General features: G+C 42.3%; 2 protein-coding genes, 1 non-coding gene and 2 pseudogenes across 3 annotated transcripts; 3 read left to right on the plus strand and 2 right to left on the minus strand.

Annotated features, from left to right (window-relative positions):
• The first annotated feature begins 2,073 nt into the window (after positions 1-2,073).
• LOC139374163 (hairy and enhancer of split-related protein helt-like) lies at positions 2,074-3,834 on the plus strand. Its single transcript, XM_071115173.1, has 4 exons — positions 2,074-2,100; positions 2,647-2,751; positions 3,008-3,104; positions 3,350-3,834. The coding sequence occupies exons 1-4, from the start codon at positions 2,074-2,076 to the stop codon at positions 3,832-3,834; spliced, it is 714 nt and encodes a 237-aa protein (XP_070971274.1).
• Positions 3,835-7,566: 3,732 nt separating this feature from the next.
• On the minus strand, positions 7,567-69,822 carry LOC139374436 (uncharacterized; annotated as a pseudogene).
• Positions 69,823-81,926: 12,104 nt separating this feature from the next.
• On the plus strand, positions 81,927-84,531 carry LOC139374927 (ADP/ATP translocase 2). Its single transcript, XM_071116172.1, has 4 exons — positions 81,927-82,158; positions 82,977-83,463; positions 83,596-83,736; positions 83,915-84,531. The coding sequence occupies exons 1-4, from the start codon at positions 82,048-82,050 to the stop codon at positions 84,070-84,072; spliced, it is 897 nt and encodes a 298-aa protein (XP_070972273.1). The 5' UTR covers positions 81,927-82,047; the 3' UTR covers positions 84,073-84,531.
• Positions 84,532-87,081: 2,550 nt separating this feature from the next.
• LOC139374437 (cilia- and flagella-associated protein 97-like) lies at positions 87,082-102,837 on the minus strand (annotated as a pseudogene).
• trnar-ucu (transfer RNA arginine (anticodon UCU)) lies at positions 99,759-99,850 on the plus strand. Its single transcript is given in 2 exon segments — positions 99,759-99,795; positions 99,815-99,850. It is a non-coding gene; the product is annotated as a tRNA-Arg (tRNA).
• Positions 102,838-127,868: the final 25,031 nt, after the last annotated feature.

The following is a 127,868-nucleotide window of genomic DNA, read 5'->3' on the forward strand; positions in this document are numbered from 1 at the left end:
ATGAAAACATATGTGTCATTATTTTAAACATCCCACGTGATCTGAGCATTTAAAATGTGTATAGTATGGAGCATTAGGGTATATTGGAGTATACAGCATGGAGACGCAGTCCTAGTGCCCAAACATCCACCACGACTGTTTTACATCTATGTAAATAGTACAAATGACAACAATAAAACATTTAGCAACCTCATAACTCGATTTTTACCACAGTGATTAGAAAACATGTAATTTAAAGTTTGAATAATAAAATGTAGTTATAAAACATGTCAAGGATCGGTAAGAAAACTATGACGCATCGTCTTTAACCACCGTTAATAGTTCCTAAAGTCTCGTTGTAGACTTTCGATAGGACATAGTCACACTATAAAACGTAATAAAAAGTCATAAAAACGTTGTTGTTCTTGTTTTCAAAGACCACATGTATAAAGACGTGTTAAAAAAATCCACAATAAAAGTAATGGGATTTAATGGCCCAGTCCTGTTCACCGGCGCCTTTCTCTAGTGGTGCTCTAGTCTCCAACGCTTTAGAAGTCCTGGGATCCTTTATATTTTATTTAAGCTCCATTTCTTTTATAATTTTTTTTCTCTCAAAAGTTGCACACAGGATCAATTATATGAAACACGGCGAAACTTTCAAGATTAAAACGTCCCGATGAAAAAAAGCAGACGAGAAAACGGTTTTGGCGCATGAGACCCAAGGCTGAATCTGTGAGACGGAGCGTACACAATAAACCTGTTGTTAAACTTGCTGTGAAAATATGTTTGAAGAAAATAGACAATTGTTGTACGAAATGTATTCAAGTATAAAATAATGCCCTTTGTTGGAGAAAACTTGAGCAATGTGAGGGTACAAAAGTCCCCTGTGGTATTTACTAGGTCCCTTTGTGAAGTTTGCGCTTTGGCGTCTCCACTTGGCGCATTACCCAGGCCCCTTTAAACGCGATTGTTTCTTTCTTTCTAATGACGTTTACCGGATCAAAAAATGCTGTTAATTCGATCAGAAAGCTTCACCCTTCACAACAATACCAGAATAATTTCTCCCAAAGTTTGTTAAGTTGACCGAAATTAGGCAAATGAATAGGGGTCTCTAGGCTACCCCTGACGCAGGTGACGGGGATAATGCACGTTCACACCAGCTGTATTCTTTATTTATCCCTTTTCTTTCACAGCATTATTAAAATGTAGGCCAATGAAACTATTCACTCAACTCAATAGACATTTTCTTATAGGATAATAGGATACAAATTGAGCCTCTCCAAAGAGTCCTCGGTGGTGGGTAACCCTCTAGTGCCAAAGACTGCTGGAGACGCCGGCCGGTACGCAGGCGACGCTCGTGTGCCAGACCCATCACACACCTGCCTAGGACTCCCACGAAATAAAGAATGTAAACAAAAAGCTTGCCATCTCTCATAAAAGATGGACGTGTCATCAAGTCGTGTGAGAAACGCGGAGAACAAACGGGGGGACTCCGTCTCCAAAAGTTCTCCCTTGAACTTGGCGGAACAGCCTATTAAAGGCTTACTTAATTACTCTAATGGCACTGGACAGGCCTTAAAACTCAGACAGGGCTTGGATGGAAGTTAAGTTCGCTTGCTGGGATTTGTAAACAGGCGATCGTGTGAGAAACGCGAGTTGGAAGAAAGAGGGGTCTTTTTTCGGCGGCTTTGTTTTCAGTGCGCGCACTGCGCCCGGTCGGATCACGCTCAGTTCACATTTCCCGCCTGAGTTGTTACTATGCAAATAATATTATAAAAATAATCACGTGCATGTCTTTTGAACAGCCACGTGGATGAACAAAGCAAGTCTTTCCCCCTGCTAGCCCACGGCTTCAGACGTTTTACTTGTTCTTTAACTGATCCTAAATGCTCACATTTACCAGAAGTTTGCTCTTTAATCCTATGGAATAATTTAGACCATGAATGCTGGAGTCCCTCGGATGATCGCTTTATAAGGGGCAGCTTCTCAGCTCACCTCTCAGTCTACCTAGTCTACAAGCTAAGGAACACACATCCAAACTGCCTCTTGGCATTAATATTTTGAATTAGAACTTTATCAGCACATTGCCAAAGGATGGCATCCAAGATGAAGGATCGTAAGGTAGGCGCTCCCTTTCTGCGCTTTGGGATGGAAACCTACTCGGAAATCGTGGCCTTTTCTAGTCGTTATTTTAATATTTATTACAATAATTTACTTAGCCATAATGATGGTACATTATGAGTACCAATGTGTAGTCAAATGCGAAATTTGGGTCCATGGAAATCGATCGGAAACAATACATTTGAGTTTGCAAAAACGACTAAAATGTAAATAATTGATTCAAATAAGAAAATTGGCTTAAGTTACCAGTAAAATAGTATAATGTACGGTTTGAAACCCATGTGTGCCATACCCATGGTTGCCTTGGCACCTGCCTTGGTCCATGTGGTACTCGCAAGCGCTATTACGCTCTAGTGCACAAAAGCGCATCAAGGTGGCTAGGCAAGGCTTATGCGTCTCTTTGCCGTTTGGTTTCCAAGTAGTTTCGTCTTCATTATAGTTTCAGTCAGATTTTTATTCTAGGTTTCCAGAGCTATACACGTTAGACCTGTCCCACTGTTGATTGTGTTTGTTTGTCTAATCATTTGCGTTGTTATTTTTCAACAGAGAACTCCCATCTCCCATAAAGTGATAGAAAAAAGAAGACGGGACCGCATCAACCGCTGTCTAAACGAACTGGGGAAAACTGTGCCAATGGCGCGCGCGAAACAGGTAGCCTACAGTACAGTTGTGAAATTAAATAATCTTATTCACAATTCATAAAGGATAGCCTAAATCATCTTATTCGAAGTTTTATATTGGCTAAATATATTTATTATTTAGCCTACTCATTGCATTAAATCCTTGCTATGCGTGACAAATAGGGTAGCCTACATAATGTCTGCCGTCTGTAGGCTCATCTGTTTGATTTAGTGTATTTAAACGACTTAATATTTTTTTTTCTAATAACTTTTTTTTCTGATGGTAGAACTCTGGAAAACTGGAGAAGGCCGAGATTCTGGAGATGACAGTTCAGTATCTACGAGCGCTCCACTCCGCAGACTTCCCCAGGGGCAGAGAAAAGGGTGCGTATTCCTGTTGGCTCCAATGCGCACGGACCCGGGGCTCTCACCCAGAGCGCATCCCTATCCTGTTCCACCTTCTTTTACTCCATTCCGGCTGTCTGGTTTACACATTTATCGCCGTAATATCAATCATCATCACTGTAGTCTATATCGTAAACATATCCTCACATTTGAATGTAATAGCCTAAATAATAGCGGCGTTTCGGTGTGTTTTCTGATCGTCCCCTTCTTCGGATTCCTTTTAGGTGAGCTACTGGGGGAGTTTGCCAACTACTTCCACTACGGCTACCACGAGTGCATGAAGAACCTGGTACACTACCTGACCACGGAGGAGAGGGTTGAGACCAAAGACATCAAGTATGCAAGGATCCTGGCCTTTCTTCAGTCCAAGTCCCGAGTCGTCAACGAGCCGGTGTTCGGCTCCCTGGGCGCGTTGCCAGACCAGGCAGATTATCTGTGCCAGTTTCACTCCTCCCCGGAGTCACACCAGAGCCACAGCCCCAGCGACTCCGTGTTTCAGCAGAGCCCACCCGGACACTTCTCTTGGCACAGCACTGCACGCAGCCCAACCATGTCGTACCCAACTGTGCCGCTTTCCGCGCCGATGCAACAGCACCACGGTGGCTACTTGCCACCAGTGCAAGGACTTGACCATCACTACTTCAACTTCTTCAACGGCCACCCGCACGCGAATGCGTTCAGTTTGCACAGTACGCAACACGCGTTGTAAATAGAATCCGGCAACCATTTTGTGTTGTCTTTATTTATATATGTGTTCATAATAATATACTTAAAGATTGTGGATATTGTATACTGTACAATACATATATTTTTTAAAATAAAAGTAAATGTTTATTTCCCACAGTTTTTGGTTTTCTTGTGGTATTATAACATAGGTTGGTCATCAATTGGTGAAAATCTCCCTAAAAATCTGATGGTATTATAGCGTTGGTCTATTGATTATGAATAGGCCTAATTGTTCATTCTTCTAAATCATTTATTTCAGAAGAGTTAGCCTGTTACAGTCAAACCACTCAGGCCATTTCTACAAAAATATATATTTGTATTTCTTAAAGGGATAGGCTGGTTAACTTTCTTTTACGCGTATTTTAAACTAACCAAGGGTGTTGTCCTTTCATACAAACTGTTTTTAAACAAATACAATCACATTTTAGTGGTCAAATACACATATTTAGCAGATGTTATTTCGGGTGTAACGAAATGCTTGTCTTTCTAGCAGCAACAGCGCAGTAGTATCTAACAATTCAGAACAATACACACATCTAAAAGTAAAATAATGGAATTAAGAAAGTATATAACGTCCTTTAACTGGTTATTTAGCAAGTTACAGAATATCCTAGCATTTTTGGAGCATATAGCAATGTTAGTGGAAACGGATTATAGCCAGTAAGATGCTAGTTGACAAGAAACCGTGGTCCACTTATCTTTATCCTCTAGGCTAGTAGTATTATGTGTCGATTGGACCTTAGGCCACTTACAATTAAATAAGCACTAAACTAACTCACTGAACTGGGACTTCCCTTCTTCTGTGAAGGATGGACTCTTAACTCAAATATGAATATATTTTGAGGTTGACAGTTAGGCTACTCTCCTCTTCATCAATTACTCATCTTCGTTATTAAAGCATATGTACCATCATAAACATGATATAGTTTGCTTTTCTATAATTTGAATATTTTTTATGGCTATTGAAAACTGAAAAAAATTTAAAAAGTCACACACTCCCAAATATATGTTATTCATTAACTCATTGCTGAACTAACGTTTTGGCACCCTCCTAAGACCTGACACCGATCACCCTGTTGCACGATTACAAAAACGTGTAGAGTATTTGAGGTTTAAAAACACTTCTGAAGTTTGTCATTTTCACTTTTTAATTTCAGACTTGATTTTCCCTTACAAAAATGTATCAACCCCTACCAACATTTCCATTAATTATAATCCACATAATAATTTACATTTCCTTTTGCTGCAGTACTTGTTTTCAGCTGTAGCATACTGGCTCAAATTAAGATCCTACATCGGCATCAATGCTTTTACCAAGTTATTTAAAGGCAGTGACTCAGCGCAACCAATGGCTATAGTGAGAGGTGTTGTCTTGTTAAGTGATGGGATAATATAGATTTTTAATCATTGAGTAAAAATATAGTCAATTATGAAATATGATTATGAAGATATTGATGCCAACCTATACAAGCTCCATCATATACCAGATTTGAGATACAATTTTTTTTAAGATGGGGTCAATAAGTTATTGTGCACACATTATCGATCAGAATAGGTGATTGGAATAAGTGTCATTTTACACAATAGTCTGTTGAACTCCAACACCATGATTGACAGTAAGCTTCTTTCCTGGGTGATCCATTAATAATGGTGCACATTCACAGTGCACCACCCATCCAGCCCTAGTTTTCTACACCTATATTCAAATAACATGCAAATAGTAAAATATAGCTGCAAGCAGCAATGTCGGGGTTCAGCTGTGGACCCAATGTGCCACCATCAGGACAAATTGGACACATTGCCCTAAATTAGCTAGATCTGTGCTCCTTATCACGCTTGCCAAATATCAGAACTCAAAATTAAACATATCATGCAATATACATATTTTGGATTATTTTTTATGATGTTGACACATTTTTTTTTACAAAGTGGGATTGAAATTGATTTAATTGTAATTTTTTGTCAATGATCTACACAAAATACTTTGTAATGTAAAGTGGAAGAAACATTCAGACTTTTTTTGGATGAATGGAAAACCATTTTCATTTGAGTATTCAACCCCCTGAATCAATACATGTTAGAAGCAACTTTGGCAGCGATTACAGCTGTGAGTCTTTCTGGGTAAGTCTCTAAAACCTTTGCACACCTGGATATTACTATATTTGCCCATTCATTCTTAAAACAAATTATTCAAGCTCTGTCAAGTTGGTTGTTGATCATTGCTAGACAGCCATTTCAAGTCTTGCCATATATTTTCAAGCTAATTAAAGTCAAAACTGTAACTCGGCCCTGCTGAAAAGTGGATTTGTCTCCCAGTTTCTGTTGGACAGCAGACTTAACCAGGGTTTCCTTTAGGTCTTTGCCTGTGCTCAGCTCTATTCCTTTTCTTTTTATCCTAAAAAACAACTCATTGGTATTTGCCAATGACAAGCATACCCATAACATGATGCAGCAACAACCATGCTTATAAATATGAAGACTGGTACTTAGTGATGTGTTGTGTTGGATTTGCCCCAAACATAATGCTTTTGTATTCAGGACAAAAAGTTGATTACTTTGCCACATTTTTTGCAGTATTTAGTGTCTTATTGCAAACAGGATGCATGTTTTGGAATATTTGTATTCTGTACAGGCTTCCTTCTTTTCACTCTGTAATTTAGGTTAGTATTGTGGAGCAACTACAATGTTGTTGATCCACCTCAGTTTTTTCCTTATCACAGCCATTTAACTCTGTAACTGGTTTAAAATCACCATTGGCCTCATTGTGAAATCCCCGATTGGTTTCCTTCCTCTCTGTCAACTGAATTAGAAACACTCTTGTATCTTTGTAGTGAATAATTGTTTACTCAAGACATTTCAGCTTTTCATTTGACTAAAAACATAATTCCACTTTGATATTATGGGGTATTGTGTGTAGATCAGTGACATAAAAAAAATATATTTAAAATTCAGGCTGTAACACAACAAATTAGCTAGACTCGCATATAATATTGCCTTGAGAGAGCTTGGTCCATAGATGCTATATATGAAGTTTAATCTAGATCGGCCTAGCAGTTTTGGAGGAATTAAAAATGGCAAAAAAATCCATCATGGCGGACCATTTAGGAAAATGTGTTGCTTGTGAGGAGAGGGACATGAGTATCAAATTTCAGGACTGTGTCACACAGGGTGGGGGCGAGGGGATTGTCCTTTTCAAAGTTTGCATTTGAAATAGATTGTTATAGTTCCACCATGTGGCCAATATACATGGCATTGCATGAGAGGGGTGAGCCCTAAAGGAAATGATTAATCTCCTTGTTTCAACACATAGAGAAGCAATGGTTTCTAGAGGCACTTCTACCTATATTTAAATATAATTCAAATAACAAAACACGATTTGTCGATGCTCTCTCTCAAAGAGGAGGTCCTTCTAGGGAAGGGTTCATCTCTGTGTGTTAACAACATGAGAAACAGAGGTTTCTGGGAAGGGGGGCAACTCCATGCTTTAAGCCCCTATCTTAAACAAGCTTGCATGTTAGGTCCCATTCATCCCTCGCTCCCTCAGCCAAGCTAAAGTTTATCAATGAGATTTCAATTATCAACAAAAGTCTTTTGTCACAAATATCAATCCATGTCTGTATCTACACTGTTATAACATTGTTATTCATGGTTATAATAGGTGAGGTATTGTTAGTAGGGAAAATATCAGTTCTCATGCCAGAAAGAAATAAAGTGGTCACTTGATGTATTCTGACAATGAATTGAAAATGTTTCACAACACCAGTAATGCAAAATGCTTTTTAACATCATGATAAGAATTTAAGAATTTGTCCTTAACTGACTTGCCTAGTTAAAATAAAGGTTAAATAAAATAAAACATGAAAGTGATTTGGGGATTCTTCATGAAGGGATTTTCAAGGACTACAGAGGAAATATGAACATTCTCACACACTTTTGGCATAGGCAAGTTGCATCAACTCCATATATTTTGGCAAATTAGGCTAGACTATTCATCATTGTGGGTCGGATTAAAGTTTGCAGTTCCGAGGACAAGGTTCAGGGCCACCTTGGTTTAAAAGTTGCCCTTCATTTGCATACAATTTTATCAATTGTCAGTGAGCCATGGTGTGCATTGTTGATCCAACATTGGAGGAGGACAGTGCTCCAGTCTAACCATTTTATCAGCAGAGGATAAAGTCAACCTTGGGATTTACAAGTTGACTAAAGAAGTGCTCTTGACCCGACCATGGTCATTGCCATCATTAAAAAATACATATATTTCAATCAATCCATAAAAATGTTGACAATTTTCAGCCCTGTTGCCATTCTTAAAAACATCTTTGGACCCACCATTTAAATGTAAACAATTTCAGCCTTCTTGCCCTCCTTTAAAAATATTTGGACTCATTTCAATTGGGCAAATTCTTTACCTGGACTCTGATAACTCAATTGTGGCAGGGCCTCTGACTTTCCCCCACATAGAAAATAAAATGTCTTCCGACTAGTAGGGAGTTGATTTTGTCCAGCTTGTGCCTTAAATGCTCTTCCCTTGTCTCTCAATAACTCAACTAATCTCCTCCCCAATCCCTGTCCCTTCACTCTTTCTTTAAGTAAGTTGTATGGCATTGCTTTCCAAGACAGCGGTGAGAAAAGAGAGGTAAAAAAGAAAGTGAGAAACTCATAGTGTTTTTTGCTAGGGTTGCCCCATTGTGGTGGGCCTGAATGGGAGGACAATCTCTGGTTTCTTGGGCTTCATCCTTGAGTGAATCGGAAGAAAAGTAATCACCCCCATGAAATCAAAGTGTTCTCTATGGAAGGGAAGGACTAAAGCTGCTTGCTGGGCACCCCAGACCCCTCTCCCCTCTTCAGCCCAGGTCAGGGAGCCCTGTTACTGTTTTCCTCTCCTTCTTCCACCAACAAGTACACTTTTACACACGCACACACATTAATTAGCCAGAGTGTCCCATGGGTGCGGGTTAAAGTAAAGAGAGTGAGGGGTCTGCAGGTGTCCTTGTGTGGACTAGAGGATGGATGGATAAATGGACAACGCCAGCTACTGACCAAAAGGGGAAGACAAAGTGCCCACGCAGATGGAAAAGTGATAACAAGATAAAAGAGGAGGGCTTTTGAAAAAATACTTTGGTCCCAACAGCCCCAATATTGGTTTAAGTCCGTGCTCTAAACACAAAGTTTAGCAGAGAAAAAAAGACTCCCTGTTCAGCCAGATGAAAAAGATTTAGCGACAGCACTCACCATGAATAATAATAAATTGAACACAGAAACAAAGGATCCCCGCCAAAAAAACATTTATTGTCATGTAAACTGATTCTCAATTAGTGAGCTTTCAATGTCTCACTGGTTAGATAATGTTTATCTTTTGCATTAATATCACACACTGAACTTTCACAAACAAGAGTTCCCTCCTTACAGGAATGTTGAAACTGAACAAAATACCACTTTGAACTGATTTTTAACATGAAGGAATGTACAAGTGTAAAGCACATGGAGAGTTTGTTACATATGAGCACCAAAAGTATTGGGACAGTGACATATTATTTGTTGTTTTGTCTCTGTACTCCCGCACTTTGGATTTGAAATTATACAAGCTTTAATTTGAGAGTATTTTTTTTATCCATATCAGGTGAACTATTTAGAAATTATAGCACTTTTGTACATAGTCCCCACATTTTATGGGACCAAAAGTATTGGGAAAAATTCATTTATATGTGTATTCTAGTAGTCAAAAGTTTAGTATTTGGTCCCATATTCCTAGCACGCAATGATTACATCAAATCAAATCAAATCAAATTTATTTATATAGCCCTTCGTACATCAGCTGATATCTCAAAGTGCTGTACAGAAACCCAGCCTAAAACTCCAAACAGCAAGCAATGCAGGTGTAGAAGCACGGTGGCTAGGAAAAACTCCCTAGAAAGGCCAAAACCTAGGAAGAAACCTAGAGAGGAACCAGGCTATGTGGGGTGGCCAGTCCTCTTCTGGCTGTGCCGGGTGGAGATTATAACAGAACATGGTCAAGATGTTCAAATGTTCATAAATGACCAGCATGGTCGAATAATAATAAGGCAGAACAGTTGAAACTGGAGCAGCAGCACAGTCAGGTGGACTGGGGACAGCAAGGAGTCATCATGTCAGGTATTCCTGGGGCATGGTCCTAGGGCTCAGGTCCTCCGAGAGAGAGAAAGAAAGAGAGAATTAGAGAGAGCATATGTGGGATGGCCAGTCCTCTTCTGGCTGTGCCGGGTGGAGATTATAACAGAACATGGCCAAGACGTTCAAATGTTCATAAATGACCAGCATGGTTGAATAATAATAAGGCAGAACAGTTGAAACTGGAGCAGCAGCACGGCCAGGTGGACTGGGGACAGCAAGGAGTCATCATGTCAGGTAGTCCTGGGGCATGGTCCTAGGGCTCAGGTCCTCCGAGAGAGAGAAAGAGAAAAGGAGAGAATTAGAGAACGCACACTTAGATTCACACAGGACACCGAATAGGACAGGAGAAGTACTCCAGATATAACAAACTGACCCTAGCCCCCCGACACATAAACTACTGCAGCATAAATACTGGAGGCTGAGGGGTCAGGAGACACTGTGGCCCCATCCGAGGACACCCCCGGAGAGGGCCAAACATCAAGCTTGAAACATCAAGCTTGTGACTCTGCAAACTTGTTGGAAGCATTTGCTGTATTTTTGGTTGTTTTCAGATTAATACTAATGAATGGTAAATAATGTATTATGTCATTTTGGAGTCACTTTTATTTAAAATAAAAATTTAATATGCTTCTAAACACATCTACACCATGATAACGGATAGTCCTGAATGAATCGTGAATAATGATGAGTGAGAAAGTTACAGATGCACAAATATCATACCCCCAGGACATGCTAACCTCTCACCATTACAATAACAGGGGAGGTTAACATTGTTGGGTGGGTATTTGTGTGTTTATAACTTTCTCACTCATATATACAGTACCAGTCAAAAGTTTGGAGACACCGACTCATTCCTTGGTTTTTCTTTATTTTTACTATTTTCTACATTGTAGAATAATAGTGAAGACATCAAAACTATGAAATAACACATTTGGAATCAAGTAGTAACCAAAAAAGTTGTACACAAATCAAAATATATTTTATAGCCACCCTTTTCCTTTGTGACAGCTGTGCACAGTCTTGGAATTATCTCAACCAGCTTCATGAAGTAGTCACCTGGAATGCATTTCAATTAACAAGCGTGCTTTAAAAGTTAATTTGTGGAATTTCAAAATCTACAAAGAAATGGTTAATTGACCAAAAAAATGCAACATTTTGCCATGGCCATCTCAGTCTCGGGACTTGAGCCCTATTGAAAACCTGTGGTTTGAATTTAAGAGGGCAGTCCATGAGCGCAGATGAAGGATATCAAGGATCTGGAAATATTCTGTATTGAGGGATGATCTAAGATCCCTCCCAATGTGTTCTCCAATCTCATAAAACATTTTAGAAACAGGCTCAGTGTCGTTATCCTCGCAAAAGGAATGTGCTGGAGTATTGAAAACAGGGATACAATATTTTTTGGGGAGATTTTGTTAAGTTTAGTATTTGGTCCCAAATAACTACATCAAGCTTGTGACTCTACAAACCTGTTGGATGCATTTTCAGCTCATTTTGTTTGTGTTTTGGATAATTTTTTCCCAATAGAATTGAATGGTAAGTAATGTATTGTATCATTTTGGAGTCACTTTTATTGTAAATATGAACGGAATATGTTTCTAAACACTTCTACATTAATGTGGATACTACCATAACTACGGATAATCCTGAATGAATTGTGAGTAATGATGAGTGAGAAAGTTACAGAGGGTCAAAGATCATACCCCCAAAACATGCTAATCTCCCCTGCTATTGGTAATGGTGAGATGTTAGATGAGGTGAGATGAGGGTATGATCTTTGACCCAAACATAATCTCTTTCTCTGAGTATTAGTATAAAATAATATAATTTCCCAATTTGTTAGACACTACAATATAGCTCAGTATTTGAATTATTTATTTTATAGTCATTATTGCTCATCTTTATCAAGTGATCCAATAATTCTGGACCCCACTACAGTGCCAAAATACTTTATTTTTATTTTTATCTCATACAATACCCCATAATGACAAAGTGAAAACATGTTTTTAGAAATTTTAGCAAATTTATTGAACATTTAATACAGAAATATCTCATTTACATACATGTTCACACCCCTAAGGCAATGCATGTTAGAATCACCTTTGGCAGTGATTACAGCTGTGAGTCTTTCTGGGAAAGTCTCTAAGAGCTTTGCACACTTGGATTGTAAAATATTTGCACATTATTATTTTAAAGATTCTTCAAGCTCTGTCAAGTTGGTTGTTGATCATTGCTAGACAGCCATTTTCAAGTCTTGTCATAGATTTTCAAACCGATTAAAGTCAAAACTGTAACTAGGCCACTCAGGAACATTCGAAAGTCGTCTTGGTAAGCAATTCCAGTGTATATTTGGCCTTGTGTTTTAGGTTGCTGTCCTGCTGAAAGGGGAATTTGTCTCCCAGTGTCTGTTGGAAAGCAGACTGAAGCAGGGTTTCCTCTAGAATTTTGCCTGTGCTTAGCTCTACTCCGTTTATTTTAATAAAAATAAAAAAACGTAATATGGTTCTAATTCAAGAAGTCTTGAATAACTAACTTTTTCCAAAGGAGTATTATAATTTTCTTTCAGCAGCAATTATTCGATAAATCTCATTATGAAAGTGAATCATGGTAAGGGTTTCAACATGCTGAATGGGGTTTAACTCGATCTTGTACTCTATGAGGATATGGAAGTGGATTAAAATATCCTAAATCTATGGTGGAACATATTGGTTAAAAGTTAGTAAGTGTACTTTCTTACTTAGTCTTGAGCTAAGTGGTACTTGGTCACACAAGGAAGAACATTTCTCTGCAGACAGTTCCTATGTTTCGTTATGGGACTGCAGTATGGCGGCCATGTTGGATCCATGCCTCCACGGCTGTTTCTGTCTCCCAAAGGAAACTCTGAGGATGGAGTTTCATTCACATTATAAGGATCAAAGCCATTGGCCATAGCCACTGGAATGTGTCTGAGGCACAATCAGATGGAACATCAGTCTGATTGTTTTAGGTTTGTGCAAAAATGTTAGGTTTGTGCAAAAAAATTAACAGGGATAGGTTATCCTGTATGTCAACTAATCAGAATTCCCGGCATTTCATCCACCTTCCATCCCTGTTGATGTCAAACGTTCGAGCCAGCATCTCCCACTCGTAGTCATCGAGGTGCACACACCGACCTTTCAGCACTTCCTGGAACTCCTCCTGGCTCACAAACCCCTTCCTATAAGGATCCATCTCCTCAAACTCCCCCCGCAACTCATCCAATGACAGCTTCACCTAGGCCAGTGTAGAAGGAGGGAAATAATGGCAGATTATAATATGTAAGGGTCGTTATCAAGGGTGTGGATACTGGTGTGATTAACCCATATAATGAAAAGTGCTTTGAGCACCTGGGGTAAATTAAGGTTACTTGCGTAACCCCGGATCTCTGATATTATTTATTTATTTATTTAACCTTGATTTTGACAGAGAAGATGTATTGAGACCTATGTCTCTTTTCCAAATGCGCCCTGACTTATACAATATAAAATACACGTTAAACACAATATATATACACTTCCATTATGAGTGAGATATCTCACATGGGGATTTGCTATGATCACCTACTCTTGGAAGAATCTATCAAAAGCATATGTTGGACAGTGGCGAATGAGGGGAGCCCCTCACTTTCATTATAAGGAGCCACTCTCGCCCTCAGGTTATTTTCAAACATGCTTTTCTTCCTCGCTCTCTTGCGATCAGGGGAATGAGGTGAGACATCTCACTCATAATATCAGAGAACCAGGGATACGGAAGTAAGCTTAAGTTCTCTTTCAATTATTTGTTTTTATATCTCACATGTGGGAATATGGCCAACTCTTGTATCACAAAGATATGCCCTCTGAAGCCAGGGTAGTCTCAAAGATCAGCAACCCTCAGAGGTCCAGATAACTGAGGGAGTACACACCAAAAAGGTGCAGAGGCAACCAATTGGGACAAAACCTCAAAACAAAGTGAGGGGAAACCCAATACAAGGCACACACAATCTCAGTTTAAAACAGTGCCCAAGAGGTAAACTCCTCTGTAATAAAGGGCCCTTCCATGCCCCTCTGAAGGCTATCACCCTCGCCACTATAAGTCAATATAATAGCCCCCATGATCCGGCAGGATATCGTTGGAGAGAGAAAGGCCCACCCTCTTCCAAGAGTGGTTGCCAATGAGCGAAGAGCATGACACCCTCGCCTGACACCCTCGCCTGACACCCTTGCCTGAGCTCTCCTACTAATCCAAATAGATGAATACTGGACAACTATGAGGACACCGTTCTAGGGAAGGTGACAGGCGAAAAGCCATAGGCTCCAATGTGCGATAATGAGAAAAAGTTGACCCAGGCCAAAGATGGGGTTAGGTACATTAACCTGAAAAAACCCTGGGAAGACTGCAGACATGAACAATGGCTAGCACAGCCCACGCATACGCTTAGGGACGCCAAGGGCAGTAGCAAAGCTAAAGGATGGAGGAATATTACATCTCCACGCTTTTCAGCGGGTAGTAGCTGCTGTGAAAGGGTCTTATGCACAATTGACACTTCTCAGGACGAACTGAAGGCTTAGAGTTTGGCCGTAAGCAAAGTGTCCCCCTCAGAGACAAAACAACAGCTCTGAATGAACTGTATCACTTTCTGGACCATGAAATGACCTCACACTAGAACCGCAATTGGCCAACGCCCCCTGCTGTTTGATTTTGACCTAATTGCTCAGTGGTCAGAATTTTGCACCCTCTGCAAGGGTTTTGCACCCTCTACAACCACTGTGATTATTATTATTTGACTCTGCTGGCCATCTATGAACATTTGAACATCTTGGCCATGTTCTTACATCAGCCGATGTAAGAAGGGCTATATAAATAAATTTGATTGATTGACTGATCCTGCTGCTCTGATTGGATGAAGCAAAGCTGTCTCCGTTCACTCGCTTCATATTTCACCCGATCACTTCTCACAGCATGCTTCAGTCTGATCATTTAGATGGCTGCTGCATCCTGTTAGCCTGCCACTATAATAAATCAATAAGCCAGGATGTTTGCTAGCAACCTATCAATGCGCAGAAGCGCATTCTGACTGAGTCACAGCAAACTGCCGGTCTATAAACAAGGAGATCATCTACTTAGGCATAATCCAGTGTTGTAGTACGAGTCCGGTCTTGAGATCACACAATGAGCGTCTCGGTCTTGTCTCGGCCTCTGATAAATATTTTACTAGGTCTTGACTCGGTCTCAGACAATGAGGATTTCTTCGGAGACCAGCAGAGACCAGCCGAGTAATCAGCCCCCGTTTATTCCAATAATTCTAGCAAAACTATGTCAGGGTGACATGACAGGCAGCAGGTGTATCAATCTTCCAATGCCTATCTGTGTTTCTTCTATAGCCTGCAGAAGTGCCCTGTGCCTGCCCTGCATTGCCGTGCCACAATTTAGATAAAATATACCCGCCAAAATGTAATATGTGAAATTAGTCATCATCCGTGTCACTTATGACAACCATAATAAGTTCTGTGCCCGAAAACACACAAAAAAGCACACTGCAGTGTGCAAATATTGCACAACTTCAATCACCGAGATGGTTGGGACCACTTCAAACCTTTCCCGTCATGTGGAGAGGAAACAAATGGAGAGCAAAGTTGAGAAGCTAGTTAACTAACTACTAATAGCTAGCATAAAATAGTCAAAAATAGTGTGCTGGTTAGCAGTGGCTATCTTTTTAAAATTTCTTTTTTACTAGATACTGCACAGCCAAGTATAGCAGCATTTGCACAGACAATTCTTCTGTACAGTCCAAGATTCTCCAAGACAACAAGAAATCCACCAGGCCATCATTAACGATGCAATAATTGGCTGCACTCTGCCATTGTCGATCGTGGAAAATGACCAATTCAAGCACTTAAAGTATTGGAAAACAAATACACCACAATTGGAAGATGGACCATAACAGAGAAACGCATCCCGGTGTTGGTTGCGAAGGTAAAGGACACTATCACAGAGAAGCTACAGAGCCAACCGTCAGTGTCCATTACAGCCGAAATATGGTCTGGCCGCATCTTACGCTCCTTCTTAGGAGTTACCGCTCACAGCTATAAGCCAAATAGAAATGAGCTGGAGTCCTTCCTCCTAGCCTGCAGGTGGTTCACAGGGCAGCATGGTGCAGAAAACATAGCTATAACTTTTTATGAAATCATCGATGAATATCGCATCAAAAATAAAGGAGCTTATGTTATCACAGATAATGCAGCAAATATGAAATGTGCATTCAAAGTGAAGTTGCCACAGCAGGAGGAGCACAGTGAAGAAAGTGGCGACAGTGAAGATGGTAACCTGCACGATGAACATCTGTAGGAGGACGTATCATGGGATGACGAGGTGAACATCGACCTCCTGAGATCCAGACAGCGACTCTCCTGTTTTGCTCACTCCCTACAGCTAGTGATACATGATGGAATGAAAGAAGTCAAGGCCATTTCACAAGCTATCGCCAAAACATCAAGGTTCAGTACACTGCTACATAGTAGCAGCCTATTTAAACACAGGTTTGAGGTTGTGTTTGGCATGGGAAAGTCTGTTCCGGCAGCAAATACCACTTCCTGGAATAGCATGTTCAAGCAGCTGCAGGCCCTCAAGGCTCTTGACCACAGGGCCCTCACAGATATGTGCAGCGTGGACTTCGAGAATGCGTTTTTTAACACTCGCGAATGGAACCAACTGAAAGAATTGAATGCAGTTCTTGCATCATTCTATGAGGCAACGGAGCTTACAGAAGGAGATAAGTCTGTCACCATCAGTATGATGGCTCCAACTGTCTTGGATCTGAACACTCACCTGCTCCAGATGGAGGAGTCAAGAAGACAATGCCGGCCATTAGCAAAGGCCATTCGACAGTCTCTACTAAAAAGATTCTCAGGGGCCTCCCGAGTGGCGCAGCGGTCTAAGGAACTGTGTCACAGTGCTAGAGGCGTCACTACAGATCCAGGTTTGATCCCGGGCTGTGTCGCAGCTGGCCGCGACCGGGAGACCCATGAAGCGGTGCACAATTGGACCAGCGTCGTCCGGGTTAGGGGAGGGTTTGACCGGCTGGGATGTCCTTGTCCCATTGCGCTCTAGCCACTCCTTGTGGTGGATGGGCGCATGCATGCTGACTTCGGTAGCCAGCTGTACAGTGTTTCCTCCGACACATTGGTGCGGCTGGCTTCCGGGTTAAGAATGCAGTGTGTCAAGAAGCAGTGCGGTTTGGTGGGGTCGTGTTTTGGAGGGCGCGCGGCTTTCGACCTTCGCCTCTCCCAAGTCCGTACGGGAGTTGCAGCGATGGGACAAGACTGTAACTACCAATTGGATATCACAAAATTGGGGAGAACAATGGGTAAAAAGTAACCCAAAAAATATTAATAGTAATTTAGAATTCTCAGGAATCTTTGTGAGAACGAAAAGGGTCAAGGAGTGAGGGAGAGGAAGCTTTTGGCCATGACGTGTACTTCCTTGCCGCCATGCTGGATCCACAGTTTGGCCTCAGCTGGGTTGATCTAGATGTTACCAACAATGGGAATGTTACATTGCAGAAGAAGTTCAGAGATTATCTGAAGAGAACACTAACGGGTAAGTACATTATTTTATCCCATGACTTTCTCTTGATTGTTGACTACTTTGTGCTCTGAAAAAACGTTAATCTTGAGTGGACTATCACTTTAAATGTATTCAGTATGAAGTCACGCAATTTCAATAGTTACAAGACGATGTTCGGTGATTATTTTTTGTTTGTTCCTTTATGTTTTCCAGACACCTTGCTCACTGATTACTGATCACTGCACTTGTATTTCTGAAATGCAATCATACCCTGTTGTAGTTTATCTCTGATAAGAGATACACCCATCCATTCACTTTCCTCAAGAAATTAAAATTAGGGGCACAAGATAATGTATGAAATGCATACAATTATACGTCTCAAACAGCTTGACCAGGTATGAAATCGCTTCATTGAAACTGGTAATGTGATTTGAAATGCCAGCAATGTACAGTTGAAGTCGGAAGCTTACATACACCTTAGCCAAAAACATTTAAACTCAGTTTTTCACAATTCCTGACATTTAATCAGAGTAAAAATTCCCTGTCTTAGGTCAGTTAGGATCACCACTTTATTTTAAGAATGTGAAATGTCAGAATAATAGTAGAGATGATGATTTATTTCAGCTTTTATTTCTTTCATCACATTCCCAGTGGGTCAGAAGACAGTGCAGGCCATTAGCCAAGGCCCGTCGACAGTCTCTACTGTCAATTAGTATTTGGTAGCATTGCCTTTAAATTGTTTAACTTGGGTCAAACGTTTCGGGTAGCCTTCCACAAGCTTCCTACAATAAGTTGGGTGAATTTTGTCCCATTCCACCTGACAGAGCTGGTGTAACTGAGTCAGGTTTGTAGGCCTCATTGCTAGCACACGCTTTTTCAGTTCTGCCAACACATTTTCTATAGGATTGAGGTCAGGTTTTGTGATGGCCACTCCAATACCTTAACTTTGTTGTCCCTAAGCCATTTTGACACAACTTTGGAAGAATGCTTGGGGTCATTGTCCATTTGGAAGACCCATTTGCGACCAAGCTTTAACTTCCTGACTGATGTTTTGAGATGTTGCTTCAATATATCCACGTAATTTTCCTACAACATGATGCCATCTATATTGTGAAGTGCACCAGTCCCTTCTGCAGCAAAGCAGCCTGACAGCATGATGCTGCCACCCCCGTGCTTCACGGTTGGGATGGTGTTCTTCGGCTTGCAAGTCCCCCCTTTTTCCTCCAAACATAACGATGGTCATTATGGCAAAACAGTTCCATTTTTGTTTCATCAGACCAGAGAACATTTCTCCAAAAAGTATGATCTTTGCCCCCCAGTTGCAAACCGTAGTCTGGCTTTTTTATGGCGGTTTTGGAACAGTGTCTTCTTCTTTGCTGAGCGGCCATTCAGTTTATGTCGATATAGGACTCGTATTACTGTGGATACTTTTGCACCGGTTTCCTCCAGCATCTTCACAAGGTCCTTTAATGTTGTTCTGGGATTGATTTGCACTTTTCGCACCAAAGTACGTTCATCTCTAGGAGACAGAATGCGACTCCTTCCTGAGTGGTGTGACGGCTGCGTGGTCCCATAGTGTTTATACTTGCGTACTATTGTTTGTACAGATGAACGTGGTACCGCGTTTGGAAATTGCTCCCAAGGATGAACCAGACTTGTGGAGGTCTACAATTGTTTTCTGAGGTCTCGGCTGATTTCTTTTGATTTTCCCATGATCTCAATCAAAGAGGCAATGAGTTTGAAGGTTGGCCTTGAAATATGTCCACAAGTACACCTCCAATCGACTCAAATGATGTCAATTAGCCAATCAAAAGCTTCCAAAGCCATTACATAATTTTCTGGAATTTTCCAAGCTGTTTAAAGGCACAGTCAACTTAGTGTATGTAAACTTCTGACCCACTGGAATTGTGATACAGTGAATAATGAGTGAAATAATCTGTCTGTAAACAATTGTTGGAAAAATTACTTGTGTCATGCACAAAGTATATGGCCTAAACGACTTCCCAAACTATAGTTTGTTAACCAGAAATTTGTGGGGTGGTTGAAAAAACTAGTTTTATTGAATCCAATCTAAGTGTATGTAAAATTCTGACTTCAACTGTACATGTTCACTAGCCTGTGAAATGAAAATATTGGCTTTATGATTTGAATATATAAGAATGACAAGATATAAAATACATTTTATATTTTGATTCAGTGTTGAAATTACTTGATTAAATCTTTTTCAACTTTTTGTTTATTCATCGTTAATGATACACTAAATTACCAAAAGTATGTTGATACTTGCTCGTCGAACATCTCATTCCAAAATCATGGGAATTAATATGGAGTTGGTCCCCCCCTTTGCTATTAAAACAGCCTTCACTCTTCTGAGAAGGCTTTCCACTAGTTTTTGGAACATTGCTGCGGGGACATGCTTCCATTCAGCCACAAGTGTATTGTTGAGGTCAGGCACTGATGTTGGACAAATAGACCTGGCTCACAGTCGGCGTGCCAATTCATCCCAAAGGTGTTCGATGGGTTTGAGGTCAGGTCTCTATGCAGGACAGTCAAGTTCTATCACACCAATCTTGACAAACCATTTCTTTATGGACCTCGCTTTGTGCACAGGGGCAATGTGCTGCTGAAACAGGAAAGGGCCTAGCCAAACCTGTCAAAAACAGCCCCAGACCATTATTCCTCCTCCACCAGACTTTATAATGTGCTCTATGTACTGGGGCAGGTAGTGTTCTCCTGGCATCCCCCAAACCCAAATTCATCTGTCGGACTGCCAGATAGTGAAGCGTGATTCATCACTCCAGAGAACGCGTTTCCACTGCTCCAGAGTCCAATGGTGGCGAGCTTTACAACACTCCAGCCGATGCTTGGTATTGTGAATGGTGATCTTAGGCATGTGTGTGGCTGCTCGGCCATGGAAACCCATTTCAGGAAGCTCTTGACGAGACGTTATTGTTTCCAGAGGCAGTTTGGAATTCGGTAGTGAGTGTTGCAACCGAGAACAGACACATTTTCTTCGCTACGCGCTTCAGCACTCGGTGGTCCAGTTCTGTGAGCTTGTGTGGCCTACCACTTCGCAGCTGAGCCGTTGCTCCTAGACATTTCCACTTCACAAGAACAGCACTTACAGTTGACTGGGGCAGCTCTAGCAGGGCAGAAATTTGACGACCTGCCTCGCTGGAAATGGCTCCTATAATCAATTCTTCATTCAGTAAGGCCATTCTTTGTTTGTCAGTAAGGACAATGCTTTTCTATGGAGATTTAATGGCTGTGTGCTCAATTGTATACACCTGTCAGCAAAAGGTCTGGCTGAAATAACCGAAACCATGAATTGAAAATAATTTATACTTTTGTATATACTATATTGTATAGTAATTCCTTAAAAATACGTTTGTCTTTTAATCAGGACGGTTTTTTGATATGACAAATCAAATTAAACTGTTGTTTTTCAAAATGATCACTATAAACTGTTAAGCTGTAATTTTTATACTAGTACTACACTGTACTGTATATACCACATGCACTGGTTTTCATATATGTTGTAACCTACGTTATAGGAGCCGTTTTGGCTTGCCTTGCTATGTCATTTAATGTGTTGGGTAAATGTTGTCTGTCTAGGGATGTTTGAACTTGTTTTGAACACTAGAAGGCACTATATGTTGGGTCAAGGGTCACTAGTTACGTATAATGCAGCCAATTTTGATATTTTTTCCACTAAATGGTTTTTTGACCAATCACATCAGATCTTTCTCCGATCTGATTGGTCTGATTGACCAATTAGTTTAAAAAAAACAGCAGAATTGGGCTGCATGTCTAAACTCAGCCAAGTTAGTATGGAAGTCTGGTGTGAATTTAAATCTGAGGAAAGGCTCTGTTAGTTTGTCCCCCAATTTAAACCACACTCTATGTATGTAGTGATTAATCCCTGAGCCACCACTTGCACATGTTAATGACACAAGTCAGTCATTTGAAATGCAATTTTTTTGATAAACGGTTTGACTTCTGTCACTTGGTAAATAATCCAGTTTAGTGGATTAGTTTCAAAATAATCAATATGTTCTTCTGAAATATGAACACAAAAATGCTGCATATTTTGAACTCTTATGGTGGCGATTTTTCAAAATTACAATCTTGGCCTTGAATTGGACTTGCATTTCTCTGGTCTCGGTCCTGACTAGGACTCGGACCCCTCGTCCCCCTCTCGGTCTTGGTCTTGACTCAGACTCAATTCGCTCCGGTCTTGGTCTTGAATCGGTCTTTCTTTAGGTGGTCTCGAACACAACACTAATATCGGAGGGGTGCGTCACTTGAGTGGGTTGAGTCGCTGACGTGGTCTTCCTGTCTGGGTTGGCGCCCCCTTGGGTTTTGCCGTGGCGGAGATTTTTGTGGGCTATACTCAGCCTTGTCTCAGGATGGTAAGTTGGTGGTTGAAGATATCCCTCTAGTGGTGTGGGGGCTGTGCTTTGGCAAAGTGGGTGGGGTTATATCCTGCCTGTTTGGCCCTGTCCGCGGGTATCATCGGATGGGGCCACAGTGTCTCCTGACCCCTCCTGTCTCAGCCTCCAGTATTTATGCTGCAGTAGTTTATGTGTCGGGGGGCTAGGGTCAGTCTGTTATATCTGGAGTACTTCTCCTGTCTTATCTGGTGTCCTGTGTGAATTTAAGTATGCTCTCTCTAATTCTCTCTTTCTTTCTTTCCTAAGGACCATGCCTTAGGACTACCTGGCATGATGGCTCCTTGCTGTCCCCAGTCCACCTGGCCGTGCTGCTGCTCCAGTTTCAACTGTTCTGCCTGCGGCTATGGAAACCTGACCTGTTCACCGGACGTGCTACCTGTCCCAGACCTGCTGTTTTCAACTCTCTAGAGACAGCAGGAGCGGTAGAGATACTCTCATTGATTGGCTATGAAAAGCCAACTGACATGAGTTTTTCCGAGCCACCATGCTTCGACACTTGTATTGCTTGCTGTTTTGGGTTTTAGGCTGGGTTTCTGTACAGCACTTTGAGATATCAGCTGATGTACAAAGGGCTATATAATTACATTTGATTTGATTTGAAATTTGATATAAGCCCTGCATGTTGATAGCTGCCAGGACTGGTGCATTGTCAGTAATGCATTCCAGGTGACTTCCTCATGAAGCTGGTTGAGAGAATGTCAAGAGTGTGCAAAGCAGTCATCAAGGCAAAGGGTGGCTACTTTGAAGAATCTCAATATAAAATATATTTTGATTTGTTTAACACTTCTTTGGTTACTAAATGATTTCACATGTTTTATTTAATAGTTTTGATGTCTTCACTATTATTCTACAATGTAGAAAATAGCAAAAAAAAAGAGAAGATCCCTGGGGGAGAGCCTGGAGGAGGGAGGCAATCGGGGGGATCAAAAAGTGTGTCTCCTCCATTTTCTCATGTGAGCACGGTCACTAAAGTGAGCTGCTGCACAGAGAATAGGGTTCTGTCTAAACACAGCCTGCTTTTCACTGCTGCGAACTCTGAGAGGGGAAGGAGTGGAAACTGTTAAACCCAAAGTGAGTGGGTAGGGCAGAGAGCCGTTGGCCTTGCACTTTATCCTTCTCAGCTGCTAGGGCTACGCCTTAAGTTGTCCGACCCTTCTTACTTCCATTAGCAGAGTTAGGATGGCGGATCCTTGCTGCAGCTGTAGCATATACTGTAGACTGCTTCCTTACAGGTTTGGCCTGGTTCAGGGGCCTAGCCTGAGTCTTGGCAGACTGCTGCGTCACAGGGGATCTCAGTCCCCCATGGCCAGCTTGTTGCCCCCTCCCAGCTGTGAGGCTGGGGCGAGATGCAGGAACCAACGGGCTGCCATGGGGCCTGTGTCTGTGTTGCAGGCAGAAGAGGGAGTGCCTTCCTCCCTTTCAGCGAGCTAGCCAAGTTAGCCTTGCAGCGTGGGCTAACTGAGTCTTAAAAGCTAGCCGTGAAGCTAACTACTAATAGAGACTGAGAAGTAGAAAATTATTTTTTTACACAAAACAAAAACCTTCAGGTTAGTACTCAAACTCTCGACAGGGTCTGAAGACCTACACTGCATTGAAATCCTTAACGGTTCACTTGTGAGCAGGTAAGCAGGAAAACAGGTATGGAGTCGATCTGAGGAGAACTAGAGAGTAGTGCTCTTCGTGAGGAAGAGAAGTGAGAATAACGTCTACAACAAATAATTGAAAGAGAACATATATTCAGCATGGGAGAGTAGGAAATCTGGGGAATCGGTGTCTAAGTAGGTTATATGTGTGTGAAAATTATTTAATCGCAGGTAAGAAATGTAACTTGTTTAGTATAGTCTGTTTGTAACTGTACTCAGTACTTGTAGCTGTATAGTCCGTTTGTTTGTGTTTTTGGTCTTGGGTAGCTTAATGTTCCGGTTGGTAGCTAGTTAGCACTCACTCACATGGCTGCTAGCACCTTCATGAAAAGAGGCATGACGGAAGCCCTAAAATATTATGATTTTCTAAGTTGTGAGAATTCCTGGGAGCAGGCAATGTTGAAAAGTAATCTTTAGACATGCTGTACTTTTCTTAAATCTAGTTTTGTAATTGAGTAAAACAAGCAGACAACAATTTTTTTGTTGTTGCTGTGAGCCAATGGGATAGCCTAGGTAACCACAGGTTGTTTTCCCCACATACAGGGGCGGTCTAGTACCAACTGGGACTATAAGGAATGATATTTGCTTCCGAAGATTTTGGAAGTATCTACATATACAGTGCCTTGCGAAAGTATTCGGCCCCCTTGAACTTTGCGACCTTTTGCCACATTTCAGGCTTCAAACATAAAGATATAAAACTGTATTTTTTTGTGAAGAATCAACAACAAGTGGGACACAATCATGAAGTGGAACGACATTTATTGGATATTTCAAACTTTTTTAACAAATCAAAAACTGAAAAATTGGGCGTGCAAAATTATTCAGCCCCTTTACTTTCAGTGCAGCAAACTCTCTCCAGAAGTTCAGTGAGGATCTCTGAATGATCCAATGTTGACCTAAATGACTAATGATGATAAATACAATCCACCTGTGTGTAATCAAGTCTCCGTATAAATGCACCTGCACTGTGATAGTCTCAGAGGTCCGTTAAAAGCGCAGAGAGCATCATGAAGAACAAGGAACACACCAGGCAGGTCCGAGATACTGTTGTGAAGAAGTTTAAAGCCGGATTTGGATACAAAAAGATTTCCCAAGCTTTAAACATCCCAAGGAGCACTGTGCAAGCGATAATATTGAAATGGAAGGAGTATCAGACCACTACAAATCTACCAAGACCTGGCCGTCCCTCTAAACTTTCAGCTCATACAAGGAGAAGACTGATCAGAGATGCAGCCAAGAGGCCCATGATCACTCTGGATGAACTGCAGAGATCTACAGCTGAGGTGGGAGACTCTGTCCATAGGACAACAATCAGTCGTATATTGCACAAATCTGGCCTTTATGGAAGAGTGGCAAGAAGAAAGCCATTTCTTAAAGATATCCATAAAAAGTGTTGTTTAAAGTTTGCCACAAGCCACCTAGGAGACACACCAAACATGTGGAAGAAGGTGCTCTGGTCAGATGAAACCAAAATTGAACTTTTTGGCAACAATGCAAAACATTATGTTTGGCGTAAAAGCAACACAGCTGAACACACCATCCCCACTGTCAAACATGGTGGTGGCAGCATCATGGTTTGGGCCTGCTTTTCTTCAGCAGGGACAGGGAAGATGGTTACAATTGATGGGAAGATGGATGGAGCCAAATACAGGACCATTCTGGAAGAAAACCTGATGGAGTCTGCAAAAGACCTGAGACTGGGACGGAGATTTGTCTTCCAACAAGACAATGATCCAAAACATAAAGCAAAATCTACAATGGAATGGTTCAAAAATAAACATATCCAGGTGTTAGAATGGCCTAGTCAAAGTCCAGACCTGAATCCAATCGAGAATCTGTGGAAAGAACTGAAAACTGCTGTTCACAAATGCTCTCCATTCAACCTCACTGAGCTCGAGCTGTTTTGCAAGGAGGAATGGGAAAAAATGTCAGTCTCTCGATGTGCAAAACTGATAGAGACATACCCCAAGCGACTTACAGCTGTAATCGCAGCAAAAGGTGGCACTACAAAGTATTAACTTAAGGGGGCTGAATAATTTTGCACGCCCAATTTTTCAGTTTTTGATTTGTTAAAAAAGTTTGAAATATCCAATAAATGTCGTTCCACTTCATGATTGTGTCCCACTTGTTGTTGATTCTTCACAAAAAAATACAGTTTTATATCTTTATGTTTGAAGCCTGAAATGTGGCAAAAGGTCGCAAAGTTCAAGGGGGCCGAATACTTTCGCAAGGCACTGTATACAGTAAGTCTTATAAATGGTTTATGGTGTGCAGAGTCGGTGGCCTAGTGGTAAATATCCTGGCTTACATATACAGTATGTAGCCTATACCACTCTCCCCACCAGAGATAGAGGTTCAACCCCAGCTCCAACCCTTCAGTCTGTATCCCCCTCTGTCATTTCAAATCTGGAAAATATGTGGAATTCAACTCTCCTTTTAAAATGGGGTTATAAAGGCTTTGTTAATCCTTAAAAGTTGTGCTTTGTTTAAAGTGTGGTGATTATTATTATCATGATCACAGGGAAGGTAGAAGGGAAGAATGTTGATCCGAAATGGGGAAGCTGGGAGGTTCCCTGAGAGTTGCACCAAAGCCGAGTGGCCTCCCCCTCCAATTTCACGAGTGGGGATATGGTGGTAGGGAGACAGGAGTGGAGGTCCTCTGGTTCTCCCACGTGAAGGACAAAGCTCTCTCTGCTGGGTGAGTGTGAGCAGCAAGTTCCTCTAGGAAACTCCCATGGCCCCCTGTTCTCATACCCACCCAACAGCCATCAGTCACACACACACACACACACACACACACACACACACACACACACACACACACACACACACACACACACACACACACACACACACACACACACACACACACACACACACACACACTGCTGTAACCTTAAACAAGCTCCCAACTGAGCTCACATTAGACAGATGTGGGTAGCACAGTGTTGTGTGTGTGTGTGTGTGTCCTCTACCCCCGCTCTTATCTTCCCACCCATGTCCCCTTACCCTACCTTGGCACGCACGCCGTCTGCAAGTATGTTAGACACACAGTGGAGCTTTCTGGAGCATTGCCGGAGATTCTCATCCCCTTTCTTCAGGGGGCTGCGCATGGCGTTGGGGAAGCACGAGGACTTGGGAGAGTAGCCAAAGTGGCGCGCAAGCTGCAAGAAATCAAAGGTAATCAAAGTGACCCAAAGATGTCGGATCTCCCCCCGGCTCAATTCGGGGTGGATGTCAAATCTGCAGGACGAAAATATGAAAATTTAGTAGGGAGAGAAATAACAACAGAGTGAGAAAGGGATGGAGAAAGAAGAGAGGGACAATTCCCACTACATATAGATGAATAACTACTATCTCACAGGGTTTAAGGGCCCCCTTTTTGCTTTACCCCCCCCACTCCCCACTTCACCAATAACAATACCAAAACTTGGCAGCCAACCCAGCACATGAGCAAAAGTTTCCCATCAGAGAGCAAACAGCTATCTTAGGCCTTGTTGGCGTCGACCGGAGGCCAAAGAATGGGAAGCACTGTGAAAGAGCAGACATGAATGGGTCTGTAAGAAATGTACAAACAATAACAACAACAAAAAACATGTCTACGCCGTTATACTGCCTGACTCTCAGCTCCATGAGAATATGTAAAGAGTAAAGAAGCCCTTTGAAGAAAAACAGATTTGACCCAGATCATTTAACTATTCATTATTATATTTTTATATAGCCCATGTAGATGGATATATGTGAGATATAACATGTTTTCAAATGACAAAGCCTAATATATATATATAAAAAAGCTGAGTTGAGTGGAAAATATTACAGAGAGCGGGAGTATCTCAGAAGAGAAAACTTTAACTGGCTAGATGTGGTATATTAGCTGCGGACCTGCTGGATTTGGACTAAGTTGTTGTACTAAGACTCTGGAAGGGTAGAGTGCCAAGGGATGAAGGCTTTACCTTTTTGCAGTTGGCACAACCCTCAATATGCTCACCCGCACTGAGAACCCCAATGCCACGAGATTATGCAAATCCATGGAGATGTTCTATTCAACATTACCTCTATTTAGTGCAGCCACTGGGATATTCCAGCCAAAAAAATGAATAGACAGAAGGAGGGAAACGATATAAAGGAGAAAACAAGTGGGAAAGGGTCAAAAGAAGACTCAGATAAATGAATAATACATTTTTTGGAAATGATCCCCGAACTTTGAAAAAGTGTCCCCAGTCTCGTAGTCTTTGTCACTCTTCTTTGGTAGTGGGATTCTGAGAGACATGGAGCCCAATGCAGAGCAGAGCATGACATGGGAACACCAAAACAAGCGTGCGATACGCCTTAGAAAATGGTCTGCCTGTGCTCTCAAGACAAACAAAATCACAGTAAATGCTTTGTTATTCATGGGCAAAAAAGAGCAGGCTTGTTAACTCCCACAATTAAGGCATCATTTGCCAGGAGATAGTGTTTTTTCTGATGGCCATTGTTTTTGTGGACAAGAGGTCTCCAAAGCAACCCTCAGATCAGTGCCTATGACTGTGTGAGTATCGCGAGGGTGGCTTTGGTTATCATGTGGTGCCACAACAAGGGGCACTTGTGTCACGAGGAGAGACAGGTTTATGTGACATCTGAGAAGTACTAAAAATGAATCAGTTGATTTGACACGGTGGTAAGACAAAGAGGCAGTATGCATTCCATAACTCTGTGACACTATCGACAAATACTCCCCGGGACTGGGAGGAATATAATGCATTTTGAGTCATTTCCCAAGACATTGCCTGAAGAATAATATAATTCAGAAGTGAAAACGTTCAGATTAAAAACATTTTTGTTATAGACTTTAATATCATTATGTCTAAACACCAACCATTTATTCATATTTTGACTTATTTCCTTCCATCAAAAGAGCTTAGGTAAAAAATTATGAATGAAAACTAATTTTGAATTACAACGACTACTCAGTTCTGTGGAAATATAGATGAAAATCATGTCTGTAAAATGGCAAATTACTACTTTAGATAACAAAGCACAATATTTTCAGTTGCATCAAAGTTGAGGGTCTAAATTAGTTGTGCAATTAAACACATTGTGTGGTTGACTCAGCTATTGTAGTTACAAAGTCAAACTTCAATACCTACAGTATTCACACACATAATTTTTTAAAATTCATCTTATAGCGAACAAACTGCCTTGGTTAGTATAGTATTCCATGTCAGCTCAACATGTTTTAGTCCAGCAAACTTAGACATTTAAACAGTTACATTTTTCTTTGTTTTACAGTGAAGCAAAACAATATAAGCAAATTAAAAGAAACATTTCACATTTTAGGAATGATCTTTGTGTTCAAGTGTGTGGCACAGCGGTCTAAGGCAGTGCAAGAGGCGTTCTTACAGTCCCTGGTAAGATTCCAGGCTGTATCACATCCGGCCATGATTTAGAGTCCCATGGGGGGGAAGTACAATTGGCCCAGCGACGTCTAGGTTTGGCTGGGGTAGGCCCTCATTGTAAATAAGAATTTGTTCTTAACTGACTTGCCTAGTTAAATAAAGGTTAAATAAATATAAATAAATAAACATAGTTGTGATTCATGGGTCTTTACCTTCATATTTAGGGCGTCATCCCTTTACCAGTTAATTGAAATTGTGTGAATATATGTTCATGTATATTCACATACAGTATATACTGTACGGTGGTGATATAATGATCATATTATCGACTGGTTAGTGACCACTGCTCTAAACTAAACTATACAGGTAACTGCAAAAATAATGTCAACACTTGTGTAAATGAGGAATACAAAGTACATAAATACAGTTGAAGTCGGAAGTTTGCATACACCTTAGCCAATTACATTTAAACTCAGTTTTTCACAATTCCTGACATTTAATCATAGTAAAAATTCCCTGTTTTAGGTCAGTTAGGATCACCACTTTATTTTAAGAATGTGAAATGTCAGAATAATAGTGGAGAGAATTATTTATTTCAGCTTTAATTTATTTCATCACATTCCCAGTGGGTATTTGGTAGCATTGCCTTTAAATAGTTTAACTTGGGTTAAACGTTTTGGCCAGCCTTCCACAAGCTTCCACAATAAGTTCTCCTGACAGAGTTGGTGTAACTGAGCGGCCTTTCAGGTTATGTCGATATAGGACTCGTTTTACTGTGGATATAGATACTTTTGTACCTGTTTCCTCCAGCCTCTTCACAAGGTCCTTTGCTGTTGGTCTGGGATTGATTTGCACTTTTTGCACCAAAGTACGTTCATCTCTAGGAGACAGAACGCGCCCCCTTCCTGAGTGGTATGACGGTGTTTATACTTGCGTACTATTGTTTGTACAGATGAACGTGGTACCTTAAGGCATTTGGAAAATTGCTCCCAAGGATGAACCAGACTTGTGGAGGTCTACAATTGTATTTCTGAGGTCTTGGCTGATTTCTTTTAAATTTTCCCATGATGTCAAGCAAAGAGGCACTGCGTTTGAAGGTTGGCCTTGAAATACATCCATAAGTACACCTCCAATTGACTCAAATTATGTCAATTAACCAATCAGAAGCTTCAAAAGCCATGACATCATTTTCTGGAATTTTCCAAGCTGTTTAAAGGCACAGTCAACTTAGTGTATGTAAACTTCTGACCCACTGGAATTGTGATGCAGTGAATTATAAGTGAAATAATCTGTCTGTAAACAATTGTTGGAAAAATAATTGTGTCATGCACAAAGTAGATGTCCTGACCGACTTTCCAAAACTATAGTTTGTTAACAAGAAATTTGTGGAGTGGTTGAAAAATTAGTTTTAACGATTCCAATCGACTTCAACTGTATATACAGTGGGGAGAACAAGTATTTGATACACTGCCGATTTTGTAGGTTTTCCTACCAACAAAGCATGTAGAGGTCTGTATATTTTTATCATAGGTACACTTCAACTGTGAGAGACGGAATCTAAAACAAAAATCCAGAAAATCACATTGTATGATTTTTAAGTAATTCATTTGCATTTTATTGCATGACATAAGTATTTGATACATCAGAAAAGCAGAATTTAATATTTGGTACAGAAACCTTTGTTTGCAGTGACAGAGATCACAGTGCAAAATCGTCAGTGTATCAAATACTTGTTCTCCCCACTGTATATATATATATATATATATATATATATATATATATATACAGTGGGGCAAAAAAATATTTAGTCAGCCACCAATTGTGCAAGTTCTCCCACTTAAAAAGATGAGAGAGGCCTGTAATTTTCATCATAGGTACACTTCAACTATGACAGACAAAATGAGAAAAAAAATCCAGAAAATCACATTGTAGGATTTTTAATGAATTTATTTGCAAATAATGGTGGAAAATAAGTATTTGGTCAATAACAAAAGTTTATCTCAATACTTTGTTATATACCCTTTGTTGGCAATGACAGAGGTTAAACGTTTTCTGTAAGTCTTCACAAGGTTTTCATACACTGTTGCTGGTATTTTGGCCCATTCCTCCATGCAGATCTCCTCTAGAGCAGTGATGTTTTGGGGCTGTTGCTGGGCAACACGGACTTTCAACTCCCTCCAAAGATTTTCTATGGGGTTGAGATCTGGAGACTGGCTAGGCCACTCCAGGACCTTGAAATGCTTCTTACGAAGCCACTCCTTTGTTGCCCGGGTGGTGTGTTTGGGATCATTGTCATGCTGAAAGACCCAGCCACGTTTCATCTTCAATACCCTTGCTGATGGAAGGAGGATTTCACTCAAAATCTCACGATACATGGCCCCATTCATTCTTTCCTTTACACGGATCAGTCGTCCTGGTCCCTTTGCAGAAAAACAGCCCCAAAGCATGATGTTTCCACCCCCATGCTTCACAGTAGGTATGGTGTTCTTTGGATGCAACTCCAAACACGACGAGTTGAGTTTTTACCAAAAAGTTATATTTTGGTTTCATCTGACCGTTTGACATTCTCCCAATCTTCTTCTGGATCATCCAAATGCTCTCTAGCAAACTTCAGATGGGCCTGGACATTTATTGGCTTAAGCAGGGGGACATGTCTGGCACTGCAGGATTTGAGTCCCTGGCGGCGTAGTGTGTTACTGATGGTAGGCTTTGTTACTTTGGTCCCAGCTCTCTGCAGGTCATTCACTAGGTCCCACCGTGTGGTTCTGGGATTTTTGCTCACTGTTCTTGTGATCATTTTGACCCCACGGGGTGAGATCTTGGTTGGAGCCCCAGATCGAGGGAGATTATCAGTGGTCTTGTATGTCTTCCATTTCCTAATAATTGCTCCCACAGTTGATTTCTTCAAACCAAGCTGCTTACCTATTGCAGATTCAGTCTTCCCAGCCTGGTGCAGGTCTACAATTTTGTTTCTGGTGTCCTTTGACAGCTCTTTGGTCTTGGCCATAGTGGAGTTTGGAGTGTGAATGTTTGAGGTTGTGGACAGGTGTCTTTTATACTGATAACAAGTTCAAACAGGTACCATTAATACAGGTAACGAGTGGAGGACAGAGGAAGAATAAGTTACAGGTCTGTGAGAGCCAGAAATATTGCTTGTTTGTAGGTGACCAAATACTTATTTTCCACCATAATTTGCAAATAAATTCATAAAAAATCCTACAATGTGATATTCTGGATTTTTTTCTCATTTTGTCTGTCATAGTTGAAGTGTACCTATGATGAAAATTACAGGCCTCTCTCATCTTTTTAAGTGGGAGAACTTGCACAATTGGTGGCTGACTAAATATTTTTTTGCCCCACTGTATATATATATATATATGTGTATTTTAATTTTAATTTTATTTAACCTTTACTTAACTAGGCAAGTCAGTTAACTTCTTAAGGTATAGGGGGCAGCATTTTCACTTTTGGATAAATAGCGTGCCCAATTTCAACTTCCTGCTACTCATGCCAAGAATATAAGATATGCATATCATTAGTAGATTTGGATAGAAACACTCTGAAGCTTCTAAAACTGTTTGAATCATGCCTGTGAGTATAACAGAACTTATGTACCCCGAGGACTAACCGTTCAGATAGTTTTTTTTAGGTCTCTGTCTGTTCAGTGAGTTCTCATTGGGAAACAATATTTCTTAGGCACTTGTTTTCAGTTCCTACCGCTTCCACTGGATGTCACAAGTCTTTGGAATTTGGTTGATGGTTATTCCTTTGTGCAATGAAGAAGTACGGCCATCTAGGAACCGAGTAACACTGTTGAGAGTTGTGCAAGACTTGAAAAGTAGAGTTGGTTTGTTGTCTTCTTGTATTGAACAGAGAGAGCATTTTTATTTCTCTATTTGGTTAGGTCAGGGGGTCATTTGGTTGGGAATTCTAGTTTTCCATTTCTTTGTTGGCCGAGTAGGGTTCCCAATCAGAGGCAGCTGTCTATCGTTGTCTCTGATTGGGAATCGTACTTAGGCAGCCTGTTTTCTTGTCTTTGTATAGTTGCTGTTTAGCGCTACAGAGCTTTACGTTTAATAATATTTTGTTGTTTTTTGTTGTTCATTTAATAATGTACGATGAACACTTTCCACGCTGCGCTTTGGTCTCACTCATTCAACAACAGACATAACAATGGTAGCAACACAACATGACAACAACATGATAGCAACACAATATGGCAGGAGCACCACATGGTAGCAGCACAAAACAGGGTACAAACATTATTGGCCACAGACAACAGCACAAAGGGCAAGAAGGTAGAGACAACAATACATCAACTGTCAGTTAGTGTCCATGATTGAGCCTTTGAATGAAGAGATTGGGATAAAACTGTCAAATCAGAGTGTTTGTTGCAGCTCGTTCCAGTCGCTAGGTGCAGCGAACTGAGAAGACAAGCAACCCAGGATGTGTGTGCTTTAGGAACCTTTAACAGAATGTGACTGGCAGAATGGGTGTTGTATGTGGAGGATGAGGACTGCAGTAGATATCTCAGATAGGGGGAGTGAGGCCTAAGACGGTTTTATAAATAAGCATCAACCAGTGGGTCTTGCGAAGGGTATACAGAGATGACCAGTTAACAGAAGTGTATAGAGTGCAGCGATGTTTCCTATAAAGAGCATTGATGGCAAATCTGATGGTCAAATGGTAAAGAACATCTAGCCACTCGAGATCAACCTTACCTGCCAATCTATAAATTACGTCTGTAATCTAGCATGGGTAGGATGTCCATCTGACTCAGTGTTACTTTGGCAGCTGGGGTGTAAGAGGAATGATTACGATAGAGGAAAACAAGTCTTGATGTAACTTTAGCCTGCAGCTTTGATATGTCCTGAGAGAAGGACAGTGTACCATCTAGCCATACTCCCAAGTACTTGTATGAGGTGACTACCTCAAGCTCTAAACCCTCAGAGGTAGTAATCACACCTGTGGGGAGAGGGGAATTCTTCTTACCAAATCACAACCTTTGTTTTGGAGGTGTTCAGAACAATGTTAAGGGCAGAGAAATCTTGTTGGACACTAAGAAAGCTTTGTTGTAGAGTGTTTAACAAAAAATCCTGGGAGGGGCCAGCTGAGTACAAGACTGTATCTTCTGCATATAAATAGTTGAGAGAGCTTCCTACTGCCTGAGCTATGTTGTTAACGTAAATTGATAAGTGCGGGGGGCCTAGGATCAATCCTTGGGGTACACCCTCGGTGACAGGCAGTGGCTGAGACAGCAGATGATTTTATACACTGCACTGAGAGGTAGTTAGCAAACCAGGCCAAAGACCCCTCAGAGACACCAATACTCCTTAGCTGGCCCAATAGAATGGAATGGTCTACCATATCAAAAGCTTTGGCCAAGTCAATAAAAATAGCAGCACAACATGGCTTAGAATCAAGGGCAATAGTGACATCATTGAGGGCCTTTAAGGTTGCAGTGACACATCCATATCCTGAGCGGAAACCAGACTGCATACCAGAGAGAATACTATAGACGTTTCTAATCAATCCTCAGGTACCCTAATATGTAAATAAACTATACAATTTAAGACGGAATGTAGTATGTTCAGTGCAAGTGCGTGCCTTCATTCACACGCGCCACAAGACCAGAGTCCTAACGAGGGTTGGAGTAATAACATGTTCAACTACCTAAGAGATTGGCTTGAATCTAGGTTGGACCTTCGAGAAAAATTTCGAGAAAAAGAACAACTACAGAATAATTTTTCACTTCTCTCATTGAGTTTAAGACAAGGGTTTAACAAATATAAAAACGTTATTTTCAAGAATCTAATATCTTCTTAACTTTTTCATAAAGGAGAAACATAAGAAATAGTGCAAGAACATTTCCAATAACCTTTTTTGAGGAATAGCAACTTTGCTTAACTTTCATCTTAAGTCTATAGTTAAGGAAAAAATGGCAGTTAAGAAGAAATTTCTTCCTAAGAAGGTTTTGTGAATCTGGGCCCAGATCTCAATGCAATTGAATCATTATGGGAAATTCTGGAGCGTTGCCTGAGACAGCATTTTGCACCACCATCAACAAAACCCCAAATTAGGGGTTTTCTTGTGGAAGAATGGTGTTGCGTCCCTCCAATAGAGTTCCAGAATCTATGCCAAGATGTGTTGAATCTGTTCCGGCAGCTCGTGGTGGCCCAACACCCTATTAAGATGCTTCATATTGGTGTTTCCTTTATTTTGGTAGTTACCTGTATATTGTTTTGTCACATAAACTGAAATTAGGCGAAAATGATAGAACTTTAGGAACCAGATAACTGTGGTGCTATTTCTACACATAGTATTGCACCTTTAACTGTTGAATATGCTAAACATAATAATATATGAGGAAAAGTCAATATACCTGTGCCACACTCTGAACCCGTCCAAGAATCCTGCTCTCCTCACTCACGAGTTGCACATTCAGCCCCTCCTGCTCTCCGTTGGTAAGCCCCAAATTTCCAGCAGGACTTGCCTCGAAAGACTGGGAACTCCTCTCCTGGAATTCAATTAACAGAGAGATTATTTCAGTCTCAATTGCTCTGTTTTGTGCTCTGGGAGATTTTGCTCACTTGAAAAGGTCGCTTGAAGAATGTCTTAAAGGACAGGAGAATGTAGCAGTGCAGTGAGTCTCTTAATAAAAGCAGGGGTTGCTTTAAGCCTGCATATTTTCCACACATGCTTCAGTTGCCCAACGACACACATACGCAAAGCGACAACACGAATCAGGGACGAAAACATGAAACGCTTTGAGGCAGCCTGAAAGGATGTGTGATGTGGTGAAACCGTTTGAGGGCACCTGACAAACTTGACATGCCAGTCAACCCTGTAAGGGAGCCAAAAGAAAGGGCAGACAAAAAACACTGGTCCTAATTTGCTCCTTGTCCGCTTGGCAGGACTCAAGAGGGGCCGGGCTGGTGTGTCCTCCCAGCCACCCCTGCCGCCCTGCCTTTTGTCTGGAGAAATGGCAGAGCCTCTGCCTTTGGCTCCTTTGGCTGAGGGCCGGGACCAGTTTCAGGGCCAGTGTCAGGGAAGACTGTAGGTTTTAAAGGTCACGCACCAGAGGTCACAATCAGGAGACCAATCGGGACAAAACGAATCAGGCGTAAAAAACAAAACTGAAATTTGACAGGCTAGTTGGGTTGAGGACTTCATCACCAGTAACTGAATGATTGGATCAATAACCTGTGTGTGTGTGTGTGTGTGTGTGTGTGTGTGTGTGTGTGTGTGTGTGTGTGTGTGTGTGTGTGTGTGTGTGTGTGTGTGTGTGTGTGTGTGTGTGCGTGTGAATGTGTTGTGCATGTGTGTGTGTATGTGTATGTGTGTGTGTGTGTGTGTGTATGTTTATTGTGTAAAGTGTGGTGATGGGAACATTCTTTACACCAAAGGGTTAGGGTTAGGGTTAGGGTAGGTTTAAAATATATATATATATTTCACCTTTAGTTAAAACCTCTTGAGTGTAGGGGCCAGTATTTTGATGTTTGGATGAAAAACGTACCCAAATTAAACTGCCTATTTCTCAGGCCCAGAATCTAGAATATGCATAAAATTCAGATTAGGATAGGAAACACTCTAAAGTTTCCAAAACTGTCAAAATATTGTCTGTGAGTATAACAGAACTGATATTGCAGGTGAAAATCTGAGGACCAGGAAGTGGCCTCTATTTTGAAAGCTCATTGTTCCATAGCCTGCCTTGACTCCATTTAAAAGTGATATCAACCAGATTCCTTTTCCTATGGCTACCCCATGGTGTGAACAGTCTTTAGACATAGTTTCAGGCTTTTAATTTGAAAAATGAGCGAGAAAGATCACATCGCGTCATTGTATGGCTGGGTAACAGCAGCATTTTGTATGCGCAACAGCTTGGAGCAGCCATTTACTTTCTCTCTCCTATTGAAGAAGCTACATTCCCGGATGATATATTATTGATTATATATTGTAAAAACAACCTGAGAATTGATTATAACGTTTTAAATGTTTCTATGAACATTACGGATACTATTTGGAATTTTCTTCTGTGATGTCGTGACCGCTCGAGCCTGTGGATTTCTGAACATAACGCGCCAACCAGATGGAGGTATTTTGGATATAAAAATAATCTTTATGGAACAAAAGGAACATTTATTGTGTAACTGGGAGTCTCGTGAGTGCAAACATCCGAAGATCATCAAAGATAAGAAATTAAATGTATTGCTTTTCTTACTTTCGTGACCAAGCTACTTGGCTGCTAGCTGTTTGTAATATTTTGTCTACTGAGAGAAATATCCTTACATAAATGCTTAGTATGCTTTTGCTGAAAGCTTTATTGAAATCTGACACACCAGGTGGATTAACAACAAACTAAGCTGTGTTTTGCTATATTGCTCTTGTGATTTCATGAAAATTAAATATTTTTTGCAATTTAATTTGAATTTGGCACTCTGCGATTCAGCGGTGGTTGAGAAAATGAGCCCACTAACGGGATGGGTGCATCAAGAAGTTAACCAGGTAGGCTAGTTGAGAACAAGTTCTCATTTACAACTGCGACCTGGCCAAGATAAAGCAAAGCAGTGTGACAGACAACAACACAGAGTTACATCTGGAGTAAACAATAAACAAGCCAATAACACAATAAACAAATCAATGACACAGTAAAAAAAAGAAAGTATATACAGTGTGTGCAAAAGGCATGAGGAGGTAGGCAATAAATGGGCCATAGGAGCGAATAATTACAATTTAGCGGATTAACACTGGAGTGATAAATGAGCAGATGAGGATGTGAAAGTAGAGATACTGGTGTGCAAAAGAGCAGAAAAGCAAATAAAATAAAAACAGTATGGGGATGAAGTAGGTAGATTGGGTGGGCTATTTACAGATGGACTGTGTACAGCTGCAATGATCGGTTAGCTGCTCAGATAGCTGATGTTTAAAGTTGGTGAGGGAAATAAAATTCTCCAGCTTCAGCGATTTTTGCAATTCGTTCCAGTCACTGGCAGCAGAGAACTGGAAGGAAAGGCGGCCAAATGAGGTGTTGGCTTTGGGGATGATCAGTTAGATATACCTGCTGGAGCGCGTGCTACGGGTGGGTGTTGTTATTGTGACCAGTGAACTGATATAAGGCGGAGCATTACCTAGCATAGACTTATAGATGACGAATATGTAGCGAGGGCCAGCCAACTAGAGCATACAGGTCGCAGTGGTGGGTGGTATAAGGTGATTTGGTAACAAAACGGATGGTACTGTGATAGACTGCATCCAGTTTGCTGAGTAGAGTATTGGAAGCTATTTTGTAGATGACATCGCCGAAGTCGAGGATCGGTAGGATAGTCAGTTTTACTAGGGTAAGTTTGGCGGCGTGAGTGAAAGAGGCTTTGTTGCGAAATAGAAAGCCGATTCTAGATTTGATTTTGGATTGGAGATGTTTAATATGAGTTTGGAAGGAGAGTTTACAGTCTAACCAGACACCTAGGTATTTATAGTTGTCCACATATTCTAGGTCGGAACCGTCCAAGGTGGTGATGCTAGTCGGGCGGGCGGGTGCAGGCATCGAACAGTTGAAAAGCATGCATTTGGTTTTACTGACATTTAAGAGCAGTTGAAGACCACGGAAGGAGTGTTGTATGGCATTGAAGCTTGTTTGGAGGTTAGTTAGCACAGTGCCCAAGGAAGGGCCAGAAGTATACCGAATCGTGTCGTCTGCGTAGAGGTGGATCAAGGAATCGCCCTCAGCAAGAGCGATCTCATTGATATATACAGAGAAAAGAGTCGTCCCGAGAATTTAACCCTGTGGTACCCCCATAGAGACTGCCAGAGGTCCGGACAACAGGCCCTCCGATTTGACACACGGAACTCTGTCTGAAAAGTAGTTGCTGAACCAGGCGAGGCAGTCACTAGAAAAACCAAGGATATTGAGTCTGCCGATAAGAATAACACCGTATTAACAGAGTCAAAAGCGTTGGCCAGGTCGATGAAGATGGCTGCACAGTACTGTCTTTTATCGATGGCGGTTATGATGACGTTTAGTACCTTGAGCGTGGCTGAGGTGCACCCGGAAACCGGATTGCACAGCGGAGAAGGTACGGTGGGATTCGAAATGGTCAGTGATCTGTTTATTAACTTGGCTTTCGAAGACTTTAGATAGGCAGGGCAGGATGAAAATAGGTCTGTTATAGTTTGGGTCTCGGGTGTCACCCCCTTTGAAGAGGGGGATGAGCGCGGCAGCTTTCCAATCTCTAGGGATCTCGGACGATACGAAAGAGAGGTTGAACAGGCTGGAAATAGGGGTTGCAACATTGGCGGCGGATAGTTTTAGAAAGAGAGGGTCCAGATTGTCTAGAACAGCTGATTTGTACGGGTCCAGGTTTTGCAGCTCTTTCAGAACATCTGCTATCTGGATTTGGGTGAAGGAGAAGCTGGGGAGGCTTGGGCAAATACTCCAGGAGGAGTATCTATTATCATGGATTTATCGGTGGTGACCGTGTTACCTAGCCTCAGTGCAGTGGGCAGCTGGGAGGAGGTGCTCTTGTGACACTCCAACTAAACTACAGGTCTGAAGCAGAGGCTGGAAATCTACAAAAGCCAATCCACTATTTCATTCTACCAGATCAGGGTTGAAATTAATTTGTTTTCTTTCAAATAATTTAGATACGCTTGATTTTGGGGTTATATCCTGTCTGTTTGGCCCTGTCCCGGGGTATCATCGGATGGGGCCATAGTGTCTCCTGACAGCCTCCAGTATTTATGCTGCAGTAGTTTATGTGTCGGGGGGGCTAGGGTCAGTCTGTTATATCTGGAGTACTTCTCCTGTCTTATCCAGTTTCCTGTGTGAATTTAAGTTTGCTCTCTCTAATTCTCTCTTTCTCTCTTTCTTTCTTTCTCTCTCAGAGGACCTGAGCCCTAGGACCATGCCTCAGGACTACCTGGCATGATGACTCCTTGCTGTCCCCAGTCCACCTGGCCGTGCTGCTGCTCCAGTTTCAAAAGTTCTGCCTGCGGCTATGGAACCCTGACCTTTTCACCGGACATGCTACCTGTCCCAGACCTGCTGTTTTTAACTCGCTAGAGACAGCAGGAGCGGTAGAGATACTCTTAATTATCGGTTATGAAAAGCATTTACTCCTGAGGTGCTGACTTGTTGCCCCCTCGACAACTACTGTGATTATTATTATTTGACCATGCTGGTCATTTATGAACATTTGAACATCTTGGCCATGTGCACGAAAACAGGAAAAACACAAAAACAGGATCTAAGCAGGAACAAACAGCTAAAAACTCAAACTGACTGAGCAGAGGTTACGATCTGGCAGCATGGAAGTGGCAGGGCTGAGTATTTGTAGAGGTCTTGATTATGGAACAGGTTGCAGCTGGTGGGAATTTGCTCTGCCTCCAGCACACCAGTCTCCACCCACACAATCACACACCCACAAGAGAGAGGAAGAAGGAGAGAGCACAGGGGAAGTAGTGGCAGGTTAGGGAGACACTGGATGAGAAGTAGAGGGCGTGGCAGGAGCAGATGTAACAATAACATGTTAAAAAAACAAGCAAACGTACAACAAATATGTATATACAATACTGTATGGCAATTCACTTCAATGTACACAGGAAATCTTATATAACCATATAAAGCTGAAAGAAGGTCAAAGAAACACTCACGCATTTAAGTAAATCCATTACATGGCCTTCTATTGGAGCAAAACCGGGTCCAACAATCTTCGAAGTAAAAAATATAATATTTTCACTTTTTGAAAAATGGAAGATAGAAGATGTAGGAAGCTGCTTTTTACTGCTAGTAAAAAGGCTGCATTACGAGTGCTACTAGGAATCTTGGCTCCATATACTGTATGTACAGTGTTTATACAGTGCATTCAAACCCACTGACTTTTTCCACAAATGGATAATTGTAAAAAATCCTCACCAATCCACACACAGTGCCCCACAATTACAAAGTGAAAAATAGTTTTAAAAATACATTTTAGGAAATGTATTCAAAATACAAAAAATATTAGAGACTCGAAATTGAGCTCAGGTGTATCCTGTTTCCATTGGTCATCCTTGAAATGTTTCTACAACTTGATTGGGGTCCACCTGTGGTACATTCAATTGATTGGACATGATTTGGAAAGGCACAAACCTGTCTATATAATGTCCCACAGTTGACAGTGCATGCCAGAGCAAAAACCAAGCCATGAGGGAGAAGGAATTGTCCGTAGAGCTCTGAAACAGGATTATGTTGAGGCACAGATCTGGGATAGGGTACCAACAATTTCTCATTCTTAAATGGAAGAAGTTTGGAACCACCAAGACTCTTCCTAGATCTGGCCACCCGACCAAACTGAGCAATCTGGGGAGAAGGGCCTTGGCCATGGAGGTGACCAAGAACACTGTGGTCACTCTGACAGAGCTTCAGAGTTTTTCTGTGGAGATGGGAGAACCTTCCAGAAGGACAACCATTTCTGCAGCACTCCACCAAACAGGCCTTTATGATGGAGTGGCCAGACAGAAGCCACTCCTCAGTAAAAAGCACATGACAACCCACTTGGAGTTTGCTAAAAGGCACCTAAAGGACTCTCAGACCATGAGAAACAAGATGCTCTGGTCTGATGAAACCAAGATTGAACTCTTTGGCTTGAATGCCAAGTGTCACGTCTGGAGGAAACTTGGTTCCATCCCTAAGGTAAAGCATGGGGGTGGTAGCATCATGCTGTGGGGATGTTTTTCAGTGGCAGGGACTGGGAGACTAGTCAGGATCGAGGGAAATATGAACAGAGCAAAGTACAGAGAGATCCTTGATGAAAACCTGCTCCAGAGTGATCAAGACCTCAGACTGGGGTGAAGGTTCACCTTCCAACAGGACAACGACCCTAAGCACACAGCCAAGACAATGCAGGGGTGGCTTAGGGACAAGTCTCTGAATGTCCTAAAGTAGCCCAGCAAGAGCCCGAACTTGAACCCAATCGAACATCTCTGGAGAGACCTGAAAGTAGCTTTGCAGCGACTCTCCCCATCCAACCTGACAGAGATTGAAAGAATCTGCAGAGAAGAATTGGAGAAACTCCCCAAATACATATGTGCCAAGCTTGTAGCGTCATACCCAAGAAGACTCGAGAATGTAATCGCTGTCAAAGGCACTTCAACAGAGTACTGAGTAAAGGGTCTGAAATGTTACGTAAATTTAATATTTATGTTTTTTTATTTTGAAAAAATGTGCATTATGGGGTATTGTGTGTCGATTGATAAGGGAAAAAATCAATTTAATAAATTTTAGAATAAGGCTGTAACATAAATGTTGAAAAGTGAATACTTTCCGAATGCACTGTATATATAGATACATATACAGTATGTATACAAACCTGAAAGAAATGACATGAAAACAGGTCAAAACTGAGATTCTGACATTTTTGCTGCTCCCTATGCACTGTGGTAAATAACATAGAATTGAAAAACAGAGTGAGAGAGAGATATAGAGAATTCTCCATCATTTGCCGAGACATGACACCCAGAGATGACTTGATGAATAGTCCTCTTATTCCCTTTCTCTATCTCATCCCAGGGTAAAAGAGGAGAGATGGAGGGATAAAAAGAGCTTAACTAGATGCACATTTTACATTGAAAACTGTATTGTTCGACTCCTAATCTGGCCCACCATCTGAGAGGAGGGCTGTGCATGTCGGAAAAGGGAGGCCTGAATGGGAGGACGAGAGCCAGGAGCGCTGGGATAGGGGACTGGGGGGTGAAGGGGAGTAACTGGGGGGAGGGTGACTAGGCTTTGGATTTACTGAGGGGATCAGGGTGGGTGGAAGTTCAGAATGGATGTTTCTTTTTCTCCAAAAAGGGAGGAACTTTGCATTTGACTGTTGTTTGTATCTGTCTTTCAGGGGGCCTGATCACCGCCAGGCTATCAGGGATGTACTGGGAGATGCCCCATAACCTGTGTATGTGTGTGTGTGTGTGTGTGTGTGTGTGTGTGTGTGTGTGTGTGTGTGTGTGTGAGTGAGTGAGTGAGTGAGTGAGTGAGTGAGTGAGTGAGTGAGTGAGTGAGAGAGAGAGAGAGAGAGAGTGATGGGATCTACCCTTCTCCTTCCCTACAGCTGCAGACTTAGAGGATTAGGCGTCATCCACAAGGCAACATTACAACAAGTAGCCTTTGAACAAAAGTCATGGATACTATTAATGAGATGGTAATCCTTAATGGAGCTACCTCCCAGTAGTGATTATACTGACATGGGAAGAATGTCCGAAGGTCCTGGACGCAACTCCCTCAACAACACTGTGGCCATTGTTATTGTTACCATAGGCCCTGGTCCGAGGCCTAAAACCAAGTTGTACTGCTATTGCCCCAACCATCAATACATGTGTGCATGCACAAACACAGACATGCGTATATGCACATGCACACGGTCGCTCGCTCCTACACACACAGTCACACACACACCTCTGCCCGCTTGCTCTCAACAACACCCTTCCCTCCACCCCTATCACCCTATGAATAAAAAATGAAAACCCCAAAAATGGACAGAGAGAAAATGGGATGGGGGAGGAAGGGGGGGGGGGGACAAAGTGTCCTGGCGTGGATTTCTCTCCCTGTGGTTCCCACGCACGGATCTGAGCTGGAGCCGAACATTTTCCCGTTCCCTCTCTCTCCCCTCCTATCCTCCTTACCAGGATGACCACACAAACACTGGATGATTTAATCAGAGTCTGTTAAAGCAACGTCTTTTTTTCCGACTGCATCTTTCTTCCGGGGGACACCAGGAGTGAGAGAGTGGCCTGTGTTTGCCTGAGTAAATGCCTCCCCCCGTTCAACGGGCCTATTTCACAGCAGGCGTGTTTAACCACCAAAACTTTTGGGTCCTTTAAATCCCAATTACTTCTTCACACACTCTTACGGCCTCACATTAACCCGATCACTGTTGAAACTGATCTAAGTGGAGGACAATTCTAAAGTTTGAACTTTTCAGTAATTACAACAGATAGCAACATTTTGACAAAAAGTGTTACGCAAAGTTTTACCTTGCAGGACAAATTCATGCTTAATCATGCTTTCAAAATGTCTTGATGGCGACATCCTAAACACTCTGGCAGGTGCACTAGTTCAGTGTCACTTTTACTATATGTGCACGTCATGGTTCACCAGCATCCCCACATCTAAAGAAAAAACTACAGACCAGCCAAAACAAGCTTGTGAGATTGTATTTAAAGGTAGACTTAGCGATATGACATATACAGTGCCTTTGCGAAAGTATTCGGCCCCCTTGAACTTTGCGACCTTTTGCCACATTTCAGGCTTCAAACATAAAGATATAAAACTGTATTTTTTTGTGAAGAATCAACAACAAGTGGGACACAATCATGAAGTGGAACGACATTTATTGGATATTTCAAACTTTTTTAACAAATCAAAAACTGAAAAATTGGGCGTGCAAAATTATTCAGCCCCTTTACTTTCAGTGCAGCAAACTCTCTCCAGAAGTTCAGTGAGGATCTCTGAATGATCCAATGTTGACCTAAATGACTAATGATGATAAATACAATCCACCTGTGTGTAATCAAGTCTCCGTATAAATGCACCTGCACTGTGATAGTCTCAGAGGTCCGTTAAAAGCGCAGAGAGCATCATGAAGAACAAGGAACACACCAGGCAGGTCCGAGATACTGTTGTGAAGAAGTTTAAAGCCGGATTTGGATACAAAAAGATTTCCCAAGCTTTAAACATCCCAAGGAGCACTGTGCAAGCGATAATATTGAAATGGAAGGAGTATCAGACGACTGCAAATCTACCAAGACCTGGCCGTCCCTCTAAACTTTCAGCTCATACAAGGAGAAGACTGATCAGAGATGCAGCCAAGAGGCCCATGATCACTCTGGATGAACTGCAGAGATCTACAGCTGAGGTGGGAGACTCTGTCCATAGGACAACAATCAGTCGTATATTGCACAAATCTGGCCTTTATGGAAGAGTGGCAAGAAGAAAGCCATTTCTTAAAGATATCCATAAAAAGTGTTGTTTAAAGTTTGCCACAAGCCACCTGGGAGACACACCAAACATGTGGAAGAAGGTGCTCTGGTCAGATGAAACCAAAATTGAACTTTTTGGCAACAATGCAAGACGTTATGTTTGGCGTAAAAGCAACACAGCTCATCACCCTGAACACACCATCCCCACTGTCAAACATGGTGGTGGCAGCATCATGGTTTGGGCCTGCTTTTCTTCAGCAGGGACAGGGAAGATGGTTAAAATTGATGGGAAGATGGATGGAGCCAAATACAGGACCATTCTGGAAGAAAACCTGATGGAGTCTGCAAAAGACCTGAGACTGGGACGGAGATTTGTCTTCCAACAAGACAATGATCCAAAACATAAAGCAAAATCTACAATGGAATGGTTCAAAAATAAACATATCCAGGTGTTAGAATGGCCAAGTCAAAGTCCAGACCTGAATCCAATCGAGAATCTGTGGAAAGAACTGAAAACTGCTGTTCACAAATGCTCTCCATCCAACCTCACTGAGCTCGAGCTGTTTTGCAAGGAGGAATGGGAAAAAATGTCAGTCTCTCGATGTGCAAAACTGATAGAGACATACCCCAAGCGACTTACAGCTGTAATTGCAGCAAAAGGTGGCGCTACAAAGTATTAACTTAAGGGGGCTGAATAATTTTGCACGCCCAATTTTTCAGTTTTTGATTTGTTAAAAAAGTTTGAAATATCCAATAAATGTCGTTCCACTTCATGATTGTGTCCCACTTGTTGACTCTTCACAAAAAAATACAGTTTTATATCTTTATGTTTGAAGCCTGAAATGTGGCAAAAGGTCGCAAAGTTCAAGGGGGCCGAATACTTTCGCAAGGCACTGTATATAAAGTTAGAAAGTAAACAGCATAGTCGGTACATTTCTGCAAAACTATGAGCGTTGAAGTGCGAGGCTCAACTCTTCTACTATTTTGGTCCTGTGGCTACCACGCTGTTCGCATTGTGAACTTAACCTGTGCACATGCCAGTTTTTTTTTTTTTTTAACCTTTATTTAACCAGGCAAGTCAGTTAAGAACAAATTCTTATTTTCAATGACGGCCTAGGAACAGTGGGTTAACTGCCTGTTCAAGGGCAGAACGACAGATTTGTACCTTGTCAGCTCGGGGATTTGAACTTGCAACCTTCCGGTTACTAGTCCAATGCTCTAACCACTAGGCTACCCTAGTTACTGTGTAAGAGTGAAGTGTTGCGTCTTGCTCAACTCAATATCACCGGTGCTGCTTGTGGCAACATCATGTTGCTCCCTTTAAACTCCCCCTATGTACTAATCTGGAGGTTGAGCAATTTAATCTGCTAGGCTGGATATCTGTAGAGAAAAGATTTGTATTAATTCAACTTGGTCTGGTCCACCTAATTATTACAGACTCAGCTCCCAGGTAGCCTACCTATCCATTGATTTTACTTTTATTAGAGATGTTCACCAGTACAATACCAGAACTAGAGACTCTGATATTGACTGTTTCAAATGTAAGACTATCTGGTAAGAACACCTTTCTATATAGCGTTGCTGTTGAGTGGAACAAACTACTACAACAACCTCTTAAGGATCGGACCCTTTAAAAAAATATATATTTTTAAATTTCGCCTAAAATGACATACCTAAATATAACTGCCTGTAGCTCAGGACCTGAAGCAAGGATATGCAAATTATTGATACCATTTGAAAGGAAACACTTAGAATTGTGTGGAAATTTGAAATTATTGTAGGAGAATATAACACATTAGATCTGGTAAAAGATAATACAAACAAACAAACAAACATGCGTTTTTATTTTTTTTGGTTCCATCATCTTTGAAATGCAAAAGAAAGACCATAATATAATATTGCAGTTTTAGGCACCATTTAGATTTTGGCCACCAGATGGCAGCAGTGTGTGCAAAGTTTCAGATTGATGCAGTGAAGCATTGAAATACTGGACAATGTTTTGTATCAAGTCTGCCCAAATATGCCGAAATGGTCAATTGATACATGATCAAGTACATAACCACAGAGAACATACAAAAATGATATGGTAATATAACATTTTACACACTCCCAGGAATGTCATACATGCTGAATCATTAGCAACCAGGAGGTTGCTGGATTGAATCTCTGAGTTGACAAGGTAAAAATCTGTTGTTCTGCCCTTGAGCAAGGCAGTTAATCCACTGTTCCCTGGGTGATGAAGATGTGGATGTCAAATAAGGCAGCCCCCCGCACCTCTCAGATTCAGAGACACATTTCAGTTGAATACATTTAGTTGGACAACTGACTAGGTCTTTGCCTTATACACTAACTTTCACACATCTAGATAGCCGGGTGTGGAGCCAGAGACAGCAGGGGTTCAAACTGTAGAACCCAGTTCTTACATTTGAAAATAAACATTTATTTTATCAAGCAAAACTATGCTACATTTTATCTCTGGGACACTCAAAATGACAAGTCAGAGCAAGATTACTGAAAATAAGTATATTATTTACCTTCAGATGTGAATGTATCAAACCAGTTGCCTTGATAAACATTTTTTGTTGTTGTAAACTCTCCTCAAACAATAGCATGGGAATTTATCCCTGTAATAGCTACTGTAAATTGGACAGTGCAGTTAGATTAACCATAATTTAAACTTTCTGCCCATACAATGGGGAGAACAAGTGGGGAGAACAAGTGATACACTGCCGATTTTGCAGGTTTCCCTACTTACAAAGCATGTAGCGGTCTGTAATTTTTATCATAGGTACACTTCAACTGTGAGAGACGGAATCTAAAACAAAAATGCAGAAAATCACATTGTATGATTTTTAAGTAATTAGTTTGCATTTTATTGCATGACATAAGTATTTGATCACCTACCAACCAATAAGAATTCCGTCTCTCACATACCTGTTAGTTTTTCTTTAAGAAGAAGAAGAATAATTTTTTAAAAGCTGGCTGATGCCTGAAGCCATTTTCATGTCTGTATCTATGTATCAATTCCTGTATCTATGTCATGTGTTCACCATGCACTTTAAGGGACCAGAATTGAAATAAGTATTTATTGTGTTATTCCATGTTTTAAAAACGGATGCATTTTTTTTTACTGTCAAATAAAATCAATCAATCAGTAAATCAACCTTTAAATAATAATGGATGATCAGATTTTATTTGTGAGTCAGAGTTGCCTCTTTTTCTGTCTGATGTTCTTGAACATTTTCGGGGAGTTGACGCTGATCTTGGGTGAGTTTTGAATTCACAACACTACTGGTTAAGGTTAGGATTGGGGGAGGGAGGGAGACTGATCCTTGATCTGCACCTAGGGGAATCCTTTCTCATGCTGGTTGATATGCTGTCCACTTTCCATCCAAAACATGTTAATCAGGACAGAAAAGGATGGTCTTTGCGAGTGTATATGCCCATAATACCAAATGAATACAACAGGCACACTCATAGGCTGGCATATATTGAACTACATTGTTGTTGTCTCAGTTGTTGTTTGAGATTGATTGGGTTTGTACTCGATACCATAGGGAAATGAGAACATACAGATTGTGCCTTTAATTCTATAATGTATATGCATATTCCAGTCATTTAGTGGTTTACAGTTGTTTGGAGTAGTTGTCTGAACATAAGTTAAGTTTGTAATTCTCACTGTGTTTTGTGTCGCAAACCAAGTTTTGGGTATGATCTCTTATTAACTGATGTTAATTACAAAACCACTTAAATCCAACGTTTCAAACATTCAGCCACGTCTGGAGCAGGCCTCTGTATGGACAGCCCAGGGCCCTGCCTGACTGATACGTCAAAGTTGAAGACAAACAGGAAAAAAAGGGAGTGAAAATACCACACAGGCACTGACACAGGGGATCAATCCGATTGTAATTATTTCATCTTTCTCCGGATTGAATAAAAATGAGCGCGCAGGCAGTGGAGCAGTTTGATTAGGGAGATCCTAAGTCCCCCGGAGTCTCGGGTGGCTTTTCCCTCCTCCTTTGCAGCATAAAAGTTTTCTTTCTCTCTTTTCAGGGCTCCATTGGTACCCAGGCCTTTCCACACTGTTGGTATTACAAAATCCCCATTCAAAATAACCCTTGTCACCTGTCAACTAAGCCAGGCTGGTTTTCTAGGTCTTTATCCCCCCCCCCCCCCCCCCGTTCATACACACACACAAAGAGACAGCCACATCCACAAATCCGAACCACACACACCCACCCACGCTCACACACTAAAACCACATGTCTGGGAGCAGTTACTATAGCAGTTTAAAATTCATTACCCTGTTCAATTTAAGAAACGTTTACACTGGGATGGTTTTTGTTGGCCATTCATTGGGTGGTGTGAGGCGGCTTTGGGGTTCACGTGCATAAGACGCTGTCCTCTCACTCGCCCATCACGTTTAACCTTGTTGACCTATATATCTTCAATCCAACTTTGTGAATAGGAACAACTTCAGATCAGTGAAAAATTATTCAATACTTAACTATTTATGTAATATCAGGATTTCATATATAGTAAAATTGGCATGAATTCAATTGATAACTATAGATGTGGGATCGTAATTTGATCACTCTTTTGCTGCTCAGAATTTTTCATGATTTACAGAAATTCACTGAAAACCCACACTAAGCTATATCAACAGTATTGCAATATTGCAGTTTTCATGTGGCCAGCTAATAACCTAGACACCAATCAAGGAATATTATGAACTAAATGTTCAAATCCTGTTGCTGCAGGATTATTTTTCTGTGACCATATATGTCAAATTAAGATCCTACATCTGTACAAAGGTCTGACAACTTCCCAACCCTGTGAAAGATGATCATATAGAATAGAAAAAGGATCTTAATGACTTCTTGTCATACAAACAGATTTCCCGGTAGGGAAATCCTTGTCTCATCGCGCACCAGTGACTCCTGTGGCGGGCTGGGCGCAGTGCGCGCCAACCAAGGTTGCCAGATGCAACACTGGTGCGGCTGGCTTCCGGGTTGGATGGCGCTGTGTTAAGAAGCAGTGCGGCTTGGTTGGGTTGTGTATCGGAGGACGCATGACTTTCAGCCTTCCTCTCTCCCGAGCCCATACGGGAGTTGTGGCGATGAGACAAGGTAGTAGCTACTAAACAATTGGATACCATGAAATTGGGGAGAAAAAGGGGTAAAAAAATAATTAAGAGAAAAGAGAAAAAAAAGAGTGGTTTAGGGCAGTTGTTCTCAACTGGTTTTGCCTCAGGACCCTATTTGAACCAGGTTGTCTCAGTCACAATCCAATATTCGCAGCATGATTTTTTGTTGTTGCAAAAATGCAATCTGGAAAACTTTGTTTAATACTATGTTGATAGTAAATGTACAAATTATTTGACAAGAGAACAACAGTCCCACCCTTTTCATTGTCAGTAATTACATTTTGCCCATATTCTTGATGAAGAATGTTAAGATCACTGCTTTGAGACCACAATATCAACCAAATCCGCTAAATAGTGCTGCTAATACCTCTATATTACTAAAATAGTTCAGAGGTTAAATTATTTTAAAATATAGGTTCAGTATCATTTCTACACATTTTCTACCCAGTCATTTAAGTTCAGACTGTAGTATTTGTACTATTTTTACTCAGACACTTGCAACCCATTCAAAACCTCCTGCAACCAAAATGTGGGTCCACCAGATGAGAATCGCTGGTTTAGGGGATGTTTACAACACATGGCGAAAATGGAGACTGTGCTAATTAACAACAAATAAAAATAAGTGGTTGAAGACGTAATACATTTTAGCTGCATTCAGGGAGCAGAGTGGAGAATTTTCACTGAAGAGAGAGAACGAGAAAGTAAAAGAGAGAGTGAAAGAGTGAGAGAGAGAGGGAGAGAGAGAGGGGGGGAAGTTAACGTCAGTGAAGAGATGGTGGAGTGGACAAGGAGAGAAGGGGTGGGGGTGAGTTGGGGGGATTACCTTGTGTCGAAAGCAGCCATGAAGACGGGGTACTGGACATTTCCGTCCTTGTCCAGGGGCAGCCTGTCCAACAGCTTTTCAAATTCAGGGTCTGCGACCTCCAGGCCGAATCTAGAGAGGGTGTGTGTGTATGTGTGTGTGTGTGTATCCAGAGGGGTTAAGGGTGCAAGAAAAGGGCAGGATGGGGGACAAAAGAGAGGCATTGGGTCAGAACAGAGGGTGGTCATCCGGCCCAGTCACTTAGCCATGGCCCATAATGCCCCTGAGCTGGTCATTAGCCCTCTGACAGGGCCCCCTCCTCGCCCCACACAGCCGGGTCAAGGGTCAATCAGCTCTCTCTGCGGCCATCACGTTGAGATGGACACATCCTCTCTCGATCAAAGGACTAATGGTGCACAACTACGTCACACACAAATATAGGCTCATACATGCAGATGCAGGCAGACACACACACATATACACATACACATGCAGTACATCTCAAACTAGTCAACCGGAGAAATACACATAGAGGCAAATTAACTTAGCACAGATTAATTTGCCATTTTCAAAACAACATATCTGGGTTTTTAACCTCATGGTTGAGAGCTATACAGATGAAGACACCTTCATCTAGTCTACATGAGGAAAACATATACAGTTTTTTCTAAATCGCTTGGTGCTACAAATTGATATTTCAATATAATGTGTTTTGTATACATAGTGTATATCTGAAACTGTAAAATGTATCGCTTCCACCATTGCGTTCTGTTGAATGAACTGGAAAGCACATTGAAAGAGAGAGAGACAGAGAGAAAAAGAAAGGAACCAACTGAGATGACCATACACTACAGTGCCTTGCGAAACTATTCTGTCCCCTTGAACTTTGCGAACTTTTGCCACATTTCAGGCTTCAAACATAAAGATATAAAACTGTATTCTTTTGTGAAGAATCAACAACAAGTGGGACACAATCATGAAGTGGAACGACATTTATTGGATATTTCAAACTTTTTTAACAAATCAAAAACTGAAAAATTGGGCGTGCAAAATTATTCAGCCCCCTTAAGTTAATACTTTGTAGCGCCACCTTTTGCTGCGATTACAGCTGTAAGTTGCTTGGGGTATGTCTCTATCAGTTTTGCACATCGAGAGACTGACATTTTTTCCCATTCCTCCTTGCAAAACAGCTCGAGCTCAGTGAGGTTGGATGGAGAGCATTTGTGAACAGCAGTTTTCAGTTCTTTCCACAGATTCTCGATTGGATTCAGGTCTGGACTTTGACTTGGCCATTCTAACACCTGGATATGTTTATTTTTGAACCATTCCATTGTAGATTTTGCTTTATGTTTTGGATCATTGTCTTGTTGGAAGATAAATCTCCGTCCCAGTCTCAGGTCTTTTGCAGACTCCATCAGGTTTTCTTCCAGAATGGTCCTGTATTTGGCTCCATCCATCTTCCCATCAATTTTAACCATCTTCCCTGTCCCTGCTGAAGAAAAGCAGGCCCAAACCATGATGCTGCCACCACCATGTTTGACAGTGGGGATGGTGTGTTCAGCTGTGTTGCTTTTACGCCAAACATAACGTTTTGCATTGTTGCCAAAAAGTTCAATTTTGGTTTCATCTGACCAGAGCACCTTCTTCCACATGTTTGGTGTGTCTCCCAGGTGGCTTGTGGCAAACTTTAAACGACACTTTTTATGGATATCTTTAAGAAATGGCTTTCTTCTTGCCACTCTTCCATAAAGGCCAGATTTGTGCAATATACGACTGATTGTTGTCCTATGGACAGAGTCTCCCACCTCAGCTGTAGATCTCTGCAGTTCATCCAGAGTGATCATGGGCCTCTAGGCTGCATCTCTGATCAGTCTTCGCCTTGTATGAGCTGAAAGTTTAGAGGGACGGCCAGGTCTTGGTAGATTTGCAGTGGTCTGATACTCCTTCCATTTCAATATTATCGCTTGCACAGTGCTCCTTGGGATGTTTAAAGCTTGGGAAATCTTTTTGTATCCAAATCCGGCTTTAAACTTCTTCACAACAGTATCTCGGACCTGCCTGGTGTGTTCCTTGTTCTTCATGATGCTCTCTGCGCTTTTAACAGACCTCTGAGACTATCACAGTGCAGGTGCATTTATACGGAGACTTGATTACACACAGGTGGATTGTATTTATCATCATTAGTCATTTAGGTCAACATTGGATCATTCAGAGATCCTCACTGAACTTCTGGAGAGAGTTTGCTGCACTGAAAGTAAAGGGGCTGAATAATTTTGCACGCCCAATTTTTCAGTTTTTGATTTGTTAAAAAAGTTTGAAATATCCAATAAATGTCGTTCCACTTCATGATTGTGTCCCACTTGTTGTTGATTCTTCACAAAAAAATAGTTTTATATCTTTATGTTTGAAGCCTGAAATGTGGCAAAAGGTTGCAAAGTTCAAGGGGGCCGAATACTTTCGCAAGGCACTGTATGTGGACACCCCTTCAAATTAGTGGATTCGGCTATTTTAGGCACACCCGTTGCTGACAGGTGTATAAAACATTGCACTGCAATGCCAGCAGCATGCCACCCTGCATACCACTGCTGGCTTGCTTATGAAGCTAAGCAGGGTTGGTCCTGGTCAGTCTCTGGATGGGAGAACAGATGCTGCTGGAAGTGGTGTAGGAGGCACTCTTTCCCAATTCCCCAGGGCAGTGATTGGGGACATCCGTCTTTCGGATGGGACGTTAAACGGGTGTCCTGACTCTCTGAGGTCATTAAAGATCCCATGGCACTTATCATAGGAGTGTTAACCCCGGTGTCCTGGCTAAATTTCCAATCTGGCCCTCAAACCATCACGGTCACCTAATAATCCCCAGTTTACAATTGGCTCATTCATCCCCCTCCTCTCCCCTGTAACTATTCCCATAGTTGTTGCTGCAAATGAGAACGTGTTCCAGTCAATTTACCTGGTAAAATAACAGATTAAGAAAATAAAATAGGATGCCACCTTTCCAACAAGTCAGTTCGTCAAATGTCTGCCCTGCTAGAGCTGCACCTGCCAATTGTAAGTGCTGTTATTGTGAAGTGGAAATGTCTAGGAGCAACAATGACTCAGCCGCTAAGCGGTGGGACACAACGGCCCTGTGCTCGGTTGCAACTCACTACCGAGTTCCAAACTGCCTCTGAAAGCAACGTCAGCACAATAACTGCTCGTCAAGAACTTACCATGAGCAGCCGCACACACAAGCCTAAGATCACCATGTGCAATGCCAAGTGTTGTCTGGAGTGGTGTAAAGCTCATCGCCATTGAACTTTGGAGCAGTGGAAACGCGTTCTCTGGAGTGATGAATCACTCTTCATTATCTGGTAGTCTGACGGACGAATCTGGGTTTGGCAGATGCCAGGAGAACACTACCTGCCCGAATTCATAGTGCCAACTGTAAAGTTTGGTGGAGGAGGAATAATGGTCTGGGTTGTTGCGGTGACCGTATTACCGCCACACCAGCGGTCACGAGTCATGAAGGCAGCCAAATTCCATGTGACTGTTTAGTCATGGTAATTACGCTTCTCCAAACTCTGGTGCTGCTGATGGTCGTTAGTAGCCTACCAAACTTGCTAACTGCCTTGTACTCAGTACTCTATTGTCCCTCTAATTGCTCTGACATCAATGCAAATGTGTTTGAAAATCTAATCAAACACTTCATGAGAGCCCATGAGCTCATGTTGTGCAACATTCCTATAGGCTATGCAAATGTGCGAGAAAACAGGGTGATGGCCTCTACTAAAAATTGGAGGTTCCCATCAGCTTTCTATAGGCTAGGTGTCCCGCTGTTTCACCTGTCCTCGTTTCCTGTCTCTCTGTGTCAGTTCGTCTTGTATGACCAAGCCTACCAGCGTTTTTCCCGTTTTCCTGCTTTGCCTTTTCTCCTTTTTCTAGTCTTCCCGGTTTTGACCCTTGCCTGTTCTGGACTCTGTACCGCCTGCCTGACCATTCTGCCTGCCCATTCTGCCTGCCCTGACCTCGAGCCTGCCTGCTACTCTGTACCTTCTGGATTCTGATCTGGTTATGACCTTTTGCCTGTCCATGACCATTCTCTTGCCTATTCCCTTTGGATTTATTAAAGATCTTAAACTCCAACCATCTGCCTCCTGTGTCTGCATTTGGTTCTCGTCTAGTGTCATGATACACGCCTGCACCCGCTCTCCCTCTCTTGCACTCGAGGGCACCAGACTGCCTTTCATTACACGCACCATCATTACGCTCATCAGCGCTCATTGAACTCACCTGGACTCCTTCACATTTTGATTGCCTTCCCTATATCTGTCTGTTTCATCCCTGTGTCAGCATTATTGTCATTTCTGTTTACAATGGCCAGACGCTGTCCGTATTCTGTTCCTGTCCGTGGCTTTTAAATGTTCACTCCCTATACCTGCTTCTCATCTCCAGCGTCGATCATTACAGATTGCTGATACCACTATACGAAGCTTCAGGGAGGTTTTAGTTTTTAGTTTTGTTGGTAACGTCGGGTCCGGATGCCACTGCCAATGGAACCAGGGGTGCCTCAACTGGCGCATCGGGCTTCCATGCCGTAGCTAGCTTGAGAGGTTTCCTTGCCCTGGTTGGGTTGGCAGGCTCCCAGCCTCTCTGGTGCGCGAGAGCGCCAGGCTGCCTTTCATTACGCACACCTGTCACCATCATTACACACATCAGCACTCATTGAACTCACCTGGACTCCTTCACATTTTGAATGCCTTCCTTATATCTGTCTGTTTCCTCTGTTTCACCCCTGTGTCAGCATTAATGTCGTTTCCGTTTACCCTGTCCAGATACTGCTCGTATTCTGTTCCTATCCATGGTTATTAAATGTTCACTCCCTGCTTCTCGTCTCCAGCGTCAATCCTTACACTAGGCCTACTATATTTAGTTCTCAACTTTCCTAATATTAAGCACATTGTTTATCTTTACAACAGGAGTATAGCCTACCTGGCTGCCATGAAAATGAACCACGGGAAAAGTGTCCTCCATTCGCTATTTAAGTGCATAGATTACCTGTATTTTTTCCGCTGCCTCTGTTTCGAGACAGGTGCATGATAATGGTCCATTCTAAATCAAAACAAATTTCACACATATATTATTTAGTATATGTAAAGTACCCTATCTGTATATGTATGTACCCTATCACTTGTGAATGATATATTATCACTTGTAAAGAAACTGCCTTTTTTTGTGCTACTTTTTCTAATCATAGTCGCACACCTCATGTCGCCTAGCCCATAGGCCTATATACTATACTAAAGTGGCCAAATAACATTAATCCTATTTACAAGAGGTTTAGAGCGTAACTGGCAGGAAAAAAACAACGCCTGAGTTACAAGTTTGGGAAAGATTATTTTTACAAAGATTTTTTATGCTAGTGGTTGTGTTAATTTGGATTCTATTGCATCCCATTACTGTCCCAGACATTGTTTCAATATTTATTTCTCGCACCGAATAGAATGGTTCGGCTTTTGTACAATGGACAGTTCTTCCAATATCTTCAATATGCACCTCGGAATTGGATAAGGACGCGCACAGTTGCGTCCCCGATGTGTCTGTCTTCACTTGTAGCCTGTGAGAAAGACCCGATCACATGGAGAGCCATGTGAGTGAGAGGTGCTTAGAAGCTCTCAGCCCTTAAGGAGAAATGCACAATGCAGCACTCCGGGCAGAGGGCACAACAGCCACTGACCGCAAAAGGCATGGATTTTTTAAAGGTGCATTAAGGCCACAAAGGGGATGCCGCTCTGAAATCCGAGGCACTATCAAGTGCTTGTCAAATTGTGACTGAGAGACTAATGAAGTGTGTATACAGCCTGTGCAGAAAACAAAGCACAGCTCATGCAGCCTTACAATGTATTGAAAATCAAAACATATAGCCCAGCGTTTGTAGAACAACTAAAGTTACATTAATAACTCTAAATTAAGAATATAGGAGAGCCTATTTCTTTGTTAACCTCTCAACACAGAATAGCCGCATGTGCGCACTCCCGCAAATCATTTGGAGAAAATGTTAACATTTTATTTGGATTTGTTTAATTGTATTCTTCATGCTATGAAATAATGTAAAATAATGCCACAGAATTCTAAGCAAATCTTGTCTGCTAAATTTACTGGTGTAGCCCACAGCCATTTGGCATAGCCAGATCAGGACTACATTTTCTTCAAATCAGGCTTCATTAGATCTGTCTAAAATTAATAATGGATTTAATGTGAAGGTGTAGGCTATACTACATGGATTTATTAGACTTTTAAAATGGTCTGCATCAGTGGCTTGTAGGCTATGTGTGGATGCCAGCAGATGCTAAATGTGTTTATGTTAATTAACGGTCAATTACCGTGAGACCGACAGTTATTTGCTTGACAATCACTGGCTGAGAAATATTGTGACCTGGGTCCGGCCCCTTTGTTCCAGTGAAGGGAAATCTTAACGCTACAATGACATTCTAGACAATTCTATACTTTGTAGCAACATTTTGGGGAAGGCCTTTTCCTGTTTCAGCATGATAATGCCCCAGTGCACAAAGCGAGGTCAATAGAGAAACGGCTTGTCGAGATCGGTGTGGAAGAACTTGACTGGCTTGACTGACATCAGTCCGGTATGCTTTGTATTTGACAACAGCTGGTAATCAGAGATGTTGATGCACTGTACCAAAATTAACGAAAGGCTGAAATCAATTACACATTAGATTACCTATTCCCAGTATGGATAAGCCTAGTAAATTGATATTTGTTGCTTACTGCATTTGTTTTTTACTAAACTAGACTTGCTTAGTTAAATAAAGGTTAAATAAAAATAAAAAAAACAGTACGTTTTAAGTAGTATGTAATACGATTAGTACGCAGTATGTAGTTTTAGTAAGTAGTAGGCAAGACAGATTTCGGACACGGTGTAACGGCTTTCTTCTATCTCCTCCTCAGACTAGGAGGTGTAGCAAGGATCGGACCAAAACGCAGCGTGGTAAATTTCATACATGTTTAATGAAGACGAAACGAACAATACAAAAACAAGAAACGTAACGCGAAAACCTATACAGCCTATCTTGTGACAACAAACACAGAGACAGGAACAATCACCCACGAAACACTCAAAGAATATGGCTGACTAAATATGGCTACCAATCAGAGACAACGATAATCACCTGCCTCTGATTGAGAACCAATTCAGACAGCCATAGACTTTGCTAGAGAACCCCACTAAACCACAAACCCAATACCTAACAAAACCCCAGGACAAAACACACCACATACAAAAATCCATGCCACACCCTGGCCTGACCAAATAAATGAAGATAAACACAAAATACCTCGACCAGGGCGTGACAGAACCACCCCCTAAGGTGCGGACTCCCGGACGCACATCAAAACAATAGGGAGGGTCCGGGTGGGCGTCTGTCCATGGTGGCGGCTCCGGCGCGGGACGTGGACCCCACTCTATCAATGTCTTAGTCCCTCCTTCTCGCGTCCCTGGATAGTCCATCCTCGCCGCCGACCATGGCCTAGTAGTCCCAGAACCCCACTGGACTGAGGGGCAGCTCGGGACTGAGGGACAGCTCGGGACTGAGGGACAGCTCGGGACTGAGGGGTAGCTCGGGACTGAGGGGTAGCTCGGGACTGAGGGGTAGCTTAGCACTGAGAAGAAGCTCAGCACTGAGAAGAAGCTCAGGCAGGTAGTTGGATCCGGCAGATCCTGGCTGACTGGCAGATCCTGGCTGACTGGCAGATCCTGGCTGACTGGCAGATCCTGGCTGACTGGCGGATCTGGCAGATCCTGGCCGACTGGCGGATCTGGCAGATCCTGGCCGACTGGCGAACTGGCAGTTCTGGCAGATCCCGGCTGACTGGCAGATCTGGAAGAGTCTGGCTGACTGGCAGATCTGGAAGAGTCTGGTTGACTGGCAGATCTGGAAGAGTCTGGTTGACTGGCAGATCTGGAAGAGTCTGGTTGACTGGCAGATCTGGAAGAGTCTGGTTGACTGGCAGATCTGGAAGAGTCTGGTTGACTGGCAGATCTGGAAGAGTCTGGTTGACTGGCAGATCTGGAAGAGTCTGGCTGACTGGCAGATCTGGAAGAGTCTGGCTGACTGGCAGATCTGGAAGAGTCTGGCTGATTGGCAGATCTGGAAGAGTCTGGCAGTTCTGGCTGCTCCATGCTGACTGGCTGCTCTGGCTGCTCCATGCTGACTGGCTGCTCCATGGTGACTGGCAGCTCTGGCTGCTCCATGCTGACTGGCTGCTCTGGCTGCTCCATGCTGACTGGCTGCTCTGGCTGCTCCATGCTGACTGGCTGCTCTGGCTGCTCCATGCAGACTGGCGGCCCTGGCTGCTCCATGCAGACTGGCGGCCCTGGCTGCTCCATGCTGACTGGTGGCTCTGGCTGCTCCATGCTGACTGGCAGCTCTGGCGGCTCCATGCAGATTGGCAGCTCTGGCGGCTCCTTGCAGACTGGCAGCTTTGGCGGCATCCTGCAGACTGGCAGCTCTGGCGGCTCCTTGCAGACTGGCAGCTTCTTGCGGACTGGCAGCTCTATGCAGACTGGCAGCTCTATGCAGACTGGCAGCTCCTTGCAGACTGGCGGCTCCTTGCAGACTGGCGGCTCCTTGCACACTGGCGGCTCTATGCACACTGGCGGCTCTATGCACACTGGCGGCTCTAAGCACACTGGCGGCTCTATGCACACTGGCGGCTCTATGCACACTGGCGGCTCTATGCACACTGGCGGCTCTATGCACACTGGCGGCTCTATGCACACTGGCGGCTCTATGCACACTGGCAGCTCCTTGCAGACTGGCAGTTCTGAACAGGCGGGAGACTCCGACAGCGCTGTAGAGGCGGAAAGCTCTGGCAGCGCTAAACAGGCGGGAGACTCCGACAGCGCTGGAGAGGAGGAAGGCTCCGTCAGCGCTGGACAGGCGAGGCGCACTGTAGGCCTGATGCGTGGTGCTGGCACTGGTGGTACTTGGCCGAGGACACGCACAGGAAGCCTGGTGCGGGGAGCTGCTACCGGAGGGCTGGGGTGTGGAGGTGGTACTGGATAGACCAGACCGTGCAGGCGCACTGGAGATCTTGAGCACCGAGCCTGCCCAACCTTACCTGGTTGAATGCTCTCGGTCGCCCTGCCAGTGCGGCGAGGTGGAATAGCCCGCACTGGGCTATGCAGGCGAACCGGAGACACCGAGCGCAAGGCTGGTGCCATGTAAGCCGGCCCAAGGAGACGCACTGGGGACCAGATGCGTAGAGCCGGCTTCATGGCACTTGGCTCGATGCTCACTCTAGCCCGGCCGATACGCGGAGCTGGAATGTACCGCACCGGGCTATGCACCCGCACTGGAGACACCGTGCGCACCACAGCATAACACGGTGCCTGCCCGGTCTCTCTAGCCCCCCGGTAAGCACAGGGAGTTTGCGCAGGTCTCCTACCTGGCGTAGCCATACTCCCTGTTAGCCACTCCCCAAGAAATTTTTGGGGCTGACTCTCAGGCTTCCATCCGCGTTGCCGTGCTGCCTCCTCACACCAGCGCCTCTCAGCTCTCGCCGCCTCCAGTTCTTCTTTGGGGCGGCGATATTCTCCAGGCTGATCCCAGGGTCCTTCTCCGAACAATTCATCCTCCCATGTCCATTCCTCTCTTTGTTGCGTCTGCTGTCGCTGCCTGTCACCACGCTGCTTGGTCCTGGTGTGGTGGGTGATTCTGTAACGGCTTTCTTCTATCTCCTCCTCGGACGAGGAGGTGTAGCAAGGATCGGACCAAAACGCACGTAGTAATTTTCATATACAGTGCCTTGCGAAAGTATTCGGCCCCCTTGAACTTTGCGACCTTTTGCCACATTTCAGGCTTCAAACATAAATATATAAAACGGTATTTTTTTGTGAAGAATCAACAACAAGTGGGACACAATCATGAAGTGGAACGACATTTATTGGATATTTCAAACTTTTTTAACAAATCAAAAACTGAAAAATTGGGTTGTGCAAAATTATTCAGCCCCTTTACTTTCAGTGCAGCAAACTCTCTCCAGAAGTTCAGTGAGGATCTCTGAATGATCCAATGTTGACCTAAATGACTAATGATGATAAATACAATCCACCTGTGTGTAATCAAGTCTCCGTATAAATGCACCTGCACTGTGATAGTCTCAGAGGTCCGTTAAAAGCGCAGAGAGCATCATGAAGAACAAGGAACACACCAGGCAGGTCTGAGATACTGTTGTGAAGAAGTTTAAAGCCGGATTTGGATACAAAAAGATTTCCCAAGCTTTAAACATCCCAAGGAGCACTGTGCAAGCGATAATATTGAAATGGAAGGAGTATCAGACTGCAAATCTACCAAGACCTGGCCGTCCCTCTAAACTTTCAGCTCATACAAGGCAAAGACTGATCAGAGATGCAGCCAAGAGGCCCATGATCACTCTGGATGAACTGCAGAGATCTACAGCTGAGGTGGGAGACTCTGTCCATAGGACAACAATCAGTCGTATATTGCACAAATCTGGCCTTTATGGAAGAGTGGCAAGAAGAAAGCCATTTCTTAACCTGTTGCGACGACCAAACCCGGATCCGGGATTCTATTTATAGACCTAAGCTCATTACCATAACGCAACGTTAACTATTCATGAAAATCGCAAATGAAATGAAATAAATATGCTATCTCTCAAGCTTAGCCTTTTGTTAACAACACTGTCATCTCAGATTTTCAAAATATGCTTTTCAACCATAGGAAAACAATCATTTGTGTAACAGTAGCTAGCTAGCGTAGCATTTAGCGTTAGCATTTAGCAGGCAACTATCACAAAAACAAGTAAAGCCTTCAAATAAAATAACTTACCTTTGAAGAACTTCTGATGTTTTCAATGAGGTGACTCTCAGTTAGATAGCAGATGCTCAGTTTTTCCCAAAAGATTCTTTGTGTATTAGAAATAGCTCCGTTTTGTTAATCACATTTGGCTACCAAAAAAAAAAAAAAAAAAAAAAACGAAAATTCAGCCCTCAAAACGCGAACTTTTTTCCAAATTAACTCCATAATATCGACTGAAACATGGCAAACGTGGTTTAGAATCAACCCTCAAGGTGTTTTTCCACATATCTCTTCGATGATATATCCTTCGTGGAAGCCTGGTTTCTCAAATGGAAAAATATTTGCACCTGGCTTTGCGCTCCAATTTCGATGCAGGGACAACAGGCAGACACTTAGAAAATGTAGTCCCTTATGGTCAATCTTCCAATGATATGCCTACAAATACGTCACAATGCTGCAAACACCTTGGGGAAACGACAGAAAGTGTAGGCTCATTCCTTGCGCAATCACAGCGATATAAGGAGACAATGGAAAACAGAGCTTCAGAGATTCTGCTCATTTCCTGGTTGACGTATCATCTTGGTTTCGCCTGTAGAATGAGTTCTGGGGCACTTACAGACAATATCTTTGCAGATTCTGAAACTTCAGAGTGTTTTCTTTCCAAAACGGTCAATAATATGCATAGTCAAGCATCTTTTCGTGACAAAATATTGCGCTTAAAACGGGAACGTTTTTTATCCAAAAATGAAATAGCGCCCCTAGAGATCCAAGAGGTTAAAGATATCCATAGAAAGTGTAGTTTAAAGTTTGCCACAAGCCACCTGGGAGACACACCAAACATGTGGAAGAAGGTGCTCTGGTCAGATGAAACCAAAATTGAACTTTTTGGCAACAATGCAAGACGTTATGTTTGGCGTAAAAGCAACACAGCTCATCACCCTGAACACACCATCCCCACTGTCAAACATGGTGGTGGCAGCATCATGGTTTGGGCCTGCTTTTCTTCAGCAGGGACAGGGAAGATGGTTAAAATTGATGGGAAGATGGATGGAGCCAAATACAGGACCATTCTGGAAGAAAACCTGATGGAGTCTGCAAAAGACCTGAGACTGGGACGGAGATTTGTCTTCCAACAAGACAATGATCCAAAACATAAAGCAAAATCTACAATGGAGTGGTTCAAAAATAAACATATCCCGGTGTTAGAATGGCCAAGTCAAAGTCCAGACCTGAATCCAATCGAGAATCTGTGGAAAGAACTGAAAACTGCTGTTCACAAATGCTCTCCATCCAACCTCACTGAGCTCGAGCTGTTTTGCAAGGAGGAATGGGAAAAAATGTCAGTCTCTCGATGTGCAAAACTGATAGAGACATACCCCAAGCGACTTACAGCTGTAATCGCAGCAAAAGGTGGCGCTACAAAGTATTAACTTAAGGGGGCTGAATAATTTTGCACGCCCAATTTTTCAGTTTGTGATTTGTTAAAAAAGTTTGAAATATCCAATAAATGTTGTTCCACTTCATGATTGTGTCCCACTTGTTGTTGATTCTTCACAAAAAAAATACAGTTTTATATCTTTATGTTTGAAGCCTGAAATGTGGCAAAAGGTCGCAAAGTTCAAGGGGGCCGAATACTTTCGCAAGGCACTGTATGTTTAATGAAGACGAAACGAACAATACAAAAACAAGAAACGTAACGCGAAAACCTATACAGCCTATCTTGTGACAACAAACACAGAGACAGGAACAATCACCCACAAAACACTCAAAGAATATGGCTGACTAAATATGGCTCCCAATCAGAGACAACGATAATCACCTGCCTCTGATTGAGAACCAATTCAGACAGCCATAGACTTTGCTAGAGAACCCCACTAAACCACAAACCCAATACCTAACAAAACCCCAGGACAAAACACACCACATACAAAAACCCATGCCACACCCTGGCCTGACCAAATAAATGAAGATAAACACAAAATACCTCGACCAGGGCGTGACACACGGCCATTCCCTCAATATTATTATCTGTATCAGGGTTATGACATGGTACAATATATGATACGATAAATTGCAATATACTTAAGTAATATGGTCCGAGAGGGTGTGGTATATTTAAGCAATAAGGCATGGTATATGGCCAATATATCACGGCTAAGAACTGTTCTTAGGCACAACGCAACATGTCGAGCCCTGAGTTCTGATTGGCAGCCGTGGTATATCAGAATGTATACCACGGGTATGACAAAACACTTATTTTTACTGCTCTAATTACGTTGGTAAACAATTTATAATAGCAATAAGGCACCTCGGGGGTTTGTGATATATGGCCAATATACCACGTCTAAGGGCTGTGTCCAGGCACTCTGCGTTGTTTTGTGCGTAAGAACAGCCCTTCTTGGTATGTTGGTATGTTGGCCATATATTGCTTAATTATAAACTGGATGGTTCGAGTCCTGAATGCTGATTGGCTGACAGCCGTGGTATATCAGACCATATACCACGGGTATGACAAAACATTTATTTTTACTGTTCTAATTACGTTTATAATTACGTTTAAAGTTTATAATAGCAATAAGGCATCTAGGTTTTTGGTGTTTGGCCAATATACCATAACACGGATAAGGGCTGTATCCAGGCACTCTGCATTGTGTCGCGCATAAGAACAGCCCTTAGCCGTGGAATATTGGCCATATACCACACATCCTCGGGCCTTATAAGGATCCGCCCCTTCTTTTAAATTTTAGCCTGAAATGACATACTCAAATCTAACTGCCTGTTTGTGGAAATGTGAAGGAATGTAGGAAAATATAACACAATAGATCTGGTTAAATAAAGGTTAAATAAAAATTTAAAAAACAGTACGTTTTAAGTAGTATGTAAAGAAAAAAACAATCGTTCTTTTTTTTGTTGTACCATCATCTTTGAAATGCAAGAGAAAGGCCATAATGTATTATTTCAGCCCAGGTGCAATATCCATTTTGGCCACTACATGGCATCAGTGTATGTGCAAAGTTTTAGATTGATCCAATGAACCATTGCATTTCTGTTAAAAATGCTGTATTAAGACCGCCCAAATGTGCCTAACTGGTCTATTAATACATTTTCAAGTTCATAACAGTGCACCCTCCTCAAACAATAACGTGGTATTCTTTCACTGTAATAGCTACTGTAAATTGGACAGTTCAGTTAGAAGAATTTAAGCTTTCTGACAATATCAGATATGTCTATGTCCTGGGAAATATTCTTGTTACTTAGAACCTCATGCTAATCGCATTAGCCTACATTAGCTCAACCGTCCCGAGGTCGGGACACCGATCCTGTAGAGGGTTTAAACAGCCATCACTAGCACATTAGAGGCTGATGCCTATAGGCATAGATAAGAAATCACTGGCCATTTTAAGGAATGGACAACTAGTCACTTTAATAATGTTTACATATCTGGCATTACTCATCTCATATGTACAGTTGAAGTCGGAAGTTTACATACACTTAGGTTGGAGTCATTAAAACTTGTTTTTCAACCACTCCACATATTTCTTGTTAACAAACTATAGTTTTGGCAAGTCGGTTAGGACATTTACTTTCTGCATGACTTAAGTCATTATTCCAACAATTGTTCACAGACAGATTATTTCACTTATAACTCACTGCATCACAATTCCAGTGGGTCAGAAGTTTACACACACTAAGTTGACTGTGCCTTTAAACAGCTTTGAAAATTCCAGAAAATTATGTAATGGCTTTAGAAGCTTCTGATAGGCTAATTGACATCATTTGAGTCCATTGGAGGTGTACCTGTGGATGTATTTCAAGGCCTACCTTCAAACTCAGTGCCTCTTTGCTTGACACCATGGGAAAATCAAAAGAAATCAGCCAAGACCTGTCTATGACCCCTTTCTCGCTTTGTTCCTGAAACATGCAGAGAAACTCTGGGTAATAGATCACACCCGTCTTTTTGAGTCCCAGGCCACAGCGGGCCAGAAACAAGCCCATATGCTCCCTCTTTAGATTCAGGCCAAAGGTCTTCAGCACCTGCAAAAACTCCTCCAGGCCCACCTAGACAAATGCCCTGGCAAACACAGATGTTTAAGTACCTTGAATACTTTGAATCATCTTTCTTTCTTCAGTTCAATACCAGGCCAATACATTGATTAAGATTGAAACTATATTGAAACTTCACCTGTCTCCAATCCCTAGCAGTCAACAGACTCACCTTGCAGGTGTCTGACTTTGACATGGCCCTGGGTCTGGCTGAAAGCACAAGGGCATGATGGGTGAAAGAAAAAGCATGGTTTAGTATCAATGAGCAAACTGGAAAATGTCCCAATGGCACACATCAATGATTATTTCAGCTACGGACACATACCCCTTGAAATGTGAAAAACTTACATGTGCCTAAATGTAACTAATAAATGACTTTATTAATGTATTAATAAACAATTATTTAAGACAATAAGGATTGTTTGCATGTGGAAAATCTACAGATCGCACCTTTCATTTCAGGGGAAATTGCCCCCTACTTCCCAAATGTGGTCTGCATATTAACCCAGTCATACCTTGGAGAGTAACAGCTTCAATATCATAAGGGTTAGGGGGTACCCAGACCAGAAAATATCCAACATTAATCATTTAAAATGATACATATTAATTTCGGGGACTTTGAATGGATTAAAGATGTAGAACTGTGCAGTCTTTTATAAGGGACTTTGACTGGTATGATACTACAGTGCCCTCTATAGGTAACTCTTGGTCACAGCAATCACTAACTATTCTAGTCTCTGGATGTAATGTTTGATAATAATATTGATAACATGGTAATTTAGCAGATGCTTCTATCCATGCAACATACAATTAAAAGGGACACCTACATTAAGTGTGTGTACACTACAGGATTCAAAGGCTGGTGATGCAAGCACCATGCTTCAACCCACTGGACCGTCGACACTATGTTTGTACATGTAATAGTTAATACTTACTAAAATACTTAATACTTGAAGTGACGCTCCAGAGCTTTTGTATAATTTCAGACAGTAAAAACAGGTTTACGTTTTTTGTGTACTACGTCATCCAATTGTGTGCAATGTCATCCATCTCGTATGATATGTTACGTCCTGCAAAAAAAAAAATGTTTTTTGTGTGTGCAATTCGTAAATTGTGTTTTGAATTGACTTAGTACAATATGTTACGCATTTTTTGTGCGTAAGATCTCAGAATGCATTTTTTTCAAGTATATGTAAATACTTAATACTTAAGTCAAAATAGTGAATATTTGTATTGCTTTTAAATCTTTTGAATGAATTTTAATCTTATTAACACTTTTTTCTAGCTACCTATTTGTGTAGGTATCTATCAAATAAACACAATGATTAGCAAGTAAGAGACATTGCCAAATGTGGTGTACAGCATCACATCTTTTGACTCATACAGTTTCTGATGGAATTTGAAGATGTACAGAATGTCTTTCCTTTGTTCTTACCTTTGGTGTCTTCCCCACTGATAGAAGATGAAACGTGTTGATCATTGTTATCATTGATGTCTGAGGTCTTTCTCTGGCTCAGTCCCAGTTTCCTTAGCAGACCTCTCACTTTCACGGCCAAGTCCTTCGCTGTCAAATCAACACATTTTTCGAAAATCATACAATGAGGTGTACCACTACAGTTTTCCACATACAATGCACACACAACACATACAGTACATTAATACATAAAGGAAGTACTGAACATGCATGTGTGCATATGGGGTACAATGGAATTGAAGTCACTCAATATATGAAGTGGTTTGAATATATATACAGCACCAGTCAAAAGTTTGGACACACCTACTCATTCAAGGGCTTTTCCTTAATTTTCTGTACTATTTTCTACATTGTAGAATAATACTGAAGACATCAAAACTATGAAAAAACATATGGAATCATGTAGTAACCAAAAAAGTGTTAAACAATTCAAAATATAGTTTAGATTTTAGATTCTTCAAAGTAGCCACCCTTTGCCTTGATGACAGCTTTAAACACTCTTTGCATTCTCTCAACCAGCTTCACCTGGAAAGCTTTTCCAACAGTCTTGAACGAGTTTGCACATATGCTGAGCACTTGTTGGCTGCTTTTCCTTCACTCTGCAGTCCAACTCATCAAAAAACATCTCAATTGGGTTGAGGTCAGGTGATTGTGGAGGCCAGGTCATCTGATTCAGCACTCCATCACTCTCCTTCTTGGTCAAATAGCTCTTACACAGCCTGGAGGTGTGTTGGGTCATTGTCCTCCTCCTCCATGCTTCACGGTGGGAACCACACATGCAGAGATCATCCATTCACCTACTATGTGTCTCACGAAGACACAGCGGTTAGAAACAAAAATTGCAAATTTGGACTCATCAGACCAAAGGACAGATTTCCACCGGTCTAATGTCCGTTGCTCGTGTTTCTTGGCCCAAGCAAGTCTCTTCTTAATATTGGTGTCATTTTAGTAAGTGGTTTGTTCTTAACTGACTTACCTAGTTAAATAAAGGTTAAATAAATAAAAATAGTTGTGGTTTCTTTGCAGAATTTCGACCATGAAGGCCTGATTCTTGCAGTCTCCTCTGGACAGCTGATATTGAGATGTGTGTATGACTTGAACACTGTGAAGCATTTATTTGGGCTGCAATTTCTGAGGCTGGTAACTCTAATGAACTTATCTTCTGCAGCAGAAGGTAACTCTGGGTCTTCCTTTCCTGTGGCTGTCCTCTTGAGAGCCAGTTTCATCACGGCGCTTGATGGTTTTTGCGACTGCACTTGAAGTAACTTTCAAAGTTCTTGAAATGTTCTGGATTGAATGATCATGTCTTAAAGTAATGATTGACTGTCGTTTCCCTTTTCTTATTTTAGCTGTCCTTGTCATAATATGGACGTAGTCTTTTACCAAATAGGGTTATCTTCTGTATACCACCCCTACCTTGTCACAACACAACTGATTGGCACAAACACATTAAGGAAAGAAATTCCACAAATGAACTTTTAACAAGGCACACCTGTTAATTGAAATGCATTCTGGGTGATGACCTCATGAAGCTGGTTGAGAGAATGCCAAGAGTGTGCAAATCTGTCAAGGCAAAGGGTGGCTACTTTGAAGAAATTGGAGCAAACTGTAATAATTTCACCACTATGGCCTATTTATTGCCTCACCCCCTTTATCCTACCTCATTTGCACACACTGCATATAGACTTTCTCTATTGTATTATTGACTGTTTGTTTGTTTATTCCACGTGTAACTGTTAAATAAAGGTGAAATAAAAAATCTAAAATCTCAAACAGATTTTAATTTGTTTAGTTTTTTTCAATTGTTTAAGCACAATTTTGAAAACAGGGCCCGGTTTGTCAAAACACTACACAATTAGCACAACACTTCAGATCATTTGCAAAATGGAACACTTGTCAAAACTATACACAACTTCATTAAAATAACGTTTTGTTACCATACGAAACACACACATTTCATATGACTTCAATCTTTTTGAACCAGTTACACACTGCTGTTGCCAACCTAAAACACTTTTAGCAAGTCTAATTGTCAGTGATTATGGTACTGTAAATAAAGTACACAGAGAAAGTGCAACTATACAAACACTACACAAGACCAATGCTGCAGACGGAGGAAAATATCATTTATTTCTCTCCATATACCCAAATCAGTCAACATGGAGAATCATAACAAAACATGTCCCAGTTTTCATGCTACTACAGTAGTGTGCATAACACTGCTAGCTCAGCAAACAGACAAATGTAAAATACTGTATCCAGTACAGGTTACAATTACAGTAAATAACAACCATAAAAAAAATCTGAAAAAAAACTTACAATATTGTACGGAAAATACTATAGTAAACATACTATACATTATCTATTTGCCTAGCTGGATCTGGCCAGAGAATTTCATCAGCATCACAAGCAATATCGTCATTAGCAAGACAACGCGGGAAGAACTGTCTTGAATGTCGAATCCATCCTTGCACAGCTGCGGCGTCGACTTGGTCACAGGGGTCCTCCATGGTACCTGAGCCTGGGGCTGGAGATTGTAAACCTTCCACCGTCATTGCAGAGAAAAACTCTTCGATAAGGTTTAGAAACGGAGAGTATGGTGGAAGGTATAGTACTGTCAACTGTGGATGGTGTTGAAACCAGTTCTGGACCAAAGCAGAGCGGTGGAATGACACATTGTCCCAGATGACCGTGTATTGCATCTGGTGCATTTCATTAACTGCTGTGACGATGTGGTGCAATCGGTCCAAAAATGCGAGAATGTGTGTTGTAAGGGCCCATTTTGGCATGACGGAGGACAACCCCATTCTGTGAAATGGCAACGCAAAGGGTGATGTTACCCCCATGTTGCCCTGGGACATTGATTATAGCCCTGTGGCCAATTATATTTCTGCCTCTCCTTCTTGCTTTTGTGAGGTTGAACCCTGCCTCATCAATATATATGAATTCATGCAGGATTTCCTCAGCATCCATCTGCAAAACTTCCTGAAATACAGTGAAAGACAAGATTGTGTAGTTCAGGATAGTTCTAGTATACAGTCAATGTAAAAAAGTCATGTGTGCAGTATGCAACATCACAGTGCTAAAGTGAACAATACAAACCTCCACATACTCATGCCACAGCCGTTTGACCCTCTGAATTCCGCTCAAAAGGCACTCGATAAAGTTGTTTCATTTGAACCTGATGTCTTTTCAGGATGCGTGCCAGTGTTGACTGAGAGACCTGATGGACATTATTGAAAATGGCATGGTCACCGATAATGTTGGCTTGTAGTTCTCAGAGCTTGATAGCATTATTGGCCAAAACCATGTTTACTATCTCTCTCTTGTTCTTGCGTGAATATAGGCCCCCTTCCTCCTTGTCGTTCCTGACCCTCAATCCTATGTAGAGAATAACACATGTAACTTATTGTACAATGTCACAGGAAGGGGTATCACAAGTGCTGATATGGTACATACAATAAGTGGCTGATTACTGTAACTGTAGACAGATCTTTTACCTGTTTTCCTGTCGAAAAGTCCTTGTGACAGATGCCACTGTATATCTGCTAAGATTGGCTGAACTCTCAGTCCAGCCTCCCTCAGCGTCAATCCGGGGTCAACATGGTCCACTAGTGTTGCACGAATGTCATTTGATAAGTTTGGTCGTCTTCTTCTTTGTGCACGTTCTCCTCCTGCTTCAGGTCTTCCTCGACTTCTGGCTCGGCCTCTGCCTCTTCCACTACCTCCTTCTCTTCCTCTGTGTACTCCTCCTCTCACCCTCACTCTTCTTCTGACGCCTTCCATTTTGGTTGAAGGAAGGTGAACCTACCTGCTGCATTTTTATAGGGCTTAAGCCTGATTGGTGTGTCTTCAATTTAGCAATCATGTGTTTGTTCACCTGATGGCTGTGTTCACCTGATGTGCTTACAGTTGTGCAAATCTAGCCTTGTGTTTTGCTCCTTGAGTGTAAGGTTTTGCTAATTGTGGGAAAAGTTACATTTTAGTGTGTAAGCAATCGTAAAAAACTGTAATACTTTTTTGGTTACTACATGATTCCATATGTGTTATTTCGTAGTTTTGATGTCTTCACTATTATCCTACAACGTAGAAAATAGTACAAATAAAGAAGAAACTCTTGAATGAGTAGGTGTGTCCACACTTTTGACTGGTACTGTATATAAACTCAGCAAAAAAAGAAACGTCCTCTCACTGTCAACTGCGTTTATTTTCAGCAAACTTAACAGGTGTAAATATTTGTATGAACATAACAAGATTCAACAACTGAGACATAAACTGAACAAGTTCCACAGACATGTGACTAACAGAAATGGAATAATGTGTCCCTGAACAAAGGAGGGGGGGGGGGGGTCAAAATCAAAAGTAACAGTATATGGTGTGGCCACCTTGCTGCATTAAGTACTGCAGTGCATCTCTTCCTAATGGACTGCACCAGATTTGACAGTTCTTGCTGTGAGATGTTAACCCACTCTTCCACCAAGGCACCTGCAAGTTCCCAGACATTTCTGAGGGGAAAGGCCCTAGCCCTCACACTTCAATCCAACAGGTCCCATACGTGCTCAATGGGATTGAGATCCGGGCTCTTCGCTGGCCATGGCAGAACACTGACATTCCTGTCTTGCAGGAAATCAAACACAGAACGAGCAGTAGGGCTGGTGGCATTGTCATGCTGGAGGGTCATGTCAGGATGAGCCTGCAGGAAGGGTACCACATGAGGGAGGAGGATGTCTTCCCTGTAACGCACAGCGTTGAGATTGCCTGCAATGACAACAAGCTCAGTCCAATGATGCTGTGACACTCTGCCCCAGACCATGACGGACCCTCCACCTCCATATCAATCGTAGTCCAGAGTACAGACCTCAGTATAACGCTCATTCCTTCGACGATAAACGCGAATCCGACCATCACCCCTGGTGAGACAAAACCGCGACTCACCAGTGAAGAGCACTTTTTGCCAGTCCTGTCTGGTCCAGCGACGGTGGGTTTGTGCCCATAGGCGACGTTGTTGCTGGTGATGTCTGGTGAGGACCTGCCTTACAACAGGCCTACAAGCCCTCAGTCCAGCCTCTCTCAGCCTATTGCGGACAGTCTGAGCACTGATGGAGGGATTGTGCGTTCCTGGTGTAACTAGAGCAGTTGTTGCCATCCTGTACCTGTCCCACAAGTGTGATGTTCGGATGTACCGATCCTGTGCAGGTGTTGTTACATGTGGTCTGCCACTGTGAGGACGACCAGCTGTCCGTCCTGTCTCCCTGTAGCGCTTTCTTAGGCATCTCACTGCCCGTACTGGGCAATGCAATTTATTGCCCTGGCCACATCTGCAGTCCTCATGCCTCCTTGCAGCATGCCTAAGGCACGTTCACACAGATGAGCAGGGACCCTGGGCATCTTTCTTTTGGTGTTTTTCAGAGTCAGTAGAAAGGCCTCTTTGAAAGGCCTCTAGGTTTTCATAACTGTGACCTTAATTGCCTACCGTCTGTAAGCTGTTAGTGTGTTAACGACCGTTCCACAGGTGCATGTTCATTAATTGTTTATTGTTCATTGAACAAGTATGGGAAACAGTGTTTAAACCCTTTACAATGAAGATCTGTGAAGTTATTTGGATGTTTACAAATTATCTTTGAAAGACAGGGTCCTGAAAAAGGGATGTTTCTTTTTCTGCTGAGTTCATAAATGTATATTTTTACATTTTAAATAAATTGCTTCTCTATTCATTTTATTGAAAAATCATTGAAAATATGACATTTTTTCAATCAGGGTAATTTGATTTGACGTCAATTTGATTTTACTCCAACGCTGATGCACATACTTAAATGCCGAAAATGCAGTATATAATGTTTATCGTTAAAATAATCATACTTTACTTATGTGCCACATTGTGTTATTCATTAATTACTTTTACATATATAGAAAGATTTTGAGGGGGATAACACACTTTTTCCAAAGCTTCTCAAACTCCCGGTCCTCTAAGTCTCTTCAGCTCTGGAGCTACAATCCAACTGGTCCTCTGGAGGCCTAGCTCAGTGTGACGTGACTCTATGACCTCCAGGAACCTGTGGTGGGGAGAACCACATCATCTACATTTTGGTCAGCTGTAAGTAGACACTTAGCATTCAGCTAAGGAAAGTGAAAATGTTTCTGTGACATTCAGATACGTATACTGTGTGTGTGTGTGTGTGTGTGTGTGTGTGTGTGTGTGTGTGTGTGTGTGTGTGTGTGAGTGTGAGTGTGAGTGTGTGTGTGTGTGTGTGTGTGTGTGTGTGTGTGTGTGGATTTATGATTACTATTTAGGCACTCAAACAGTACAGATTCTTGGTTGCATTCTTATTGCAGATATACAGTACCATCTCTATTAAAAAAACTGCTTCTTTGTTTTCCAGATGTCACTCTCAATACCAAGCCAATTAAGTAGTCATATCCAAAATAGTCAATCACTTTTAAACTTGCATGGACTTCATACGTGGTGACCAAAAGTTGATATTAAGGAAATTTGACACTGATACTTTGGAAATGTTAAATAGATAGATTGGGGGTAACGCCCTGCGATAAACCTGTCCAGAGGGTGTACTTGTACATCAAGCTGCCTCACACTATAGAAACAGGAGATAGTTTCCATCTCCGATGAGCCATTCTGGCAAGCCAAGGCATGTGCAAGGCTAGTTACTTTTACTTACTTTGTAAATGTAGCCTAGTGTCCACAGGGTGGTTGACAGTGTAACTGACTAACTGACATTTTCAAAAGATAACAATGCTTGGACGCATGCGGGTGAACGCCTTATGGAAAGCAAGAAAAGGTCAGACACATCAGTAAGGGGTTATGGTTAAAGAGTTCACAATCATCTCTCTCTCTCTCTCTCTCTCTCTCTCTCTCTCTCTCCCTCCCTCCCTCCCACTCCTCTCTCTTCCTGAGTTTTTCTTTCTCTCCCTCACCCCTTTCTCTTACTCTCACCGTTTTATCTGTCCCTCTCACTCCTCTCTATTCCTGAGTTGCTTTTCTCTCCACCCTCTTACTTTCTCTCTCTTCCTTTCAGTGGTGGAAAAAGTACTCAATTGTCATTCTTGAGTAAAAGTAAAGATACCTCAAGTAAAGATGACTTAAGTAACATTTTGTGAAAGTCATACAGTAAAATACTACTTGCGTAAAAGTCTAAAAGTATCTGGTTTTAAAAGTACAGTGGTGGAAAACGTACTCAATTGTCATACTTGAGTAAAAGTAAAAGGTACAAGTAAATCAAATTCCTTATATTAAGCAAACCAGACTGCACAATTTTCTGGTTTTTAAATGTAAGCACAGCCAGGGGCACACTCGGGCATAATTTACAAGCACATTATTTCTGCTTAGTGAGTCAGCCAGATAAGAGTCAGTAGGGATGAGAACGTGTTATATTGATAGGTGTGTAAATTGGACCATATTGCTGTCCTGCCTGAGCATTTGATATATAAGTAGTACTTTTGGGTGTCAGGGGGAGAAAAAAAAAAAAAAAATGTAAAAGTAAAAGTTGTCAAAAATATAAATAATAAAGTAGAGTACAGATATCCCCAAAAACTACTTAAGTAGTACTTCAAAGTATTTTTTACTTAGTTACTTTACAGCACTGGCTCCTTTTTCACACTGTTCTTTTTTGGTCACTCTTTCTCTTGTTTTCCTTCCCTTTCAATCCCCTCCTGCTCTCTTTCCGCTCTTCCCTCTTTCTCCCCCTCTCCCACCCCACCCCTTTTCTCTCACTCCCCCTCTTCCCTTTATTTCTCCCCGCCCCCCTTCTCTTTGCTCCAACTGACTGGGAGTCTCCAGGTCTTCCTGATTGGTCACAGGGATTTCTGAACTGGTGGCTCTCAGGCCTTCTCAGCCTTCACTGTAATGTGTTTATGCAGCCAGTTTGCCCTGACAGGGGAGACACACATACCTCCCGGTAGAGAGCTGCTGATGACAAACTCTCTCTTGCCATGCGCCCACACCCACTCACACATATACACACACACACCATTTGACACCCCGACAATGGCACCAAAGAGAAGAGGCAAATACTTAAATAATCTCCATTCCCCTAAATCCTGTGGTTTTGGGCTCCCCTGTCGATGAAGAGAAAGTGTTTAAAGCATCCTACCAAGTTTGAACTGAGATTGCTCTAAAGTGGGTGTATTGCGTCAGCATTGACTTAAAACAGAAAGGGCCATTTTGGCTCTGCATTGTTTGAATATATCCTATATCCTATATCCCTAACCCTGCCTTTTGTCTAGTCATCTTTCTATCTTTCTAGGGTTAGCCAATGCCCAGCCTTCTTTGACCCAGAGATTTCAGACCTGACGGTCTAGTAATTCCGTTTTTGGGGTTATGGTACAGTATCTGTCACAACCAATGTCACGATTTCAATATGTTGGAATTTAGACACTGCATTGTCAAGGCTGTTGCTGGGCAATACGGACTTTCTGCTCCCTCCAAAGATTTTCTATTGGGTTCAGGTCTGGAGACTGGCTAGGCCACTCTAGGACCTTGAGATGCTTCTTACGGAGCCACTCCTTAGTTGCCCTGGCTGTGTGTTTCGGGTTGTTGTCATGCTGGAAGACCCAGCCACGACCCATCTTCAATGCTCTTACTGGGGGAAGGAGGTTGTTGGCCAAGATCGTGATACATGGCCCCATCCATCCTCCCCTTAATACGGTGCAGTTATCCTGTCCCCTTTTCAGAAAAGCATCCCCAAAAAATGATGTTTTCACCTCCATGCTTCACGGTTGGGATGGTGTTCTTGGGGTTGTACTCATCCTTCTTCTTCCTCCAAACACGGCGAGTGGAGTTTAGACCAAAAAGCTCTATTTTTGTATCATCAGACCACATTGACATACTCCCATTCCTCCTCTGGATCATCCAGATGGTAATTGGCAAACTCCAGTCGGGCCTGGACATGCGCTGGCTTAAGCAGGGGGACCTTGTGTGCGCTGCAGGATTTTAATCCATGACGGCGTAGTGTGTTATTAATGGTTTTCTTTGAGACTGTGGTCCCAGCTCTCTTCAGGTCATTGACCAGGTCCTGCCATGTAGTTCTGGGCTGATCCCTCATCTTCCTCATGATCATTGATGCCCCATAAGGTGAGCCCCAGACCGAGGGTGATTGACCGTCATCTTGAACTTCTTCCATTTTCTAATAATTGCGCCAACAGTTGTTGCCTTCTCACCAAGCTGCTTGCCTATTGTCCTGTAGCCCATCCCAGCCTTGTGCAGGTCTACAATTTTATCCCTGATGGTTGGTAGGTGATCAAATACTTATGTCATGCAATAAAATGCAAATTAATTACATAAAAACCATACAATGTGATTTTCAGGATTTTTGTTTTAGATTCCGTCTCTCACAGTTGAAGTGTACATATGATAAAAATTACAGACCTCTAAATGCTTTGTAAGTAGGAAAACCTGCAAAATCGGCAGTGTATCAAATACTTGTTCTCCCCACTGTATACAGAAATAGAATTTTAAAAACAGTACACTCCGCTTCCTATGCATCATGTAAATACTCTAAAACCGGTTCATCTCAATATCTAATTTCCTTCATCTGAAAAACACAGGATAGGTGTAGTATTTCATCAAATGAGAGACTTAATTTCAACCAGTAGAGAATGTCAAACACTTTATTGAAAGAAGTTCATTATCCAAGTGTTATAAATACATAATACATGCATTATAAATATCATAATTGTAATATTATAAATACAAGTTCAATCTTTACTTCACTGCACATCTGGTGTGCATTATAAAAACAGGAAGAAAGAGGTGGCGATGAGAGAGATAAAAAGAAAGGGAAAGAGGTAAGAACAGAGGAGCAGGGAAGACAGCATATGATTAATGAATCACAGTGGTACCCTAATATTATCTCAGTTCATCACAATTACATAATAGTTTCTCTAGTTGTGTCTCCTAACCAGCCTTGGGCTCCCAGTCGGCCCAAAGGTTATCTTAAGAGCGGGTGAGGTGGCAATGACAGGACTGGCGGTTGGCATCCTCTCTCACATCAAAACATACCTGCAGACGAGAGACAGATGGAGAGAGATGGCATGTTTAAGCCATGCTTTAATTTTTTTTTATTCTAACACTAAGTCATCATAATCATCAGGAGGTGAAATGCAAAACTGACCTTGGATCATTAACTCTGGGACTACTGCATCTCTATTTATATTTCAATGTAAAGCATCTCTAATAACACTTCCTGTTAACCCGACCAAGTGACCTCACCTCTGATCACGCTGTGCCCTCTATGTTGCCAGTTCAGATGCGGGAGGGGTTCAGCGACACAGCTAATATTTTTATTTTTTATTGAACCTCTCTGGGATATGTGGGACGCTATCCTTATGGTATCCTTATGTAATACATGTATCACTAGCCACTTTATACTATACTATGCCACTTTGTTTACATACTCATCTCATTTGTACATACTGTACCCGATACCATCTACTGTATCTTGCCTATGCTGCTCTGTACCATCACTCATTCATATATCCTTATGTACATATTTTTTATCCCCTTACACTGTGTACAAGACAGTAGTTTTGGAATTGTTAGTTAGATTACTTGTTATTACTGCATTGTCGGAACTAGAAGCACAAGCATTTCGCTACACTCGCATTAACATCTGCTAACCATGTGTATGTGACAAATAAAATTTGATTTGATTTGATTTGGCCAAAAGCCAGTGAAAATGCAACATGTCACATTTCAAAAAGGCTTTTCGGCAAAAGCAAACGATGCTATTATCTGAGGGTAGCACCATAGTAAAAGAGAGAGAAGCATATTTCAACCCTGCAGGCGCAACACAAAACGCAGAAATAAAAATATAATTCATGCCTTACCTTTGACAAGCTTCTTTTGATGGCACTCCAATATGTCCCCTAAACATAACAAATGGTCCTTTTGTTCGTTTAATTCCGTCGATATATATCCAAAATGTCAATTTATTTGGCGCGTTTGATCCAGAAAAACACTGGTTCCAACTTGCGCAACTTTGCCAAAACATTTTTACAAACTACTTTTGTAATACAACTTTAGATATTTTTTTATGTAAATAATCGATAAAATTGAAGACGGGATGATCTGTGTTCAATACAGGAGGAAAACAAAATGTAGCTAGCTTTCTGGTCACGCGCCTCTATCTAACAGTACACTTCAAGTTACCCTCGTTCAAGATGGCAGTACTTCTTTATTACACAAAGGAAAAACCTCAACCAATTTCTAAAGACTGTTGACATCCATTGGAAGCGATAGGAACTGCAAGAAGATCCCTTAGAAATCTGGATTCCCAATGAAAACCCATTGAAAAGAGAGTGACCTAAAAAAAAGAAATCTGAATGTTTTGTCCTCGGGGTTTCGCCTGCTAAATAAGTTCTGTTATACTCACAGACATGATTCAAACAGTTTTAGAAACTTCAGAGTTTTTTCTATCCAAATCTACTAATAATTATGAATTATTCATTAATAAGTATTATTCATTATTATTAATTATCTTCTGGGGATGAGTAGCAGGCAGTTGAATTTCGGCATGCATTTCATCCGGAAGTGAAAATACTGCCCCGTCACCAAGAAGTTAACTAGGCAAGTTACACACAGCTGATATAACTTATAGGGCTTAGGGAGAAGGGGAGAGAGGGATGAAGTGAAGGAGAGAGACTGTTATTGAGAAAAGAAGGTAGGTAGAGACAGTGATCAACAGGAATCTGTGTGTGTGTCCACAGTAAGTGGCTGCATAGTACTTTATGCTGAAAAACATGCAGACACACGAGAACAAACAATATAGCGGAGTTATATAAATAATGAAGTGTCTTACTATTCTCCATGGTTGGCCCTCTTGCCTACTGTTTGAAGGTGGAAGGAGCCACAGTTATACACCTGAGCCTGCACAGCACAATCCATCAATCAGATTGATACATGAGTGTGTAGGTGTGAGTTATAGGGTGTCTAATTGTTCTACATTATTTCAATATGGGTGACTTAAAATAGTCTGTTTTGTTTTTGTACAGACATCACATCCTTACCTAAACAGCACCCTAACCTGAGAAGTAGAAATCAGTGTAATGTAGTCTATGGTGTTGCCAGGGAACAGCACCCTCTCGCTCTGCATTGTTGGACCCCATCCTTGAAACATCCTGCTGAGCAGCAGACTTCTCCACTGGCACATGGTTTCGAGCTGCAGATCCCCAACTGGTCCTCTTGTCCATCCTCATGAAGTTATATAGGACACAGGTAGCGTTCACACGTCTGAATTCCTCCAGGAGGCAGTTCCAGATGGCCCTGGTCACCCAACCTTGCAGTGCCCTACACGGTAACTGTAGGCAATCGTTTTGAAGGAATCTCCAGTTACAAGGTATCTGTAGGAATATGGAAGATAATGTTATTATTAGACTTTTACATCACCAGGTCATTGTGGATTACTAAAGTAGAACAAATAATGATAGCATTGGATTGATAGATGCATGTGCACACACATGTGCATGTGTAGCATGTGACAATATAGCAGGATCATATCAAGGATAGCATCACACATAAATACATAAATAACACTTGAAACTTGATGATGAGCTGATCATTTGAATCAGCTGTGCAGTGCTAAGGCAAAAACAAAAATGTGCCCCTCTGAGTCCCCAGGACCAGGACTGAGAACCACTGTTCTTCCTCTGCAGACAGGCTTTCACTGCTCTCTGTATCTGAGGACAGAAAACATCACAAGAAACAGACTTCAATATGCTCAAACTAGACAGAACTGAATATTTTGTTACTATTATCTCTGTCCTCACTTCTAGGCACTGGAACCTCACAAAAGTACCTGCCCTATCCAGAATAGCCTACTCTCTCACTTTGACAGTTGGGGCTGCTATCCTTTCACCCTCCTCCATGGTAGTTAGCTAGCTCCCTACAAATGCATTTTGAGTTTTTTTTTAGCAGTGATAAATACATCAAGATAGCCAGCTAATATGAAGTTAGGTAGCTGGAGATATTTAATCCACTTAGCCAGCCAACTATACAGTATGTAAAGTTGGCTAAATAGCTAAATAGCTACGTTAGCAGCTTATTTGAGTTAGCCTGCACTGTAGCTAGTTAGCTAATAATACATCGTTTTTTTGTACATTTTAAAAATGTATTTACTTATTTGAATATGTTCTCCCAGCCATGTGCACGATTGGAAACAGTGCAGCAAAGTTTGTTTGTCACCAGAGCGTTTTAGAGAATATTACTATTCAACTATTTACCCATTTAATAACCAGACCTTCATACAAACTTGCTCTGCTGAATTCTTAACGCACAATCGAACATGCTGCTATGTGCTGTCATATGCAGATAGAACGCCCACAAGCGAGCAGCATTTAACCGCTTGCTAGTGAACACTAGCTGTTACTCGCATCACTCTTACTCGTTGCATAACTGCAGTCATATAGTGAAAATAAATCCCACCTATTCATTTGCGTAATTAGCATATTGCAATGTACGTGAGCGTAGGATTTGGTCCCATTCCAAGGCACAGGTCAAGTTCCTACTCACGTCGAGGACGGAGCGACGCACTTGTAGGCTAATTATCGGTAGACGTCGAAGCCCCCTGCGCGCACACATGACTTATTCGTGCAAGATCTCTTCGATCTCCACGCTGCAGCTATGGGTCTCATGGAAAGGCTGACGCGAGGAGCATTTACAGACTAGTAACGTTGTGCCTGGAGTTTGAAACGAGGTGGGCTTCTATAATCACACAGACCCATTAGCCTATTAGTTATCAACGGCTGGCATTCAGCTACGTTATTATTTGTGAAAGGGCAAATCAATGGTCTTGGTGCAGATATTTTATAATTAACCTGGTAATCAGGGTTGTAAGTATAGGCAAAGCCTATAGGGAAATAGTAGGCTATATTCTTCCCAAACAGTGCAGACTATAGACAGCAAGTAGGCTGACTTAACATTTATTTGATTAAAAACATTATTTTAGGTACATTATCGGGGCGGCAGGGTAGCCTAGTGGTTAGAGCGTTGGACTAGTAACCGGAAGGTTCAAACCTGCCCCTGAACAGGCAGTTAACACAAACGCATCATATGCTACAGGTCAGGCTATGAAGCAAATCATTAATAACATCACATTTTTAAAGAGTTGGCAAGCGAAGCCAAAGTCTTCAAAGTCGCATGCGCATACCAGCAACAATGTCACCTTCTCGCCCTCGCTGTTAACGTGTGCATTTTAATGGCCTCATTGCGAGGCCTATCACATTTATCAGAACAATAAGACCTATTTTGAATTATGAAGATACATTTAAAAGCTAAGTTTAAAATTACATTTTAAAAACATAGCCTACCCATGCGTTAATTTCACATTGTATCATGGTTCCCACCCTAAACTGCGATAAAACTTTGGCCTAAAGAATAAATAGTAGCCTACATAAATAATGATAAATAGCTGCGATGTTGTGGTGTTATTAATTATCAGAATAATAAATATTATCTAACACCACGGTGTCATTGGAAAATGACTTGAATTTGCCCTTTAAAAGCCCCTTAGTGTTCCATTAAACTTTATTTAATGGACATGGCTAAGATTTGAACCTTAACCTAGGATATTTATTTAGCCTCGCCAATCTGTTCGGCCGTCTGCATATCCATCATCCCCAAATTCTCGCGATATATAGCCCAGATATATTAGGCGGGATGGGGGCGCTTCCTCCACTTGGAGGGGCGTTGGGTTTCTTTGAGGGTGTCTTGGTGAGGACTGTCTGGAACATTTAGGGTCTGACCTCTACTCCACGAGGAGGACCTTGAAAACATGTCGGACGCGGTGGTTAGCTTCATTAAGGACTTTTTGGCCGGTGGCATTGCTGCTGCCATCTCCAAGACAGCTGTTGCTCCAATTGAGAGAGTAAAGTTGTTGCTCCAGGTAAGCCTAAGTGAGAATAATTGTTTTTCAGTCTCAGCCATAAAGTTACTATATTATTGGTTATCCATTGAGTGCGCAGAAGTCACACTTTGAGAGTAAGATTGTAATAAAATTAGATACATTTCGCAAATGCAATTCCTGCAGACAGACATGCGAAAAGCGCTTTGGAGACGTTTCTTACGCACGTGACTTGTAGCTGTCCAAGGTGCTATAGAGCTTTCTAATTGGATTCGATAGGACTCAGGAGTTGGCCTTTCGTTCACCGAATCATATAAAACCGAATCATATGAATTTCAGGTTATTAAAGAAAAAGTACTATTTTGAATAACAAGTTAATTCATTTGATGTGTTCTTTATATTTTTAGTGTTGATTTCAAGTACACGTAATGTTATGTTTCGATTAATAGGATCATAATTAATTACGCCAAAATATCGATAATCGTTTGGATATAAGAGCAGCGATATTTTGTTTAGGCCTAGGCTACAGCTAAATTTATCCAGACGCATGCAACCCAATACGCACAGACCGTGCTCAAGTGACATGAAGCAATGGCCAGTGTACAACAGCGCTGAGATAACAGAAATTGCACACATGCATTCGTACAAACCCGTGATTATTATTGAATTAAAGTGAATTAGGAATTTGTCCCAACAACAAACTCAATATTTTTAGGCTCTTGCTATAAGATAAACCTCAGATGCTAAATACAAAGTAGGCCTAAAGCACAATGAGAAAATCCGATTGACATGCTTTTTTTTGCTTACTGAATTGAGGATAAATTTAACAATTATTTGTCTTCTGTTGTTCTGCTCTCCAGGTCCAACATGCCAGCCAACAAATCACAAAGGAAATGCAGTACAAAGGGATCATGGACTGCGTCAGGAGGATTCCCAAGGAGCAAGGCTTTATCTCCTTCTGGAGAGGCAACCTGGCCAATGTGATCCGTTACTTCCCCACCCAAGCCCTCAACTTTGCATTTAAGGACAAGTACAAGAAGATCTTCCTTGGAGGAGTGGACCAGAAGACACAGTTCTGGCGTTGGTTCGCCGGTAACCTGGCATCTGGTGGCGCAGCAGGTGCCACCTCTCTTTGCTTCGTTTACCCACTTGACTTCGCCAGAACCAGGCTTGCGGCCGACATCGGAAAAAGCGGAGCCGAGAGAGAGTTCAGCGGTCTTGGCAGCTGTCTCAGCAAAATCTACAAAGCCGACGGTATCAAGGGTCTGTACCAGGGATTCAACGTGTCTGTCCAAGGCATCATCATCTACAGAGCTGCTTACTTCGGAGTCTACGACACAGCCAAGGGTGAGGAGCATGAGCTAAAGTCAAATCATAAATCTAAGTAGCTGTTTGCAATTGGGACGTTGTTAAAAGTAATGTATTTTACAAAGAAATAGGCTCAGAATCCCAATTATGTTGCTCTACGTCATCTTCTAGGTATGCTGCCCGACCCCAAGAACACGCACATCTTCGTCAGCTGGATGATTGCCCAGAGCGTCACCGCAGCCGCCGGTATCATTTCATACCCCTTTGACACCGTCAGACGTCGTATGATGATGCAGTCAGGACGCAAATCAGGTGAGCCAGTTGTAAGCCTACTCGTTGATTCACATCCATGAATGGCCTACTGTAACTGATCCATGGAAATATTCCATTGGTTTTATGGACGCGCACATTACGCTTGGCAAAAGTAATTGAGTTTCCTACAGTAGGCCTATATATCTCATTTTAATGATCAATGTGTCAAATTCAATAGCGGACATCATGTACACTGGCACAATCGACTGCTGGAAGAAGATCGCCAAGAACGAGGGAGGAAAAGCCTTCTTCAAGGGGGCCTGGTCCAACGTGATCCGAGGCATGGGCGGTGCCTTCGTCTTGGTGCTCTACGACGAGATCAAAAAGTACACATAAGCATTCACAACTCCCTAAGGAAACCCTTCACCACGTCTTAATTGTATCATATAATGATAACAGCTTGGGTGAATTATCGGGGTAGATGTGTATTCTATTGAGCCAGCCCAGGAGTTGGTTGCTAGTTATCCTTCTCGCCAGTGTATTTGGTCAAGTGAGCAACGCACCGACTCTGAAACCTGTATATATCTTACCCAAGATGTACAAAAAAAACACCTCCAGGCCTACCAGTTGACTGTCAAACTGGTACAGAAAAGTTTTTTTTCAATTGAATTACATGCCTACTGCAAACAGATTGCATCCACTTTTCTCAGTTCTTTCTCTCATAGTAAGCAAAAGGAATGTACTCTTCACAGCAACTGCTGTCTACCAAGGACCTTATGTTCCTGTGTTGTGTATCTCATGTGTCCCACAATAAACATTATTTTAATAAGAATAAAGATGAAAAATACCTACTAAGCCCTCTGCTTTGGTGCATTCCTTTGTCATTCATATTTGTTTCATTGAAATATTGTAATGTATACAATATATAACATAATATAGAGTATAACATAACAATAGGTCAAAACATTTAGGTAAGGTTTACTAGTTCCAGGCTCTGACTTGGGCTATTATAGGATTAGAAATATCCATCCCATTTCCTTGGGCTTCTATAGAGATCCTTCTATTGGGAGCCAACCTAGATGGGAATCATATAGCACCGTGTCTCATTAGCTGCCATGCTTCATAGTCTGTTATGTATGTAACAGATGCAATACAAATCCAATATTACTCTCATTTTTTCAAATATCAGGTTTTACCAGTCTATACATACACATTACTATAAATGTTGGGTGAAGGGGTGACATAAAATATACAAATGTATTACTTTTCATGTGCTAACCATCATAAACCAATTTATTTGAGTAAGCTTATAGTACTAATTAATTACAACTACTGATTAAGTATTTTCCTTGTTTTGTTCTCTTATGACTTATATCAATCAAATGTATTTATAAAGCCCTTCTTACATCGTCTGATGTCACAAAGTGCTGTACACAAACCTAGCCTAAAACCCCAAACAGCAAGCAATGCAGGTGTAGAAGCACGGTGGCTAGGAAAAACTCCCTAGAAAGGCCAGAACCTAGTAAGAAACCTAGAGAGGAACCAGGCTATGAGGGGTGCCAGTCCTCTTCTGGCTGTGCCGAGTGGAGATAACAGAACATGGCCAAGATGTGCTGGGCCAGTCATCCCTGGCAGCTAGCATGTCACTCACTTGTTGGACTTCTGACCATGACACATCCAATCACTGGTTTATAATCCCCTGCCACTGTTGTAGCCATTGTGTGTGTGCGTGTGACATTATGTCATTGTGGGGGATAATTATTCATATCCACAACATGCCAGATATGCTGTCCGCTAAGTGTGTCTGCATTGGCAGTCTTTGTTGCCATGTGGGTGCTATGCGGCTAACTGGCCTACAAAAGACAGCTGCCACAAGTGTGAAAGTCCTGCAGACATTGTTTGAGCTCCTTTGACCACAGACAGACATGAGTGGTGCGGCAACAAGCAGCTTTATTGGAAAACGTCAAGAAATTTGCACAGGATCACATTAAAAAAATATATATGACTAATTCTCCCATGATATTCTAAAAAAGCTTTACTAGTACACAAATATCTCTCTCTCTCATTATTCATCATAATCTAACACAACAATAACAGAAACATTGATGAAAAGTTCCACTTGAAAAAATGTCACAAGAGTGGAAATACAGCATGGCATACTTAGTACTTACTCTATTCACTAAGCATATTGATAGGCACCACCTGTCACGTTCTGACCTTAGTTATTTTATTTAGGTCTTTGTTTTAGTATGGTCAGGGCGTGAGTTGGGTGGGTTGTCTATGTTAGTTTTTCTATGTTGGTTTTTGAGGTTGGCCTGGTATGGTTCTCAATCAGAGGCAGGTGTCGTGTCGCAACCTGTGTTGCGTGGGTGTTTATTTTCTGTTCTGTGTTTGTATTTCACCATTCAGGACTGTTTTCGTTTCGTTTTGTTGTTTTTGTGCAAGTATTCGTTTTCATTAAAAGAGAATATGAATACTTACCACGCTGCACCTTGGTCCTCCTCTCTCTCTCCCAACGACGAGCGTTACACCACCTGCTAAACTGACAAAATTATATATATATTTTTTAATTATACCTGAACCATATTAGCTACCCGTCAAACGTTTAAGAACACCTACTCATTCAAGGCTTTTTCTTTATTTTTACTATTTTCTACATTGTAGAATAATAGTGAAGAAATCAAAACTATGAAATAACACATATGGAATCATGTAGTAACCAAAAAATGGAATGCATTTCAATTAACAGGTGCGCCTTCTTAAAAGTGAATTTATGGAATTGCTTTCCTTCTTAATACGTTTGAGCCAGTCAGTTCTGTTGTGACAAGATATAGCCAGGCTATATCTTACATTACAACAGAAGTACAGTTCACAATACTTTATAGCAGCTAGAGTTGGTCCTGGGTAGCATAGTGACACAGTTTTATGAGAACGGTTGTATAACAGCAACACAATATCATTCTTACATCATATAGGACTGGTTTCCCGGACCCAACTTTAACCTACTCCTGGACTAAAAAGTATTCTCCAAGGGAAAAAAAATGACATTGAAAGTTCAATTGAAAGTTCTTCGAGGCTTATTCTACATCTGGGAAACAGCCAATCAGTGTCAGATCCCTTTATTTACGAGTATTGTGTGCTAAAACAGAATCACCGGACAAGTGCATGATCAGAGCACAATGGAGATTTAGTTTCGACAAAGTGTGACCACTTTCCGGCTTCGCACCTCTCTGACACAGATCCTTCATTGTGTGGGACACTCGTAACAAACTCAACTTAACCATCTGGGGGAAAAATGTCAAACTGACCTTGGATCAGTGTTTTAGGGGCAAGTATTGCCTTATTGGTAAGGTCTTGGAAGAGGTGGGGGAGTTGGGGAATGGTGCTCCTCCCTGAGCACAGCTCTCAGGACCAGGTTGCCCGGGACGCTGCCGCACTGGCATGCCTGGGTAGGGGTGTGGCGGTGATAGCGATGGCATATGATGCCCTGGCACTGTGGTGGTGGTTGGTACTGCCAGGCCTGGGGATCTTTCCTGAAGAAATAACAAGACAACAGGGGTCAATACTACTACTAATTTACATACTATCACTAATACATTAATACACCCACTAATATATTGGGGCGGCAGGGTAGCCTAGTGGTTAGAGCGTTGGACTAGTAACCGGAAGGTTGCAAGTTCAAACCCCCGAGCTCACAAGGTACAAATCTGTCGTTCTGCCCCTGAACAGGCCCACTGTTCCTAGGCCATCATTGAAAATAAGAATTTGTTCTTAACTGACTTGCCTATAAAGGTCAAATTTAAAAATACATACTAGTATTACTATACCACACAAATGATGTACTACCTTCTCCCAAATTGAACTCCCTCAATGTAAAAAGATATGTGCCATGTACATTTGAGTACTACAGTACATCACAATTTACATTTGTGAGCTGAATATAATCCATGGGGGAAAAAACAAACAAAAACAGCTGTGAGCAATTGTTATAATTTTGTGCACTTTAAACACGGATAGATCACTCAAAAACTATATTTTAATATTTGTTCATATAAAATGGTGCATATCAGCAGCCACTTTCAGTACTGAGCAAAAACAGTGATGATGATGCATGATACTGAAAATTCAGGCACAATAGAATCTCCAATCTGTTTGAGAGCATTTTTTTTACTCTCAAAATATTAAATGAGCAAGAAATACATGTCATTGTTGCAATAGTTTGTGAGTGGGAAACACACACAGGGTACACCAAACATTAGGAACACCTTACTAATATATTGTGTTGCGCCCCCCCCCCCCCCATCTCTCCTTTGCCCTCAGAAAAGCCTCAATTAGTCGGGGCATGGACTCTACAAGGTGTCAAAAGCGTTCCACAGGGATGCTGGCCCATGTTGACGCCAATGCTACCTTCAGTTGTGTCAAGTTGGCTGGATATCCTTTGGGTGGTGGACCATTGATACACACAGGAAACAGCTGAGCATGAAAAATCCAGCAGTGTGGCAGTTCTTGACACAAACCGATGCGCCTGGCACATACCCCGTTCAAAGGCACTTAAATATTTTGTCTTGCCCATTCACCCTCTGAATGGCACACATACACAATCCATGTCTCAATTGTCCCAAGGCTTAAAAGTCATTCTTTAACCTGTCTCTTACCCTTCATTTATACTGATTGAAGTGGATTTTTACAAGTGACATAAAAAAAGTAACCTTTATTTAACTAGGCAAGTCAGTTAAGAACAAATTATTATTTACAATGATGGTCTAACCCGGCCAAACCTGGAAGACGCTGGGCCAATTGTGCGCCACCCTATGAGACTCCCAATCACGGCCGGATGTGATACAGGCTGGATTTAAACCAGGTATCTGTAGTGACGCCTCTTGCACTGAGATGCAGTGCCACTTGAGAGCTCAAAATAAGGGATCATAGCTTTCACCTGGATTCACATGGTCAGAGCAGGTGTTCTGTTTTGTATACTCAGTGTATACTATCATCCAAAGTTGGCATGTTGAATCATTTTGCCATACTAAACTATTTTACAATGTGCAAATTTCCCTAATGTGGCCACTTTGTGTTACTACCTCACACAAGCTTGCATTTTCATCTTCCACCATCTGGGAAAATTACATTAAAAAAAAAACTCAGATTGGTGATGTTAGTATAAAACTATATAGTCATCAAGATCAAGACACCGATTGCTTTGAACAGATTCAAATCTTCGGTTTGGTACCGTTGTGAAATTCAAACTCAAATGGCAAGGGAAAATAGGGGTGCTCTCTTTATAAAAGCCCCTGTTCACAGCAAATTGTCCCAGTTCCATTGATTTCCATGCAATATTGACGCACTATTGATTACAGTAGAACAAGCTAATCAATTTCAGTCTGGAGTGACTGCTTCGTAAATGTTGACGCGTGCGTAGGGCTGTTACGGTGACCGTGTTACCGCCACACGCCATAAAGGTGACCGCGTGAACGTGACGCTGCTGATGGTCTTTAGTAGCCTACCAAACTTGCTAATTGCCTGGTACTCAGTACTCAATTGTCACTCTAATTACTCTGACATTAATGGAAATGTGATCAAAAATCGAATCAAACACTCCATGAGAGCCCATGATCTTATATTGCACAACATTTCTATAGGCTATGCAATTGCGTGAGAAAACAGAGTGATGGCATCTATTAAAAGAGGAGGATCCCATCAGCTTTCTACAGGCTACTATATTTATTTCTCAACTTTCCTAATATTAAGCACGTTGCTTCTCTTTACAACAGGAGTATAGCCTACCTGACTGCCATGAAAATGAACCACAGGAAAAGCCTCCATTCACTATTTAAGAGCATAGTATTTTTTCTCCTGCCCCTGTTTTGAGATAATGGTCCATTCTATATCAAATCAAAATATGATTTAGTATATGTAAAGACAAGATTAAATCTGTCTGTTGGGTGACAATATTAGCCTCACTTGTGAATGATATATTATCACTAGTGAATGATGCCCAGAAAGAAACAATGCATAACTTTTTGTTGTTACTTTTTCAAATCAAAATCGCAAACCTCATGTAGGGCTATATGTTTTGATACGTTTTGTATCACAACTAAAGTGGCCAAATAACTTTTTTCAATGTATGCACAATAATCTGCTTTACAACGGGTGTAGAGCCTGTAGAGCCATACATACTCAGCATGTAAGTTTGAAGTTTGGGGAAGATTTTCTCCATAAAAATGCACCTTTATAATAAAAGCATTACACGCATAATTTGCAGTCACTTTTGATAATGGTGTTATCCCGCTAATGGAACATTCCCGCTTATAGCCTACTGTTGTGCGCATTGCTGTACTTATAATGTGAAAAAAATAGCCTAATAGGTTATCAACATTTTAAGCTAAATGTTCTGATCAGTTGCATCAGCCTCATTGCGTAAAACAGTTTTTGAGATGCTAGTGGTTGTATTAATTTGGAATCGATCACATCCCACAACAGTCCCAGACTATGTTTGGAATATTTATATCTCACACAGAATAGGTCCATTTTTGTACTATTGGGGATAGTAGATTGATACAGGCTAGTGCTTTTGCTGTCCGTTAATCCTAATCATTTTGTTTGCTGGCAAAAAGTAAATGTGGACAGGTCTTCCAATATCTTCAATATGCGCCTCGGAATTGGATAAGGACGCACGCATTTGCGTCCCTGATGAGTCTGTTTTCACTTGTAGTCTGTAAGAAAGACCCGATCGCGTGACAGATAGCCTAAGTGAGATGTGCTTCGAAGCAAGCAGCATGCAGAGAGAAGGGAATTATAATTATAACGGCCACTGGCCGCAAATGGAATGGATTTTTTAGGGGGCATTACAGCCACACAAAGGGGATGCCGCTGCGAAATTCGAGGCATTATCAAGTGCTTGTCAAATTGTGAATGAGAGAGAGACTGATGAAGCCTGCATAAAAAAACTAAGCAGAGTTCATGCCTTTCATGCAACTTTTTTCAAATCATCATTAGAGGTCGCATCATGCAGCCTTAGAATGCATTAAAAATCCAAACATATCATAACTAAAGTTACATTAGTAACTCTAAATTAAGCATATAGGAGTACCTGTTTCTTTGTTAACCTATCAACACAGAATAGCCACATGTGCTCACTCCCTCAAATCGTTTGGAGAAAATAATGTATTTTATTCAATTGCATTCTTCATACTATACAATAATGCCATGGAATTCTAAGAACATCTCATCTGCTAAATTAACTAGTGTAGCCAACAGCCATATGGCATAGCCAGCTCAGTACCTAACATAAGGACAACTCACAGTATGCTATTCTGTTCTTCTGAAACAGACTACATTTTCTCCATATCATGTTTCTTTAGACCTGTCTAAAATAAATAATGAATTTATTGTGAATGTTTAGGCTATACCACATGGATTTATTAGACTTTTTAAAATGTAGATGTTCCAAAGGTCTGCATCAGTGGCTTGTAAGCCAGAAGATGCGGAAACCAGAAGATGCTAAATGTGTTTATGTTAATTGACGGTCAATTACTGTGAGACTGGCAGTTATTTGCTTGACAATCACCGGCTGACGAAATTTTGTGACGACCACAACCCTATGTATGTGTAGTTACTAATTTACCAAAATACAAGTAATCTGAACACAAGTGTGACACGTGTGTATACAGTAGGGAGTCGTTTTTATGTTTTGGTCTTCAAAATATCACAACTTATTTTAGCATATTATTTATGAATTTGGACATGTAAAACCGGTGTTTTGACACTCGGCTACAGTATATATAAATAATACATGACAACAGGAAGCAGCAACAGTATAATTTTCAACTTATGTTTTAGGAATATAAATATAAATGTTAACATAATTTTTCAACATGATTCTACTTCATCATGTAAAAAAAAATGTGAAAATAAGTTTGTCCTGGCTACAGTGGAAGTGCTCAGTGCCTATGATCTCGAAAACATGACATGCTAAAAAAAAATATTATTAACAGTGGACTAAATACCAAAAGACATTTTGAGTAAAGTGATCCTTTAAAATAAAATAAATAAAAGATGCAAATTCAGTCTCTCTCAAGGAATGACAGAAATAAGTATGGTCTTAGTGCTTCTACACCTGCATTGCTTGCTGTTTGGGGTTTTAGGCTGGGTTTCTGTACAGCACTTTGAGATATCAGCTGATGTACGAAGGGATATATAAATACATTTGATTTGATTTGATCTTAGGGCTATTGAGAGCTATTGAGCATCAGTTCTTCAGAGAGGTTACCTGCTGACGTTCTGCTGGAGGTCCGTTCCATATTGGAGGGTGATCTGTCTATGGCAGAGAGCGCGGTGGCGATGCCCAGGTATCCGGCCTGGCACTGGTAGTCTGCCAGCTGCTCTGCCCTCTTCATGCCCCGGGTGGGCCTCACTGACTCTAGCCTCAGCAGGAAAGCCTGGTGAGAAAGGGTGATAACAATTTATGTGAAGGGTACCTGTATAATGTCTTTCTAAGACAGAGAAGAATGGGAGAAACTCCCAAAATACAGGTGTCCCAAGCTTGTAGCTTCATACCCAAGAAGTCTCAAGGCTGTAATCGCTGCCAAAGGCGCTTTAACAAAGTACTGACTAAAGGGTCTGAATACTAATGTAAATATTATATATATTTCCTTTGTCATTTTGAAGTATTATGTGTAGATTGATGAGGACTTTGAATTTTTAAAATACATTTTAGAATAAGGCTGTTACGTAACAAAATGTGGAAAGAGTCATGGTGTCCAAAAATGGATATAGCAACTGTTGATTGCCCCTTTCCAAGGCAAACTCAGCGAAATGATGTTGCCACGAGCAGATGAGCCAGGGCACCAAAACAGCGGAGAAGTTGATATTCGCGCTTTAGCGCTCTTGGTTGATGCGGAAATTGATCCACTATGCTGTTTACTTTCTGCATCTACGTCATATCGCTGACTCTACCTTTAACACATGATTTACAAAAGATAACGGTATCTCGATTTGTGACAGCCGCACAGTATGTGCTGGTAGTTGGGTAAAAACACAACATATGTACATTAACTGTGAACACAGTTATGTCTACTGCACAGCTTTTGTATGTGTGTGAGTGAGAGAAAGAGAGAGTACTAATTCAACTTATGTTGCGCAGTAGTTCATTCAGAGATGGATTTGGTTAAATCCGGTAAATAAACATGAGCATGCAGATGAGGTTCTATGATGTCATAGATCCCACATCGACCCCCAAACCCCTTTTCCATTCCTTGTTATATTACACGAGAGCAACCCTTTGCTCCTCTCCCTAATTTAACTGGTTGGTTGGCCCTTAGCCATGACCTTGCCCTTATTGGAAGAGCATGGCATGAGTTTACAGAAACTCTTCCTTTCACACAGTCCACACTAATAAAAACTAATTGACCCCTCCGATCATGTTCAATAGCTAGGTCTCTTGCAAATAGATTTTTTTTTATTATAAAAATAGTTTTGTGTAAACCAATACAATCTCTCAGAGAGTGTGTATAACAATATCATAAAACAGGCATAGAGCCAGGTAAGGACAAGGTATTCATATTTCTCTCAGGTCACACTTTGGATAGTCTCAAATTATAATATACAGATGGTCAAACTATCTTTTTGATATGCAAGAGTGTGAAGGAGAGGAAACTCCTCAAGAGGGGGAGGCGAGTAAGAGAGCGAGAGCAAGAGAGAGAGAGAGAGTGAAAGAGAGCACTGCAAGACAGCTACAGTACTGTACAGCCTGTACCAGCCAGCATACTGACTGCTCATTGCACAATAACAATGGGAGGTTTGGAGATAAAAGGTGACTTTTTGACATATAGGATGACACATTACTAATCACTGCAAACAACGAGCATTTGGGGATCAATTCCCAATTTCTTTTTACAAATTAATACAAAGTTAAAGCTGAAATGTCTTGAGTCATTAAGTATTCAATCCCTTTGTTATGGCAAGCCTAAATAAGAGCAGGAGTCACATAATAAGTTACATTGTCTCACTGTGTGTGCAATAATAGTGGTTTACATATTTTTTTAATGACTACGTAATCTTTGTACCCCACACATGCAATTATCTGTAAAGTCCCTCCGTCGGGTAGTGAATTTCAAAAACATATTCAACCACAAAGACCAGGGAGGTTTTTCAATGCCTCGCAAAGGGCACTTATTGGTAGACGGGTGGAAAAGAAAAAGTTTGGGGTCACTTAGAAATGTCCTTGTTTTTGAAAGAAAATCACATTTTTTGTCCATTAAAATAACATCAAATTGATCAGAAATACAGTGTAGACATTGTTAATGTTGTAAATGACTATTGTAGCTGGAAACAGATATTAATGGAATATCTACTTAGATGTACAGAGGCCCATTATCAGCAACCATCCCTCCTGTCTTCCAATGGCAAGTTGTGTTAGCTAATCCAAGTTTATCATTTTAAAAAGCTAATTGATCATTAGAAAACCCTTTTGCAATTATGTTTGCACAGCTGAAAACTGTTGTTCTGATTAAAGAAGCAATACAATTGGCCTTCTTTAGACTATATCTGGAGTATCTGGAGCATCAGCATTTGTGGGTTCGATTACAGACTTAAAATGGCCAGAAATAAAGTCATTTCTTCTGAAACAATTTATTCTTATTCTATTCCATTGGAGAAATTGACCAGAAACTGAAGATCTGGTACAACGCTGTGTACTACTCTCTTCACAGAACAGCTCAAACTGGCTCTAACCAGAAAAGAAAGAGGAGTGGGAGGCCCCGGTGCACAAGTGAGGTAGAGGACAAGTACATTAGTGTCTAGTTTGAGAAACAGACGCCTCACGAGTCCTCAACTGGCAGCTTCATTAAATAGTACCCGCAAAACACCAGTCTCAATGTCAACAGTGAAGAGGCAACTCCGGGATGCTGGCCTTCTAGGCAGAGTTCCTTTGTCCTTTGCCCATCTTAATCTTTTCTTTTTATTGGCCAGTCTGAGATATGGCTTTTTCTTTGCAACTCTGCCTAGAATGCCAGCATCCCGGAGTCACCTCTTCACTGTTGACATTGAGACTGTTCCTTGGTGTCCACATCACCAACAAACTATTATGGTCCAAACACACCAAGACAGTCATGAAGAGGGCACAACAACACCTTTTCCCCCTCAGGAGACTGAAAAGATTTGGCATGGGTCCCCAGATCCTCAAAAAATTCTACAGTTGCATCATCGAGAGCATCCTGAGCAGTTGCATCACCACCTGCTATGTCAACTGCTCGGTATCCGACCGTAAGGCGCAACAGAGGGTAGTGCTTACGACCCAGTACATCACTGGGGCCAAGCTTCCTGCCATCCAGGACCTATATCCTAGGCGGTGTCAGAGGAAGGCCCATAAAATTGTCAAAGACTCCAGTCACCCAAGTAATAGACTTTTCTCTCCGCTACCGCACGGCAAGAGTACCGGAGTACCAAGTCTAAGTCCAAAAGGCTCCTTAACGGCTTCTACCCCAAGCCATAAGACTGCTAAACAATGAATCAAATGGCCACCCAGAAAATGTACATTGACCCCCCGCTACTACTCGCTATTTATTATCTATGCATTTTATTACCTTTATCCCTACCTACATGTACAAATTACCTTGACTAATCTGTACTCCCACACATTGATTCGGTACCGGTACCCCCTGCATGACAATATTGTTATTTTATTGTGCTACATTTTTATATATTTTTTTTACTTTGGTTTATTTAGTAAACATTTTCTTAACTATATTTCTTGAACTGCATTGTTGGTTAAGGGCTTGCAAGTAAGCATTTCAAATAATACCTGCTGTATTCAGCACATGTGACAAATACAATTTGATATGAATATCCTTTTGAGCATGGTGAAGTTACTAAGTACACTTTGGATGATGTATCCATTTTTTATTTATCCGTTACTTTACCTGGTAAGTTCACTGAGAACACATTCTGATTTGCAGCAACGACCTGGGGAATAGTTACAGGGGGGATGAATGAGCTAATTGTAAACTGGGGCTTATTAGGTGACCGTGATGGTTTCAGGGCCAGATTGGGAATTTAACCAGGACACCAGGGTTAACACCCCTACAATAAGTGCCATGGGATCTTTAATGACCTCAGAGTCAGGACACCCTTTTAAGGTCCCATCCGAAAGACGGCACCCTACACAGGGCAGTGTCCCTAATCACTGCCATGGGGTATTGGGGGACATTTTTTTTTTTAGACCAGAGGAAAGAGTGCCTCCTACTGGCCCTCCAACACCACTTCCAGCAGCACCTGGTCTCCCATCCAGGAACTGACCAGGCCCAACCCTACTTAGGTTCAGAAGCAAGCCAGTAGTGGTATGCCGGGTGGTATGCTGCTGACAAATATACCCAGTTACTATAAAGATACAGGCGTCCTTCCTAGGAAGGAAACCATTGAGGAAGGAAACCAGGCCAATGATGACTTTAAAACAGTTGGAGTTGAATGGCTGTGACAGGAGAAAACTGTGGATGGATCAACAAAATTGTAGTTACTCCAAAAACACTAACCTAATTGACAGAGGGAAAAGAAAGAAGCCTGCAAAGAATAACAAATACTCCAAAACAAGGCACTAAAGTAATACTGCAAAACAATTGTCAAAGTGTCAAAGTGATTTAACATTTTGTCCCAAATACCAAGTGCTAAATTTTTAAAAAATGTAACTAGGCAAGTCAGTTAAGAACAAATTATTATTTACAATGACGGCAAACCGGGTAACAGTGCCTTGTTCAGGGGCAGAACGACAGATTTGACCTTGTCAGCTCAGGGATTCAATCCAGCAACCACTAAGCTACCTGCAGCCTCATTTGTCCATAGGATGTTTTTCCAGAACTGTGTTAGGGTTCGTTTCTTTTGTATCATCATTGGCTCATTGGTGAAATTAGCATTATGACAATATATTTAATTAAATAATTCAAAACCCTGTATTAATGCAAGTGCAGACAGAAGTTGACAAACAGGAACATAGCTCGCATGTTTCCGAGTAAGTTCTGCATCAAACAAAAGATCTCAAGTTGTTTTATTAAACCGAAGTCTCGCCTTAGTGATGTCACTGACTACGTCATTACCTTTTTACTCCTGAGACCAAAACCCTGCATCCATAGCTATACAAACATAGAGTTTCAGTGTGTATCTAAAAGCTAGGCAATAAATGTCCCCTCCCCAAAGCTGATTTATTGTGGAATATCTGAGTACTCTCTTATCTCCCACACTCCCCTGCAGAGTTCTGTCTCAGTCACACATTATAAGAGGGGTCTTTTTATAAGAAAGAGAGAGAACTAAAAAACAATTGTGGAATACTACACCTCTACAATGAATATATATGGTTAATCTGTAGTCTATTACCCTGTAAATGTAAGGAGGGAGGGGTCTTATAACCCCTCCCCTTCTATTAATATAACATAAGCATAATCAATTATTCTAATACATCAAACATCTGTACAGCCCCAAATCATGATCGCTAGGTGAATCCTGACAAATGTACAGGCTTTTTTAGATGTTTTTTGGCAAACTCTGATCTGGTCTTCCTCTTTTTGAGGCTTACCAATGGTTGTTGGTAAAACCATTGGTTTTTGTGGTAAACCCTCTGTATTTACTCTGGTGAAGTCTTCTCTTGATTGTTGCCTTAAACACAAATATGCCTACCTCCTGGAGGGTGTTCTTGATCTGGCCAACTGTTGTGATGGGTTTTTTTCTTCACCAGGGAAAAAATGATTCTGTCATCCACCACAGTTGTTTTTCTGTGGTCTTCAGGGCCTTTTGGTGTTCCTGAGCTCACTAGTGCGTTCTTTCTTTTTAAGAATGTACCAAATAGTTTATTTGGCCACAACTAATGTTTTTGCTATCTCTCTGATGTGTTTGTTTAGATTATTCAGCCTAATGATGGCTTGCTTCACTGGCAGTGACAGTTCTTTGGCCTTCAAATTGAGGGTTAACAGCAACAGATTCCAAAGGCAAATGCCACACTTGAAATCATCTCTACATCTTTTATCTGCTTAATTGTAAATTAACTAATGAGGGAATAACACACACCTGGCCACAGAACAGCTGAGCAACTTTTGGGGGGGACCACATTTAAAAAGTGCTGTATTCCTACACCGTTCACCAGATTTGGATGTAAATACCCTCTGCACTTTCAGCTCATATTCATTATTTAAATTCAACTCCAATATGCTGTGGTAGACAGCTAAAATAATAGTAACTTGGTCACTGTCCAATTATTTATGGACCTGACTATATGTTCCTGAGTGGCCGAATTACAGTTTTGACTTAAATCTCCTGGAAAATCTATTGCAAGACTTGAAAATGGTTGTCTAGCAATGATCAACAACCAATTTGACAGAGTTTAAAGAATTTTGAAAAGAATAATGGGCGAATATTGTACAATCCAGGTGTGCAAAGGTCTCAAGGTACCTGAAAGACCCAGGGTTGTGAATAATTATGCCAATGAGATATTTTTGTATTTAAATTGGCCCAACTGTACTGCAAGGAATTCTAATTGGTCAACCACAGGCTAGGGCTGGGTTATAAAACTAGATCCTGTCCCTTTGTTCTGGGGAGATAATCACAGGAGAGAATCACTGGGAGAGCATCACTGAGGACAGGGGAGAATGACCATCTAACGTAAGCTAACCCCATTCCATACAAATGTGCGCAACCGCGACATTCAAACGAGGCTGCAAAGAAAACTACTGGGACTGTAGCGACTGTGTTGACATCAAAATCTGGGGTGTGAACTACGTTTCTATTATTGTGTTGATTGACATGGTAACGGCTCTATAGTATTGGAGAAAAGTAAAATAAAACGGACCCCTCCGACGCTGTACGTTACATCGTGACGTGCCATGGCGTAACGTACAGCACCCATAAAGCAACTAATTCCGTCTTACAGCCTCTCTCCACCAGGTGTAGCACTTCTCTCACCGTTTAAAAACAAGAAAGGTACAGGGACAGGGTAAGGGGGGATACCTAGTCATTTTTTGCATCATCACTGCAAGTTATCATGACTCTCAAAAGCCGATGTTAACTTCTGAAGATCACTTTAACTCCGCCCTAAAACCTGATTCAAATTCGACACAAACCTTCCAATAGGTATGTAATGACACATTATATAAACTCTTTATAGTGTTTAATTTACATTTTAGAGGCGATAAGGTGATGAGTTGGACAGATCGAGTAAAAAAAAAGCAGTTTCCTCACACACCATCTCTCCTTCTCACTATCACGCAATAGACCCGACGGAGCTCATTGCCTTCTTGAATCATGCAGAGATGGGCATCATGAAGGTCTCGTCATTAATTTTGTTGGAAAGGGGAGAAATTGTGCTTTACAATGGTATTGATATTACAGTTGATATGGAAGTATTACGTTTTTTGGGCGCTAAAATAATTGTACGGACCAGCACGATGTACAAAAGTGAGTTAGTTTATGTTACCTCCCCATATGATTTGTCCTCTTCGAATAAACCTATTTTCCTCACCCTGATTTTCTTTGGGGTCTGTGTTATTAAAGATTAACATCAACTGCTAACACCGGTGACCACCTCAGCCATGATTATTTTAATGAAATGCCATTATCTCTGTGCATAATTGTGTTTAATATATTACTTGAAATAAAGTTTGGAGAGCAGTAGATTAGGCGCTCAACCAGTTTAAGAAGATCCAACCCCAAAATTGTATGAGTGCTAGGAAGGAATAGGTGGGACCTATTTTAAAAATAGTAATCTGTGCCATACAACCATTACATTAAACATTTACAGTGGTTAAAACCATTATCTCTCATAGTGCCGGGCTGTTGGAGTAGAGGTTGGGGTTGGCCTTGAACTTTAAATAATGTTGATCTGAGCTGCCACCACTGTCGTGTCCACTGCCACCTGCTACTGTCTCTCTGTGGCCAATACCGTGTCTGCTTTCACTGACCGGCCTGTGCTCTCAGACACACCCCCGGCAATTCTCCTTGAATAGGCCCTCTCTCCTTGCACGCACGCACGCACGCACACACACACACACACACACACACACACACACACAATTCAAAAGATTAAGTTTCACACATGTGCAACAGGTGGCTCTGTGGCGCAATGGATAGCGCATTGGACTTCTAGGCTTGTGAATGCGAGGTGATTCAAAGGTTGTGGGTTCGAGTCCCACCAGAGTTGTACTTTTGAAAAAAATGGTGATACAGGGAAATGTACAAAGGAAAATATCATACTGGAAGACAAAATTATCTTAGTTAATCTTTTGACACATTTTTGTTGTTAAAAGTATAGTATAACATTTAGAAAGAGAATAGAGAAAGGCTCAATTCTGAAATATGTATATTTGGCTAAATACATATATTTCTCAACGATCTAATAAAACACTTATATTTGTGTGAGCTAAATATAACATTCAGTGCCTTCGGAAAGTATTATGCAAATAATAAAAATAAAAAAAAAAGTTTTTAAAAACATCGAAACGCATGCACAAGCATTTATAATACCCTTGACTTTTTCCACATTTTGTTAGGTTACAGCCTTATTTTAAAATGGATCAAATCGTTTTTTTCCCTCATCAATCTACACACAATACCCCATAATGACAAGCAAAAACAGGTTTTTACAAATTTTAGCAAATTTATTACAAATAAAAAACTGAAATATCACATGTACATAAGTATTCAGTCCCTTTACTCAGTACTTTGTTGAAGCACCTTTGGAAGCGATTACAGCCTCGTGTCTTCTTGGGTATGACACTACACGCTTGGCACTTTAGGGCTCCTGAGTGCAAAATGCATCACTACAGTCCCTGGTTTGAATCCAGGCTGTATCACATCTGTCTGTGATTGGGAGTCCCATTGGACAGAGCACAATTTGCCAAGCATTGTCCTGTTTAGGCTGGGGTAGGCCGTCATTGTAAATAAGAATTTGTTCTTAATTGACTTGCCTAGTTAAATAAATAAAACAAAAAATAACATCCGTATTTGGGGAGTTTCTCCCATTATTCTCTGCAGATCCTTTCAAGGTCTGTCAGATTGGATGGGGAGCGTTGCTGCACAGCTATTTTCAGATCTCTCCAAAGATGTTAGATCGGGTTCAAGTCCGGGCTCTGGCTGGGCCACTCAAGGACATTCAAAGACTTGTCCCGAAGCCACTCCTGTATTGTCTTGGCTGTGTGCTTAGGTTCGTTGTCCTGTTGGAAGGCGAACCGTCGCCCCAGTCTGAGGTCCCGAGTGCTCTGGAGCTAGGTTTTCATCAAGGATCTCTCTGTCCTTTGCTCCGTTCATCTTTGCCTCGATCCTGACTAGTCTCCCAATCTGTGCTGCTGAAAAACATCTCCACAGCATGATGCTGCCACCACCATGCTTTATTGTGTAGATGGTGCCCGGTTTCCTCCAGACGTGACACTTGGCATTCAGGCCAAAAAGTTCAACCTTGGTTTCATCAAATGTATCCGTTTTTTAATTTGTAATAAATTTGCTAACATTTTCCAAAACCTGTTTTCGCCTTGTCATTATGGGGGAATTGTGTGTAGATTGATGAGGGGAAAACAATCATTTAATACATTTTAGAATAAGGCTGTAACGTAACAAAATGTGGAAAAAGTGAAGGGGTCTGAATACTTTCCAAATGCATTGTATATTTCTCTCATGCTTCTCCTTCAGTTTGGAAGAAATTTATTTGTTCAAAACTGTTCAACTATTGTCTTTCTCTCTCTTTGAGTCAACTACTCACCACATTTTATGCACTGCAGTGCTAGCTAGCTGTAGCTTATACTTTCAGTACTAGACTCATTCTCTGATCCTTTGATTGGGTGGACAACATGTCAGCCACACCATGTGTGTGTTTTAATCAATTATTTTTTGACGTGATTATATTTAGTATAGTTTAATCTAAAAAGGATAACTTTTTAAAAGTTTAACACATTTCATTTTTATGAAATTCCATGAGGAGGATGGTCCTTCCCTTCCTCCTCTGATGAGCCTCCACTGCCTCACAGTTAGATGATTATAGTTTTTGGACTAAAAGTGTGTGTGGAGACAGCAGTTAGTGTGAAAATGGAACCGAAATGTCCATTACATATGTTTTCCTGAAAATTCACATAAATATTGACCTTTGGAGGATTGTCTGGGACTTTGGGTTTAGCCAGCAAGGCCTCATTTAAGGACATTATAACTTTTAGTCTGTACATAACATGGAAGAGTTCTAGGCAGTAAAGGGTAACTTTTTCAAGCTACAGTACTGTGAAAAAGTATTTGCCCACTTTCTAATTTTCTCTACTGTTGCATATGTTTAATACAGAATGTTATCAGATCTTCAACCAAAACCTAATATTAGATAAAGGGAACTTAAGTGAACAAATAACACAACAATTACATACCTATTTCATAAATTTCATAAACAAAGTTACGCAACACCCAATGTCCCTGTGTGAAAAAGTAATTGCCCCCTTACACTCAAAAACTGGTTGTGCCACCTTTAGCTGCAAAAAATAGAGAAAATCAGAAAAAGGGCAAATACTTTTTCACGACACTGTATATACACTTTGAAGCAAGTCTTGACTCATTTGAGCTTGAAATAAACAAAAATCCCCAAAAACGCAATGTAACGTTGAAACAATAAAGCCAAACACCAAATGACAAAAGATAAGTTAAACACACAAAAAGAGAAGAACACACAACAGGTTCTCCTTCTCGATGTGCTGCTGCTCACGCTGCCTGTTGAGGGCACTGTGGTAGAGGCGGAAAGGGGGCGGACTCCCTCATCCTCCATTGGATCTCCTACGGGAGCTACTAGTGCTGCCTGGTCGCGAGTGGGTCGAGGGGCGCGACAACTGGCGCAGCAGCCTCTGATTCTCCCAGTCGGTCTGCCGCACCTCGTCGTTGCTAAACGAGTAGTTCTTCCTGGTACTGCCTCCACTAGGGCAGACGATGTCCAGGCCACTACCCAGGCGACTAAGGAAGGTTTCAGAGAGAAGAGGGAGAGATGACAGAGGAGGAAACAGCAGATTAACATTTTGTTAGTTAGCTATGTCATGACTCTCCTGTGAGGATCCAAAAATCAGGTTTACAATGGATCAGCTTCTACCAGACCCCTCTCACCTGCAGAGGTGTCTGGTAGAAGGAGGGATTGATGTGGGGGTTTTGGGACAACTCACGCCCGGTCATGAACTGTATGCAGCACTGGACTCTTTTGGTCTTTAGTATTGGTGATTGGAATGTGGCTTTATTACAGAGACTTTTTGCCGCTGAAAAACTCTAATGTCCAAAAGTGAACACTGGATCAATATTCCTAACATCCGAATGTGTGGAATGATGAGAGGAAAACTAAATATCTATTTTTTGATGTCATTAAAAATGGTATAAAAATATTATAACGAAAATATTGTAACTTGAACAGTATACACATGGTTTATGTCAGGATTTCTTCCTGAAATATCAAAGATGATTAGAGTATTGTTTTTAAGATAGGAATGTGATTTTAGATTTCTAACGAGATCATAGTTTTGATGATACTTTGCCCCAGTAAGTAACCACCGCCAAGGGAGCTCAGAGAGCATGTCAGCATGATGGAACAGCCCCTTTTTTTTACCAGAGTGTATAAAGGATGAGTTGATAATTAACATATCAGACCCGAAGGACTCAAGCTGCAGCTTAGGCCTCCACAACCCTGAAAATCAACACGAGGTGAAGACGATAAGTAGCCTCTCTAACAATCAATGTTACGGCTGAGTAGCTGTTCTAAAAACTGTATCTATGAAAGTGAATTTAAGTAGGACCATCCTGCTACTCTCCTCAAACCATCGTCGCCTACACTGCTCTCATTACCCCACTGGGGATCATCGACACGGCTTATTAGCTGTCTTCAGAGGACCACTCTTCCAGAACGAGTGAATGTAAACACCACCCTGTTAGCTCTGCTTTAGACTACAGTACAAGGCATTGAAGCCATGGACAACTAAGAAGGACATTGTGACCTCTTGTGGACAATCAGAACCTTACACTTAAGAGCTCGGTGGAAGGCCCAACGAAACCCGTTTCACAAAGGCCTGGGTCGAACAGAGATAAACAACGAAGGAAGACATTCAAACACGTATACACATTAATTATTTCTTACCCCAAACGGGCGGCAGTTCGGGGGCAAAGTATTAGGATTACCGTGAGCGTAGTTACAAGTGTATAAGTGTTGTCTCTCTTTCTTTCTCTTTTTCCCTTCTCTACTCCACCCTCTTTTGATAAACAAGCAGTCATGTTGTTGCTAGTCCGCTAGGGACCTGTTTCCATCATATTAAGTTTCTAATCAATAACCTATACTGTGCGTGTGTGTATCCTGCATTATTATTTAGTTAGTTAGTAAATAAATAATTAAATCAATTTGTGTGGTACGGAATGATCAGTAAAGCTGCCGTTTGTGCAGATGCAAAGAGTATGCAACATTCATAATTTTGAGACTGATGAGGTAATGATTAATAAATGACTTATCGATATACATCTTATGTATCATCTAGAGTTTATTCGGGAGATGGTAACTCGGTAAACAACTTCTTCCGTGGTGCCCCAAATCCTAATGGTGATGGAGAGAATGGACCGATGGGAGAGAAGTGGTCTCCTCTCTCCACCTTCGGCTCCCCCCCCTCAGGACTCCCCATCTCCCGACTCCAGCACCCTCCGTCTTACGCTCCCGAGGGTCTATGATGGAGCGGCGGCGGGGTGCCAGGGGTTCTTACTCCAGCTGGAACTGTACCTAGCCACCGTCAGACCCACTCCCTCGGGAGCGGAGAGGGTGAGTGTCCTCATCTCCTGTCTCACGGGTCGTGCTCTGGAGTGGGCGAATGCAGTCTGGAATGGCCCAGACTCAGCGAAGGAGCACTACCCAGAGTTTTCCCGCCGCTTCCGCGGAGTGTTTGACCACCCTCCAGATGGCCGAGCGGCGGGAGAGCGACTATTCCATCTCCGGCAGGAGAAGAGGAGCGCCCAGGATTACGCGTTGGAGTTCCGGACCTTGGCAGCAGGATCTGGGTGGAACGACAGGGCCCTTATCGACCACTACCGGTGTAGTCTCCGGGAGGACGTCCGCAGGGAGCTAGCGTGTCGGGACACCGCTCTTTCCCTGGATGAGCTAATTGACATGTCTATCCGACTGGACAATCTGCTGGCTGCCCGCGGGCGTTCGGAGAGGGTCCTGTGTGTTCCACCACCCAGCACCTCCACTCACGTTCCGATGGAGTTGGGAGGGACTGTGCCGAGGGGTACCGGAGGAGGAGGCTCCCTCTGCACCAGCTGTGGTCGGAGAGGACACACGGCCGATCGGTGCTGGGGGGGTCCGTCTGGGAGTCGAGATGGCAGGCGGAACATTTCTCGATCACCCCAGGTGAGTCAGCACCAAACTCACCCAGAACCCCCTGTTGGTCACATGTTTGTCTTGATTTTTTTCCTTAAATTTTTCCCCTCTTCCCAGCAAAGGGCGCTAGTCGATTCAGGCGCAGCTGGGAACTTTATGGATCGCGGACTCGCTACTAAATTAGGTGTTCCGCTTGTGCCGATAGATTCTCCCTTTCCCGTGCACTCCCTAGATAGCCGGCCATTAGGGTCAGGGGTGGTCAGGGAGACCACGGTTCCACTGGACATGGTAACGCAGGGGAATCATAGGGAGCGTATCAGTCTCTACATTATTGATTCGCCTGCGTTTCCAGTGGTGCTAGGGATTCCCTGGCTGACCCGGCACAATCCTAAAATTTCGTAGAGACAGGGGGTTCTCCAGGGGTGGTCAGAAGAGTGTTCTGGAAGGTGTCTGGGAGTTTCCATCGGTGCCACGTCGGTGGAGAGTCCAGACCAGGGTCCCACGGTGTGCATTCCCCCCGAGTATGCCGATTTGGCAATCACTTTCAGTAAAAAGAAGGCGACTAAATTACCACCACATCGACCGGGAAGGGATTGTGCGATAGATCTCCAGGTAGACGCTGCGCTTCCCAAGAGTCACGTGTACCCATTGTCCCAAGAGGAGACGTTGGCTATGGAGACATATATCACAGAGTCTCTGGGACAGGGGTACATTCGGTCCTCCATCTCACCCGTCTCCTCGAGTTTCTTTTTTGTGAAGAAAAAGGAGGGAGGTTTGCGTCCGTGTATTAATTATAGAGGTCTAAATTCCATCAGCCGACTCCGACCACGGTAAAAGAGGTGCAGCGGTTTTTGGGTTTTGCCATCTACTACCGGAGGTTTATCCGGGGTTTTGGCCAGGTAGCGGCTCCAATTACCTCACTGCTGAAGGGGGGTCCGGTGCGGTTGCGGTGGTCAGCAGAGGCGGACGGAGCTTTCAACAAGTTGAAGGCGCTGTTCACGGATGCACCCGTGTTGGCCCATCTGGACCCCTCTCTAGCATTCATAGTGGAGGTGGATGCGTCCGGGGCTGGGGTGGGTGCCGTGCTATCACAGCGCTCGGGTACGCCACCAAAACTCCGCCCCTGCGATTTCTTCTCGAGGAAGCTCAGCCCAGCGGAGCGTAACTATGATGTGGGGGACCGGGAGTTGTTAGCGGTGGTCAGGGCCCTGAAGGTGTGGAGACACTGGCTTGAGGGGGCTAAGCACCCCTTTCTCATCTGGACCGACCACCAAAATCTGGAGTATATTCGGGCAGCTAGGAGACTGAACCCGCGTCAGGCAAGGTGGGCCATATTTTTCACCCGATTCCGGTTCACTTTATCATATAGACCCGGCTCCCAGAACGTGAAAGCGGACGCACTGTCCCGCCTTTACGACACGGAGGATAGGTCCACCGAACCTACTCCCATCCTTCCCGCCTCAAAGCTGATAGCACCGGTGGTATGAGAGGTGGACTCGGACATCGAGCGGGCGTTACGGGCTGAACCCGCGCCTCCTCAGTGTCCGGCGGGGCGGAAGTACGTGCCGCTTGGTGTTCGGGACCAACTGATTCGGTGGGATCACGTCCTACCCTCCTCGGGTCACCCTGGGGTGAGGAGGACAATAGGGAGCCTTCGGAGGAGGTATTGGTGGCCTACCTTGGCTAGGGACGTTAAGGTTTATGTCTCCTACTGTTCAGTATGCGCCCAGAGTAAGGCTCCTAGGCACCTTCCTAGAGGGAAGTTACAACCCCTCCCCGTTCCACAACGGCCATGGTCACATCTATCCGTAGACTTCCTGACCGATCTTCCCCCGTCTCAGGGGAACACCACGGTTCTGGTGATTGTGGATCGGTTCTCTAAGTCCTGCCGTCTCCTCCCGTTGCCCGGTATCCCTACAGCCCTACAGACTGCGGAGGCATTATTCACCCACGTCTTCCGGCACTACGGGGTGCCGGAGGACATCGTTTCTGATCGGGGCCCCCAGTTCACGTCCCGAGTATGGAGGGCGTTCATGGAGCGTCTGGGGGTCTCGGTCAGCCTGACCTCCGGTTATCACCCCGAAAGTAATGGGCAGGTGGAGAGAGTAAACCAGGAGGTGGGTAGGTTTCTGCGGTCGTACTGCCAGGACCGGCCAGGGGAGTGGGCGAGATACATCCCCTGGGCCGAAATAGGCCGTCCCTCCTCCCCCTCTGGACATCGAGGGGTCCCCGGCGTATACGATACGGGCCATTCTGGACTCGAGACGCCGGGTGAGGGGCCTGCAGTACCTCGTGGACTGGGAGGGGTACGGTCCGGAGGAGAGGTGCTGGGTACCGGTGGGGGACATTTTGGATCCGTCAATGTTGAGGGATTTCCATCGCCTCCATCCGGATCGCCCTGCGCCTCGTCCTCCGGGTCGACCTCGAGGCCGGTGTCGGCGCGCTGCGGGAGCCGCGCGTCAAGGGGGGGGTACTGTCACGACTCCGACCGAAGGTGGCTCCCCTTCCCGTTCGGGTGGCGCTCGGCGGTCGTCGTCGCCGGCCTACTAGCTGCCACTGATTATTTCCTCCCCCTCCTTATGTGTTCATTGAGTGCACCTGTTTTGAATTATGTATAATTAGTGAGGCTTTATTTAGTCAGCCGGCCCGCCTGGTTCCTTGTGCGGGATTAATTATTGTGACCTTCTGTGTTGTGTAAACTTGTGTGCACGTCTGTGAGTTACGTGCTTTCCCATTTTGTGGGTCTTTTCTGGACAGTTTAAGTCCCCCTGTTTGGGGCGTTTGTTTTGTATTACGCCCTGTGTTTTCGTGGGTTTGGCTTATGTTCGCCGTTGTTGTGCATTAAAATAGCACTCCCCTGAACTCTCTGCTTCCTGCGCCTGACTTCTCACCCACTACACTCAGATCGTTACAATGTCCTGGGATTTCTATGATCTTCTACGTAGAAGACCCCCTTATCTTCATTAGTGCAAACCGTAGTGTAACGGCTGTCGTCGGGAGAAAGAGAGGACCAAGGTGCAGCATGGTAAGTATTCATTGTAATTTAATAAAGAATGAATACTTTAAACAAAAACAATACATGACAAACGAACAGTCCTGAACGGTGCAACAAAACACAGAACAGAAAATAACTACCCACAACCCATAGTGGGAAAACAGGCTGCCTAAGTATGATTCTCAATCAGGGACAACAATTGACAGCTGCCTCAAAGGTGCGGATTCTGGCCGCAAAACCTGAACCTATAGGGGAGGGACTGGGTGGGTGTCTGTCCGCGGTGGCAGCTCTGGCGCGGGACGTGGACCCCACTTCACCACAGTCCTTGTCCGCCTCTTAGCCCGCCTCCGTGGCCTCTTTAGAGCGGCGACCATCGCCGCCGACCTCAGACTGGGGACCCTAGCAATGGGTCCTGAATGGACGGGAGATTCAGGCAGCGCCGGAGTGAAGGACGACTCCGGCAGCGCCGGACAGGCGGGAGACTCCGGCAGCGCTGGGCAGGAGGAAGGCTCTGGCAGTGCTGGACAAGAGGGAGCACCTGTAGGGAGGAGACAGAGAGACAGCCTGGTGCGGGGGGCTGCCACCGGAGGTCTTGTGCGTGGAAGAGGCGCACTGGAGGTCTCAAACTAATGGCCTGCACAACCCGTGCTGGCTGGATGGTGACTCTAGCCCGGCACGTGCGGGGCGCAGGCACAGGACGCACTGGGCTGTGCAGACACACGGGAGACACAGTGCGCAGCTCTGGCGCAGGATATTCTGGACCGAGGAGACGCACTGGCTGTCTGGAGAGCAGGGCTGGCACCATCCGCCCTGGCTGGATCCTCACCCTGGCCCGGCAGATGCGGGGAGCCGGGATGTAGCACACCGGGCTAAGCACGCATACTGGGGACACCGTGCGCTCCACCGCATAACATGGTGCCTGACCAGTACGACGCCCGCCACGGTAAGAACGGCTTGGAGAGCTGTAGACGAGTATGGAGAGCTGACTCAGGTGACATCAAATCGCAGACACGCTCCGTCGGGCGGAAGTTGTGCCTCATGCAACAACACAGCAACTCCCTCCTAACTCTCTCCTCCAATCTCCCCATTAACTCCTTCACTGTCTCTGTTTCGCTCCCTTCGCTCACCTCCAATTCCGCCCTGACCGGTTCTGGTTCCATCCTTGGCTCCTTACGGTAAGCACAGGGAGTTGGCTCAGGTCTGACTCCTGACTCTGCCACAGATACATTTTTGGGGCTGCCTCTCAGGCTTCCTTGCCAGCCGTGTTCCCTGGTATCGCTGGTTCCCTTTTCCTGCTGCCTCCGCTCTCCTGGCTGCCTCCACCTGTTCCTATGGGAGGCGATCCCTTCCAGGCAGGATTTCCTCCCATGTGTAGGATCCCTTGACGTTCAAGATGTCCTCCCATGTCCATTCCTCCTTTTCACCACGCTGCTTGGTCCTTTGGTGGTGGGTAGTTCTGTAACGGATGTCGTCGGGAGAATGAGAGGACCAAGGTGCAGCGTGGTAAGTATTCATTGTAATTTAATAAAGAATGAATACTTAAACAAAAACAATACACGACAAACGAACAGTCCTGAACTGTGCAACAAAACACAGAACAGAAAATAACTACCCACAACCCATAGTGGGAACACAGGCTGCCTAAGTATGATTCTCAATCAGGGACAACAATTGGCAGCTGCCTCTGATTGAGAACTAAGGTCAGAACGTGACACGTAGCTAAATATTTTGCTACAAAAACGAGTGTTTCTTATTAGGTGCCTTATTTCAGCCCGTTTGCCTCCGTTTGGTTTGTAGTGAATTCAACCCAGGTGTTTCACTGCTGAGCTAGGACAAATAGCTGGACCCTGTCCGAATACTCTTAAAATGCATCCTTCTTTCCTCTCTTCCTTGAAGTAACCACTGGGAATGCGTACAAAGCCGGGCAGTACAGAAGCTCTCTCCAGGAGCCGGATTGAGAACGACTAGCCTAAGCCAGCTAGACAAGAACAAGTTGTAATCCAACATGTCCACAAAGTGAGAGGGCTCAGAGGAGCAGCTCTCCACGCTGCTGTAGCTCTCATCCGTCTCTGACTCGGATGAAGTAGAAGACGGGGACAAGCTCCTGTGGCGGAGCTTCCTGACAGGCTTCTTGCTGTGTCTCATTAGGTACGGGTTTCAACCTTGGGTTAACAAAAGATAAAGTCACGAAACAAAGGCTTCCAAAATCCAACTGAATTATATGGCAGTCTAGATAAGAACACAACCTGGTAAACAAAATCATTCCATGGAGGGCCGAGTGTCTGCAGGTTTTCGCTCCTCCCTTGTACTTGATTGATCAATTAACCCTATCAGCCCTGAGGCCCCAGCAAAAATTGGCTTTCCATTTATCTGACTTTCATTTATCTGCATGTCCAGCCCCCATAATTAGCCTCACAATTAAGTGTTTTACCATTGTATTTGCAGGACAACCAGGGCTACAAGTAGAACACAAAACAATTCGACATAAACAGTTGCATTCATGAGTTTTATTGACAAATGTCAAAAGAAATAAATACGTCTCAGTGGCAAATTAATATCCAACTGTGTAGAGTTTGGAGTTTTTGACAGCAACTATGTGACCTTATTACAGTATTATAGACACTATGTTATGGGATATCCTATGATCTTCTATGTAGGAGACCCCCTTTCCTTCTAACAACTCATGTGTAGCTTGTGAGCGTCATAAAGTAAAGCATGTTACATGTGCATGTTTGTGAGAGTATCAGAGTAGATAGCTTTTAATAGTATCTCAAACCATTAAGACTTCACAGACGTTTTTGTAAAAAGACCCGTCCCCGGTCCCCTTAAGGATCCACCTTTGTCTCACAAACGCTGCTCTAGTTCAGCCCCCGTTAATCAGAGACAAACGAGCAAGGCACCCCCAACAACAACTGGTCACGCCCTGACCTTAGAGATCCTTTTTATGTCTCTATTTTGTTTGGTCAGGGCGTGAGTTGGGGTGGGCATTCTATGTTGTGGGTTCTATGTGTTCTATTTCTGTGTGTTTTGCTGGGTGTGGTTCTCAATCAGAGGCAGCTGTCTATCGTTGTCTCTGATTGAGAACCATACTTAGGTAGCCTTTTCCCACCTGTGTGGTGGGTAGTTGTTTTCTGTTTTGTGTCTTTCTGCACCTGACAGGACTGTTTCGGTTGTCATTCATTCTCTTTGTTATTTTTGTTATTTCAGTGTTCAGTTCTAATAAAGTATGAACACGTACCACGCTGCGTTTTGGTCCTCTCCTTCCAACAGCCGTTACATGCACCGATGATGTGGATGTCGATTAAGGCAGCCCCACGTACCTCTCTGATTAAGAATTGGTATTTTCGGATGCAGAAGAAATAGACACTTCCAATGGTCAAACTCAGAAGTCTATAGTTCAAACACAAAATGTTTAAAAGGGGATATAAGTCCAAAATGCTTGTCTCTGATTGAGAACCATACTTAATTACCCTTTTCCCTCACCTGTTTTGTGGGAAGTTAACTTTGTCTTTGTTCAGGGCACATAGCCCAAAGCTTCACGGTTTGCTTTGTTCTTTGTTTTGTCGGCGTCATTTTCAATAAAGAGAGAATGTACGCTTACCATGCTGCACCTTGGTCCTTCAGCCAGCCGTGACACATACACTTAGGTTGGAGTCATTAAAACTTGTTTTTCAACCACTCCACAAATTTCTTGTTAACAAACTATAGTTTTGGCAAGACGGTTAAGACATCTACTTTGTGCATGACAGAAGTACATTTTTAAATATTGTTTACAGACAGATTATTTCACTTATAATTCACTGCATCACAATTCCAGAGGGTCAGAAGTTAACACACACTAAGTTGACTGTGGCTTTAAACAGCTTGGAAAATTCCAGAAATTGGTGTCATGACTTTAGAAGCTTCTGATAGGCTAATTGACATAATTTGAGTCAATTTGAGGTGTACCTATGGATGTATTCCAAGGCCTACCTTCAAACTCAGTGCCTATTTGCTTGACATCATGGGAAAATCAAAAGAAATCAGCCAAGACATCAGAAAAAATTGTAGACCTCCACAAGTCTGGTTCATCCTTGGGAACAGTTTCCAAACGCCTGAAGGTACCACGTTCATCTGTACAAACAACAGTACGCAAGTATAAACACCATGGGACCACGCAGCCATCATACCGCTCAGAAAGGAGACACGTTCTGTCTCCTAGAGATTAACGTATTTGGTGCGAAAAGTGCAAATCAATCCCAGAACAACAGCAAAGGACCTTGTGAAGATGCTGGAGGAAACAGTTACAAAAGCATCTATATCCACAGTAAAACGAGTCCTATATCAACATAACCTGAAAGGTTAAAAACTGCTATAAAAAAAATCCAGACTACAGTTTGCAACTGCACATGGGGACAAAGATCGTACTTTTTGGAGAAATATCCTCTGGTCTGACAAAACAAAAATAGAACAGTTTGGCCATAATGATCATCGTTATGTTCGGAGGAAAAAGGGGGAGGCTTGCAAGCCGAAGAACACCATCCCAACCTTGAAGCACGGGGGTGGCAGCATCATGTTGTGGGGGTGCTTTGCTGCAGGAGGGACTGGTGCACTTCACAAAATAGATGGCATCATGAGAAAGGGAAATTATGTGGATATATTGAAGCAACATCTCAAGACATCAGTCAGGAAGTTAAAGCTTGGTCGCAAATGGGTCCTCCAAATGGATAATGACCCCAAGCATACTTCCAAAGTTGTGGCAAAATGGATTAAGGACAATAAAGTCAAGGTATTGGAGTGGCCATCACAACGCCCTGTCCTCAATCCTACAGAAAATTTGTGGGCATAACTGAAAAAGCGTGTGCGAACAAGGAGGCCTACAAACCTGACTCAGTTACACCAGCTCTGTCAGGAGGAATGGGTCAAAATTCACCCAACTTATTGTTGGAAGCTTGTGGAAGGCTACCCGAAACGTTTGACAATTTAAAGGCAATGCTACCAAATACTAATTGAGTGTATGTAAACTTCTGACCCACTTGGAATGTGATGAAAGAAATAAAAGCTTAAATAAATAATCCTCTCTACTATTATTCTGACATTTCACCTCTCTGTACCACTACGTTGCTCTGTCTGTGGAGCCTCCGGCTAGATGTCTGGCTCCTTTCTAGCCTCAGAGCTGATTTCACTCTTTCTTTCGCTCTTTGCTGATGCTGTCAAAATCACTGTCGCTGTCCAAAAACGAGTGATCCACTTCGCCCTCCAGTTCTTTGGGGCTGTACATAACAGGTGTCTCCTTCAGCACTCTGGTCGAGAACTGAAGAGAGATAACGGGTCATTTTTTTATATTCGATATTCTCAGCTGGTTAATACTTCATTTAAATTCCAAAACGGTAGCCTATAGGTGACCCTTCAATCATCAATAATTTACATGTTTAATCAAACCAGCATTAGCAATGTTTAGGCTATATGCATTGCATTTGTTGACAAACTGCTTCTTACAATCTAGCTACCTACATAGTGTTAGCTACAGTAGCTAGCTAACTTTGAGTCTAAACCGAGTCTAAAAAGCACTTTTACAGTACCCAATGCCAAATGCATTTAGCTATTTTATTTGACCACAGGACAATGCATATATAGTAGCACTTAATTGCAGGTTTTATTGATCAAGTAAAACATCCACATTTCTAATGGAAGAGCTAGTAAAACAGTCCATGGGTGTACGGTAACAAGATGTGGAAGTTCCTTGATATCACTAACGTTAGCTAATTACTGTTAAGCTAGCTAACGTTAGTAGTTACCTAGCTAGTAGAAAGACACTTTTACAGTCAGCACCAAAAGTAACCAAGGCATTCTGGCAAAGTTATTTTATTTCACTACAAGACACTGCATATAACATTCAGTGCAGGCTTGATTGATGGGGAAAGCCAGTAGTAGCTTGCTAGCTCAAGTAAAACATCCACATCTCAAATGGAAGCGTTAGCTAGCATAAAGACAGACACTTAACTTTATTGTAACGCTATCAAGTCAGTATCCTACAAAAGACCGTATCAAGTCAGCTGATCCTTGACCAGAAATATCTGCTATAACGTCAGCCACCTAACTAGCTAGCTACAATAAAGCACACTAGCTATGTTTTATTTTACGACCTTGCCTGGCATGCACGCTAAATGTATGACTCGATACAAATCAGTTGCTTAACATTAATTAGCTAGCTTTGTTTTTTAGTCCATTCCATTATAACCAAGCAGTCTCCATGTAACGTTACTTTAAATGGCATATTGAAAGTAGTTTGCTAACGTTACATGAAACGATGCGATGCTAGACTAAATATGTGTGGGTTGAATAGCTACTGTAACTAAGCAACGTCTTCTTTTATTGTAGCTTTCCGGTGTTGTGCTGGAAAAACTCCCCCCTGACAGAATCCCCCCCTTCGCGTGAACGCGCACGCACTCAACTCTTCATTGCTGCGACTTGCCTGCTAGTTGAGATATCTGATCACGTTAGGCTGCGTTTCATTGGATTTTTTTATATCGGTTAATAATGCAGCTTTCGGTTTGACTATTTGTTTCAGGTGTATTAGTCTATAAATAAATGTTTTTGCCAAAATTGGTCATCTGTCCTATGTTTTATTCGACTAGTAGTTCTGAAATGTTTATTGCTTGCCCACATTTTACTCCCTCCATGATTAATATAACACACATTTATGAATTAATAATTTCGGTTGCCTATCCTGATGTGAAGTTTGTTCTATTGAATGTACTCGACTCTGATGTGTGCCACAGAAAGTATTTGACTAGCCACAAAATTAAGGAAATTAGAAGTGGTGTGGGTTTCAGCGAAGGCCATTTTCTTGACTGCCAAACTCCCCCCCCCCCCCTTCTAATTTCCTTAGTATTTGACTCTAGCCACAACATTTTCTATAGAACAGGTGTTGTAAATGACATCGCCGAAGTCAAGGATCGGTAGGATAGTCCGTTTTACGAGAGTATGTTTGGCAGCATGAGTGAAGGAGGCTTTGTTGCGAAATAGCCGATTCTAGATTTAACTTTGATTTGGAGATGCTTAATGTGAGTCTGGAAGGAGAGTTTACAGTCTAGCCAGACACCTAGGTATTTATAGTTGTCCACATATTCTAAGTCAGAACCGTCCAGAGCAGTGATGCTAGTCGGGCAGGCAGCGATCGGTTGAAGAGCATGCATTAGGTTTTACTAGCATTTAAGAGCAGTTAGAGGCCACGGAAGGAGTGTTGTATCGCGTTGAAGCACGTTTGGTGGTTTGTTAACACAGTGTCCAAAGAAGGGCCAGATGTATACAGAATAGTGTTGCCTGCTTAGAGGTGGATCGAAGAATCACCCGCAGCAAGAGCGACATCATACAGAGAAAAGAGTCGGCCTGAGAATTGAACCCTGTGGCAACCCATAGAGACTGTCAGAGGTCCGGACAACAGGCCCTCCAATTTGACACACTGAACTCTATCTGATAAGTAGTTAGTGAACCAGGCGAGGCAGTCATTAGAGAAACCAAGGCTATTGAGTCTGCCGATAAGAATACGGTGATTGACAGAGTCGAAAGCCTTGGCCAGGTCGATGAAGACAGCTGCACAGTACTGTCTTTCATCAATGGCAGTTATGATATCGTTTAAGACATGTAGCGTGGCTGAGGTGCATCCGTGCCCAGCTCGGAAACCGGAGTGCATAGCGAGAAGGTACGGTGGGATTCGAAATGGTCTGTGATCTGTTTGTTATAGATGTTGTTCACTTGGCTTTCGAAGACTTTAGAAAGGCAGGGCAGGATGGATATAGGTCTGTACCAGTGGGGGTCTAGAGTGTCTCCCCCTTTGAATAGGGGGATGACCGAGGCCGCTTTCAAATCTTTAGGAATCTCAGACGATACAAAAGAGAGGTTGAATAGGCTAGTAATAGGGGTTGCAACAATGTCGGTGGATCATTTTAGGAAGAGAGGGTCCATATTGTCTAGCCCGGCTGATATGTACGGATCACTTAAAAATCTACATATTAGCCATTACCGTAATGACCCTTTAGTGCGTGTCTGTGTCTGTGCTGTGGGCCATTACCGGAGGAAAGAGAGCACCACATTTCAGCAGCAGGTATAAAATAATGCCAGACAACAGACAAACTAGATAGCCAAACAGAAACATAACTTGTAGCAGTTTCTCGCTAGTTAACTATAGCTAAAGAATTAGTGTCATTGTTGCCTTTCCACCGGCACTGGAGATAGTCTAAATATACTGAACAAAAATATTAACGCAACGTGCAACAACTTCCAAGATTTTGCTGAGTTACAGTTCATATAAGGAAATCAGTCAATTGAAATAAATTCATTAGGCCCTAATCTGTGGATTTCACATGACTGGGCAGGGGCGCATTCATGGGTGGGCCTGGGAGGTTATCGGCCATCTTTCATATAAAACCTTGTAAATTAGAAAAGTGTGAATAACTCACCACAGGTTAATGAGAAGGGTGGGCTAGAAAAGATGCACATAACTGCAATGTTGGGTTGTATTGGAGAGAGTCTCAGTCTTAAATCATTTTCCACTCACAGTCTGTGCCTGTATTTAGTTTTCATGCTAGTGAGGGCCGATAATCCACTCTCACATAGGTACGTGGTTGCAAAGGACATCAGTGTCTTAACAGCGTGATTTGCCAAGGCAGGATACTCTGAGCGCAGCCCAATACAGATAAAATTAAATTTCCACAGAACTGCTTGCTGCAATTTCGATGAGGCTCTCTTGTTCAGAGTGGACTGGAGGCAGGGCATGAAAGGGATAACAAATCCGTTTCGGGAAAGTACCTGCGTAATTGCACACCCAACTCACTCAGGTGCTTCGCTATATAACATTTGACATTGTCCAGAGGCTTGAGTTCATTTGCACACAAAAAAATCATACAATGATGGAAAGACCTGTGTGTTGTCCTTGTTAATGCAGAAAGGGAAGAGCTCCAACTTCTTAATCATTGCTTCAATTTTGTCCCGCACATTGAATATAGTTGTGGAGAGTCCCTGTAATCCTAGATTCAGGTCATTCAGGCGAGAAAAAAACACCACCCATCATCATGCAAGCAGTCAGACAAGTGAAAATTATGGTCAGTAAAAGAAAACTTTAAGCTCGTCTCTCAATTTAAAAAACTTGTCAATACTTTGCCCCTTGATAACCAGCGCACTTCTGTATGTTATAAACGCGTAACATGATCGCTGCCCATATCATTGCATAGTGCAGAACATACACGAAAGTTCAGGGGCCTTTCTTTAACACTTGTTAAGGATGGGGTCTAGTTTCCTGAATTTCCGCCTGACTGATGTGCCCAAAGTAAACTGCCTGTTACTCAGTCCCAGAAGCCAGGATATGCATATAAATGGTAGTATTTGATATAAAACACTTTGCAGTTTCTAAAACTGTTAAAATAATGTCTGACACTATAATAGAATTGATATGGCAGGCAAAAATCTGAAGAAAAACCAACCAGAATTATTTTATTTTTTGAGGTCCCAGGCTCTTACAATGGAAAGCTATGTAATTCCAGCTCCCAGATTGCAATTCCTATGGCTTTCCCTAACGTCAACAGTCTTTATTCAAGGTTTCATAGTTTTTTGAAAAACGAGCAAGAATTTGGAGTTTTGGTGGAGAGAGCACCGACAGTATCAGTCTTTCGCATGCGTGGAAGAGGGTGCACGCTTACTAATTTTACTTTCCTATTGAACATACTACTTTCCGTATGAAATATTATAGTTTATTTACATTTTAGGATACCTGAGGATTGAATAGAAATGTTATTTGACTTGTTTGGATGAAGTTTAGCGGTAGCTTTTTGGACTCCTTTGTCTGCATGTTGAACAAGTGGATTGCTAAAATCGATGGTGCCAACTAAACAGACTTTTTGGAATATAAAGAAGGATTTTATCTATGAAAACAACCATTCATGTAGTAGCTGGGACCCATGGGATTGCACACAGAAGAAGATTATTATTTCATCGCTATTTGTGATTTTGAGAAGCCTGCGCTGGTTGAAAAATTTGTTGATCTCTGGGCGCTGTCCTCAGACAATCGCATGGTATGCTTTTACTGTAAAGCCTATTGTAAATCGGACAACACAGTTAGATGAACAATAATTTAAGCTTTTAAATTATATACATGTAAGATACTTGTATGTTCATGAATGTTTAATATTACGATTATTTATTTGAATTGCACACCCTCCAATTTCACCGGATGTTGTCGACAGGTGTCCCGTTAGTGGGATGCCTATCCCTAAAACAAAGTTAATCATTTTCACTGTAGTGTCCATAACATCTTTCAAGCTATCAGGCATTCCCTTGGCAGCAAGAGCCTCTCAGTGAATGCTGCAGTGTACCCAAGTGGCTTCGGGAGCAATTACTTGCACGGGTGTTACCACTCCACTATGTCTCCCTGTCATGGCTTTTGCGCCATCAGTACATATACCAACACATCTTGACCACCAAAGTCCATTTCATGTCACAAAGCTGTCCAGTACCTTAAAAATATCCTCTCCTGTTGTCCTGGTTTACAGAAGAGGATGTCTTCCTTAATTGACCCGACATAAACGTAACGAACATATACCAGGAGCTGTGCCAGGCCCACCACGTCTGTTGACTAATCCAGCTGTAACGCATAGATTTCACTGGCTTGTTTGCGAAGCAGTAATTGTTTCAAAACATCTCCTACCATGTCACTGATGCGTCGCGAAACAGTGTTGTTTGATGAAGGCATTGTCTATATAGTTTTTTGGGCCTTTTCCCCCAGCATTGTCCCAGCCATATCCGCGGCAGCAGGAAGAATTAAGTCCTCCACAATAGTATGGGGCTTGCCTGTCCTAGTCACTCGGTAGCTCACCATGTAACACGCTCTAGCCCCTTCTTATTAATGGTATCTGTTGCTTTTATACATGTCTTACTAATCAAAAGTAATCTTAATTCTCACTCAAAAAACTCCTGTGGCTTATTTTTCAAATTGGCATGTTTTGTTTCTAAATGTCTGCGCAAGAGTTTCATTGAGTTGTGAGATAGAACTTTTGCACGTATACACTGTGGCTGAGGAAAGGCACTATTGCCAATATAAGTGAACCCCAAATCAATGTAGTTCTCATCAAATTTGAGCCTCTTCGATGGTCCAACGTCCCTGTCTGTTGTCCGGTGCTTTCCTGGCTAAGGGGGCAGTAGCTCATCGGCTGCATCAGATTCACAATTGTCAGTGCCCATGCTAGCTGAGTTAACAACAAATGTAGAATTACTGATGCTAACATTGGATGTGCTCGTGGAGGCAGAACAACTTGTGTCATCGACAAGTGCAGGTGTAGTACTGCTGGTAGTACCAGTACTACCCGTGGAGCTGGTATATGTCTCTATGGACGCAGGCCTTACTAAATGGACTGTTTGAAAATGTTTTTTTATAAAACATTTATTTTATGTGAATCACATTTTTATTTGGCGTACTCCCGATGGCATTTGGGAATACCTGGTCTAATGGATCGACTTGGAAAAAGACAGCTCCTGCATTTCTTTCATCCCGAGTCAAGCACTGTCTCTTGTATAATACATTATATGAATTCACTTATACTGCATTAAGTGTACATTTTCATTAACTGTAATTTCATTATGCTCCAATCCTATCTTGTGCCAACATCAGTTCTTGGTTCCAATAGTTATTATTTTTTTTTAGAGGAGACTGATATTCTCTGCAAGGTTTTGTATATCTTCCCCCATCATATGAACGTAATTTTCGGACTCAAATAAGATTCCCTCAAGGTTGCTCTAATGTCCAAAAGATTTCAAATCGAAATTTCGCTATATGTAACTTTTAAGTTGTATGTAATTATGGAAGTACATTTATTTCCTATTAACAACTCATTTAGGGTTTCTATGCCTTTAGTTTTCCATGTGTACTAATGTTTTGGTGAATTCTGAAAAGCTATTCAAGGATTGTTCTATAAGATATTTGTACCATAGTATTCATAGTATAGTATTCACTGTAATGTTTTTGCTGAATTTACTGTGTACAGTAGTATATATACTGTAGTATTTACAGTTAACTATTGTATAAATATAGTAGTAAAATAACTGTACTATAGTAAATAATATAATGTTTGTGAGGATTGTAGTATACTGTAGTATTTATTATAGTGTTTTTGCGGACTGTGGTATACAGTAGTATTTACTGTGGTGTTTTAGCTGATTGTATTTTTTTCATGTGGGTATAGGCAGGTAGGCATAATAGTCATGCAGAGACCATACAAAACTGTTTATAGTTACCAGAGAAGTTGTTCTCCTCGACGCCTTCGGGCCTTTGGTGTAGTCCAGTGTTGTGCTGAAGTCTTTATCTGCAATTCCTGGAAATCAAAAAGTAAATTTTAGATGCCAGCCATGTGAATAGCTTAGCTAGCTAGCTAGCCAAGTTGCATGTGCTTACATTATTGTTTTAAAAAAACAACAGACCATTTAAGGAATACAATTACACTTAATTTAGCCCTTTTGTATGATGTACTTCCCCAGAGTCAGATTAACTTCTGGATACCATTTTATGTCTCTACGTCCAGTATAAAGGAAGTTAGAGGTAGTTTCCTGAGCCAATGCTAACTATCATTAGCCCAATGACTAGAAGTCTACAGGAACAGCTAGCATGCTTTCTGTTCCCATAGACGTCCAGTCATTGCGCTAAAACTAGTTAGCAATTGTGCTAACGCTATTTAGCAACTTCCTTCAAACTCCACAAGTTTAATTTACAAAAACCCAAAGTATCCCAAGCACAACACATGGACTGTACAGAGAAAAATGGGATCTTAGCCCTATATGATAAATCAGAAATCAGTATGAAATGCAAGATATGGAATGAAACAAACATTTCTGGGAGTATTGACAACAATAGCGAAATCCCCCTGAAACCTAGTACTGCAGGATTAATGTACAGTAGATCCTATTATCTTTGTGATAGTCTCTTTGTGATCTCTTTGTGATCTCTTTGTCTCTTATCACCTTCAGGTAAAACGTGTGGGACATCACATGCTGGCCATCATCAAATTCGTTTTTCTGCCAGTCAATCAATATAATTTGGGATAAACAGGGAAGACTTATTCCACATTTTGTTACATTACTGCCTTGTTCAAAAATGTATTCAATTGTTTTTTTCCCTCATCAATCTACACACAATATCCCATAATGACAAAGCAAAAACAAAAATGTATATATTTTTTGCTAATTTGGTAAAACTGAAATATTACATTTAAATACGTTTTCATACCCTTTACTCAGTACTTTGTTGAAAAACCTTTGCCAGTGATTACAGCACCTAGTCTTCTTGGGTATGACGCTACCAGCTTGGCACACCTGTATTTGGGGAGTTTCTCCCAGTCTTCTCTGCAGATCCTCTCAAGCTCTGTCAGGTTGGATGGGGAGCATGCGTTGCTGCACAGCTATTTTCTGGTCTCTCCGGAGATGTTAGATCGGGTTCAAGGCCAGGCTCTGGCTTGGCCACTCAAGGACATTCAGAGACTTGTCCCGAAGCCACTGCTGCGTTTCCTTGGCTGTGTGCTTAGGGTTGTTGTCCTGTTGGAAGGTGAACCTTCGCCCCAGTCTCAGGTCCTGAGTTCTCTGGAGCAGGTTTTCATCAAGGATCTCTCTGTACTTTGCTCCGTTCATCTTTACCTTGATCCTGATTAGTCTCCCAGTCACTGCCGCTGAAAAACATCCCCACAATATGATGTTTCACCGTAGGGATGGTGACAGGTTTCCTCCAGACGTGACGCTTGGCATTCAAGCCAAAGAGTTCAATCTTGGTTTCATCAGACCAGAGAATCTTGTTTCTCAAGGTCTGAGAGTCCTTTAGGTGCCTTTTGGTAATCTCCAAGCAGGCTGTCATGTGCCTTTTACTGAGGAGTGGCTTCCATCTGGCCACTCTACCATAATGGCCTGATTGGTGGAGTGCTGCAGAGATGGTTGTCCTTCTGGAAGGTTCTGCCATCTCCACAGAGGAACTCTCTATTAGAGTCACCATCGGGTTCTTGGTCACCTCCCTGACTAAGGCCCTTCTCCCCGATTGCTCAGTTTGGCAGGGCAGCCAACTCCAGGAAGAGTCTTGGTGGGTCGAAACTTCTTAAATTTATGAATGATGGAGTCCACTGTGTTCGTGGAGAACATCAATCCTGCAGAAATGTTTTGGTACCCTTCACCAGATCTGTGCCTAGACACAAGCCTGTCTCTGAGCTCTATGGACAATTCCTTCGACCTCATGGCTTGGTTTTTGCTCTGCCATGCACTGTCAACTGTGGGAGCTAATATAGACAGTTGGGGGCCTATCCAAATAATGTACAATCAATTGAATTTACCACAGATGGACTCCAATCAAGTTGTAGAAACATCTCAAGGATGATCAATGGAAACAGGATGGACCTGAGCTCAATTTCGAGTCTCATAGCAAAGTGTCTGAATATTTATGCAAATAAGGTATTTTTTTTTTTTTTTTAATACATTTCCAACCATTTCTAAAAACCTGTTTTCACTTTGACATTATGGGGTATTGTGTCTAGATTGACAAGGATTTGTATTTATTTATTTGATTTTAGAACAAGGCTGTAACATAACAAAATATGGAAAAAGTGAAGAGGTCTGAATACTTTCCGAATGCACTGTACATAGAAAGTTTCATAAAAATGTTTGATTTACTTATTGATTCCTTTCGAAATCTCTTTAAATCCAATGTTCATAATTACCATATGTAGTCTGAGTAAATTTTCTGTAAGGTATGCGCTAGATTTTTATTCTGGACCATGTAAAATCTGTGCTACAATAAATACAGTACCTTTGGGGGGAATATTTACTGGACCAATTATGTGTTGCTATCCCTACAAGTTCTTGTATTTTTTATACAATATTGTCCTGCACATATTTTTATTCTCAATTAACACATTTGCCACAAGTTTATTTTGTTTGGAAATAAACGTGTAAGTTCCATCAGAGGATATATTATTTTGTAGCCCATAAGGTACAGTGGGGCAAAAAAGTATTTAGTCAGCCACCAATTGTGCAAGTTCTCCCACTTAAAAAGATGAGAGAGGCCTGTAATTTTCATCATAGGTACACTTCAACTATGACAGACAAAATGAGAATTTATTTTCTCCAGAAAATCACATTGTAGGATTTTTTATGAATTTATTTGCAAATTATGGTGGAAAATAAGTATTTGGTCACCTACAAACAAGCAAGATTTCTGGCTCTCACAGACCTGTAACTTCTTCTTTAAGAGGTTCCTCTGTCCTCCACTCGTTACCTGTATTAAGGGCACCTGTTTGAACTTGTTATCAGTATAAAAGGCACCTGTCCACAACCTCAAACAGTCACACTTCAAATTCCACTATGGCCAAGACCAAAGAGCTGTCAAAGGACACCAGAAACAAAATTGTAGACCTGCACCAGGCTGGGAAGACTGAATCTGCAATAGGTAAGCAGCTTGGTTTGAAGAAATCAACTGTGGGAGCAATTATTAGGAAATGGAAGACATACAAGACCACTGATAATCTCCCTCGATCTGGGGCTTCACGCAAGATCTCACCCCGTGGGGTCAAAATGATCACAAGAACGGTGAGCAAAAATCCCAGAACCACACGGGGGGACCTAGTGAATGACCTGCAGAGAGCTGGGACCAAAGTAACAAAGCCTACCATCAGTAACACACTACGCCGCCAGGGACTCAAATCCTGCATTGCCAGACGTGTCCCCCTGCTTAAGCCAGTACATGTCCAGGCCTGTCTGAAGTTTGCTAGAGTGGATGATCCAGAAGAAGATTGGGAGAATGTCATATGGTCAGATGAAACCAAAATATAACTTTTTGGTAAAAACTCAACTCGTCGTGTTTGGAGGACAAAGAATGTTGAGTTGCATCCAAAGAACACCATACCTACTGTGAAGCGTGGGGGTGGAAACATCATGCTTTGGGGCTGTTTTTCTGCAAAGGGACCAGGACGACTGATCCGTGTAAAGGAAAGAATGAATGGGGCCATGTATCGTGAGATTTTGAGTGAAAACCTCCTTCCATCAGCAAGGGCATTGAAGATGAAACGTGGCTGGGTCTTTCAGCATGACAATGATCCCAAACACACCGCCCGGCAACGAAGGAGTGGCTTTGTAAGAAGCATTTCAAGGTCCTGGAGTGGCCTAGCCAGTCTCCAGATCTCAACCCCATAGAATATCTTTGGAGGGAGTTGAAAGTCCGTGTTGCCCAGCAACAGCCCCAAAACATCACTGCTCTAGAGGAGATCTGCATGGAGGAATGGGCCAAAATACCAGCAACAGTGTGTGAAAACCTTGTGAAGACTTACAGAAAACTTTTGACCTCTGTCATTGCCAACAAAGGGTATATAACAAAGTATTGAGATAAACTTTTGTTATTGACCCAATATTTATTTTCCACCATAATTTGCAAATAAATTCATAAAAAATCCTACAATGTGATTTTCTGGATTTTTTTTCTCATTGTGTCTGTCATAATTGAAGTGTACCTATGATGAAAATTACAGGCCTCGCTCATCTTTTTAAGTGGAATTTGCACAATTGGTGGCTGACTAAATAATTTTTTGCCCCACTGTATGTACTTTGACATTGACAAAGAAAATCCAAGACGAAACAGAAGACTAAGGGCTGTGAGACAGAGGTTTAATCCTAAACACATGAAAAGTGGGATGAATACGTAGGGTGCGGGGCAACATAAGACGGACAGCAGACGGGCTAAGGATTTTAGAGATGGGGTGAGGGCCGATGAAACGGAGGAACGTTTACGGGACTCCACCCGGAGGGGCAGGTCCCGAGTGGAAAGCCATACCCTATGCCCGAGCCGATAGCGTGAAGTAGGGGTCCGGTGGCGATCCGCCTGTCGTTGATACCTGGTTGTGGTCTTGAGAAGAGCAGCCCAGGCTCTTTTCCAGGTACGTCGACAGTGGCGGACAAACTTCTGGGCAGAGGATATATTCTGACTTCTTCCTCTTTCTCAGGGACGAGCGGGGGCTGATATCCCAAGGAACACTCGAAGGGCGAGAGACCAGTGGCCAAGCAGGGAAGGGTGTTACGGGCGTATTCCACCCACACAAGTTGCTGGCTCCAGGTAGTGGGGTTGACGGAGACAAGACAATGAAGAGCCGTCTCCAGGTCATGATTGGCTCGCTCCGACTTGCCGTTAGGGGTGTAGATGGGGGTGTAGAACGCCTTCCAGAACCAGGACGAGAACTGAGGACCTCGATCGGAGACCATGTTGACCGGAAGTCCATGGATCTGGAAGACGTGCTGCACCATGAGCTGATTTGTCTCCTTGGCTGAGGGTAACTTGGGAAGGGGAATAAAATGGGCGGCTTTAGAAAACCTATCCACCACCGTCAGGATTTTGGTGTTGCCATCTGACGGAGGAAGATCAGTAACAAAGTCCAGGGATATACAGTGCCTTGCGAAAGTATTCGGCCCCCTTGAACTTTGCGACCTTTTGCCACATTTCAGGCTTCAAACATAAAGATATAAAACTGTATTTTTTTGTGAAGAATCAACAACAAGTGGGACACAATCATGAAGTGGAACGACATTTATTGGATATTTCAAACTTTTTTAACAAATCAAAAACTGAAAAATTGGGCGTGCAAAATTATTCTGCCCCCTTAAGTTAATACTTTGTAGCGCCACCTTTTGCTGCGATTACAGCTGTAAGTCGCTTGGGGTATGTCTATCAGTTTTGCACATCGAGAGACTGACATTTTTTCCCATTCCTCCTTGCAAAACAGCTCGAGCTCAGTGAGGTTGGATGGAGAGCATTTGTGAACAGCAGTTTTCAGTTCTTTCCACAGATTCTCGATTGGATTCAGGTCTGGACTTTGACTTGTCCATTCTAACACCTGGATATGTTTATTTTTGAACCATTCCATTGTAGATTTTGCTTTATGTTTTGGATCATTGTCTTGTTGGAAGACAAATCTCCGTCCCAGTCTCAGGTCTTTTGCAGACTCCATCAGGTTTTCTTCCAGAATGGTCCTGTATTTGGCTCCATCCATCTTCCCATCAATTTTAACCATCTTCCCTGTCCCTGCTGAAGAAAAGCAGGCCCAAACCATGATGCTGCCACCACCATGTTTGACAGTGGGGATGGTGTGTTCAGCTGTGTTGCTTTTACGCCAAACATAACGTTTTGCATTGTTGCCAAAAAGTTCAATTTTGGTTCCTTCTTCCACATGTTTGGTGTGTCTCCCAGGTGGCTTGTGGCAAACTTTAAACGACACTTTTTATGGATATCTTTAAGAAATGGCTTTCTTCTTGCCACTCTTCCATAAAGGCCAGATTTGTGCAATATACGACTGATTGTTGTCCTATGGACAGAGTCTCCCACCTCAGCTGTAGATCTCTGCAGTTCATCCAGAGTGATCATGGGCCTCTTGGCTGCATCTCTGATCAGTCTTCTCCTTGTATGAGCTGAAAGTTTAGAGGGACGGCCAGGTCTTGGTAGATTTGCAGTGGTCTGATACTCCTTCCATTTCAATATTATCGCTTGCACAGTGCTCCTTGGGATGTTTAAAGCTTGGGAAATCTTTTTGTATCCAAATCCGGCTTTAAACTTCTTCACAACAGTATCTCGGACCTGCCTGGTGTGTTCCTTGTTCTTCATGATGCTCTCTGCGCTTTTGACGGACCTCTGAGACTATCACAGTGCAGGTGCATTTATACGGAGACTTGATTACACACAGGTGGATTGTATTTATCATCATTAGTCATTTAGGTCAACATTGGATCATTCAGAGATCCTCACTGAACTTCTGGAGAGAGTTTGCTGCACTGAAAGTAAAGGGGCTGAATAATTTTGCACGCCTAATTTTTCCATTTTTGATTTGTTAAAAAAGTTTGAAATATCCAATAAATGTCGTTCCACTTCATGATTGTGTCCCACTTGTTGTTGATTCTTCACAAAAAAATACAGTTTTATATCTTTATGTTTGAAGAAATGTGGCAAAAGGTCGCAAAGTTCAAGGGGGCCGAATACTTTCTCAAGGCACTGTAGGCGTTCCGAAGGTCCAACTTTGGGAAGATGGTCACTCCCTGAAGAGGTTTGAAAGCCGAGGAGATGAGTGGTAGAGGGTAACGTTTTTTTAACCGTGATGTCATTAAGCCCCCGGTAGTCGATACACAGACTCAGGTTTTTGTCCTTCTTCTCCTCAAAGATGAAACCTGTGCCTGCAGGAGAGGCAAATGGATGAATACTCCTTGCAGTGAGAGAGTCCTCAATGTACTCCTTCATAGCCTGGGTCTCCGGACCCGTCAGGGAGTAAAGCCACCCCAGAGGTGGTGTCGTGCCCAGGAAAAGGTCAATGGTGTAGTCGTAGGGTTGATGTGGAGGGAGAGACGTAGCACGGTCCTTGTTGAAGACCTCCCAGAGGTCCGCGGGAATGGCAGAGAGATCCGAGGCTTCTCCCAAGCTTGCAGGAAGACGTCCTGGGGCAGGCTGTGCCGACTTACACACCGCACTTGGAAGAACGGGCTCCACCCCACGATAGAACCAGTAGCCCAGTCAATTAGGGGATTGTGCTTCTGGAGCCATGAATACCCCAAAGCCATTGGTCATTGGGGTGATTCTAATAGCAGGAACTGCATACACTCACTGTGATTTCCTGATACTAGTAGGTTGATAGGAATCGTATTGCGGGTGACTCTGCCAAAAGAGAGCCCATCCAGCTGTTTGACGTCCATGGAATGGAGAGGGGTTAAGTTAAGAGATTCCCTGCTCCGACACCAATGTAGCGTCGATAAAGCTCTCGTCAGCCCTAGGGTCAATGAGCACCCGAAGACATTTGGCCTGGTCACCCCACAACAGGGTAGCATGGAGAGGGGTACGAG

This window comes from Oncorhynchus clarkii, chromosome 19 (genome assembly GCF_045791955.1).
Source record: "Oncorhynchus clarkii lewisi isolate Uvic-CL-2024 chromosome 19, UVic_Ocla_1.0, whole genome shotgun sequence".
NCBI lineage: Eukaryota > Metazoa > Chordata > Actinopteri > Salmoniformes > Salmonidae > Oncorhynchus > Oncorhynchus clarkii.

Excerpts from the sequence above, each read along its gene's own strand:
- LOC139374163 (XM_071115173.1), top strand. The coding sequence starts at position 2,074 with ATGGCATCCAAGATGAAGGATCGTAAG. Across the intron at positions 2,101-2,646 it reads CCAAGATGAAGGATCGTAAG|AGAACTCCCATCTCCCATAA; the intron begins GTAGGCGCTCCC and ends ATTTTTCAACAG. Across the intron at positions 3,105-3,349 it reads CCCCAGGGGCAGAGAAAAGG|GTGAGCTACTGGGGGAGTTT; the intron begins GTGCGTATTCCT and ends GATTCCTTTTAG.
- LOC139374927 (XM_071116172.1), top strand. The coding sequence starts at position 82,048 with ATGTCGGACGCGGTGGTTAGCTTCATTAAGGACTTTTTGGCCGGTGGC. Across the intron at positions 82,159-82,976 it reads GAGTAAAGTTGTTGCTCCAG|GTCCAACATGCCAGCCAACA; the intron begins GTAAGCCTAAGT and ends TCTGCTCTCCAG. Across the intron at positions 83,737-83,914 it reads GCAGTCAGGACGCAAATCAG|CGGACATCATGTACACTGGC; the intron begins GTGAGCCAGTTG and ends CAAATTCAATAG.